General features: G+C 39.7%; 1 protein-coding gene across 2 annotated transcripts; it reads right to left on the bottom strand.

Moving 5' to 3' along the window:
* Positions 1-51,361: 51,361 nt before the first annotated feature.
* On the bottom strand, positions 51,362-142,283 carry SLC25A48 (solute carrier family 25 member 48). Of its 2 annotated transcripts, XR_012691403.1 has the most exons (8): positions 142,173-142,283; positions 141,914-141,957; positions 128,619-128,690; positions 118,254-118,506; positions 113,129-113,386; positions 82,805-82,938; positions 67,100-67,218; positions 54,233-54,319 (listed from the first exon to the last, which is right to left on the bottom strand). XR_012691403.1 is itself a non-coding variant. In XM_075209862.1 (7 exons), exons 1-7 carry the CDS (start codon positions 142,216-142,218, stop codon positions 54,203-54,205), a joined length of 924 nt encoding a protein of 307 aa, XP_075065963.1. In that variant the 5' UTR covers positions 142,219-142,283; the 3' UTR covers positions 51,362-54,202. The 2 variants fall into 2 exon arrangements, 1 of the variants encoding a protein (XP_075065963.1); XM_075209862.1 differs by lacking the exon at positions 67,100-67,218 and having other exon boundaries at positions 51,362-54,319.
* Between the last annotated feature and the right edge of the window lie 1,896 nt (positions 142,284-144,179).

Below are 144,179 nucleotides of genomic sequence, written 5' to 3'. Positions count from 1 at the left end.
GTTGTAAATATGAGCTGTATATGTTTACTTTAGTGCAGCTACCATTTATGAATGTGCTAGAGTGAGGAGGAGTGTAAATAAATAGTTTCTGTTGAACTATAAAGATGGTCTGGTGCTCAAATTATTGGGACCTTTATTGCACTGCACCACAAAGTTACATCACCCTTGGCCCACAACCTTCAAAGAGACTTTGTTGAACATAAAACCTGCATGTCCAGGGAACCCCCAGGTCATTTATTCCCATGCCCATGAGCTAGCCAGGGTTAGAAAAGGGGTTGCACTGTCTATCCTGTGTGCCTCAACACTACACGGAGTGACAGGGGGTTACATTCCTTTTTTAAAATATTATTTCCAATGATCAATGTCTCCTGGGCCTGTTGTCCAACAGGATGCCTGGGATCACAGAGGCTCTTTTCCAAATAGGGAAGCCATCTTGGGAGCATGTAAATCCTTGTGAAAAGCAAAAGTGACGCAGGGGAGAGAAATATACACCCATATCCCTCTCTTTCTGATCCATGAGCTGTGTACAAATATTGATTATAAGTAGCGCTGAGTTACTTTGGATTTGTTAGAGTTAATAGTTTCTATTATTTAGCTGACTCAATTTCCCTTCTACATAATCAGGTTTTTGCCTCAGCAATTGTATATTACATTAGTATTAGCCCCACAGCACTGGGGTCATGCTTATCTGTGAGGAGTTTGTATGTTCTCCTCGTGTTTGCGTGGGTTTCCTCTGGGTGCTCCAGTTTCCTCCCACACTCCAAAAACATACTGGTGTGTCTGTCTGTGGGTGTTAGGGAGTTTAGACTGTGAGCTCCAATGGGGCAGGGACTGAAGTGAATGACAAATATTTTCTGTACAGCGATGAGGAATTGGTGGCACTATATAAATAAATGGTGATGATGATAATGTGTAGATTTAACTGTATATCACCTCCGTAGTCAGCATACATATTAGTGATTAGTCAAGGTAAAAGTTAGATTAAGACTCCAACAGACACAAAGCTTTACTGAGGTCCAGTGGCATTTGAGTTGCAATACAAAGATAATTAATTTTTTACATTATGCATAACACCAATGACCTGGATTTAAGGCAACCATCCACTGGAGTCATGTTAAACAAATCTTCACACCACCACACCACAGGGTTACTGGAATCTTTGATTCCGAGCAGCTAATCCTTTAGGACATAATCAATACTTCTTCAAATGTACAAATATTTAAGTCTAGAGAAAAAAGTTCAGAGAAAAATACCAATGAGATTTGAACAAAAGCTTGTCATGTGATGAATGGATAATAAATAAAAATATAAAAAATCTAATGTATGTATAGCTAAAATGTAGATTACAGTGGATAGCCTGTAAAACAGGGGTCAGGGAACTTTTTTACCTTTTACCCCCAAATATATTTAGAAATGGCGACGTTACCCCCATGATTAGAAATTAACAAAATATTACTAATATTAATAATAGTAATTAAGGAAATCATATATTATTAATTATTTGACTTCTAACCTGTATAGAATCAGCTTCAGCTTCAAAACTTCAGGTTTTTGAGAAATGATGTTGCTTCATTGTTGATACGAGAGCATCAATATTGGGGCATTTTGATGTCAGAGCAATTTGGATACAGTCTTCAGCGTCCAATCGATTTCTCTGCTTCGTTTTTATGTTTGTTAAAGTTGAAAATCCTTGTTCGCAAAGGTAGGTAGTTGCAAAAGGCAGCAACTTTTTGACTGCCTCCTCATGTGCAATTTGGAATGCCTTTGCAGCAGTCGACATCCAAAAATTTGAAAGATCTGTTTTGCTTTCAAATGCAATACGTGCTTCATTATTGCATCGAAGTTCAAGAAGTGCCTCTGCCAACCCTTGAGGTTCTTCTGGTACAACATTAATTTCACATTGAAATGGGTCTACAATCCAACCTACAGCGTGTGAATCAAGATCTGGAAAGTAATCAGAGAACCGCTCTTTGAGTTTGGTAAGATGCCTTATAACTGTATCCTTGATGTCTTCAAAAGTAATATTTTCACAATCTTCCAAGAACAAAGCTAACTTTGAAAAGGTAGCTATCTTTTTCTGTTCAGCTTTCTGTCTCCAATATAACAGCTTTGATCCAAATGCAGAAATCTTTTCTCTGGCTGAAATTATATTTATGTTTTTTCCTTGCAATTCTTTGTTCAATACATTAACATGCTCAAACATATCAGCTAAATATGCGAGATGTGCAACCCACGTGGAGTTTGTAAACTTCTCTGCGAGAACATGCTTTTGATCAACCAAAAAAATTTCAAGTTCAGTTTTGAGAGCCCACACTCGGTTCAGAACATTTCCACGTGAGAGCCACCTCACTTCTGTATGATAAAGTAGGTCTGTATATTCAGCCTCACCATCTTTACATAATTCACGAAATAATCGCGTGTTTAGTGCATGTCCTTTGATAAGATTGACAATCTTGATAACATCATGCATGACGGCTTCCAGTGCAGGTTCCAAATGTTTCACAAGCAGTGCCTGGCGATGGATAATACAGTGGTTTACTTCAACTTTTGGATTTTTCTCTCTCACCAAAGCCGAAAAACCATTAACATGACCCAACATAGCTGGAGCTCCATCAACAGACACAGCAACGCAGTCTTCCCACTGTAAATTGACGCCATTAAAGTATTCATTAACTTTATTGAAGATATCAATCCCACGAGATCGCAAGTCGAGAGGCGAACACAACAACAATTCCTCTTCAATGAGACGTAAACCTTTGTAGCGGACATATACCATCAGCTGCGAATTACTACTAACATCTGTAGTCTCATCAAGCTGAATAGCAAAGTATTTACTCTCTTTTATTGAGGTAATAACTTCTTGCCTCACATTTTCTGCTAAAATAGAAATTCTTCCTTTAATAACTCTTGCAGACAAGGGCACTGAATTTAGTTTCTTGGCTTCATTCTGACCACACATAATCTCTGCCATTTTCAAAGCTGCTGGTTTAACCAATTCTTCACCAATAGTATACGGTTTTTTGTTCCGAGCAATCAACCAGGCCACTTCAAAGCTAGCCTTTGATGCTGAACGTTGATTGAATGTACCTCTCAAGTTGCTGTCCAGTCTTTGTCTTTTGACAGACATTTCCAAATTTGCAAAATATTCCCGCGGTTTTGAACTCAGATGTGGGTGCAAATTATCCAAGTGCTTCTTCAATTGACTCTTTTTGAAAGATTCTGCAGTCAGTACTTTTAAACAAACAACACACTGTGGTTTCATTATTCCTTTGTCGTCAATTTCAGTAAACCCATAATCAAGGAACTCTTCCTGGTATATTCGTTTTCTATTTGATGTCATCTGACGGGTAAAAAAGACAGTGATTGGAAAAGTTGTAACCAATCAGCACACATTTAGAGAGCACAGAAAGGAGGTTCCATAACCACTGAAATTAATTGTAATGCACACTGTACCCCCAGAAATTGATGATATATCCTGCTAGTACGGTACACAGCCTGGCAGCAATTGATGACCATATCATACCACAAAATCTAAAAACGGTTTGGATGAATCTCTTCCAAGAAGTTGTATTTGTAGCTATAATTACGAGGACATTATGTTCCATATATAAAAAATTAAATGAAAATATATTTATTCCAATAAAATTCAAAAATAAGTCAGATTCCCCCAAAACAAGCAGTATGAAATTCTCTTGGACAGACACAAAAAATGATCACACTTGCTGAAAGCTGTACAAAATGAACACATGGAAATTGATTTAAGCACCAATGTAAAACAATCCAAAGAGATAAAACGACACTAAAACACCTCTAATTGAGCACCAGGTGGGGCCTGATTGTTGCGCAGGGCATATAGGGAGAGAAAAAAGAAAACATAAGAGGCACTCCAGTCCCTTATCAGTAAATTCCATATATGAATTAAAACTTGACTTTTATTGTATTCATTAAAAAATGCGAAATATTAAAAAGTGGTAAATTGTGTGCATGTATTGTGTTAAAACAAACACCCGACAACAGTACAGGAAGAAAAAAATTCCTTGTTAGGGCATCAAGAGAAGATTCCCTTCATTACCTATATTGTAGATTTCTCTGATGAATATATATATAAAGCGCTGTATAGCTTTATCTTGAATGTATCATCACTAGTTGCGCAGGGCTCTAGTCAAGCATCTAATAATAATGCAATTGACTATATATATATATATGCCTCCCTCACCCTATATGCCTCTGTTATTTAACTTACTTTTATATTGACGTTCTCTGTTTTCTTCTGGCGCTGCTCGTCTCTGCTCCTCACTGAAATTGACGTCGGCCGTGATGACATTCAGTGGGAGAGAGCAGGAGAGGGGACTGCTGGGAGCCGTGCGGTCAGGTGATTTATGAAAAAAAAAACCCGCTTTGGAGCCGCGGCGTAGGAAAAAAAACAAAAACCCGCTTTGGAGCCGCGGCGTATGGTTACCCCCGGAAAAGCCATTTTTACCCCATTTGGGGTAATTTACCCCTGTTCGCCGACCACTGCTGTAAAAGATGGCATCTGAAACAGGTCAAAGAACAGTAGGATATGGTAGGATAAAAGCAGAGCTGGATTAAGGCTCTGGGGGGCCCGGGGCACTTTAGGCAGGGGGGCCCCTATGATGTAACATGGTTATCATTTTAGACAAACACACAGGCAATGCTGTGTGCACTGCTGTTAGGTGCACGCAGCTCTGCCTTCACAAGCAGTACAAGGTGAAGCGGGACATACCTCCCAACTGTCCTTGTAGTCGGACCCAATCCTGACTACGCTGAGACAGTCACCCAAATTCAGGACTGCCCGACCAGATTCAGGACAGTTGGCAGACTGCCCTGCTCTCTCCTACCTGTTCTTGTCACTTTCTCCACCTGTGGCTGCTGGTGTCTTTAGCTCAGTTGCTGCTTGTCTGGATACTGGAATGATGGGGGCCCTATTTGGAAAAAAAAATGGGTACATGAAAATTAGAAAATTCCAACCAACCCCAGCATTAAATCAATAGTATTCCCATTTAATATATAAACATATTTCCCTCCCTCGAAACAGCCCTATCAATAAATTAAATGGCATTTATGTTTAAAAAATATAACCATTTTGCACAATCATCCACTGCATTAAATAATTCATATCCACATTTAATAAACAGACCTAATTTTCCCCAAACAGCCCCACATTCATTTATGAGCTTCCAAACCACACCAGCATCAAATTTAAAGGTCCAATCACCCCATCTTAAATTGATAGCCCACACTATTACATTAAATTGCCCCACCATCACTCCACAAATAAAATAGCACCCATTAAATAATTAGCATCTACCTGCAATCCAAGATTAAATTAAGAACCCCCCTTCCCTCCCACATTATATTAAAAAAAAACCTTCCCTCACACATTATATTAACATACTACACCCCTCACACACACATTATATTAACATACTACCCCCCTCACACACACACACACATATTATATTAACCTACTACCCCCTCACACACACACATTATATTAACATACTACCCCCCTCACACACACATTATATTAACATACTACCCCCCTCACACACACACATTATATTAACATACTACCCCCCTCACACACACATTATATTAACATACTACCCCCCTCACACACACACATTATATTAACGTACTACCCCCCTCACACACACATTATATTAACATACTACCCCCTCACACACACATTATATTAACATACTACCCCCCTCACACACACATTATATTAACGTACTACCCCCCTCACACACACATTATATTAACATACTACCCCCCTCACACACACACATTATATTACCATACTACCCCCTCACACACACACATTATATTAACGTACTACCCCCCCTCACACACACATTATATTAACATACTACCCCCACTAACTTTGTTTTATCTGCACGCTGTATGGCCTTGTTTCTCTTCACAAATGGGACGGCACCTGTCACGTGGTGCACGTCCCTGACAACAATAGCAGCCACACATAGGGGAAGGGGGGAACGGATTGTAAGAATCTGCAGCCAATGATAGAACGTGGCTGGTCTCGGAGGAGGGGCCATCCACCAAGTAATAGAGACTTGGGCCATTGCAGGGACCGGCCCAAAATAGTCTTTTTTATTCTTCCCGCCCCAGCCCGCCTCAGAAAATAGTACTGATACTGCACATTAAAAAAAAACAAAAAAACACTGATAAAATTACATCAGTTTTAACTTATATATATATATATATATATATATATATATATATATTATTAAAGTAATTCTATCGTTTTAAAATAAGCATTGCCCAATCAATTGTATGTGTATCCAAAGCACATGGTGGTTTATTTTAGCAGATGTAAATAGTCAACAATTCAATACATTATTATATTATGATACAGTACAGTACAGCACAGCCAATACCAAAAGATAAGTACATACCAATGCAATCGCTTGCGCACGCTGCGCCCCCACCGGACCCGATGGACAATATTCTGTATAGAATATTGTGTCAGAGTTGACTGAGGCCCCAGTGAGATGCAACTAATATATATACAGTCAGTGTTTCATTGTGAACAATAGAGATGACGTAGATTGTTTCTATAGGTCCAGACGTTGGGTGGATCCAGGCCAGACAGGTAATAGGTTGATTCAATCTAAGGAATCCAAAGGTGGGGGTCTTCTGTCCAGGGGGTCTGCTCCTTTTCATAGCCAGTATCATACAAAGGTTTACTCTCTAATATCAATAACTAAAGTATGCAATGTGCGATCTCTTCGCCGACTGCACCGGACAGCTGCTGATGATTAGGGCTTCAATATGATATCAGGCATGACACCTTTCCTATTACCTAAACCTTTAATAACACTACAATGTACATATAATCAACATATATATATATATATATATATATATCTATATATATATATATATATATATATATATATATATAGACAAATAATAAACCGAATACTATCTGCTCCTGAATTACAGTGTAACAGAACCAATATGAAAATATATAAATAACTAACTGTTGTAATGCGAGTGTGTGCGTGCGTATTTTATCGTGCGAACGCACCACGTCACGTAACACGTGGCGTACGCTTCGCAATACGCACGGCAAACCAATATTAAACCAATATACTTTCGTTCATCCAATTATACGACTTCAACAGTCCACCCTTTGATAGTACAATAAACTATCACCTTAAAGATGTTATAAGCAGGATCTCAGTACCACGTTTCATTGTTATGTAATACAAATCCCCCTTGGTGTATGTCCACGCTGTTTGTAGATCTAAACAAGTTATCATGAGAGAGAGTCTTAATCCTCTAAACGACTTCTTCTTTTACTATAAACCGTACACTTCTGGAGCTTGGAGATAACCTTTTGTATGCCCTTCAAGGGTGCAATAAAACACTTAATACATTATTTGGAAAGGTACATGGTACAGTAGAACGTGTATCAGCTATACAGAATTCTCTACTACAGTTCTTCAAGTTTAACAGGTTCTTCTGTCCAACGCATGTCTTTAAGCTCAGAATACATTTAAACACTTCATGTTCATCAATAGCATCATCCTATGTCTATCAATAATGTCATATGCAATCTCCTTCAGCTTGCGTTAATATACACACATCTAATAATGTCACCAGTTCTTTTCATCAACACTTGTGGGCGGGCTATTGTCTGTTCGTTCTTCCCAGTCTCCCAATACTCAGATTTAACAGTGATCGGCTTGTAAAGCATTGGGAGACTTCAGACTGAGGGACCTAGGTGTCCTACTTTTTCCCCTAGTGACCTCCCACCCATAGTTCGGGTACCTCAAGAATATTTAGTGGAAAGAGAACTAATCCTACTTGATATAATCACTGAGGCACGCGTGAGCACGCCCAGCACTTTGTTTGGTCTAAAACCTTACCCTCCCAAGAATGATAATCATTCTCAAGGATGCCTGCTCAAGTCCGAATATTACTGGACTGGCATCACTGGGTGTGTCTCCTTTTTTTAACTATGGGGTCGCCATACTTACGGACGTAATGCTACTCAGACAATAGCCCCTCGCACTTTCTCCAAGCTCCAAGGTTTCCAAATTTTCCTTTACCCCTGAATTGAATAGAGTAATTGACTGGACTGATTATGCTACTAACTTCTTCCTCCCCAATACCTCCTTATCATTACCCAAACCAGTCTCTGTCACCTGCTAATAATCAAAAGAATTAACCGTCCTGAGAAGAGAGTGAAATGAGAGAACACAAAAGAGGAAAAACTACAACTTCATGCTGGACAACAGTCTTAGCCTTTGGCTCAGGTGCTACTAACTGCATTCGAGGCCTTCCAGTACAGACTCATGAGTGCCCTTGGACCCTTCTCTGAGTGTTGGCCCCTCTGCAGTGGGTGGTATGGGCACCAGTGTGTCTCTGCTACCCTTAAAGCCGTGAGGCTGGTAGCCTACACCTGGTACCTGTCTGGCAAATAACCTAAGCTTAAGAAATTTCTGCTCCACAACTAACTCTCCTGATCCAACATCCTGACAGTTAGTGTGACCTTTCAGGAAACAGTGTTTTGGACGTTCTCAGTTGCTGTCTCACTATTTACCTTCTCTCAAGGTCTAACCTAGCCTCCCAGTTACAATCTCATCTCACGAGGGGTCAAGAACATTTCAAAAACTGACAGGTTAGGAGTCTGCCCAGGGGTGATCTCTTGGTAGCGGGAAAGGACTAGTGGCACTTCAATCAAGTTCCAACTCTTATTCTATTCAATTCATTCTACCGAGTACCACTACTTTATGTTCACACTGGTTTATGGCTAATTGAAAGTATGTGATTTGTTACCACTACTCATACATTATACATCTATTATCAATAACATGAATACCCCTATCGTCTATTATAACTCTAGGACTATCACATTGAATAACAAAAGCTTTGAGTATGATACAGTAATACATTAGACACATTTCAATACACCTCTACCCAGACATTTTTCATTGGTACACCTGTGTATACTTGAGGATCCTGCATGGTGGTAATTGGATGACGTGTATTTGTTTTACCTGGAGGAAAACCCATCAGTAGGAGGGATATGGGATGGCTCTATTGGTCTACCTTGTCCATCTCTCCAGAGTCCACCAGACTCCTCACCACATCTCTTCACCTTCCAGACAGTTTATCCCTCGGGTAACACAAATCTTCCTATATTAACCAATATGTGTATGCGTGCATGTGTGTTCACCTTTTTAAAACTAAAACAATACAACGAAAAACAAACAAAACATAGATTTGTTAGCTGTCACATAAAACCCTGTTGTCTATTTGACAGCTATGTTCTCCCTGGTGTGACAGCCCTGTATGGTTGTGCGTGTAAGTGTGGACCTTACTAGCAGCTACTTCAGTTGGTAACTGTGTCACTGTATAAACTCCTCTATGTAGTGTCCTAATCATGTGCTGGTATTGCTATAAAACGATTTCTCAGTCACCTCAACATCGCCCTCTAGACTAGAAAAATGTTAAAGACCAATGTATATCAATCGATTTTCCCTCTGCCAACTCACATGTCATTCTCAGTACCTCATATTCAGCTACTTGACTAAGTGGGAAAGGCAAAGAGGTCTCTTTCTATAACACTTTCTTCAAATATAACAGTATCCAGTACATGCCTGTCTAACAGTGAAAATTATAAAACATGAAAATGCTACATTTTCTAGGGTTTCACATTATGTCGTATCTTGTGGTAAAAATCCTACTCCACTGTTCTACACAGAGATGCATATCTGTATGCCTATCCTCTAGCAATCTCCTGTCTCCACCCTTTGTGCATCCATAAAAAGGCACATTTTTGTACAGGAGGCACGAACCAAAACAACAAAAAAAACAAAAAAACAAAAAACAAAACAGATATGCAATCTATAAAACATGAATCGTATTTCCACAACAGAACCTTTCTGCTTAAAAATCAGCAGTTTCTATACACATGAAAACAAAACCCCTGACTGTTTCTGTAACTTATGTCAATCTAGTGTGTGTATCTCTGAATTTGTCTTATGTAAAATCATAAAAATATGTTTTAGCCCCATTGTTGAGACTGTGTCTGATTTTATCTCTACCAGAGCAGAGAGAGAGAGAGAGAGAGAGAGAGAGAGGTGGAGAGAGAGAGAGAGAGAGAGAGAGCTGGAGAGAGAGAGAGAGAGAGACTAGCGTTTGTGTAAAGAATGAGAAATAGGAAAGCAATGAATGATGGGAATACAAAGGTTTGAATACAAACATACATGTAGAAAGGGAGATGTTTACAACAAAATGACAGCTGGATTGGACTCTGACTCTATGGGGAAATGGCTGTATTCATTCCACTGTTCCCCTTAGCTATTTGCTAACTATGACCCCTCCCCATACTTGACTAGGGGGTCTTAACAGTGCCATCCAGTGTCGTCCGTCATTTGTTCAGTAAGAACTCGGTATCTCATTGACTACATACCTTTTCAACGGACTTTTCTAACTTATGATAGAGAAATGTAAAAATGTACTCTTTGTGACTCATATTTTTTCTGAAATACATAAAACCATATTTTGGAGCAAAGTATGTACATACTTCATTGTTGGATAATGATTCTCAGCCAAACAAATTATCATGAGTCACTGCAGCCTAAAACAAAAGAGTGTTCCAATTGTCTATTGTTAATTAGTCTTTCAAGAGTAATTCTTCTATTTCTCTATCTCACCCCTTTTAAACACTTGTCTATACTTCTTTTGTGTCCCCTTTATCTGTGAAAAGAAAAACAAGATAGTTATCTTAAAACAGCAAACAAAACAAACATTTCTATTCTTTGCCGTCGGCTAGCGATTTAGGAAAACAAACATGTGACAACATAAAACGAACAAACAAAATCAACAAAGATTACTTTTAAAAAAATAAGTTTCTTTCTACATTTTGCACCTTAATGCTCACCACAGATTAACTCTAGAGTCGGCTATATTTCTCCCCCAGAATATTAGTTGTTACAGAGTGTGCAATCAATTAAAGGGGAACCTCTGAGAGAAGTGTACGCCTCCTTTGTGGATGTCTATGTGATTTCCAACCCAGATATTCATTCTTCTCTCTACACAGTTCCTACTCATGTGTCCCTTCTTATGGCAGTAGAAGCACGTCCCTGTCATGTCTGCACAATGTTTTGCTAGGTGTCCTATTTTATTGCCTTGAAAACACTTCCTCAACTCGTGTTGTTTCTCTTCCTTTTTACAATCTTTCCTAATGTGTCCTTCTTCTCTGCAATTGTAACATCTCACTATTCTGGGTTTCCTGTTATGTGGGTTGTATTCTGGTGGTCGTGTGTGCAGTCCCTCTAGTGCTGGGATACTTATCATCATTACCCTATCACTTAGTGTCTCTTCCTGTTTGTTTATACTTTTATCATGTTCTATAGCTGACTCCCTGAGAGCACTTACAGTGGTTCCTTTCCAGTATGGTAATGAAGTTTGCACCCTTCTTTTCAAGTTTTCCCTGAGTCCATCCATTAGAACGTGAACAGCAACCTCTCTGTAATCTTCATTATCTTCTATGTCTGGTACCCCAGTATATTTGACCATCTCCATCAGAGCCCTGCAAAAGTAGTCTGTTGCATTTTCACTATCTTTTTGCTGGATACTAAAAATTTTACTCCAGTCCACTATCACTGGGAAATATATGGCCAACTGTGTGATTATATTTCTAATATTGTCCTGATTATCATCCTCGGTTAAGGATTCATCCTCCTCCAACATACAATCATTAATGAACTTTTGTATATCAGTATTGAGAGGAAGACAGGCCTTCAATAATACTCGCCAATCTTTATTAGTTGGCTCATACACATTACCATAATATCTAATAAACTGCTGACATTTGGTCAAATCTTTCCTAGGATCAGGGAGATCAGACAAAATTGAAAATGTTTCAGACCTAGTGCATGGATCATGTTTTGCTACATGTTTTAAGGGAACATCACTATTCCTGTCTGCTTTCCCATTGGGAACTGCTGCTGTGCAGACAGGATGTAAGTCTACCAGATCACTAAAACTAGTTGCTGAAATTGCTGCTGCAGTACAATGGATGTCTCCCCCTGTGTTAACCTTTTCATTATTCTCACCACTTTCAGCAGCTGCCCCTGCTGGTGGGACCGTTCCTCTTCTTTTTCCTGAAACATTACTTTTAACGTTACTTAAAACAACATACAACTTACTAGTTACAGTTTTTACATTTTTGGTATTGGCTGTACTTCCCGCCCCAACCGAATTTATCGGGGGCGTGTTTGCGCTCAGTTCGCCACGCTTTGCAACGCACACTTCCGGAATGCTTGTTTCCGGTACGCTTACTTCCGCTGAACACGTGTTTTTCCTTACACTCACTTCCGCTGTGCGTTCGCTGCTCTGCCACGTGTTACCTTCCATTTGCCACAATTTTAAACAGTCATCATGTTCAATTCTCGTTTTTGTTGATTTAATCAACCGCACTTTATCTCTAACATTATTTAACACCTCTGAGTCAAGAATACCTATGTTTGGGAAAGGTTTCACACACTCCAGGGTCATCTTGACCCATTTGTCGCAGTATGCTGTTGCATACGCACCATATTTATTAAACATACGGAACCTTGCGGAATCAATTGGTCCTTCCTTAAGCAGCACAACATCAACCATCTCTAGTGTTTGCTTAGCACCCATTGTGAAAACAACCTATTTCTCAATGCTACGCAAAAAAAGACTTTTTACCTGTTCTCCTTTCAAACAGAACTTACTAGAGATTTTTTATCCGTGGACGGTTTCACAGGCTACGCCCACGCACCTCCTAACCCAGAAATATCACTATGGACAACAGAAATATCAGCTCCTCGATATCCTGGCTCTCCACAAAATTCTGTTGAGTATTACTGAACTGGTAGTACCGGGGTTTTATACCCGTTTGTACCAGCGTAATTCCTCTCAGCCGTTCAACCCAAGTCACAAGCACGGTTGTACAACCATGCGGTCCGATCGCACCGCTTAGCAATACTATTACTAAACTTTGCGATTACTCTTGGGGAGAAAGTTTCCAAAAGCTTTTTAACTGTTCTCTTTTCAAACAGGGCTTTTGCTGCCAGTATACCTGCCTTGTATACTACCTCGGTTGCAAGCCCGCCTCGTCAAGCGGCAACCGATATCCCTGTCTTTTTGACAGTAAATCAACTTTCACTTCAAAATCATACAATCACCAAACATATACACCTTAGTTTTCTGCACAGAAAATAACTTTCCCAAACAATGGCACTATCTTTTCAGAGACTTTACCATGTGCTTACAGTATGCACATATTAACTATCAAAACTATTGTTCAACCACGTGGCAAATCTACCGGAAGTTCGCGTACGCACAGCAGGAAATACACATACGCTCAGCAATGCGATACACTTAAAACATAAAACGACAATAAAAAGAAACATTTTTCTTTCTTGTCCCTAGATTCTAATTAGCGTTCCTTCAGTCTATGCAACAACGGACATTCGGTTTCGCAACACACAGTGAACCACAGGTCTTAGACGTATTACGTTCTTTCCTGCTTTATACGACGCGTCCGTCCATCCACCCTTTGTTGAGGAACCGAATATCGTAAGCGTTGCATACCTGCCGGTAACGTAACTCCTAACTCAAGAGCCCCCAAATTATTAAAGTAATTCTATCGTTTTAAAATAAGCATTGCCCAATCAATTGTATGTGTATCCAAAGCACATGGTGGTTTATTTTAGCAGATGTAAATAGTCAACAATTCAATACATTATTATATTATGATACAGTACAGTACAGCACAGCCAATACCAAAAGATAAGTACATACCAATGCAATCGCTTGCGCACGCTGCGCCCCCACCGGACCCGATGGACAATATTCTGTATAGAATATTGTGTCAGAGTTGACTGAGGCCCCAGTGAGATGCAACTAATATATATACAGTCAGTGTTTCATTGTGAACAATAGAGATGACGTAGATTGTTTCTATAGGTCCAGACGTTGGGTGGATCCAGGCCAGACAGGTAATAGGTTGATTCAATCTAAGGAATCCAAAGGTGGGGGTCTTCTGTCCAGGGGGTCTGCTCCTTTTCATAGCCAGTATCATACAAAGGTTTACTCTCTAATATCAATAACTAAAGTATGCAATGTGCGATCTCTTCGCCGACTGCACCGGACAGCTGCTGATGATTAGGGCTTCAATATGATATCAGGCATGACACCTTTCCTATTACCTAAACCTTTAATAACACTACAATGTACATATAATCAACATATATATATATATATATCTATATATATATATATATATATATATATATATAGACTAATAATAAACCGAATACTATCTGCTCCTGAATTACAGTGTAACAGAACCAATATGAAAATATATAAATAACTAACTGTTGTAATGCGAGTGTGTGCGTGCGTATTTTATCGTGCGAACGCACCACGTCACGTAACACGTGGCGTACGCTTCGCAATACGCACGGCAAACCAATATTAAACCAATATACTTTCGTTCATCCAATTATACGACTTCAACAATATATATATATCAAACTTATTGACATGTTATAAATGTTTCTTTCTTTTTAATGTTCTTTATGTATGTGTATTTATATATACACATACATAAAGAGAAATGATGCCGCACATTAAAATGAAAGAAACATTTATAACATGTCAATAATTTTGATATATCTATCTATCTACACATATATATATATATATATATATATATATATATATATATATATATATATATATATATATATATATAATATATGTATATACGTAGGCACACACAACAAATATGTTATGGGATCCCCTATTTTGTCAGTAATTATTAAAGTAATTTTGCCTCTTCTATTAAAGGTTCAATTAACATATACATACACATATTATAATATATATATATATATATATATATATATATATATATATATATATATATTTATGTGTATATGTATTTATGTGTATATGTATTTATGTGTATATGTGTAATATATATATAATATATGTTACACATATACACATAAATACACACATACATACTCCAAGTGAAAGTGGGACTTACCTAGGAACCCACGTTCAGCACAGCATCCCAGACAGTCTCTTCTGGTATTGCATGTGAGGAGCTGCTGCTGCACATGCGCAGCAGCTCCATTTCGGCCATCTTAGAATAGCCTGCACCGCGACTGCTGTACATCAGGACAGCTGTCAAATTTTGCGGGGGGCGGTGCGCCTGCGTCAGGGGGGCCCCACAGCCGCAAAGCAAAAGCAACAGAATCGGATCACCAACTGACAGGTGATCCGAACAGACGGCGGCTGGCGGCCGGCGGCGGGGGGCTCTCAGAGAGAGGGGGCCCGGGGCACGTGCCCCCTGTGCCCCCCCCTTAATCCGGCTATGGATAAAAGATCAGAGTAAAGAAATGTATATCATGAGTGTATGTAAGACAATTAAAAAATTCCCAAAAATGTAATCTTGTGTATTCAAGTAAAAATGAGTTATAACATTTACATGTATATAATTTGGTAAAAGACAAATTAATAGAATGTGTCTAATTGCTAAAGCCTGAATACAATTAGTGATTCTTGGGCAGTGTCTGAGAATAAGTGAAAAGGACAGACAAGGATGGGGACAGGAGCACACGCAGGACCCTCCCCCTTCAGATCTTCACCCTCGGTAGCGCTTGGTCATGCATCTGTTCTGTTGTACAATTCTGATTTTAATGTAAATGAAATGAGTGGCAAAGATTACCATTACCCTTTTAAAAAGCCAAGTGGAACTGAGTTTTAAAAAACAGCAATATTAACATTGGTGGGTGGAAGTGAAGGAAGACAGATTTTAAATTAAGGACAAGTTTGGCTTTTACTTACTGCATTTTTAGCCTGGTGTGGAATGCGAGGGGCGCTATGAGTGTATTAGCCTAGGGCGACCTGAACCCTTAATCCTACCCTGTCTGGAAGTAAGCCTGCGGTGGAAAATGAATGGGATAAAACCTTGGAGCTAGAGGAAAACTAGACTTAGGGCTAGATTTACTAAGCTGCGGGTTTGAAAAAGTGGGGATGTTGCTTATAGCAACCAATCAGATTCTAGCTGTCATTTTGTAGAAAGTACTAAATAAATGATAGCTAGAATCTGATTGGTTGCTATAGGCAACATCCCCACTTTTTCAAACCCGCAGCTTAGTAAATATACCCCTTAGTGTGAAAGTTTGTAGGTGAAAATAAATTAAACTTCATGAAGCAGTCTCTAGACCAGTGGTGGACAACAGGCGGCCCCCAGTTGGCTGCTCCCGATCTTAGAAGAAGATCCCTACACAGTACAAGGAGGTCACACAGCATAAGTGGAGGAGGGAGTGAACTATGCTCTCCTAACTTCCTTTATGCAGCCCCTTTGAAGGCTCTTACACATTCGATCTACCTAGAAAATGCGTGCGCTTATAACAATTACCCATTCGGCTTTTAGGTCTCAATATTTTGGAACCCAGGTTATTTTCAATAACACAACATTAGTACACTTCAATATTTTATTGATAAATACTATTACAATAATATTTCTTGGAACATTCTCACCAGCCAAGTAAAAAAGTACAATATAAAAATATTTTTAAAGACTCATAGATTAAGATATTTCCACAATAAGTAAATGTTTTTAAATTATAATAAAATTAGAAAATAGTTTTCATAGAAAAAATAAATTACTGCTTTAGGATGATTTCATTTTTTGAAAAGCTTTGAGAACTGCATTCCAGAAAACGGTCGCATTCACAGTTATCTTATTTCCACATGGCTGAACACATGGTAATTTCTGCAGGAAACAAAAAAATAGAAGATATTTTTAGGTATTAAATATTTTTTAAATGATTGCTATAATGTTTAAACTATATGTACTCTTGTGAAATCAAACCAATATAAAGTTTAAGGCCCTAGGTAACAACTCAACACAGTGATTAGCGAACTTACAAACAATAAATATAACAAGACCTTCAGTAAGGCTGATTGATTTCTGTAAGCGCCTGTTTGGAGGTGCAATTCCTAAAATATAAAACACAAAACAAAAGGCGCTTCTGTTTTCTGTTTAATATTATGTTTCTTGTTTGATATAGGGTTTAATATGTAAAAAGAGCTGACCTACCTGCCCACTGAACAACGGCACTTATCTGAGAAGCTCTATCCTATTTAATATCATTGCTCAAAGGTGCACTAAAACTATAACAACCAATCATCTGCTTTCATTGATTAACACTCAATAAGATAAAACTGATTAGTGATTGGTTGCAGATCTGCATCTTGAACACTGTCTAGCCCAATTAAAAGATAGTTTCCCTTTGTATTTGTCTAATAGAAATATTAAGACATGAATACATAATAATAAGCAAGGCCGGCGCAAGCCCTGGGGATGCCCTAGATGACAGCCCCCTCCTGCCAGTCACTGTGTCACCCTCTCACATAGCACCCCCACCACACTCACATTGCGCCCCCTTCCCCACTGCTTACCTTAGCAGGGGGAAGGTAGGGGCGGCATCCTTTTCTCCTGAGACTGGATGTGTGGTGCTTAACTGTGACATCACAGCCAAGAGCCACATTCCCAGGGCAACACTGACATGGAGGAGCAGTTGCCAGCAACTTCACATGTATGAAGCTGCTGGCTTCTTCTCCTTCAGGTCAGAGGCCGGCACTCCATGTGGGCAGGAGCAGTAAAAACACTGGATGAGTGAAATGATGTCACTTATCCATTAATTTAGATTCCCACCTAACCATTGGCATTGTAGGCAACCTCTTAGGTTTGCTAATGGTAGCGCTGTCCTTGATAATACGCCCAATATAGGGCCTTACCTTTTTACTAATACTTGCTATTCACTAGACTGTCATTCTTCTTTTCTCTGTCTCATAATCTAATTATATCCTTCCAGAGCCCTCCTGTCAATCTTCTTCTCACTATACAATAGTTTGGTGGTGGGTGTTTTTGTTGTTTTAACTCTATTGACCTATTCATGAACAATTTCATACATTTGTAACAAGATCACATGTTACAGTTTTGCTAAGTGTTGGTAAAACTGAAAATAATTTTGGAGATTGAGATATAATTAAATTTTAGGTGTATGATACAGTGAGTGTAAAATGCAGACTACACTATATCTATCAGTGCTGACACGCAGTGAATATCTGAGACAGATTTTCTTTAATATTTTCTTTGATTGAAAGATATATGTGAGTGACTATCCATGTATTTTAGTAAAATAAGATACTTAATATATATTTCTCTCTGCAAAAGGGCTTATTTCTTTCATGTGCATAGAGGACGGGGTTTGTACCTTGAGGAGCAAATGTACAGCAAACCACATAGTAGCATTTTGATCAGCGCACTAAGACTAGTCAAACACGCAAACACATGAAAGTGACACGTGACAGCCAATGTCCTCTCACTCTCATGAAGAATCTAAATTATAAATGAGGCTAAACTGCACAATATTTAATAGAAATATGGAAAAACTTAAATTAACTTAAGAAGTGGTCTAAATTTGGTACGTGGTATTAGGATTGACCTTGAAGTGACATTTTGAAATTTGGCATGCACGTAGGGAAGTGTAAAATATTATGATTACAATACCCACACTTCAATCACTTTAAATCCAATCTTTCTGAATGAGTATTTTCTGCCAAAAACGATTGGATTATTGTCTGATCAATGTCAATGTTTGATAGAAAGTGATTGACTTGATGATCAGATTATAGCGTGTGTGGAAGGCTTTACTCCCTGCTTCATATATGAAACATTCAATCTATGGATTAACTTATCTGGATTAAGTTGCTAGTTTAGCTAATTGTATATGAATAATGTTGCTATAAATAACATTTATTAACATTATTTTTTCATTTTGCTGTTCATTTAAATATTTAATTTAGTAACTATACCAATTGATAGAAAAATAATAACTTACAGCACATAATTTTGCACGTTTAGAGAAAGTCAAATTGATAAATTTTCCAGGGTTTCCTGTTGTAATGATTCCTTTGTACTTATCCACCCCAGCTTGAAAACAGGACAGATTGCAACTGGTTTCCTAAAAAGATAGGAAAAATATTTTGCTTTATTAAAAAATACAAATATCCAAGTATTCCATATAAACATACAGAACACACATTCACAGAACATTAACTGTTTTTACATTATGATAAATAACATCTTAATCTTGACTTCATAAATGCCAAACATCAATTTCCTCATCATATTTTAAAAAAATTACCCTAAGGGATAATTACACTTAAAATTAAAAATTTACAGGTAATATTTTCTTATAAGTAATATTGTGTTATCATGTGTAACTCCACAGATAGGGTTTGTAGTACACCAAAATCTCCTTAGACTACAATGTGCCTGACAATGCCATGGGCCTCTGCCCAGCAGAAGTTATTATAAAATGTTGGCAACTATGGGCCTGAGAAAAGCATAAAAAATGAGTAATTTTGCACCTGGGCAAAACCATGTTGCATTGGAGGAGGAGGTAAATTTAAAATGTGGGGACAGATTTATAGTTTGGGTAGGACATGTCCTAGATCAACTTTCAATTTCAGTGTAAAAATAAAGCTATCAAGTGTTTGTGTGCTAGATGAAAAAAACAGGCAGTATTTAACTTATGTTCAAAATAATAATAAACTAATTGCACCCCCTGCATTATAACATAGTTTGTCCTGGAGAACATTTACTTCTTTTTGTGCCTTACTTTCCTTAATGACTCAGGCCCTATCTTTAAAGATAGTTGCAACTGCATTCAAACCGGAACTGGATTCACATAAATTCCATAAAACAAACAGCCCCATATTACCCAATAATAATTATAGCTACAGAGACTCTTTTCTTATAAGACATGCATCCAATTAATTTATGTTAGTGAATTTGTCATCACCACTGCATGTGGTATGAAACAGCTTACCACCCTTACAGGAAAGAACCCTTTCCTTTATTTCTTCCATTCACAATTAATGACCGCTTTTCTGCGTTTAGTCCTTGGTATGGAAAGTTTGTTATATAAATGTTTGTGTTGACCTTGAATATTAAGTATTTATACATATTAATTGATTTTAAATATGCTTTATTATAATGATATGATGCCCCAAGGTACATAACATGTCTATGTCTGTTACAAAATAAAGTTGTACAGTTGTTTCCTGAGTCTGTGAGTTAATCCAGCCCTTGTGTTTTATTATGGCATCGAAACAATGTTAACAATGTATTTTATAAATAATGATTATACATTATTTTAAAAATAGTAACTTTGAGCATTAACAGTGTTCAATCAATATGTCCTTACCTCAGGAATTTCAAAACAGGTACATGAATCTTGATTGTAGTGTTCCTAAAACAAATAACAACAATTTGATTAGATAAATAATAAAAAGATAAACTGGTGAGGCGGATTTAGGGAATAGTGATCACAACATGGTAACATTCACTTCAGTTTCAACAAAATATTTTGCAACAACGCTTAAAAATGAAGTGTAGTATTTAATCAGCTCAGAAAGCTGTGTTCCTAGACATGGCAGACTCCTGTCAGTAACTAACTTAGAGGACATTGCAGCCACCGTCTTTCCAGAGATTGCTAATAACACAGAATAATCATTGGGCTCAGCTGCATAGCAAAAGTAAACATATGGGGCCTGCTTCATTAACGAAAGGAAAGCAGAAAAAAAAGAATAACTTTGCACCTTGACAAAACCATGTTGCATTGGAGGGGAGGTAAATTTTAAATGTGATGTCAGATTTATAGTTGAGGTAGAGCATGTCCTAGATCAACTTTAAATTTCAGTGTAGAAATAAAGCTATCACGTATTTGTGTGCTACATGGAAAAACAGACAGTATTTTAACTTATTTGCGGAAAAAAATAATAATTTGCATTGTAATGGACAAACCATGTTGCAATGCAAGTGGTGCAAATGCATTATTTTTTTTTGCTAGCAGAGAAGTTGCTAGCTGATTTTGCATGTAGCTCACATACACTGCAATTTATTGAGTTGAGCCAGGACACACTCCCTCCCAACTATAAGTCTCTCCGCACATTGTAAATTTGCCCTCCCCAGGCTCAAGTTCTATGAATATATATGCGAATGTAATTTGTTTGGCTGTTTTAGTCAAAGAAAGTGGCTTTTTGCCCTCTAATATTTACTCTCTTTTCAACTTGGTTTTGAATGACTGTGTTTATATAAAAAGGTTTAATGTGTTTAAACAATAACCTTGTACAACAGCTAGGTGTCACTTTCTGCTAGCGCTCTCAATTCACCAAATGAGTCTGTCTCAGTCTATGTGAGTAATAGATACCACTATCATCTAATTAGCTGGCTATTACTAAGTTTCCAAGTACTGTGAAAAAATGACAAACTGTTGAGTCTGAGGTTAAAAAAGTAAAAATGATAACAGCTGTGGCATCATGATAACATTTTAGACATTTATGGAGAAAATTTAACTCCCCAAAAAATAAATAGCGATACCTTACTTAAAGTTATATTTAACAATGAATAGCTATCATGCCCATATTATCGCTAGTATCCCTTTAAACTTTCATTGATATTGAGTAGCTAATTAAAAAAAAATTAAACAAAAAAAATATTACACTTTCCGTTCTGTGTAGACATAAAAAGGTCACAGTACACAGAAGTTATTTTTGATTACTTAAAGGAGATTAAATGTATTTGAAAGCATGTGTTTTATTTGCACAGATGTAACCTGTAATTGTCACTTTCCTTAAATAACGACATACGTCAGTGCATATGTATTACTTCATTTCTGCACATGTTCTCTACACACTGTGGGGGTAGCCATTTTGTGGGTTGAACCAATATGTATGTGAATGCAGTCAATTCGTCATAAACAAGTTACATTCTTGGCAGCTTAAAATCAGATAACAGGAGCGCATTCAGCATTTCTGAGGTGAAACTGTGCAAGAATACATGCCTACTACATTAGATATAAAGAATCAGTAAATGTTTGTGAGCCATCTTTAAAAACCTACTTTTTATCACTTGTACAGTATATGTTAATTGTGCCCAAGCTTAAGGTGATGTTTTTATGTTTGGTTTTTAAAGTCTGTTCTTTTTTCTTAACATATTTTACAGTATTTCCTGGTTTGAGATAACCCCAGGTATCTGAAATAATTCATTCATTTAAAGTGCACATGCATCTACACAAGGTGAAAGCAGCCATTTTGTCTGTTGAAGAAATATTCAGAAAAATGCAGGCTATTCACTTACTAGAAAATAGTGACACCCTTGAAACAAAGACCCCCCCCCCCCACACACACACACAAAATAGTTGTTGCCACCACTGTGTATAGGCACTTTGATTCTTGCCTCTTTCCTAGTATACGTTCCCAACAATTTGCTTTTAACTGTTCGCTTAGAGCTAAAGGATGATAGTTACATTTTTCTGTCCACAAATCTTGCATGTTGGTATTAAAGAAAAATACGAAATTAATTATTTTTTCAAACCAATGGAATATTTATATGATAAAAAGGGAGAATTACTTACATGGGGAGCAACAGAGGTTTCATTACATGGACATTTTGCTGTCTGAAAGAAAGAAAAAAATATAATTTTATATATGTTACATTTCGTAAGCAGGTTACATTTTTGAATGATTTCAATTTTTACATTTTTCAAACTGAAAATATAAGGTTTGTACCTGATTAGTTATGTCCATTATTTCGTTCACACGTTTAATGCCTTCTTCTCCACAACTTTTTGCTGCAACTATCAAACACAAAAGAACAGAACACACTATTATGCAAACCTGCATCTTTACTTTGCAGAACTAGTCCAGTGATAGCTCCCTTGCTTGTCTAGAACTGCTTTAAATTGAGTTTATCCCACCCACAATTCCTAGTTGCAAGATTTTCCTTGAATCTTTTGGTTTTGTGTGGGAATAAATTGCTTTTTTATCTTTCTGGAAAACATGCAAATACCTTTGTTTCTAAAGACGTTTTATATCTACGCAAAAGGGGAAAACCTCTTTCAACTGAAACTTTGTGCCCACTTTTTTGGAGTGATGTATCATTTTACATTGTAATTTTAGTCATCTACATACATTAGACAATATATCATTTTGGCCTGGGAAATTTACGTGCTCAATACTTATGTAATGGACCTGAAAATTAGCATATGAATACAGGAAATGCAGCGTTTCCTTGCTGTTTTTGTGTATTTCTTTTGTTTATGTGAATTCCATTACACTCGTTTTTAGAAATGTCAAACAGATATTTTCAGATTTTGCATTGTTATTGATCCTAAATGGACTCATATTTTATATTAGTAGTTTATGCATTGATACACATTAAATAGAATAAATGCTGGACTCTTTTCCTTAGACAGACTAATGCATCATTTTAATAATATTTTAATCTGAATTTTTTGTTTGATTATTACTGTTCGCGAATTTTATTTCTGAGAATTGTGGGAAAATCATAGTAAATGAAGCTATGTACTGCTGTGTGCAAAATTACGACTCCATTATTTCCACTCTGCTACGCGAATGCTGAAGTAGAACTTACTTGTTCTGCGTGCACTTTACATACCTCTGACAAAAACTTTGTTTTTTAAAACTGCAGAGATTTTCTTTTCTTTTTTTTTTTGATTGGTGAGAGTTTTATTCCTGTATGATATTTTTCTTGAACATAACTGTTTTCTTGAGTTTTATAGGCAAACACACAAAGAAACCATAAACACACAATTACAGTTAAATAAAACAATACAATATATCATAAATAGAAGCAAAAACAAAGTATATCCCAGTGCTGTCTTATGGGGAGACACATAGTGGGGGAAGAAGGGGGGGGGGGTGCTCAATTACAGAGATTGTCAACAGTCCTGTCAACAATTATCTGTGGGGAAGCTATAGGTATTCTCACCATTTTCTTACAGTTTTTGAATGAATATCAGGTAAATGCTGTGAAAAAACACAGTGAATTTAAATTACTTGAAAATGTAATGCTTAGGGGGAATTCAATTGTCCGCGCTACTGGTAAAAGTAACGCGGCCTGCACATTATTACCGTTATTATGATAACAATGCGCTTAATTACCATTATTACGTTAGTTTAAACCCCGGCAGGGAGCTGCGAGCAGAAAGCCATGTTAAAATTACCGTAATAACGTTAAAATTTTTAACGCCGCGCTGATTCGGGGGAATTGAATTCCCACCATATTGTCATATTTTAACATATATTTTATAAGTAACCTAAGAGAAAAAGAGTGTACTTAATAGCGACACTCCGGGGCGACCAGTACTTAAATATATATATATATATGTTTTATTTGGTATGCATTAAAATAATAATAAACAAGCCGGATTGATTGGTGTGAGGAGCAAAATAATTAAAAACAATAAAAAAAACATGTGTGTTAGTGAAATTAAAAATGCAATGCAAATTGCATAGCCCCGCTGCCACTATCAATATTCAATTATTGTGTATATAAACATATAGGGCTAGATTTACTAAGCTGCATGTTTGAAAAAGTGGGGATGTTGCCTATAGCAACCAATCAGAGTCTAGCTGTCATTTTGTAGAACGTACTAAATAAATGAAAGCTAGAATCTGATTGGTTGCTATAGGCAACATCCTCACTTTTTCAAACCCGCAATCTAGCCCATAGTCTGCTAACCTTTTCACTAATATGGTATCAAAATTATCTGGATGGTATATAGGTAAAGGACTGATTTTACTTAGGTTAATAATTAACCTTCAAATTTACTGTTTGAATAATTGTACCATATCAGTCCCTATCTAGCATGCTTCCAGGGAGAGCTCTGGTATATTACATACAAATTTTGCCCAATTATAATATAGACTCCAGATTCTGGGAGAAGAAATATATACACATTTCTCAGTGAATTCTCTGTTGCAAGAGAGATCATGTGCTGCTCCTTAAAGAACACAAATCCCAATAATCACGGAATTATATTTAATCTCAACATGGTAAATTCTTAAACACACTGAGCTATGAAGCTATTATGTGAGAGAACATTTTTCGGGGGATTCATCAAAGGGATTCATCAGAGAAAATGACTTTACCCAAGTCCTCAGCAGTCCAATCCCTGTACCTTTTGCAGAATATGAGTCTGTCCCTGATGTCTTTCCTGGAGAGAAGTGGCTTTCTTGCTGGCCATCTTGACACCAGGCCATCCTCCAAAAGTCTTCGCCTCACTGTGCGTGCAGATGCACTCACACTTGCCTGCTGCCATTCCTGAGCAAGCTCTGCACTGGTGGTGCCCTGATCCCACAGCTGAATCAACTTTAGGAGACGATCCTGGCACTTGCTGGATGTTCTTAGGTGCCCTGCAGCCTTCTTCACAACTATTGAATCTCTCTCCTTGAAGTTTTTGATGATCCAATAAATGGTTGATTTTGGTGCAATCCTACTAGCAGCAATATCCTTACTGTGAAGCCCTCTTGTGCAAGCAATGATGACTGCACCTGTGTCCTTGCAGTTAACCATGGTTAACAGAGGAAGAACAATGATTTTAAGCACCACTATCCTTTTAAAGCTTACAGTCTGTTACTCTAACTCAATCAGCATGACAGGGTGATCTCCAGCCTTGTCCTCGTCAACACTCTCACCTGTGTTAACGAAAGAATCACTGACCTGATGTCAGCCGGTCCTTTTGTGGCAGGGCTGAAATACAGTGGAAATATTGTTTTTGGGATAAAGTTCATTGTCATTGCAAAGAGTGATTTTGAAATTAATTGCAATTCACCTGATTACTCTTCCTGACATTCTGGAGTATATGTAAATTGCCATCATATAAAGTGAGGCAGTAGATTTTGTAAAAAAAATAATACTTGTGTCATTCTCAAAACCTTTGGCCATGACTGTACTATGTGTTACTATTTTATGACTATGGTGTCTAGCTTCAAAAGCTGGAAAGAATGTAACTCAGGTTAGTAATAGAGATATTCCAGTTTTATTTAATTTTTTGGCAACTGTCATTTATTGCTGAACAATGCAAGCTCGTGCAATATAGTCAAGCCGCTTGAAGGAATCCACCTGGGAGGGAATATAAAGTAGCATATGGCCCAACCTTGAAGCCGAGTCCATCTAATAACATTTAGTGTACAATGTTTTTTACCCTGTCTCAATGGCAAAGCATTCATGCCAACGGCAAATGGTGAAGTTAATGCAAAATCTTTTTGCTTTGGTTCTATACATGTATGACGCATAAGTCACTATGCAAAAAGACTATTTTCTCGCAGGTAACAGGTTATATTAAGCAAGTGGACACCACATTGCTAGCTTATTTAGTATTATTTATAACATCCCAAGAAAGGAAAGAATAAACAGGAGCAAGTAGCAGGAAGTCTTTATTCACATAGTACCTGCACACTCAATCAATCAATGATCAATCAATTGATCAATCTGTATTTGGTAGCTGGATCATTTTAAGACACAGACAGTAAGGAGATTACTGCGCGCCATGTAATTGCTACAGGGAGTGGAATAACAGAAGGAGGTAAACTCCCGGGGGTTCCTCATGGGGGGGGGGGGGGGGGGGCTCACAGTACCCTTAGCCCAGGGGCCTACCTTCCCTTGATCCGGCCCTGGACACAGTTAAACAATAGTTCATTACATTACTACTTCATAATGATCATTCAGTTACCCATATTCTGTCAGATCTGAAACTAAATAACCGGATATGCTGCAGACATTGGGTAAACACAGCAGAACAGTGACCTAGTGCTATAGTCAGTACTGAAATCTATCTATCTATCTATCTATCTATCTATCTATCTATCTATCTAGGTATAATCCCATATTGAATAAAGACAAATAATGAAATATTGTATGATTTAATAAAAAATAACATATTAATAAGATCAACTGGTCAAAACATTTACCATTATCAAAATATACTGCATCATTACCTCCTAAGTAGTTACCATAGCTACTGCTACTGCTTTGTACTCATTGGTGCTTCTCTTTAAAGCAATACATAAAAAAATATATATTCTATTCACTGGTTAACACTCATTTTATTGCCAATCATAATAGAGTGATTTAGGGGTAACTTTGTGGTGTTGATCCTGAAAAATAACATTGATTTTTCTAGATTGGCTGTAATTGTTAAGATAAATTGTACCTCATTGAAAAACATAAAAATGCAAAATCTTTAATGGTCAGGCAGAGCCTACATACAAATTGCACCTAAATTGTCTCAAATCATACAAAAGTAAACACATGAAATACATAATGGAATTTTAATTGCTATAGTAACAGATAAACATTGTTACCTGATTATTACAATTAATGCATAATAAAATGCTGTTTGCCCGATTATTTTTTATCTGGGTTATTAGGAAAGTCAGATTGGAGCTTCCAGCAATAGTCAGCCATCATGAGTCTGTCCCTTGTGCCTTGATACCTTTCCTCCATCACTCTATATCTGCCCTTGTTCCACACTAAAATCACCAAGATTTTCCAGAAATCCGTGTAAGTGGCTATAAAGAAAGGGTACCTGTATGCTCATATTTGTACCCAAAGTTTCAGTTATTCATAATTGTCTGCTTTGTGGTTACCCAAGAAGTTCTTGACAACTAGATATAACTGCACCAGGCACAAGCTTCAACACCATTCATACATTTTGTGAAACTAGAATCCTTGATAAGTTTACAGATTTGAGGGCCATCCAGCTTTTAGTTTTTCCATACTTAGTCCAGGGAATGATCTACAAATGTATTTGAAGCAATTGCCATCTTTGCCCAAGACCTTGACAAAAGTTTTCATTAGACCCAGCTTGAAATGGCGTGGTGGGGGAATGATTTTTTTCCCCCTGTCAACCAATGGGTCGTTAATGATGTTCGGTGCACCTACAGTCATGTTTTCTCTTGAAGACCATGTCACTTTTTTCCAGTGATCCTGATTCACCCTACTATCCCACAAGCAAATTATCCTGCTATATGATACTATGATACTATTCCACTGCCAACTGACTACTGGTTGGGTGACCGATCACTTATATACGGAGGGGGAATATTCTAGAATAATTGTGCAGTGAACATCTAGAACATTCGTGTTTCTCATCTTCTAGAATGTTCTGGTAGATTCCCATATGCATGCGTTATGGCTAAGTTCCCTATTAATTGAGGGTATCCATTATCTCAAGAACTAGAGCCAATTCAAAAAAATACTTTAATTTTTTTTTTTATAATTCCTCAACCTCAAACTACCTTAAATTCATTCAAATAACCTTAGCAACTAAAAAAAATTTTTGTTGGGCTATGTTATTATTTTGTTATTTGTGCGTTTGATATTTCCTTAGGGAATAAAATAACATCCATCATTTGTGCAGGCATCTTTACCATCTGTTTCATATGATTGTATATAATTTGCTTTTATCATGATCCCCTCAATGTACAGCACTGACTAATATGTTAGCACTTTATAAATAATAGATAATAATAATAATAATAATAATTCCGAATTCTGCTTAAGGAAAACAAGCAGAACTGAAAAAAGTGATTTCCTGATTTCAAGTATGTAAATTATATTCATTCCTAAAGTCAAGGTAGTTCTTTTTCTTATGTACTGCCCTTTTCTGTTTGGCTGATATTCTACCAACCAGCTTGACTATTGTTGACCCACCTTCATGGTGACTGGGGGGCCAAATGTGTCCAGAATATCAAACTCATGTTCTCTATGTCTAAAGCTGCCGTATTCATATGCAGCAGTTTGTACAATATAATCATCCACAACTATGTCCCCTATTATTTATTTTCATTTGGAATAGTTTTTTAGTTTATAATTTTTATATATTTAAGTTTCCTACCACCACATGAAAAGTGGGGCTGCCTGTCTTGGCAGTTAACTAGAGATTGGAAAATATATTATGGACAGGGAAAAATAACAGGAAGGGGAGCCACATCACATACAAAATAGAGTCTGTTCGGTGGGTATTGGTCAGTCCCCAGGAAGCACACCTCTTCTGGGTCAGTCCACCTATAGGAGAGGGCCAACCAGACCAGGGCCCCTGTTCCCCCTCTTAGTTTAAAAACAATAACAAAATGGAATAAAGTTTTAAAAAGTGTCTAAGGCCTTTGACCGATCCACCCCTGCATTGGAGGAAAGAGGACATTGACTAAAGGTAAAATAAACATTAAATGCATGCTGAAAGGTAATAAAAAGCATACATCCCAAAAAAAGTCATTATAACTGATTTACCATTCCTCAAATTCTTGGAACAGGTAATGCAATTCTTATACCCCATTCATACTGCACCAAAATCCCGAGTTTTTGCCGGGGCGAGCTCAAACGACCCTTGTTTGCAGTCTGGGTCTTGGTGCAGTATGAATGGTACAAGTCAAAAATCCCGGGTCTAAAAACCCGGGTCTTCAACCCGGGATTTATCGAGGGGTAATTCCCGGGTCGGACCCGGGTTGCATAGAAAACAAGCTGATTGGCTGTCTGCCTGTCTCTGGAGGATGATGTCATCGGTGGGAGCCCGTGGAAGAAAAAAAAAAACAGTCACCTTTCAATGACATCACCATTTTTCAGCCATTGAAAACTGCTCTGTGATGACTCCCACAAATTGCCAGGGCACAGACATGTGCAGTATGAATGGGGTCAACCCGGGAAATTCCCTGGTCCGAGGTGCAGTATGAATGGTGTTTCTGAGCTGGGGCGCTCCGAGCCCCGGCAAAAACCCGGCTTGAAAAACCCGGGATATTGCCGGGGCGGCAGTATGAAAGCGGTATAAGTCAATTTCTTTATTCCCAGATTTATTTTTTACAGGTTTGGGGGACCACCATGATTGGTGCATTTTTTTTTCTATTTGGGATTCATCAATCAGCACACTCCACCAACCATCCAATGATGCCACTGTGCCAGCTGTGATATTCCACACAAGTGCCTGATCCCATCGACCATTATCTTACTGCCAACAACACCCATCCAAAGCAACTGATATTAATTTTCAGACTTTAGTTTGGTTCTTATGGTTTGTGTGAGATGTTCACTAGCAGCAATATTTTTTGGTAGATTTTTGTCAAATTTCCATTTTTTTCTTTCCCCTAGAAATTTTGTTTAAATGATAAAATCTTAAATATGGCTTTTGGGTTTACTAACTTGTGTTTTTTTCAGAAAATATTGGTTATAAATTGAACAAAAAAATTAATTCAACAAAACATTAGAAAACAGTGTTCTATTTGACATCATAATTGAGGGGAAATGGGAAATTCATAAATCTGAATTTCAGAATATGTAAACCCTAAAGAGGAATTTGAAAACTGTCAGAGTTTGCTAGAGAGAAAACTTTCCAAGTCCGTTTTTGAGTGAACTCTCACCTTAACATATCATAACAATTCATAACAATTCTAAATATGACTTGAAGAAATTCAAAAACAAAGAAAAATTCCATCAGCCCATACATATTTAAATAAAAAGTCACAAATCACAAATCTTCTGATGGATATCTAAACTGAAAAAAAATACAGTAAATAATATCATAGAATGTGTTTCCTACTTAGATAGATGAAAAAAGTCTCTAATTTTCCTACATTTTAAAAAGATTTACTACGACTCATTGCTAATATTTTATATTACTGATCTAGTGTAGAATACCACTGCTCAATGTATTAACTAGTCTGGGGTGTTGCTAGACTATGCCACCTGGGGCCCAAGCTAAATGTATCTAAAGCTGTTCCCTAGGTCATTGAACAAGTGAAGAAGCTCAGGGTGTTCATATGTAGATTACCTTGATTTTGGGGGGATGGGTGGACAGAAGTGATGGTCCATCCAGGTACATTGTCCTGGTGGCATTCAGTGTATGCTTGGCATCTTAGTGTCTGGATATTAGTTATTTGTGTAATAAGACTGATAATATTATTACAAAGCTTGATATCTGGGGGCAATCCCAACAGATGCGTATAGTTATATTTGAATTGTCTTTTGTAGCAATGTTAGTTGTGTTAATATGAAGCGGTGCGCTCTGTCTCCCATCTTTGTAATTGTGTCCCTTGTGATTTATTGAAGACAGGAAGTGCGGCAGCCTCCAGCCGTCTGCATTGCTCTACTACTGAATAATGTGAAATAGAATACTGTGTTCAGTTCCGGAGGCCATATCTCCAGAAGGATATAAATACATTACAGATTGTACAGAGAAGGAAAAATAAAATGGTGCATGGTCTACAGCACACAACTTACCTGGAAAGACTAAAAGATCTTAATATGTATAGTTTGGAGCAGAGAAGGAAAAGGGGGGACATGATAGAAACTTTGAAATATATCAAGGGTTTTAACAAGGTACAGGAGGGAAACATTCTGCAAAGGAAGAGAAATATTATAACATAAGGACATGCACTGATACTGGAGGGAAGTAGGTTCAGAGGAAATTTGAGGAAAAACTACTTCACAGAAATGATAGTGGATAAGTGGAATAGCTTCCCATCAGAGGTGGAAGAGGCTAATACAGTAGAACAATTTAAGCATGCTTGGGATAGACATAAGGAAATCTTTACAAAGATTAAAGGATCAAGTAGGGTATGAGATTACCATAGGTTAATAAAAAAAAATATGGGTAGACTAGATGGGCCAAGCGGTTCTTATCTGCCGTCAAATTCTATGTTTCTACAAACAGACAGGAAGTTTGGCTCTCAGCAGTTTCTTCCAGTGACAGATGAACTGTAAAGATGTATATAACTAGAGCTACATAAGCTTGTCATACTGCCTGTCTGCTACAGTCAGTATGAACTGTGAGCAACTGTATATATGCATATATCATCATCACCATTTATTCATATAGCGCCACTAATTCCGCAACGCTGTATATAAGTATATATCATCAGTTGCAACTAGTTCTGAAATAAAACCAACAAATTGGTAAAGTCTAAAAGCTTCTTGTGGTTAAACATCTACCATCAACACCACTGACATATATTACATATAACAGCACAAGTGGCCTGATACTAGGTTTCTGCCAATAAATTGAAGCTTTGTCGATGTGAATCCCTCTGAACCGAAGAGGCTCCAGTGTCTTGTTCCCACAATGATTCAACTGATTCCCTGTTTTATAACACAGAATAAAGCTGTAATACAAAGCATTCATCTTAATGACATTAGTTCTGCCAAACCATGATATATAGAGAGGACTCCATAAAGTTGCACCACGCTTAATAGTGTTACGTAAAGGGGTGTAATTAGTTTGGCATAATTCATTATATTATTTTGTAATTAAGATTACCAGATAGTGAATCACTTAAATTCTCCTTAACACGCCAATGTTAAGTTCCAACAATTTTATGGTATGCAGAGGAAGATTATTATCGACTGGTGCTATTCTAAAAAACTAGCAATAGCAAATATGAAAGAAACAATAGACAACATGACTTGTGTTCTAGACTACCATGCAGTGTATGACATATGGAATATATTTTGAAAACTACTATGAATGGCTTAAATAAGTTGTAGCTTTTTTATGAATCTTGGAGAGAACAGTTGAATTTATGAAGTAGCTTTCTGCCTTTGCTGGGGGATCGCACACTCACCTGTCTTCTTACTCTGACTATGGCTTTCTGTCTGTGTAGATGTTATGCTAGAGGTCAGCTAGCTCCTCATGTTATGTCCGAGGTGGACAACTGGGGGGCACATAAGGAACATCCACAATTGATCCAGTAGGCTGCACAGGGCCCAGTCTGCCGACTACACAGGTACCCAATAGAATGGAAGTGGCTGCACCAGCCCAGAAGTGAGTGTTGTAATATACAAATAATGTGCTCACCTAAGACTGGGAGGTAGTGTCCATGTGTGTGTGTGATTTGTGATGCTTAGAAAAGTTTAATTATTAATACCCCCCAGATTTACTGTTAAAAGCTGTGCTGTCTAGAACTGCCTCCTTCTCCAAAATGTTAATTAAGTCATGCATATATTTTAGTAACTACCACTTAGGAAGTCTACCATCTTCCATCTGCTCCCTCATCTTCACTGTGTACATTCTTCAAATGTGGATGACTTTTTGTCAGGTACACTCTTTGAAATGCACAATTACTATAAAACATTTTCCCTGTTTATGCTAATACCCAATTTTAGATTTTTGGTCTCTCTTGGGAACATTTTGCACCTCCAAACTTGATGGTCCCAGTGGCGGATCCAGGGGGGGGCGATCGGGGCGATCATTCCCCCTAGCAGGGGCTTGCTGCCGGTGGCTGCACACTATGTGCAGGTCCGATTGAAGTGACAGTGTGCTGCCCGGCTGCTCTGATTGTGTTTTAAACACAATCAGAGCATCCGGGGAGCACACTGTCCCTGCCTGACACTGCTGAACGGACCTGCACATAGTGTGCAGCCGCCGGCAGCCTCAGATGTCAAAAAGGGGGCAGGGCCTAAATTGCCCCCCCCCCCTACATTGCCCCGGGTACAAATATTCTCTAGATCCTCCCCTGGATGGTCCTATTGTCTTCCTGCTACAGGAAGAGGTGTGTGTGACTGTGTGACGCAGACAAATGCAAAAACTGTATAGATAGATAGATAGAGACATATAGGCATTATGGGCTTCATTCATCAAGGTATTCATACATTGGGTATATGCATGTCCGAGTTCCACAAGCAGCGCATCTGAAGATTTGTCTATTGATGAATACGAGTCTAGATCAACTCTACTCTACCAGATAAAGACAAGACACTACAGGATATGTCCAATACATAGGTGGAATATCAAGTCCCAAAAGAAAGCACAAAATAATAAACTATTCAACTATTCAATTATTGTCACCTGCTAATAATATAGCTATTAATGATAAAACAATAAAAAATAAAAACAAATGTTTTCTTTTTAATTTCTCCATATAATACATTTATTAGAACATTCTTAATGTCTACTGTACATAAAATACATTTTTAAATTTCCTGATTGCAAACACATGTTCTAGCTTGCAAACACAGCCGTCATCACTAGTAATTGGCACTTACACCTGACCTGTAGCTTGTGCAAGTGTTACAGCTGAAAATCATACCTTTGAGATGTCAAAAGCTGGAATATGATGCTGGTATGTGCTCTAGAGCTTAGCACGCCCTTACTATTCAACTATTCAATTATTGTCACCTGCTAATAATATAGCTATTAATGATAAAACAATAAAAAATAAAGACAAATGTTTTCTTTTTAATTTCTCCATATAATACATTTATTAGAACATTCTTAATGTCTACTGTACATAAAATACATTTTTAAATTTCCTGATTGCAAACACATGTTCTAGCTTGCAAACACAGCCGTCATCACTAGTAATTGGCACTTGCACCTGACCTGTAGCTTGTGCAAGTGTTACAACTGAAAATCATACCTTTGAGATGTCAAAAGCTGGAATATGATGCTGGTATGTGCTCTAGAGCTTAGCACGCCCTTACTGTACATTGACTATGTGCATACGTCCAGTCCCCTCCCAGTTCCGCCCCTGAAAATCATAGGCTGTAGCCTTTGCGTCCGAAGATGTATTAGACATTGCTGCGCACTCTGGCGTATGCTCTGGTTCTGGGTATGTGCAGTGCCATATTACGCAAAATATGGCAAGTATCAGAATTTACATTCCTTAACGATTCAGAACCTTAGATTTTTTATTTCTTGTGTTTTAATATGTGTAGTGGTGGCAGTAATATGAGGATGTATAAATGGTGGTACTGGAGAAGAGCTGGACCTTGTTTTGTACTTTTTGGAATGAGGTTGTTTCTGGTGTCAGACGTATGAAAGTAGATTTTAGATATGGTCACTGCATCTAATGATTGACATTGACAAAATAAAGCCTTGTCACGCACACCACAAAATTATTTGTGCTTGACTGACCCATTTCTGTTTATAATTTGGATTGCAATGTATGTTAAACATTAACAGGCAGGACAAAGGTGGATTTGTTTCAATACACATATACCTTTCTGTTTGTATTTTAGGACAAAATGTGATACAAACACATAAAGACAGAATTACAGATCCGCTCTATAGACCTTTGATTTGCAAAAGCAAAAAAGATTATCTTAACTCTATCTATGTTGGTATTTAGGATTTAAATCATCTATAAAATTAAAATTGGGTTGAAAAAAAAAGTGATGAAAGGGGTGATACTGATGATGTGGATGAGAAACAGAATTAAAGGCAGCTGGGTAATGCTATCTATATATGTCACTATTTCACAAGGTGTCTGGAAGGGTACCTGAAAGCATACAGAGTAATATTATAGCCAGACATGTTAATGGTTATTGCCAAATTATGAGTCCTGGCCATATCAATACTGGTGGCCATGTTACTGGCCATATTAAAATTCAGATTTATGGTCATATTAGTACTGGTAGGTGTAATACTGACCATGTTATTATTGGTGGGCATGTTACCTGCCTTATTTTTACTACTGGGCATATAACAAATCATAGAAATAATGCAGTGCATGAATCTACTGGCCATGCTACTGGCCATATAGCTATAGGTAGGCATGGTACTGGTTATATTATTACTGGTGGATTTGTTGCTGGCAATATTAATTGCTTAATCTTGGAATTTGGAATCTAGGATATGGCAGCTATACCATGTATTTTTTTGTGTTATGTGTTAACATGACATTATGTAAGTTAGCAACAAAGTCAAATGAATTTTAGCAAAGTTGAAATTAAACCAGTTCAGAGAAGTCAAGGCACAGAGACTAAACTGGACGTCCAATTGTTGAAAAGATAAAGGACTGAGAAGTCATTAATTAAATAAAAGCTAGAGAATATATAAAAAGAATAGCAATGTTAAAACTGATGATTTTAGAGCTAAAGAAGCTAAGACTAATCCTAAGCACTTCAAGTAAATAGATATAAGTAACTTAACCAATCTGGATACATGATCTTTGTTTGATGTAGAGGTAACACCACAGACTTCCAGCATCAATTAAACAGATGTATAACATTACTATGCTGTGCATTTTTTGCAGGTTGTTCTATCTACACTCACTTCAAAACACGCCACAAAACAGCCAATAATGAGTAACGGTTAGTAATACAAATCTAACAACACCTTTAAGATAGATGGAATTGGACCACTAAGACATGAAATATGTCTGTACAGAATAAGTAAACATGCTAAAACAATATGCTGTGTCACAATAATCTACTGAAACCATAAAGAATTGTTTATGTAACACAGGAAATAGTGCAGACAGATCTAAAAGACATTAAGAAAAAACACCTGGTCCAGACCACATTCACCAACATGTGCTAATGGAGCGGAGTTTTGTAGTATGTAGAACACTGTTTTCTATTATTCTGGATTTCAGTAATACTGTCATCAATTATGAATAAATATTTGAAGAAACAATTAGATATGTTATTCAGTAATGTATTACTGAAAATACACTGATAACAGAGTCAACACAGATTTTTGAAGGGTCAGGAATGCCAAAATAATTAATTTATGAAGAAGTCAGTTGCAAATGAACCATGGTAATGTAGTTGATATGATATATAGGATTTTGGCACTGCGTCACATGATAGATTGGTGTGTAAGATTAACTTATAAGAGCCAGATGAAGAAATATGTGCATGGGTTAAACAATTTTATAATTGGTTCATGATTTGGCTAAAGTTGTGTATGGGTTACCACAAAGGTCTGTATACAGTGCATCCGGAAAGCATTCACAGCACTTCACTTTTTACACATTTTGTTATGCTACAGCCTTATTCTAAAATTGAATAAAATCCTTTTTTCCCTCAAAATTCTACACACAATACCCCATAATGACAACATGAAAAAGTTTTTTGAGATTTTTTGCAAATTTATTAAAAATAAAAAATTAAGAAATCACATGTACATAAATATTCACAGCCTTTGCTCAATACTTTGTTGATGCACCTGTTACGGCTAACAGTATTATCATGAGCTTGTAGAACCGGTAGAAGAGGTCTTCACCTATAGCAGCCACCTTTCCCTAAAGCAGGATATGTGGTCAGGTACAGGCAGGTAGTCAGGGCTGGTAGTGATCAAAGGAGTTCCGAGTAACAAAGCAAAGGTCAGGGCAACGAGCATATAATCAAGGTCCAGGTTCCAGGCAGAAGGTCAAACACATTTGTCAATCCAAAAGTTTAGCAAACAGCACAGGAACAGGCAAGCAGACAGGATACTGAGCGCTATAACCGGCAGGGAGGCTAAGCCCTCCCTGCCTTAAATACATAGACTGGCCAATGGGAGCAGGGAGCCCAGGAGGAGGTAATATGCCCCAGGTGAAAAATAATTAAAATAAGAGCGAATACCGGAAGTGACGTCCCGGTTGTCATGGAGACGGCCGGGACAAGGTTGAGCAGAGAGTCGCGGCAGTTGGGCATCGATGCGGCTTGTAACAGCACCTTTGGCAGCAATTACAGCCTCAAGTCTTTTTGAATATGATGCCACAAGCTTGGCACACCTATCTTTGGGCAGTTTCACCCATTCTTCTGTGCAGCACCTCTCAAGCTCCATCAGGTTGGATGGGAAGCATCTGTGCACAGATATTTTCAGATCTCTCCAGAGATGTTCAAACGGATTCAAGTGTGGGCTCTGGCTGGGCCACTAAAGGACATTCACAGAGTTGTCCTGAAGCCACTCCTTTGATGTCTTGGCTGTGTGCTTAGGGTCTGTGGTCAAGAGTGCTCTGGAGCAGGTTCTCATCCAGGATGTCTCTGTACATTGCTGCATTCATCTTTCCCTTTATCCTGATTAGTCTCCCAATTCCTGCAGCTGAAAAACATCCCCAGAACATGACGCTGCCACCACCATGCTTCACTGTAAGGATGGTATTGGCCTGGTGATGAGCGGTGCCTGGTTTCCTCCAAACATGACGCCTGGCATTCACGCCAAAGAGTTCAATCTTTGTCTCAAGAATGGCCTAATGAATACCTATGTACGTGTGATTTCTTAGTTTTTTATTTCTAACAAATTTGCAAATATCTCAAAAAACTTTTTTTACGTTGTCATTATGGGGTATTGTGTGTAGAATTTTGAGGGAAAAAAGGAATTTATTCCATTTTGGAATACGGCTGTAAAATAACAAAATGTGGAAAAAGTGAAGCGCTGTGAGTACTTTCCGGATGCACTGTATGAATCTGGCAAAAACACAAATATGTTTCTATTTAAAGATGGCAACAAACTTTGTAATATTATTGACTCAGAGCAGGGCATTTCCTAACATGACAAAAGGGGAAGTTAGATAGGAAACTAGTAGATAATAATCAGAGATAATGTACCTAGAAAGTGATATTCGTTATGTTACTTAAACATGGTACTCAATCTGTTCAAAGTACTTAAGGAAATTGATTTAGCATACATAAAGCTAAATTGCAGAACTTGGTGCCAGGTAGTTTGTCACACATAAAATGGGTATAGATGCACAAAGAACATACAGTTGTAGTATATTTTAGTAATTGTTATACTTTTATCCAGATTATAGAATAGAGATTTGAAAACCTATCTACATGTATAAATATATCCTAGAACACTGCAAAGATTTATCTACGAAACTATCCGTAGATCATCATCACCATTTATTTATATAGCGCCACTAATTCCGCAGCGCCGTACAGAGAACTCATTCACATCAGTCCCTGCCCCAATGGGGCTTACAGTCTAAATTCCCTAACACACACACACACACACACAGACTAGGGTCAATTTGTTAGCAGCCAATTAACCTACCAGTATGTTTTTTTTGGAGTGTGGGAGGATACCGGAGCACCCAGAGGAAACCCACGCAAACACAGGGAGAACATACAAACTCCTTGCGGATAAGGCTGTGGTCGGGAATTGAACTCATGACCCCAGTGCTGTAAGGCAGAAGTGCTAACCACTTAGCCACCGTGCTGCACACTCTATGTATGTCTGACTAAAATGACTGACCAGAGGTAAGATTAGTACACTTTGGGGTATATGCATCATTACAATGCAGTGCCACAAGATATCCATCACTGCACATCACAGTAATGCATATTTAAGCAACGCTAAATTTCATCATACCGGGGCTCCGACGAAGTGACCCTCTGCTGCAATCCATTTTCCTATTAACTGGCAGCCTAGTGCATGTGCACAGCACTTCCACTATAATGGATCCATCCCATAGGAAAAGACAGGTAATGCCATCCTGACATGGCATTTTCTGTACGTGTAATGCAAAGGTGTTTAAAGCTTCAAGCATTGCAGAGCATCGCAGTCCCCATATTAATCTATGGTGACTGCGAAGAGAAATGTAAAGTGGGGTATGGCAGGAGAAATCTTTGATTTCTCCTGCAATAAGCCCTTGATGCATTCTGCGATGGCCAAACTGATGTTTTCTCTGTTTTAATGGCTCATCGTAATTTGATGCATAGACCCCTTTCTCTATGGGGACAGACTAACAAAAGCTATTTTTCTTGATGTGGCCTAACATTTGAGCGTGTCTCAGTTGGTGACAAGAGTGTTAGAAAGCATCTAAAATTAATTTCATATTATCAAATTCTCTAAAGCTTCTGGGGGACTAGGTGGCACTTAATTTTCCATACCAGCATTTCTAATTTACTACTTCGACCACTGCTCGCAAGTAAACAAATAGGAAACAATTTGAGTTGCATCTGGAGCACCTGGTTGATGGCAATGTACAAACACCTGACTGGCAAAAGCTGAGCAGACCTGGAAAGCAGAAACAGTTGGCAAAAACATGACACTTGGTAAACACCCAAGTTACTAAGTAAAAAAAAAAAGCAAAACTTTTGCAATATATGCACCAAGTTCACACTTATATGCCTTATTTCAGAATAAATATACATAATATATACTTAAAATATACTTAATATAACAAATGTGTGCTACTTATACACATTATTAAATAAAATGAAGTGCATTTGCTATATTCAATATGGTGTCAACTGGCACACGGACGTTTTGTATTCAGAAGTGGAACCAATTTGTGTCTTTCTGCACACTGGCACATATAAAAGTTAAATATACAAATATATATTAACCTTTTAGAGGCATTGCACACTTTTTTCTTTTTGTTTGGTAGCATAAACAAGCACTTCAGGCATTAATTAAGGTATAAAAGGTTTAAAAGGCTCTTTCTGTCTAAACGATAAGTAAGGTAAAATTTACTCTGTTGTTGATTTTAATTGAAAACACAGTGGGTAGGATAGGAACTTGCTCCATTCTGGGGTGCCAGGAAATGATGGGCAGGCTTGAGTATACCTTTGCTAGAAGGTATAAAGCTTTAGACTAAGTTACCTTGGTAATCCTCTAACTTTTTTCACAAGTGCTAGCAATGCCGTATCTTGGCTTTGTGCAGAATAATCTCCTTACCTCTTGTATACCGTTCTTCACAATCTGCAATGACTCTCAGCGTGCCTGTGGACCAGTTTGCAGATTAAAAAGACCTACGTATATCTGTAGACTATCATGTGCCTTTGGATTGTGAGCTGTTGATCTATGGCCTGGAGGCAGCAGTTGCTGTTGAAAGAGAAATGTCAGATAAGACTGGGGACCCTTGACCTACTGAAACATTTGCAGAAATAACACTCAGCTGCAAAGCTTCTCTAAATGAAAGTACTAAGGATTAATTTGGTTCTTGTAAGATAAGACAGCAAACAACGTATAAGCTAAAACTGACAGTCACTGCAATAGTAGATAAGTGTATGTGTGGCAGTAGCTTTATTGTAGTTACCTAGTTAGCTTTAGCTATAGTGGAAGCCCTACAACATATTTATTATTGCCAGGCTCATAAAAACGTTCTGTAAATTCACCTTTTATAACAATACTTTCTTTGAGATTTCTGGATAGGCTGAAGTTAGTAATCCTGAACAGGTTTTGGGCACTAGCCTTTTGATGGGATAAGGTGTTGAGCAAGCCCACGGGTCACTTGCAAGACACTTCCTCCGGGTGCACCAACTGGACAACTGGAGTACTTTGAGGCAAATTTCTGGGATTTCTAGATTGTAAAATAAAATATGGGAAATCATGGATAAGTGCATTTTTTCAAGTTTTCATGTTGTCCCAAACTACATTTTTGTAAAATAAAAATATAATTATTGTAATGTGAAAAAAATGGCCCCTTGCCCATTTTCTCAACAACTTTTTTCCTGCTTCCTCTCCTCTGAGCAACACTCTCTTATTCTAGGATAGACTAACATCCCTGTCTCCTATCAGTCTCACATGGTACCCATCCGAAGAACCATGACCTACGCGGTGTAACCAGCAAAGACCAAACTTTGCGTGGGGCCCTTGTGAAGACCTTCACCGTGTTAGACTCCATGCCTCTGCGGTGGTTGGATCTAAATCTGAGCAGATTGTAAGAATCCCACTGTCCCTGTGTGCTTTATGATAATAACATCTCGCCCAATAGATTCAACAGGAGATCCGTCTCCCAAGGAGGTGCTCCAAAAGCTTTTGGACAGAGTGGACAGAGAACATGCTACTCAAGTCCAGTTGGTGCAATGCCTTCAAGGCCTGTATACCCTGCTAGATGCTTTCTAAAATATCCTGAGTAATCCTCCGACTGTAGCCAAACCTCCTGCTGCAGTGGTTGCTCCCATGCCTGCCTCCAGTTCATGCTTCCCAGTCCCACTAATTACGGCGAAGATAATAAAACCTCGCTTATTCACAATTTCTCTACTACGAGATCGAAGATCGCTTTTATTATCTGTCTGCTGTCAGGCCAAGCTCTACCCTGTGCCTCCCCTCTATGGGAACAAAATGACCTGTTACTCCATGACTGTGCATCTTTTATTGTTTCTTTTCACAAAATATTGACAAAGCCGGTCGTACCTACAGCTTCCAGCATCCTCTGACTTCAGCATCCTCTGACTTCATTAGGGATCTCGCTCTGTGTTTCAATACGTGATCCAATTTTGCACTTTTTGTTTAGAACTACAGTGAAATAATTAGAATTTTGTGGCAGCTTTTTGTCAGGGATTGTTGGATCACATTAAGAATGAATAAGCCTCTAGAGAGCTTCCTTCCTCTCTTGATGACTTGATGTTTCTGTGTAATCATGAGGACCTCAGTTTCCAGATCCCAGAAAGATCCCTAGAGAAAGAATCAATTCACCAGTTAGCTTGGTCATTCCTGACTCTCTGCAGAGGAACAGAAGAGGAGATTGATTAATAATCTATATCTTTATTGTGCTGAGTCTGGTCATCTCCTTCCGGCTTGCACCACGTGTTCTGGAAATGTCACGTCGTAATCTGTTCGGGAAAGGTCAGGTTAGGTTCCTTCAAGCACTCTCCTAATTTAGTTAGTCCAAACATCTGTTTCATGTCAATTATCCTCCATAGTCCTTCTGGGTAATTCATCTCCTCTCCTGCTACATGAAAAAACAGTCAGTATTTAACTTATGTGCAAAACAAAATGCTAATTTGCACCCCTTGCAATGTAACATGGTTTTGTCCAGGAGACTGAAAGAAGAAGTTTCTCAAATTAAGATCCTTAAAAGATCCCCTTGTCTTCAGATTATGTCTTACTAAAAAGTGCTGTGCATAGTCCATATAGTAAATTGCAAACATCTATATATATATATATATATATATATATATATATATATATATATCAGGGCTTCTCTGTCTAATTGTGTAAAAACATTATTCTTAAACTACACCTAACTCTTCACCGCCACTCTCAAACCATTCCTCTCTCCTATCTCTAGCATGTCCAACCACAATGCTGATGCCTCTGTGTATAACACTACACACTGTACAGCCATTGAAATGGCAGCCCCAGCCACCACACTTTGTCTCCAACAGGCAAATCTCTGGCACTCTATTCAGATTCACCATCTACAAAAGTTCTCTCATGCCATCTGTCACGGTCTCCGACGGTAGCAGGTCTTTACGATGCGAATCCTAGGGTTCGTACAGTTTGGCACTACTCCAACAGGGCGCAGAGTCTAACGAGCAGACGGTGTTCACCAGGAACCACCGCAAAGCAGTATGGTCTTAGCTGCGTCTACTCGCAGGTCGCGGCCCCTGCTAGAGTGCTGAGCGAGACCCTTTGGAAAAGCAGGAGACAAGGAACAGTTAAAAGCGATGAAAGCAAATGAAATACCGGAACAGCAGAAGGAACGTCGGCACTGAAGACTCGAGGATAGGTCTGCAGGAATTTTGAGTGAGCGTAGGCTCAGTAGACAAGCAGGCAGGATAGCAAGTGCTTGGTTGGAGCATAAGCTCTGAAGACCAGAAGAATAGTAGATACTCGGTTGGAGCGTCAGCTCACTAGACAAGTAGAATAGCAGGTGCTTGATTGGAGCGTCAGCTCACTAGACAAGTAGAATAGCAGGTTCTTGATTGGGACGTCAGCTCACTAGACGAGTAGAATAACAGGTACTTGATTGAAGTGTCATCTCACTAGACAAGCGGAATAGCCGGTTCTTGATTGGAGCGTCAGCTCAGCAGACAAGCGGAATAGCAGGTTCTTGATTGAAGTGTCAGCTCACTAGACAAGATAGTCAGGATGGAGAGCAGCCACAACAGGTACTCAGGGGCAACTGAAGAACAGGCACTGAATGAATAGAGGAAGTGCCTTTTATATTTAGCGCCAGGATTGCCTGCCCAATAGGGGAACCGTCATATACCCGAATCCAAGATGGCGGCACCCGGGACTGAGTGGACCGCCGGAGCCAGGTAAGTTTGCCGGGGGTCGGGGGAGCTGCCCGATACCCCGGCGAGTGACACCATCACTACAAATTTATGTTGCCCTCCTACATTTCCGCACTCTCTCACACCAAACAGTTTTACTTCAGTTCCTTTAAACCCAGACCAGCAACTCCCATCACCTATTTGCCAATGTTAATTCACTTCCTCCACCCCACTCAAGCCTCTCCTTCTCTTCTTAGTGCTCATGATTTTACCATCTACTTCAATGGCAAAATCAACATCATACGCCACAAAATCTTTTCTTGGGTAACTCTTCTTCCACCATCACTACAAATTTATGTTGCCCTCCTACATTTCCGCACTCTCTCACACCAAACAGTTTTACTTCAGTTCCTTTAAACCCAGACCAGCAACTCCCATCACCTATTTGCCAATGTTAACTCACTTCCTCCACCCCACTCAAGCCTCTCCTTCTCTTCTTAGTGCTCCTGATTTTACCATCTACTTCAATGGCAAAATCAACATCATACGCCACAAAATCTTTTCTTGGGTAACTCTTCTTCCACCAGCCTGCAGTGGAAGCAACTTATCTCAGTTATTCCTGTAAGCACACCTGAGATCCTCTTGCTCCTACACCTGTCATTTTCACACTGCTCCCTCACACTGCTAGCCCACCACGTCAACCTGTCCCTCTCCACTAGCACCTTCCCCTTCAACTACAAACATGCGCTCATGTTTACCTTACTCAAAAAAACATCTCCTATGGTCTTACACAAATATAGCCTGGTTTTAGGACAATGTTGCTAGCCTTATTACTGATATTATCAAAGTTTGAATTTCTAAGTGCTCCTGGTCCTTTCTTCTTAGCTCCTAATTAAAGGATTTAATAAGTTCTCCATGCATATTCTTAATGTTGACAGATGCTTAATTGTAAGTCAGTAGCTCCTTAATAAAATCAGGTATCTAGCAACCATGGAGAAAATATCTGCTTTCTTAAATAATAAGTCCCACAAATAAACTCAAACCTGATGTTATTAGTTCATTTATAGGAGTTCGTCCCCCCCAAAGGGTCCCTCCCTGTACTTTCCAGACATTCTTTTATTATATATCTTGACATATTGATTTTTTTAGCTGACCATGACCTTACATCTTACGTGAGTTTAACTTAATAGACTGTCTCACTCTCTAAGCAGTTCACCCCTTCCCGGCCTTTTTCTCCATCCCCCCTCTTCTACAACACCTCTTCCATAATAACCCCTTCCTCAATCTTTTTTTATTTCTTCTTTGCTAGTAGAATATACAAGCTTTTGATATACTTGAATTGTTCTGGATGGTTATACCCACCTTATGTATCTTGTTGGATTTATGTCTCCCTTAAATTAATGAACTGATTTCAGTGGCAATACTGTTGCATCATCTTGTATACTGGCAATTGTTGTTATATTGTACTTGAATATATAAAGTTCTTTAAAAAAAAATCTTGATCCCTCCTCCATCTCCAGATACCACCCCATTTCCCAGCTCCCTTTTACATTCAAACTCTGCGAATGCTTTGCCTACAAACACCTCACCCACTTTCTCTATACTCACCCTCTTCTTGACCTACTTGAATTGGGGTTTCATCCTTTGCCATCCACAGAAATTGCCCTCACCAAAATGACCAATGACTTACTAATGGCTAAATTGAAAGGCCACTTCTCCCTGCTCATACTTCTTGACATCTCTGCCATCTTTGACGCAGTTGACAACCCTCTTCTCCACTGCACCCTTTACTCCCATGGTCCACACAGCACTGTTCTCTCCCGGCTAACCTTCTACCCCACTGGTTGCTCTTTTAGCGCCCCTACCTCTGAATCATGCTCTCCTTAACTTCCTCTCTCTGTTGGGGTTCCTCAAGGCTGGTTTACGGCATTGAATAGCGGGAAAGGGGTTTAATGACACAATTAAGCTCTGCCCCTTCCATTCAATGCCATGAATTTCGGCGAATACGGGAGGTTTGCCTACTCTTTCGGGAGTCTGGGAGGACTCCCCAAAATTCAGGAGCCTCCCGGGAATTCGGGGAGAGTAGGCAAGTATGATATATTATAACAAAGTAACTAGAAAATACCAGCACAACAGATTAGTAGAGCTTCAGGTTAACAAATGTAAAGGTTACACCACTAACAATGACAAATACAAATGACTACATAATATGTACGAGAACGTGTAATATGACATGCAATACTTCAATCTGTATGGGGATTCCCAGAGGCAACAAACAACAGATTAGTACAGCTTGAATCTAAATGGAGCTAACATTTAAAAAATCTTTGACTTCGAATATGACATTCACATTAATTAGGTCCTCTCTGAGACACTTTTTTTCAAAAGTACAAACCTAGTTTTCTAACCTCTCTTTATAAATTATCCTCCCATTCTATTTAATACAAATAAGAGAGAAACCTGTTTTAATGATGCTCAGACAACCAAAAACATCTGCCACAAAAAGCAGAAGTAATCTGCATGACCACAGTGAAAGTGAACCAAATGAAAATAAGTTGCAGTACTAATGGCTGATGCAGCTGATAGTGCTACAATTAACATAAATAAATTATAATGTCAAATAAAAATTAATAATAGGAAACTTATCACATGCCCAGGTAATATAGAACACTGAAAGCACTACGCATGGAAGCGAAACTGTTCGAAGTGAGTTGAAATCAGCTGTGTCATAGACAACATATGAATTATTATGAATGTTATATGATGAATCACCTAAATGTAGTCCAAGAGATAATATATATATAGCATAACACAATCACAAAGAAAAGCCAACATATAAATCAACTCTATGTAGGAACGGCCATGTTCCATGAGTAATAAAGAGTGTCTCTACTCAGTTACATATATAGTGGTATGAATGAGGTACACTTTAAATACCCCTCACCAGTGTGCCGAAGTAGATTGCATTTGTTCAAAGATATCTGTGATTCTAATTGTTGACTGCAGTGTATAGAATCCTGGTCTGCAGTGTGGAGAAGTAATCATGTGTGACCAGAGAGAAAGACAAGTATGGTGGTAAACAAAGCAGCGTGTGCAGATGCTGAATTCAAAGTTCCCATGCAGGTAGGCAGCTTAAGCAATTTTAATAAAGGGCTTAATGTGTTTTATTGCTAGTAGCAAATTTATCAGGAGCTCGTTTATCAGAAGCCTTGAGCTTCTAATAAAATAATAGGGTGGCCCACCCATGTACCATCTCAAGTTCTGCTATGTCCTTCTTACAGTGAGGTGACGTAAACCATGCTCCCTATTTAAGATGCGGTCTAAATAATTATTAATAGAATGGAAACACTAAGTTTGTATAATGTGCATTATTCCACCTTTCTATGCATACTAGGATTTTATTCATCTTTGCAGCCACTGCCTGACACTGAGTGCTGCCAGTGGTGGAACTACCATTGATGCGGCAGGTGCAGTGCATTAGGGCTGTAATGTTCGTTTTATCGCTACCAATAAACATTGCCCAATGTGATTATTGTGGTTCCAATGCACAAAGAGATGTAATAGAAAAACATAGCAGGATTTACAGTAAACCATGCTGAAGCATTAATATATAACAATAAACAGGGCAAGTATAAAAAAAAATACATTTACATACAGTTTCGCAAGCGCGTCCTGGGCCCAGGTTCTAATACAGTCATGTTGTCTGTTGTCAGGAAGATAGAGATTTAACAATGGCCCAGGAACTTGCTTATATGCAGTTTGAATTAACATAAACAGTGATAATGTCACAAATATGCACAGATAACTAAGAGAGGTCTTCATTGGTCCAGGGTTAACAATGTTCCTGTTGTCTGCTGGTCACGGGTCAGTTCATTTGAACTTTTCCAAGGGTGGGGGGCAATTCACTCCAACTGTTGCTTACGTGTCTTCTCGCCTAATAACCAGTTTAAACTGACCCATAAACAAAAAACTTTTGAGTATTAGTCTCATATTGCTCATAACTTTCGACCGCTAGAAGCAATTGCTTCAAAACTGGGTTAATGCTGGTGAAATAAGCTTTAATACATGGACCAAACTCTTTACCTTTTAGAGGACCTGAACCATAAATACCTTTACTATAGTTTTATCTATGTATAATAACATCTAATATATTTTACTAATAAATAAATGTGGATTGAAAGCTTAATAAGTGTGTACTATTTACAAGTGTAAGTGCGAATGTAAATGTGTGTGTTGTTAATCCATGTGATTGCGCCATTGCACATGGCGCACTAATTGCAATAGCACGATAAAAAAAAATAATCAATTCAGCTTACTTCATCCAATTATTTGACTTTCACAGGGCCCATGGAGATATTGGGGCCCGCTGCATGGCAGATGCAGAGGGTCGGGGGCCAGGTTCCCTCCCCCCGCCTCCCTGCTGTTTATCCAATAGGCTAATTAGGGTGTGAGGCTTTTGGGGGGGTGCAACATTGTGACGGAGAGGTATGAACTGATATTAATTTTAAAATATAAGGGAATAGTTGTTCTCCAAAATTAGAATAAAATGTGATTTTTTTTTAGCAAGGTTGTAATCTTTATGTATTCCCATGGTTATGGGAGATGACAATGAGTCATCCTTGGGCAGGCGCTTATGTATATGTCAGTAGAAGAGACAAGGATGGTGACAGGTGCATGTGTGACAGCCCCGTCCTCCCCACACTTTAATATCTTCACCCTCAGTAGCGCTCGTTCATGCCTCCATTCTGCCATACAGTTCTGATTTGAATGAAATTTACATAATTGACAAGGATTTTCATGACCCTTTTAAAAGTTAAGTGGAGCTGAGCTTGGAAAACATAGGAACATAAACATTGGTGGAGGTGAGGTAAGTCGGATTTTAAATTAAGAACAAGTTAATTTTTACCTGCTATGAATTAACTTGGCATGAGGGGGCGCTACAAGTTTATTAGTCTATGGTGCCCTGAACCATTAATCAGACCCTGTATTTGGTGACACAATTTTGCATGTTTCACAACCAGCATTTGGCACTAAGTGTTCCCAGTTCTACCCCACCCACACCACAAAACGGTGAATTTACTATCACAATCCCAGCTCTATTGATAAACTAGAATATCGGTGAAATGTGAATTTACAGATACAGGACGGGAGCAAATGCAGAACTCAAATATTATATTGGTGAACAGCTGAAATGGCCTGTTCTGCCTCAAATTTCAATTTTCGGGAAATATGGTGTGATTTGCTCATCTCCAGTCCTACTATTCAGGCATCAGTACTCATGCTGCACTCAAATATTATCATCTATCTAAATTACATAAAATGAAAAAAAACAACTTGCACTAAGCTCAAGACAGTCCATTTCCTAGTTTATGACTTTGTTAAGTAAGGACATAATTCACTAGCTGGGCAATCTTTGTTAATTCCTAAGAGGGTCAATGTTCCATATTTCCTTCTCCGCTGTAACTCTGTTATTTTTAATCTGTGCAATCTATTCCCTCTTCATCTATATTCCAGTACCCAAAATTGTATCTACTTCACTGTGGGGTTGTAATACATTTGAGTGTACTGCCACAATACAATAGGAACTACAATATTTTATAGTGGACTTATGGCATAAAAACCTATCTTTAAATATTTGCCGTGCTCCGCCCAGTAGTATTTACAACAGGATACAGCATGGGTGACAAAAAAGAGTATCACATTTCTAGTAAACAGTAAAATCAAAGGCCAAATTGTTGTATCCTATTTTTACGTACTGACAGCACATTCCAATGTTTCCTAAATATCTTTAATATATCTACAGAATGTGTTAAGTATAAAGATAAACACTTCTCTCTCATCGTGAGAACTATGGAATTCATGCGCTTGGAAACAAGAAACAAGAATACCTGCATGGTCGATTTTGTACTCTCACTTTATGATGTTCTCCTTCTATACATTTCTGGGACATGTGACATGCAACCTGATTTTAAATTAAAACAATACATTAGAGCCTCATCATTTGGCTTTTGGAAAGTGATGATTTTAAATCTTAATAATAGAAGAACATTTATATGCATCATCACATAGCTCTGTAAATGTACAGTTAGTTCCTTAATGGATACCATAGTTTCCAGAAAGGCAAGATGAGGGTCTTCAATCATCACAGTAAAAGAAAGAACATCAGAAGATGTATTAAGTTTCTCATGAAAAGCTTTTAGGGTTGAACATGGTCCCACCAAGATCATCATCTATATAACATAATGACATATTAACAGACATAATAGCTAATTAATTTATCTAAAAATAATTTTCAGCTTGTTTGACAAAAATATATACATACAAGAAAGTGACGTTTCACTCTGTAGGTATTCCCCAAGACTATTAAACTGGGTACACACTATAGAAAATAACTGCAGATGCAATTTCTGTAACGATTTTACCAACAACTGAAAGTCCCAATGATCAAGTAGATTTATATGTAAACACCTACACGATTACCGTCATCTGCATCTGCCATCTTCTGAAAAGACTGTGACTCTGCACACTCTATAGAGAACTACCTACACTGCTGGTCATGAGTATATACACGCTTCCATACTTTGCCGAAATCGTTCCATTGTTGATCGTGATTTTTAGGAAGTTTCTAAAACCAAATCAAATGGTACCAAATCAAATGGTTGGAAAGTACACACTAATGCAATATCTGACCAAATGGTTGTCTATCATATGATCTGCAAAATAATTGGATGAAAACCCTGTAGTGTGTACCCAGCTTGAGTAATACCCATCTTGATTTTGTCTTGAAACAATAAATAGGTTTACCAGCTGAAATAAAGCAAGACAATTCTTTTGTAGATCAGACATTTCTAAAGCATTCATCAACCCATTCTTATTAAAATTAGTGGTGTGTAAGCAATAAAGCAGCCATGGAGATCTCTCATTTTTATGAAATCAGTGCTGCTATTGATGCCCTGTGTAATCATGATGATTTGGGGAAATTACTAAATTTATAATCCAGAAGTGAACATTACTGTGTATATGTACATATAGCTTAATAAAAAACATTGTGTGAAATATTGCTTTTACTTTTCCTTTGGATCGGCTTTTTTTTGGTTCAGGTTTTCTATAAATATCATATTTTAATTGGATGCAAAACATGTGTCGAGTATGCACCTTCTCTTTGGGACATCATCATTAAGCAGTGTCTAGACCGTGTGACTGCTTATTCACTTTGCAGCTGCTCTGAATGTTCAATACCACCAGAGTCACCAGTGTCTTCACTACCGTCAGTGTCACTGGTCACTTTGGCTTGAAACAGACTAAACTGAGCAATATGTTAGCAGAAAAGCTAAAGTTTAAATTAATTAAGGCAGTACTAAAGTAGAATGGACTTGTAGGGAAATTCATTATTAGGCCATGTGTATTTCCAATCAGACCCACAATCCCACAAAAGTAGGCCCAGGTTGATTTTCCAGCGGCAGTTCCCGAAACCAGGATGCAGGATGTAAACTTTGAATTAGCTAATTAAATAGTATTTCAGGGCGTATGTTTTAACTTTGGAACTTTGGAACACTTTATTTGGAACGGCAACATAAAGATTATGGTATAGATAGGTGCTTGTCTCTTGCTGGAAATCCACAATTGGGGTAAGGTGAGCCACGGTTATGCTTGGGACTAGGATTTCATGAGTATATATTGTACTAAGCACTTTATATTTCTGTGAATCCTAAATTATTGCTTACGAGTTAGATGTCTTAACCTAGGCTGATGAATTGACGCTGAATTGCTTTTGCTTGTGCAACTTTATTATCATAAAGTTATGGAATAACATTGGTACATTGGATTGAGAAATTTTGTTAATATTGCATCAATTAGATGGTTATACTCCGTAACTTGGTTTATAGGATGTTAATCATGTTTATGAGTGCTTCCTCTATATATTATTATAATCATATGACTTATCAAATGTCACATTGTAACAATAGGTAGATGAATTTTGATATACTTAATTGACTTACTGAGTTTCGATTGTTATTAAGATATTAGTGATTCATGGCACCAATCGATACATTATATAACATGCTAAAAGCACATATTATCTGGATAGGTAGTTTACGGGGTGAATGTTTACAGTACAGTAATAGTATACAATATAAAAGTGCTAAATGTACATTAAAAACAAGATGTGTCAGATGCATTGATTCATATGTAACGTAGGTTCAAGGTATATACTAAATATATATATACATATACAGTATGTAACAGTGATCCAATGTTAAAATGGATTGATTGTGATAAAATGTAAATGGTAGAGCAAAAATAATTAAAGTTAAGCTGGGCTTTATTACCTAAAGGATAATTCCACCTTTGAATATTTGTGCCCATAATAAGGCTAATATTTTTCCATGATATGTGTCTGTTTTTGTTTCAGTTTAGTGACAGCAAAATACACTTTGAAGCTGCTTCCGTGAGTCCCAGTTTATGGGCTTGGTATCAAAATGCAGTCCAAGTGGGGGAATAGCAGCCTGCAGTGACATCACAGCAATGTGTGCAATGATTGTGGAAAGAACCGACAACACCCATCAGCGAATATATACATGCATTAAATAGCAGCACTAAACACTGTGAATTTCAGGTACAATAGTACAATAGATGCACAGTGCAAAATGCCTTTGTTTTGCATTGGTGGGACTAAATGGTCCATCCAGCTCACATTGAGGTGCATGCCTAGTCTTCACTCTTGGGAGAGACCTTTGCAAACTAGAAGTGTGGTGCACAATGCAAAAAAAACGTCATATCAGTCCAACCTCCTACCACTTTAAAACCACTCTTTCATTAAATTAAATGTTTCCATTTTTCTTCTAAAATGCTGCATGGTTAGGCTTATTTATTGCCTAAAGTAATCATGTTGGCAAGGGAATATAAGGACTGCTTTCATGATTTTGTGTGTTTGAAGCTTTGTTTGATAATTGCTAAAGTGTACCTAGAATACAAATGGGCGGCACAAAATACATCCCAATGTATAGGACAAGACCCAATTTCACCCAGCTCAGAGCTGGTGTAAAAACCAGGGGCCTGATTCGTTAAGGATCTTAACTTAAGAAACTTCTTATTTCAGTCTCCTGGACAAAACCATGTTGCAATGCAAGGGGTGCAAAATAGCATTCTGTTTGGCACATAAGTTAAATGCTGACCGTTTTTTCATGTCTTATGTACAAAACAGAATACTAATTTGCACCCCTTGCATTGTAACATGGTTTTGTCCAGGAGACTGAAATAAGATACCTCTTCATTTAAGATGCTTAATGAATCAGGCCCAGGTCCTTTGGCGTAGTGGAAATTACTGCGCCTTTCTACACAGCAAATATACACCAATCTCTTTTCTTTAATTTCATTTCAATATCTTGCTTCAAAAAAATAAAATATTATTTTTGCCCTGCTCCCAAAACTAGGCTCAAAGTTACATCTACTCCACACTTTGAAAACCTCTGCTCCCTCTACAAAGGCTGCTATATTGCTCTGCAACCCCATGTGCTTTGGCTGGAATGTAGACACATACAGCTTTATGAAGGAGGATTTTGTACTGCACCTTGGCCTTTATAAATCACCAGACTGCAAATAGTCTGGTTGCACCAGCTATTGTTTCAAACCTACACAGACCTAACAGCTGCAGAGCGTGTAACGGAAAGAAGAATTTGAAGTGGCAGAGATCAGGCCAAACGATCCCAAGGCTGCACAGAAGGGTTCGTTACTGAGAGCAACCAAGCTAGACAACATTACACCACATAAAGCCAAGCACTTTCCTAGATACCATATTGTTTTGTAGAATTTGTATGTTTGGACCCAATATAGTTAATGGAATCCAGTTGCTTGAAAATGGACATATAATTTAGTAACATAAAATACATTTTATTTTAAAAATCAGTTAACCACATTAATAACGTTATTGCAGTTGGAAAGAAGTGGGAAATGCAAAACCAGATTATTATTGCAATATGAAAGGGAGTCATGTTGGCACGTTAGGTATGTTATATCAAAGAACATGGTGTTATTACATGGAACAGATGATATCACAGAGAGGTGCAACATTGCAACTGGACATTAGATTTTGGGAAATAGAAAATAGTGACAGCAATTTCAGTAGAGATATGAGAAAGCAAGTTTATCCCATGTTTACCGAAATAAGAGGTACGTAATAGAATCAACCCACCAGTTTCACAAGCCTGTTCATTACTTGGGCGATATACAATGAAATGGAACATAAGCACAATACATTCCTGATATCTGATGACAGAAGTTTGATTAAAATCTTGACCTCATCTACATGACGCAACAGCTGAAAGACTTTCCTTCCTTTTACAGTACTTTTCAGCTTTGTGGTAGGAAGTATTGTACTAGATATCTATCATGTTATAATTAATAACAATGTAGACACTAATTATTCTTACTACTGAACAGTCATGTAGTCTTTCACTCTTTCAGTTCCGTGGCAAGACTTTCCCCCTACTTTGTGAATGACATTTTAGTTAGCTGAACTCCTTAATAAATAAACACGTTTTATTAGAAATGTGTCTTGAGGAAACAAACTCATAGATTAGAATCTTTACATTGTATTATTTCTTTGTGTCTGGGTTTCTCCTAATCCGATTCCTTGTTGGTCTTCAGTGCTTTTAATGAAAGTTCATAGGTCAAAAACATAGCGGCACTCATTGGGAACCCACGTACGGTATTTACTGTGATTCCCCTAAAAAATACCTGTGAAAGATAACATTAAGATATAAATATCATTGTTAAATTGATCATTCGTGTATGCACAGTAAACAAGCTCCAAAATAACTGGACTGTGATTCATAAAAGGAATTTCTAAAATGACATTTAAACAGCCTATGTATGTATTGGCAGACAGAAAAAACTGATCAGTTTAAGGAATTAATATTAATATTTAAATATCATTGTTCTTTTGTTATACTGTAGGCTTTCATTTATCATAGTGCTAGGCTGCTCTCCAACTCTTCAAATCCCCTACAAATACATGGGCAATGGTACTCAACTGTCCTGATTCTGGTAGGCCAGTTCTACTTTTGTGTGAATGTCCCGCTCAGTCAGGACTTTGTTCCTACTGCAAGGATAGTTGGAATGTGTGTCCTGCTTCACACTGTACTGCTTATTAAGGGCGAGCTGCTTGCATCTAACTGTAGTGCTTGTGTGGTGAAAAAGAAGGGGGCACAGTATGGGGAAATAGAAGGGAAGACAGTATAGTGAACAAAAAGAGGGCACAGTGTGGTGAAGAAGAAAAAGAGGGCACATTGTGGTGAAGAAGAAAAAGGGACACAGTGTGATGATGAAGGGGGCACAGTGCGGTGATGAAGAAGGGGGCACAGTGCGGTGAAGAAGAAGAAGGGGGCCCAGTGTGGTAAAGAAGAAAAAGGGGGCACAGTGCTGTGAAGAAGAAGGGGGCACAGTGTGGTGAAGAATAAAAAAGGGGCACAGTGTGGTGAAGAAGAAAAAGGGGGCACAGTGTGGTGAAGAAGAAAAAGGGGGCACAGTGAAGTGATAAAGAAGGGGGCACAGTGCAGTGATGAAGAAGGGGGCACAGTGTGGTGATTAAAGAGGGGGAACAGTGTGATGAAGGGGGGAACACTCAATCTGTCCTGCTTCCAAGCTGACTAGCCAGCCAGTTTGTGTCACCATCCCATCTGGTAACCCTCCTTTTTCTCCTATCACCTTCCACAACCCACTGTTCTCTTGTGCCACCCCTTGTCTTCCACATCTCCCCTCTTAATGCCTTTCCTTTCTTCTCTTCTGCTGAGTCGAAGCAGTAGTCAGATCCAGTGCTGGTGGCTGCCAATCTGAAGTGATGTGGATGAACAGAGGAACAACCATACCCAATGCCATATATTTGTGCCTAAGTGTGACAGTTGCAATAATAAACTTTTGTTATATTATGGGTTTTATTTAACATTTTCAAAACCCCATTAGTGCATGCGCTAATGGGATTTTGAGACAACATTACTTACTGAAAATTTTACATACACTAAAGAGCGAATTTAATAAAGGGTGGAAATAAATCAATAGGGCTTTTTCTCGCTTCAAAGTGTTACCACCAGGGATAAATATAAATAATAATTAAGAAGACAAAGGGCCCAATTTAATTCCCTGCGGTGTTAGCAAGGTTATGGCAATATCAGTTCCTATAACCCCACATCTAACGACGCAGAAAACCTGCGTAAGTGCACTTAACTTCCGTTATTATGGAATTTGAGTCACTGTTTTCAGCAAGAGCTAACCGATTCTACCTCACCTGCCTCTGAGCAGGCGAGTGGGAACAAACAAGGAAATTTTAGCATGGTGCACACAGGGATAAATGATCCCACTGATTGCGCTTTCTGTGACCCAAACTGATGTGAATTCCAAATAGATGTGACTATAAATAGAGAATCTACTGCAGCCTGACTGAACTAGTGTTACCATAAACAAGTGATTTATTCACAAAACATGTAGGCTAAAAAATAGTTTCCATTTCAGAATTTGAACTGTACAGCAATTCCAGAAATTGCTTGTTGCAGTCTAATGTGGGGAGCTAGGGACAGTAAAACTTATTTTTTAAGTTTGCTGTTTGGGAGCAAAATTGTGGTCAATGAACCAAGGTTACACAGTAAGCTATCAACCACACAGTCATATCAATAGGTGTATGTGGAGTTCATCTCAGGACCTCTACAATCTTTCTACAAACCCAAACTTTGTACTGGAACCCAATATCAATCAACACCACTCCCATACCAAAGGCTCTTAAGGTTACAGCAAATGAGTGCTAATAGAGCTGGACCAATAGAAGTTGTTGGTTCCTTTCAAACTATTACTGAGGCCAGCATGCACACCATTTAATGCAATGTATTAATTGAAGGTGCAAAATTATACTTGTTCTCACTATTATATTATAATTCCCAGGTATATCAGTTTTTTGGAAATAAGAGGGGCCAATATAATAAATCTGGTGAACAGCATTCAAAGACAAGACAATTCTTTGGACTAGTATAAAAAGAAGAAGCCCTTTTTATTTTTAGTATGGAAGTGAAAGAATGACAAGAGGGAGACTATGAATCCACTAATTATAAAAAAAACATGACATGGCAGAGTACTGAGACAGAATTGTAGAGATAAGTGCAGATAATTCTTTTCTTCTCTGGGTGTTAAGCGCTATACCTTACAGGTAAAAATGTTGCTTCAGCACTAGCCTATGTTATGCTATGAAAACTCATTGCAGGTACAGCATTGACTAAAAGAGTTGCAATACAAGTTTCATATCTTAATACACACAGTGCCGCCGAGAGGAAGGGGGCGGGTACTAATTAACCAGTCCCGGACATGCCAGGGGGCCCGGTCCTCACTGCCAACCGTTTTTGTTGTTGTTTTTAAAACAAAATTGTTTTTTATTTTGTCTATTTTTTCCGGCGGGGGTGGGGTGGGGAGAGAGGCTCGGTGGCTCTGCCCGCTCTATTGGTGGAGGGAGCAGAGCACTTTAAGAAAAAAAAAAATACTCACATAATCGTGGCACTGGTTTACCTCTTTCCTCCTCCCTGTTCTGTTCACACTGAACGTCGGGCGTGACGTCATCACGTCATGCCCAACATTCAGTGAGAAGCGGCGTAGAGAGGACCCAGCAAGAAGACAGAAGCCAGAAGAGAAGAAAAGAAAAGAGATTTATGAAGCCAATACAAAGGTAAGTTAAGGAACGGAGGAAAGCAGAAAGGCACAGTGTGATGAAGATGGGAGGCGGGAGAAAGGCACAGTGTGATGAAGATTGGAGGAGGGAGAAAGGCACAGTGTGATGAAGATTGGAGGAGGGAGAAAGGCACAGTGTGATGAAGATGGCAGGAGGGAGAAAGGCACAGTGTGATGAAGATTGGAGGAGGGAGAAAGGCACAGTGTGATGAAGATTGGAGGAGGGAGAAAGGCACAGTGTGATGAAGATGGGAGGCGGGAGAAAGGCACAGTGTGATGAAGATTGGAGGAGGGAGAAAGGCACAGTGTGATGAAGATTGGAGGAGGGAGAAAGGCACAGTGTGATGAAGATGGCAGGAGGGAGAAAGGCACAGTGTGATGAAGATTGGAGGAGGGAGAAAGGCACAGTGTGATGAAGATTGGAGGAGGGAGAAAGGCACAGTGTGATGAAGATGGCAGGAGGGAGAAAGGCACAGTGTGATGAAGATGGGAGGCGGGAGAAAGGCACAGTGTGATGAAGATGGGAGGAGGGAGAAAGGCACAGTGTGATGAAGATGGGAGGAGGGAGAAAGGCACAGTGTGATGAAGATGGGAGGAGGGAGAAAGGCACAGTGTGATGAAGATGGGAGGCGGGAGAAAGGCACAGTGTGATGAAGATTGGAGGAGGGAGAAAGGCACAGTGTGATGAAGATTGGAGGAGGGAGAAAGGCACAGTGTGATGAAGATGGCAGGAGGGAGAAAGGCACAGTGTGATGAAGATGGCAGGAGGGAGAAAGGCACAGTGTGATGAAGATTGGAGGAGGGAGAAAGGCACAGTGTGATGAAGGGGGGAGAGAAAGGCACAGTGTGATGAAGAAAGTGGCGGGAGAAAGGCACAGTGTGATGAAGGGGGGAGAGAAAGGCACAGTGTGATGAAGAAAGTGGCGGGAGAAAGGCACAGTGTGATGAAGGGGGGAGAGAAAGGCACAGTGTGATGAAGAAAGTGGCGGGAGAAAGGCACAGTGTGATGAAGGGGCGGAGAGAGAAAGGCACAGGGTGATGAATGGGGGGCAGGCACAGTGAGATGAAGAAGGGGGGGGAGAGAGGCACAATGTGTTGAAGAAGGAGGGGAGAGAAAATCACAGTGTGATAAAGAAGGGGGGAGAGAAAGGCACTGTGTGATGAAGAAAGGGGCGGGAAAAAGGCACAGTGTGATGAAGAAAGTGGCGGGAGAAAGGCACAGTGTGATGAAGGGGCGGGGAAAGAAAGGCACAGTGTGATGAAGGGGCGGGGAGAGAAAGGCACAGGGTGAGGAATGGGGGGGAGGCACAGTGAGATGAAGAAGGGGGGGAGAGAGAGGCACAATGTGTTGAAGAAGGTGGGGAGAGAAAATCACAGTGTGATAAAGAAGGGGGGAGAGAAAGGCACTGTGTGATGAAGAAAGGGACGGGAAAAAGGCACAGTGTGATGAAGGGGCGGGGAGAGAAAGGCACAGTGTGATGAAGGGGCGGGGAGAGAAAGGCCCAGTGTGATGAACGGGGGGGGAGGCACAGTGTGATGAAGGAGGGGGGAGGCACAGTGTGATGAAGGAGGGGGGAGGCACAGTGTGATGAAGAAGGGGGGGAGAGAGAGGCACAATAAGTTGAAGAAGGGGGGGAGAGAAAGTCACAGTGTGATAAAGAAGGGGGGAGAGAAAGGCACTGTGTGATGAAGGGGGGAGCAGCATGGCACAAAGTGATGAAGGGTGGTGCAGCATAGCACAGTGTGATGAACAGGGGCGAGGTGAAGGGGGGAAAAAGCAGCATGGATGGGCAGTGTGATCATAAGGGGGCACAGCATGGTGATGATGAAGGGGCACAGTTATGTGTATGATGGCACAGGGGGCTTGTGGTAGTGTAGTGTGTGTGAGGTACATAGTGGCTAATTAATTGGTAATATTTTGTTTGTGGGGTGATGGTGGGGCAATTTAATAGTGGGGACTATTAATTTAAGATGGGGTGGTTTGGGGGCTATTGAATGTGGATGTGCGGTTGGGCAGAATTAGCTCTCTTTATTAAATGTGACTATGAATTATTTAATGGCAGTGATGGTTGGGGGAAATAGGTAAATTTATGAAATGTAAATACTAATAATTTATTGCTGGGGCTGCTTGGAGGGAGGGAAATAGGTTTATTTATTAAATGGGAATATTATTATTTAATGTTGGGGCTGGAGGAAGGCCTAATTATTATTTGTGGGTGCTATTTATTTAACGCCTGGTCTGGTTAGAATTTTCACCTGTTAGACATACCCCAATGATGCACAGCCACGCCCCCAACTGTATGACCACTTCCACTTTTGCCATGCTCAACTATAAGTGGGGCCCCATGAAGTTGCTGTACTGGGGCCCTGAATCCCTCTTGGCAGCCCTGAGTATACAACACAATGTTCATCCTGGTGACTGGCATGTAAGTCAGAAATTCAAGAAAGAGCCCTACTGGTGACTAGTAGCAGAAAGCAGAATCCAACTTTATTGACCTGGAATATATCGATCATATTTACTCTGGCACAAATGTTTTTAATTTATATAAGGAACTCATATCACGTATGAATTGTTGTTTATTCTGTGCTATTGTTAATGTTACCCAAGGGAATAGATGAAACATGGAGTGAACCTATCAAAAGGAAATGTATGCTGTTCTGATAATAACTCTATAATGTTAACATACCAAAATATGCTAAACATATATATACTATTTCAATGCAAAAGCGCTGTAGAGGAAAACAATTTTAATATATCTCTATATTAACAATATTGACAAGGAGAACATATATAGTTGTGCTAGTTGTGTGTGTGTGTAATATATATATATATATATATATACACACACATACATACATACATACATACATACATACATAAACTGTCAGTTGAAAATGTGTTGCTTTAAGATTTGATTCGACTTACATACTAGCAATATGAGGCTTGGAGTAATGTAAACTATAGACCTGGGGAAACAAGATTCACTGGAGATTCATTGTCTATCTTATTAGCAACGCACAGAGATCACACGAGCTGCCATATATATTATCCGCTCAGCAGCCAGTCTAGCAAAACAAGCTAACTTTCACAAGATTATGATATCGTTCACAGGATTCAGCACCATGCATGCTGTATATAGAGATACTTTATTTCAGGAGAACATCATTTCCATTTCTAAGAATTGGTCAAACATGGATTTGAATTTGACAGAGTGTAAAGGAGATATTGCTCTGGGAAAAAACAAACCCGTCTCTGTATATGAAATGGTGTTAAAACAGATACATCTGTCCTGTCTAGTGTGTGCACAATGTGGCAAAATGTAAATTACAGTGTACGTTTATATTAAATATTTTAGTTATGTAGATAAAGACCACACATGTATACATTAGAGATGCTCACTGACCCCCGTGTTTTGGTTTTGTGTTTGGTTTTGGATCTGGATTACCGTAGTGTTTTGGTTTTGGTTTTGCCAAACCGTCATTGCGTGTTTTGGTTTTGGTTTTGGTTTTGTTTGGTTTTGTTTTGCTATTTTGTTGAAAAATCAATGTTTCGGGGAATAAACTAAACAAATTTAGTGTTCCCCCTGTTTCTTGGATAAGTAAGGTAATTCTAAAGCTAATAAATTAGGAAGAAAACAGTTTAATCCCTGGTAGGCCATCCTTAATTCTGCACACAAACCTGATTGTCTTCCTCTCCATCTTAGCCTATTGGCAATGCAGCCATCGTCTTTGGGTGTATATTACACCCTACACTTATAGTTAAATATCTAAATAAATGGACAAAGGCAGCTTCTGTCTCTATAGCCACCCCCCCTCCACTTGTAGTTGAATAGAAAAAAGCAGCCTGCATAGACTGAACAATACAAAAGACAAATGGACCAAGGTAGTTTGGTGGCTGTCTATGACCCCCCCCCCCCCACCCTCCACTTGTAGTTGAATAGAAAAAAAGCAGCCTGCATAGACTGAACAATATAAAAAATAAATGGACCAAGGTAGTTTGGTGGCTGTCTATGAGCCCCCCCCCCCCCCCGCCCTCCACTTGTAGTTGAATAGAAAAAAAGTAGCCTGCATAGACTGTAGAATTAGAATATAAAAAGAAATGGACAAAGGCAGTTTGGTATCTGTCTGCATCAGCCCCCTCCCATCCACTTGTAGTAAAATAGAAAAGAAGCAGCCTGCATAGACTGTAGAATTAGAATATAAAAAGAAATGGACAAAGGCAGTTTGGTATCTGTCTGCATCAGCCCCCCCCCCCCCTTCCCTCCCCATCCACTTGTAGTAAAATAGAAAAGAAGCAGCCTGCATAGACTGTAGAATTAGAATATAAAAAGAAATGGACAAAGGCAGTTTGGTATCTGTCTGCATCAGACTTCCTCTCCACTAGGAGTAAAATAGAAAACTATTCAGCCATTATATAATCTAGAATATAAATAGAAATTGAGAAAGGCAATTTGGTATCTGTCTGCATCATAATCATCAACATCATCATTAGCGCCCTCGTCACCTACACAAATCTCACCCTCATCCTCTTCTAATTTCAAAGTGGCATCCTCAATTTGTGTATCACCGGCTACACTCGGGCTGTTCAGGCACACATCAGCAGAACTGCTGAAAGGGCCCTTCTTTATGGGTACATTATCAGAATGCTCACGATTAGACATACCACTGGTGGATGGACTCTCCACAGGGATTGTTGTCATTTCTGATTCAGAGCATACATTATCCTCTAATGCCTTACTGTTTTCTTGCAGCACAGCTTTCCCGCGTAACAGTAGTTGGCACCACTTTTAGGCTGCAAATTACTTGGTCTTGCTTGGTCACGATGAGTGACCATACAAGAAGAAGGCTCGGTAACATTTTTGGATCTGCCACTAATAGAGAAAGGCGGAGGCCTCATTCTTTCTTTGCCACTGCGTGTGTAGAATGGCATGTTGGGAATTTTTTTTTTATCGGCAGATAACTTTTCCTCAGTTACACTTCTTTTTCGCTTCGACACGGTAAATTTATTTTTGGTGTGTGTTTTTTTCCCAGATTTAAAAAGACTATGTACTTTTACATCGCCTTTCCCAGATGACGTACTGGGAACACTACCATCGGGACTGGTGACAGAACCTGGTTGCTGATTCTGCTCATATGTGGACTGCTTTGAATCCATTTTAATGAGCCCAAATCACTTGTTGTGCAAAATATTGTATTAGATAGATATTGCTGACAAAGATGATTTTTTTTGACAGCCAGAACAATTTAGTGTAAAACACTGCAGAATATGAGACACCTCAAAAGCACTTGGAGTGCCCACAAAAGAAAAAAAAAACCTCCTCTATCGTCCTCTATTACTGCTCTAATAATTGCAAATGGTATTAATATTGTAATTGTAGAGATTAGTATAGAAACAGTTATGTGAATACTAATTGCTCTGTCCCTGCGCTAAATAGCCTGTGACCTAACCCTGCTCTCTTCCTCTGTCAAATGGCGATGGATTGCTGTGGAGGCTGGTATTTATGCTTTTCAAATCTCGCGAGAACCGAGCTCCGAAATACGAATACGTCACTATGACGTTTTGCCTCGATTTCGATTCCGAATGGGCGGGAAATGGTACTCGGATAGGCAATATTCAGAGGGATTCGGATCTCGGGGAACCGAGTCCGCCCATCTCTAGTATACATACATGTAGAATATATATTACAGTTATAGGATTTCTTAGCCTTAAACCTATTATCCACAAAGTTTTGAAAGTCAGAAAGGGAAAATGGTAAAAAAAAAATTGCTGGTGTTCTGTGATAATGACACACATAGATCTGTTAAGCAAGCGTCTCCACCTACATTCACTGTGAGGAGCACTGCTAAACACTTTAATGAGTAGAGGAATACCAGGGGCATATTAGATTATCCTAAGAGTGTAGGAGAATTATGAAAGCTGTGAGAAAAGTGATAGGGATGAATACTGAAGGTCATACGGGACATGTTGATTTAGAAGTATAGAGAGACAATTGATAACTGTCAGTTAAAAAAGTGTCTACATACAGGTAAACAAAGAAAAGTATATATTTTAAAACGGTGCACTCATCTGGACGATATGTGAATAATTTTACGGTTGAAAAAGAGTAACACAAACATTCCACAAAATACAAAAGAATTCTAAAAAGTAATTTCTTTATAATTCAAATATAAAATCACTTTACCAGTGAAACTGTTTTAAAACGTATACATGCTAAGTAGTGTGTTAAAAAGAAACACATTAGGAGCCAGATTTAGTTATTATTAATAATTCCCCTTATTTGGTTATTAATTGTATTTTTATTCCATACATATCTCCTTAGTCCTTGTTTTTATTGAGCAGATTATTACATTTATAAAGCTCAATATAGATATTATACGTTTCAGTATGATTGGAGAAAGATAACAAAACAAATTAAGACATTTGCAGACTACCTAAACCTGACATACTATTGATTAAATCTTTTCAGTATACTGATCAGCAGTGGTAATCAATTTAACCCCCTTTATTCTAACAATGGTATTTATTAAGTAAATTATTCCAACTGCACAAACCCATCAATGTCTATATTGAGCTTCATAAATGTAATAATGTGCTAAAAAAAAAAAAAACAAGAACTAAGCGGATATGTATGGAATAAATATACAATTAATAACCAAATAAGGGGAATTATTATAATAATTAAATCTGTTATAGAATCTCTCACCTCTTATATCTCATTGTATGTTGGCTTTCTTTTGAGGAAATATGTAACTAGTTTAAAGTCATATTTAAAAGACACAACCAATGTATTACAATTGCTTGAAGATTTGAAATGGAGCACAGATTATTTGTGGGTCACGATTGATGAGCAACATCTCTAAACATAAAAAAGGCATTGAGGCCTGCAGACATGTACTGAGTTCGGACCTTACCCTTACTGAAAAACAAAGGGTATTTATTTGTGATCTTATACATTTTGGGCCTGATTCATTAAGGAACTTGAGTATATTTTCTTAACCTAAGTTTTCTGGAAAAAACCATGTTGCAATGCAAGGGGTGCAAATGTGTTTATTATTTTGCACATAAGTTAAATACTGGCTATTTGTTCATGTAGCACACAAATATCAACTTTAAATTTCAATGTACAAATAAGCTATCAAGTATTTGTGTGCTACATGAAAAAACAGCCAGTATTTAACTTATGTGCAAAATAATAAACTAATTTGCACCCCTTGCATTGTAACACGGTTTCATAAAAACAATGTATACCAATGGTTATCTTCATTACAAGAGCGGTCATGCTAAAAAATTGAAAACCAATATCCCCTCTTCCCAGTTTCACAGAATATTAAGGAATTGTAGTGAATATGCACAATGCAAGGAACAACTATCCACATATGTTGACCGATTCATAAAAAGGGGAAATCCAGAAAATTTCATAACTGGAGCTATAAGTAAGGTTGCTGGTATCAGGAGTACCCAATTGCTTACATATACAAAAAGAGAGCAGAAAAAGGAGGAAATTTAATTTATTGCACAATACAGTAGTGGGGATAATAGAATCAGATCAAGTTTCACTAAACATTGAGATATCTTGAAAAAAGACCGGGTATTAACACATATTTTGCCTAATAAACCAGTTTATCTTTAGGAAAAAAATTGCAATCTGAAAGACATGTTGGTGCGAGTATGTTAAGGGAAGAAAAGATTATTAGCAAAACATTTTTAGCTCTAAAAGGGTTTATTAAGTGCAATCATTGCAACATTTGCAAGTTTACAAACCCAACAAAGAAAACATTCCTTTATTTGTGGGTTTTAATACTATCACTATGGTTTTTATCATATGTTATTTATGATGACCATTAAGTCATTGTTATAATTCTGCTTATATGTATTATATTATATTTTATATGATTCCATTATTTTATACAAGTTTTTAAATGAGTTATTTATCCCTACAATTTTATATCTAATATTGTAGGGACGCATTTGTTTACATTGTTTATATTCTTTACACTATGATTAGAGAAGCAATATGTTTACTTATTGCACTACTATATTTACTTGTATATCTCTATAGACTTACCATTGGAATATATCAATGATATTGCTATTTAATTGAAAATATTCGCATGATATTGCACCGTATGGTGCGCATGCACAATCGGCAATAATAACATAGTTTAAGATACAGGCGCAAAATGGTGGTGCAAAATGTCGTTGAAATTTCGAGTGTGCAGGCGCAAGATGGCGCCATGCACTATATTAGTTTCCTTTAATACAAACGGAGGTCTTATTTTATCACCTGATGAAGTCTGTTTTTACCAGACGAAACGCATTGATACTCATATAACTATATTTATCTGGCATCTTTGATGTTTCCTGGAATGCTCCCTAGTACAGCAAGTATGGTTGTAATCAAGCAAGGAGTTTGTTATTTCAAGAACATCACAGATAAGCCTTTTGTATTTTTAATATTGTGAGTGCATCTATTGTAAGTTTTATTCTGATTAAATTTGTTTTGAAAATACTACACCATATGGTTCCTACATGTTTTTCCATCTGAGGTATTTTACTCTACCACGGAGTGCAGCAGCATCCAGTACCCATAGAGATAAGCGTATAGTCATCTATATCTGTTACGCCTATACACTGTTGGTGGGGAGTGGTGTGCACTTCTATATAGTAAATACGGTACTACACTATTCTGGCTTATTTCTTACTTCTTTATTCCAATTACACATTGAGGCATCTTCTCGCCACAGACGGGGGATCCTGACACTTCAACAGATGTGCCTGAATTATTTCTGTATCTGGTACTCATATAATATTATCATCTAGCATCTAACTTTTCTGGAAATGCTCAAGAAACCTACTACACTATTATGTACCCTATTCCATTCTTCCTCTAAAGGTGAATACTATTAATGTAATATCCGAGCAGGATGACAGAAAAGAGGTCTATTTACTAAATGTGATTGCTATTAATTAAATTTGGGGGATGGTTGCAGGTAGGAAGGTTTATTTATTAATTGTGGGTTCTACTGATTTAATGTTGGTGCTGATTTGGAACTGGAAGGTTTAGAGGGTTCACTCATTGCTAGACTTTTTATATGTCATGTACCTATCATTTTTTCAAAGAGGGACACAACATTCCAGGATCCAGACAAGTAGCAACTGAGTTTAAAACACCAACAGCAAGTAGTGAAAGCTGCCAGGACAGGTAGGAGAGAGGACAGTCTACCAATTGTCCAGAATCTGGTGGAGCAGTCACTATCTTGGCTGACTGTGCCGCTCAGCCAGGACTTTGTCGAGACTGCAGGGACAGTTGGGAGTTATGTGATGTTATGTCTGTCTTCATGCTGCTCTACTCGTGAAACGAGCTGCGTGCACCTAACAATAGTGCTTTACCAGTGCATTTCAAGAGAGTGGGAAGGGGTTGCAGAGCACTGGCAAAAATTCTAGCCACAACCTACGCACACTGTGCCAGATGTAAAGAAGAATAACTCAGGTGAGGTAAACCTAGAGTGACTGATCATTCTCCTTCAGCGGTGCTCCACCACATTGTGGTGGCACAACTCTTTCAAGGGCCCCTACCATTACATTTCCCAATGTGCCCTTTTATCACCAGTCCAACGTTGATAAGAAGTGTTGTGCTTTGAGAATTCAAGCAGGAATTCTAAACATAACATCAAATGATAACTGTATTACAATAAACAATTCATTCGACTGAAAAAGTCACAGCTTGAATTTACAACAAGTATACTAATTCACTAATGCACTATGGATTGCTGCTGAAAGCCAAATAGTTGTTTAGCAAGTGAATTTCTCACCTGCTCTTTTGATCACCTATTGTTGGTTTTTATTGTTTTAACTTGGTAGCGTAGATTATAAAGATGCCATTTCATGTGAACAGTGTATATTATTATTAATGTTGTGGAAAATAAATCTCCTGTGAACAGAAAATGTGAATGACCCCATAATCTCAGAAATGCAATTTATTCTTCAAACCAAGGAAGTGTCATGTCAAGTCATTGTTCAATAATATCACTACTTAAGATTGAAATGGAATAAAACCCCATCTTCTAGATAAACACATGACCTGTAAATAGTTTATGAATTATATGATGTAGAAAATTGGATGAAGGCGATAATGGCAGATAGACAGATTTGCTAACTAATGCATTCCATCACTATCTTGTTATTTCTCTGTACAAGTGGGTGCAGCCCTATCAACTGTTTTCTCTCCTCTAATGACTACTGTCCCGTGTTCCCTCACCTTGCCTCTTCAATACAAACATTTTAATTGCTTATTTATATTGTATGAGAGACTCAGCTTCTATAATAAAATATGTAGGAAGTCAAAGGCAAGAAGCGCCATGCTGTCTGCATTGCCGCTGTCTCTATCTGTAGGGAGATCTGAGCTACATGTAAGTATGGTCAGACTGACCCACAGGGAGCCGGGGAATTCCCTGGTGGGCCCTGACACTTGCTGGCTCCGTTCTCTTCGTTGCTGGGGTGGAGCAAGGAACTACAAAAAAAAAAAAAGATAAAACAACATACTTGATCGCAGCGCCGGCGTCCTTCCTCCCTCCTCCCTGCTCCATTCACACTGAATGTCGGGCATCAAATCATAACGTCATGCCCGACATTCAGTGAGGAGTGGCCCAGAGAGGAGCCAGCAAGCAAGAAGACAGAAGACAAGAAGAGAAGAGAAGAAATAAGCCAATAGGAAGGTGAGTAAAGGAACGGAGACATGGGGAGGAAAGCAGCATGGCACAGAGTGATGAAGGGAGGAGGGAAGCAGAATAGCACAGAGTAATGAATGGGAGGGCAGGATGGCACAGAATGATGAAGTGGGGAAGCAGGATGACACAGAGTGGTGAAGGGAGAGGAGCAGAATGGCACAGAGTGATGAAGGGGGGAGCAGCATGGCACAGACTGACGAAGGGAGGGCAGAATGGCACAGAGTGATGAAGGGAGGGCAGAATGGCACAGAGTGATGAAGGGTGGAGGAAGCAGGATGGCACAGATTGATGAAGGGGGGAAGTAGGGTGACACAGAGTGATGAAGGGGTGAAGCAGGATGGCACAGAGTGATGAACGGGGGGAAGCAGGATGTCACAGAGTGATGAATGAGGGAAGTAAGATGGCACAGAGTGATGAAGGGGGGTAAGCAGAATGGTACAGGGTGATGAAAGGGGGGAGCAGGATGGCACAGAGCGATGAAGGGGGGAGCAAGATGGCACAGAGTGATAATGGGAGGAAGAAGGATGGCACAGAGTGATGAAGGGGGGGGCAGGACAGCACAGTGTGGTGAAGGGGGGAGCAAAAGCAGCATGGCACAGTGTGATGAAGGGGGCAGGAGAAGGGGGGAGCAAAAGCAGCAAGACATAGTGTGATGAAGGGGGGGCAGGTGAGGGGGGAGCAAAAGCAGCATGGAGGGCTCAATGTGAACATAAGGGGGCACAGTATGGTGATAGAGGGACAGCGTAATGTGTGTGTGTGATAGCACAGGAGGCTTGTGGCAATGTAGTGTGTGTGTGTGTGTGTGTGTGTGTGTGTGTGTGTGTGTGATGGCACAGGGGGCTTGTGGCAATGTAGTGTGTATGTGTGTGTCTGAGGTAGGTGGTGGCTAATTAATGTGTGCTATTTTGTTTGTGGGGCAATTTAATTTTATAGTGGGGACTATTAATTTAAGATGAGGTGGTTTGGGGGCTATTACTTTTATGTGGGGCTGAGTTTGGGGAGCATGAGGTCTATTTATTAAATGTGAATATGAATTATTTAATGGCAGTGACGGCTGCAGGAAATAGGTATATTTATTATACGTAAATGCTATTAATTTATTGCTGGGGTTGTTTGAAGGGAGGGAAATAGGTTTATTTATTAAATAGGAATACTATTACTTTAATGTATGGGTTGGTTGGAGGGATATAGATCTATTTATTAAATGGAAATACAATTATTTTAATGTTGGGGCTGGAGGAAGGCCTAAGTCTTATTCGTGGGTCCTAATGATTTAATGCCGGGGCTGGTTGGAATTTTCTAAATGTAACCATCTTTTTTTCCAAATAGGGTCCCCAACATTGCAGGATCCAGACAAGCCTTAACTATAGAAACCAGCAGCCACAGGTGGTGAAAGTGACAAGAACAGGTAGGAGAGAGCAGGATAGTCTCTCAAATGTTCTGATTCTAGTGGCACAATCCCAATTTTTGGTGACTTTTTTTTATCATCTGGGGAAAGTGGAAAGGTTTGGCCAGGGGTTATGTTTTATCTTATCAGAAGTGCCATGGTCACCCAAGTTGCGTGATAAAAGGAATCCAGAGGTGTGTTCGTTTTTGGGAAAGACTGACCTAAGAGTTGGTGCTCTGGTCAGAGAACTCTTGCCATCAGTACTCCATTGGATTTGCATGCTGTTGCGACTTATACCAATCATCTACTTTGAGGACTGTATCTTTAACACTTAAATACATTTCATTGGATTTATACCTTGTCTCGGTCTGAGTGAAATAAAGATCCCCATATACCGCACAAAGTTTTTAAATTTATGGATCAGAAATGTCATTTTTGCATATGGAAACCATAAGAGATGCGTTCTGGATTACTCTGATCTGCCCAGCTGCTCCCATTACAAGGAGCAAAATGTAGCAACCTTGGCGGTGTGACATTTTCACACGCTGTGCCATGTGACTATTGTTATAAACGGGTACAATTGTGCAAAAATAGCAACATAAGGTCACAAAATAACATTTGTGCTATAGATCTGCATTTTTTTAGCTTCGTAAATTTAACTTACTGTCTTTATTCTGTGACATCTCCAGCCTATGAGCTGTTTTTAAAGCAAAACACAATGGGTGAAACATTAATACACAAAGGTACCATAAGTCAATGCCTAGTGAATTACTAGATAAATCAGTAACAGACAAAACAGCCTTTTGGTATTATATGTTTATACTAGCAACAAGGTTGGTCTTCTGAGCTCATAAGAGAAAAGTTATCCTATCCTATGTATTAGTGATGTTTGAAAGTAAGGTGACATTTTAACCAGAAGAGAACCTGATAATGAAACATAGAATGCTCAAACTAAAAGACAATAATTCCCAAAACAATTCATATTATCAAATTGTCAGTCTTATGTTAAATATACTTAAAGAGGATAAAACAAGGGTGTATTTAGCCACTATATAAGTGACAAAAAGTATATATTCTGCATTAAAGAGAAACGGAAGACTATGTTCCTGATAATTGGGTTACCTTGACTCCTACATGGCAGCACAAATTACTGAGTTAATTAACCCATTACTGTGTACTACCATGGAGTAGTCTAGTATACCTGATGATCAGGAACATAGGGCCTGATTCATTAAGGATCTTAAATGCAATTTCAGTCTCCTGGACAAAACCATGTTACATTGCAAGGGGTGCAAATGAGTGTTCTGTTTTGCACATAAGTTAAATACTGACTGTTTTGTCATGTAACACACAAATATCAACTTTAAATTTCAGTGTACATATAAGCTATCAAGTATTTCTGTGCTATATGAAAAAACAGTCAGTATTTAACTTATGTGCAAAACAGAATACTCATTTGCACCCCTTTCATTGTAACATGGTTTTGTCCAGGAGACTGAAATAAGGATCCTCTGGATTTAAGATCCTTAATGAATCAGGCCCATAACCTTTAATTTCCTTTTCGCCCTCCATGGCAGCACACATTAATGGTTGACACCCATGCAGTAACTTTTACTTAGGGTGGGTCACCTTCAACAGATCAGGGGCGGACCCAGACATTTGTCCTACCCGGGGCGATTTTAGGGGGGGCGATTTAGGCCACGCCCCCTTTCTGTGTTCTAAGGCTGCCGGCGGCTGCACAGTATGTGCTGGTCCGTTCAGCAGTGAAAGTGTGCTGTCCCGCTGCTCTGATTGTGTTTAAAACACAATCAGAGCAGCCGGGCAGCATACTGTCACTGCTGAACGGTCCTGCACAGTGTGCAGCTGTCGGCAGCAAGCCCCTGCTAGGGGGGGCGATCGCCCAGATCGCCCCCCCCCCCGGATCCGCCACTGCAACAGATTAAGATTTACCAAAAAGGATTGTAAACCTTTATTCTTTCGTCTATGTTTTGTTTTGTGTTTTTGATTCTTAGATTACGGCACTGATTACCTTTAACCCAAACTATTGTTTGAAGAATGTGGCCATCGGTCTTGTGGAATGTGCCTTAATACCCTCTTGACAGAAAGTTGTTAAGTCTTAGAGGCCTCTTGTATACATGACCTGTTCCATCTTGCAATGGAAGCCTTTGGGGCTGCTTCTCCCTTCTTTTTCCCTTCAACCAACACAAGCAAATGTTTTGTTTGTCTTATTTATTTCATTCTGTGAAGGTAGATTCTTATATCTCTCACTAGGTCAATATTGTAGAACGTTCTCTCATTCTCTCTTTTTGGGTTATTGAGCATAAAGAAAGGAATACTATTTATTGATTTACCGAATATTGCAAGACAACCTTCGGTAAGAATACCAGATTGGTTCCAAGTACAATTTTGCCCTTGAATATAAGGGTGTGCACCGGGCACTTTTAGTGTTTTGGGTTTTGGGTTTTGGGTTTTGGGTTCTAATTAGCTTGAGGTTTTGGGTTCTGATTTGTTTTGCCAAAACACCTGACGAAAGGTTTTGGTTGTGATTTCGGGTTTTGGGTTCTGATTTATATTTAAAAAAGCATAAAAATCACTAAAATCCAGTTTTTTGGTTTTTTTCCACTCCTACGCTATTATTAACCTCAATAACATTCAATAACAATCATTTCCACTAATTTCCAGTCTATTCTGAACACCTCACACCTCACAATATTGTTTTTAGTCCAAAACGTTGCACCGAGGTAGCTTTCTGGACTGCGTAGTGGAGTGGGCCCGGTACCCAATTTGGTACCGGGGCCACAATACCTACTCCAACCATGGTACAGAGCATTCATCATTGAGATCCCATCAAGTATGTAAAAGACAGACAGGGTCCAAGTGTTATTTGTTGACTTTGTGAACAAAAAAACTGTCCCTGTTGCAAATCTTCGTGCAATGAAGAGTAACCTTTTTCATTTAAAGGCTCAAGCTTTCAAGTGTAGTGTTTATAAGTTATATTATACTTTTAGTTTAATTTGTTTAATTTGTTTTTATTTTGTTTTACTTTGTGCTCATGGCAAACGACTGTTGAACGGTCACATAATGCCAAAAAAAGAGTTGCAAGATGGAATTGTCCGTGGGCCCTCCCACCCACCCTGATGTTGTTGAAATAGGACATGCGCACTTTAACAAACCAATCATTTCAGCGACAGGGCCTACTAAACAACTGTGGCTGAAATGATTGGTTTGTTTGGGCCCCCACACCAAAAAAGCTATTCATCTCTCCCTGTACAAACTAAACAGGCTCTACTGAGGCAAGATGTCGTCCTCATCCTCATCCTCTGATTCCTCTCCCCTTCAGTGTGTACTTCCTCATCTTCACACACTATCAATTCGTCCCCGCTGGACTCCACAACCACAGGTCCCTCTGTAGTATCCGGAGGCCAGTGCTGTACTTCATTGAGGAATTGATAATTCATTTTTATGAACATCATTTTTTCAACGTTCTGCGGAAGCAACCTCCTTCGCCGCTCAATGACCAGGTTCACCGCTGCACTAAAAACTCTTTCCGAGTACACACTGGAGGGGGGACAACTCAGGTAAAATAGAGCCAGTTTGTACAGGGGCTTCCAAACTGCCTTTTTTTCCTGCCAGTAACAATATGGACTGTCTGACATGTCTATTTGGATGGTGTCAGAAAAATAATCCTCCCCCATTTTTTCTATTGTGACAGCATCCAATGCAGCGACAGTAGACATGTCTGCAATGGTTGGCAGGTCCTTCAGTCCGGACCAGATGTTGTCTGCATCCCCGCTAGCGGGTCTTTAAGGAAAACTGAGTTTTTTCCTCGCTGCCACAGGTGTGGAAGAATATGAAGGTGGAGCTATTGGCATGTCACGGTCCTCTTCAGAGGACAATTTCCTGGCCAGCAGGTCTTTGCACCTCTGTAGACTTGTGTCCGCCGGAAACAGAGACACAACATATGCTTTAAACCGAGGATCGAGCACGGTGGCCAGAATGTATTCCTCTGACTTTAAAAGAGTGACCACCCTCGGATCCTAGCAAAGCGTACGAAGGGCTTCATCCACAAGAGCTACATGCTTGGTGGAATTGCAATGGTTTACCAGCTCCTCCCTCACTTTCTCCAGCTGCTTCTGCAACAGCCTGATCAGGGGAATGACCTGACTCAAGCTGGCAGTGTCGGAACTGACTTCTCGTGTGGCAAGTTCAATTGCCTGCAGAACCTTGCACAACACGGAAATCAGTCTCCACTGCGCTTGACTCAGGCGCATCCCCACTCCTTTTCCTAAGTCGTAGGTGGCTGTGTAGGCTTGAATGGCCTTTTGCTGCTCCTCCATCCTCTGCAGCATATAGAGGGAGGAGTTCCAGCGCGTCACAACCTCTTATTTGAGGTGATGGCAGGGCAGGTTCAGACTTTTTTGATGTTGCTCGAGTCTGCGGTAGGCACTGGCAGAATGCCGAAAGTGTCCAGCAATTTTGCGGGCCACTGCAAGCATCTCCTGCACACCCCTGTCACTCTTGAGGTAATGCTGCACCACCAAATTAACGGTGTGGGCAAAACATGGGACATTCTGGAAATTGCCCATATGTAATGCCCGCACAATGTTACTGACGTTGTCTGACACCACAAATCCCCTGAGTCTAAGTGGGGTAAGCCACTCCGAGATTATTTTCCTCAGTTTTTCTAAGAGGTTGTCAGCATTGTGTCTCTTACTAAAACCTGTGATACACAATGTTGCCTGCCTTGGCACGAGCAGCCGTTGTGGAGATGCTGCTACTGATGCAGCTGCTGCTGTGGAAGGCGATGCATCTACCCAGTGGGCTGTCACAGTCATATAGTCCTTTGTTTGCCCTGAACCACTTGTCCACATGTCCGTGGTTAAGTGGACAGTGGGTACAACCGCATTTTTCAGAGCACTGAGGACACTTGTTCTTACTTCTCTGTACATCTTTGGTATCGCCTGCCTAGTGAAGTGGAATATCGACGGGATTTGGTACCGGGGACACAATACCTCCATCAACCGTCTAAATCCCACTCCACTGATGGCAGACACCGGACGCACATCTAACACCAACATTGCTGTTATTGATGCAGTTATCCGCTTTGCCATAGGATGACTAGTGTCGTACTTGGTGCTCATGGCAAATGACTGTTGGAAGGTCAATTGTTTGGTGAAAGACGTAGCGGTCTTACGACTTCCCCTCTGGGAAGATGACCGACTACCAGCAGCAACAGTAGCAGTAGTAGGCGTATCGCTGCAGGATTCCTCAGATAAATCCCATATTGAAGAGGACTCTGTCTGGCTGGTGACATGGCCTGCAGGGCTAAATCTGATGGAGATCATGGAGGAAGTTGACGAGGAGGGTGTTGGTGGTATGTATCCAACAGGACCAAGGGATTTAGGTGTCCCTGGACTGCTGACGGTCCTAGCCACAGGTCCTGAACTAAACACTGAATTATGACGGTTCTTCAGGTGACGTATAAGTGAGGATGTCCCTAGGTGGCCAAGATCCTTACCCCTGCTTATTTGAGCTTTACATAAGCTACATATGGCCGTACATTTGTTGTCCGGATTCGGATAAAAATAACTCCAGACAGAAGAGGTGGATTTTTTGGTCTTCTGACCAGGCATGATGATGGGCTTTTTCATCCCATGGGCAACAACTGTTTCCCCCCCTGGTGGCTCATTTATGATAACCACATCAGCATCCTCCTCGTCAAGTTCCTCCTCAGCGCCAGCTACATCAATATCCTCCTCCCGATGTACAACATTCACACCTTCATTAGCCAAATTTGTAACTGGACTGTGGGTGATCCTTCCAGCATATGCAGAGGGCGTGCTGCAAATGGTGGAAGGAGCCACCTCTTCCCGTACAGAGATGGGAAGGTCAGGCTTCGCAACCACCAACACCCTTGGACTCGCCTTGGGGATTTGTGATGTTATCTGTTTAGAAGGCAGAGTTGTTTGCTGTGTTATAGATGACAGATTAAGTCTCTTAAATTTTTTAGAGGGGGGGGGAGGAGGAGGAGGGCTTAGATCCTTGGGTGAAGCTGAACCACTAGTCCTGAACACGGGCCAGGGCCTAAGCCGTTCCTTGCCACTACGTGTCGTAAATGGCATATTGGCAAGTTTTCGTTTCTCCTCAGATGTTTTCAATTTTCTTTTTTTGGTAATTTTAGTCAACTTTGGGTTTTTGGATTTTACATGCCCTGTACTAGGAGATTGGGCATCGGCCTTGGCAGACGACGTTGATGGCATTTCATCATCTATGTCATGACTAGTGGCAGCAGCTTCAGCATTAGGAGGAGGAAGTGGGTGTTGATCTTTCCCTACTTTATCCTCCAAATTTTTGTACTCCATTATATGCAGCACAAGAGAGCGTACCCCTAAACCACACACACTCGGCAAAGCCTTTACAAATTATCTGCGGCACAGGAGAGTACCACTGGACTGGAGTTATACAGCAGTACCTAGTATTTTTAAAATATTTTTTATATATATTTTTACAATTATTTTTGGATAATTTTTTTATAAGTTTTTAATTTTTTTTTTAATTTTTTTTTTTACATTTTTTTTTAAATTTTTTTTTTATAATTTTTGTATAATTTTTAATTTATTTTTTAGCAGAACAGAGCACAGGACACAGGCAGCACCACTGGACTCAGCAGGACAGAGCACTGGACAAAGCACCACTGGACTCAGCAGGACAGAGCACAGGACACAGGCTGCACCACTGGACTCAGCAGGACAGAGCACTGGACAAAGCACCACTGGACTCAGCAGGACAGAGCACAGGACACAGGCTGCACCACTGGACTCAGCAGGACAGAGCACAGGACACAGCAGCACCACTGGACTCAGCAGGACAGAGCACAGGACAAAGCACAAAAGTACCACTAATATTAAAACAAGGACAGGAGCTCCCTAACTGCAACCTCTCTCACGAGTGATCGCAGCCAGAATGAAGATGGCGGCCGCTAGCGCTGAATTTATGACATCCGAGTCTCGCGAGATCCGACGCGAGACTTGGATGTCATAGCCTCGGTTTGGCTCCGTTTGGCGCCCGGAAGTTCCCGAACAGTGCTCGGATCCCGTCGGATCCGCACTGTTCGGGTGGGCTCGGATTTCGGAAATCCGAGCCCACTCATCTCTACTTGAATATGTTCAAGAATGGTTCCTCCGCACATAACGCTTGCAATTCCAATACTCTTCTACCTGATGTGATTGCCACTAAGAATTGTAGCATTCATGTAAGAAGTCTCAAATGTATCTCTCTAAGGCAGGGGTGGGCAAACCTGTCCTCAAGGGCCATATCCAGTTCATGTTTTTAGGATTTCTGTCTGTAGAAACAGGTGGGATAATTACTGACCCAGCCAAATAGATTAACTCAGCTGTACATGATTAAAGAAATCCTAAAAACATGAACTGGATATGGCCCTTGAGGACAGGTTTGCCCACCCCTGCTCTAAGGGGTTCAAACAGTGTTCCCATTAAGCTATTTGTTTCTCCTACCTCCTTGTTGATTGATATGTCACTGTTTGATATTTTTGTTTGTTTATAGACACATGAAGATAAGCATTCCTACTATCTACTGAAGTAAGATAACAACTTTCCTCCATGGTTTTCAAGATTGATCAGTGATTCCATATTGAATTTCTTCGTACATACAGCATGTGCTGATGGAGAAGTCTCAAATCTAAAATTAAGCTGAATCCTTTGAAATTCTTTTCCACTATGAAAATATGAACTTTGAGTACCTTGCATATAACTTCCTGAATAGAAGTATATTGAAACTTTCCTTCATTGCCAACATCTCTTTCCATTTCCTTGATCCAGGGGATTTGTAAAAATAAACTTTTGGTGGTTGCTTTATGAACTCCAGTTTGTATCCACTATTGACTATCTATAATACCCATTCGTCCTTTGTGGTATTTTCCAAAGTTCCGATATATTTTCTTAGTCTGCCTCCTACTTGGTGTCATTGTGAAAAAGGTTTGAAAACCACTGAAAGTCTTTATTATTTTGCTGTTAAAAATTTTGTTTAGAGGTGCCGGTCTGGTACCTCATTCCATATGTCTTTCCTGGTCTGTAGAGAATCACCTCTCTAAATTCTTGTAAATTTCCTCTAGCTGATTTTGTACTTGTAACACCCCCCTAGTGGTGTTTTAGTTAAACCTTTACCTCAGTGAATAGAGGAGGGGTCACCTAGAGGGTAAGATAGAAGTTTCTGAAAAGTTACATAAACTGGTTACCATGGTGATAACCCAGCCCAGCCTGTGAGACTAAGTGAGAGGAAGGAGGGGCTGTCATTAAGGGGGGTTAGGAACTGAGAAGGGAGACACAAGAGGAGAGTTGTAGCTGGGGACCTGGGGTGGAAGCTCCCAGGCTCCCCCAGCATTGCCTGGAAGTCTGAGCATGGTGACTGAGCCAGGGCAAGGAATGTGTGCCCTGGATGAGGGGGAGAACTCCATGCCACTATAGAGAACCCAAGAGAGAGGGGGACACTTTGCATGGAAGAGGCCCTGGAGTGAGGGCTGCTACAAGAGGCCTGGTAGCTGTAGTGTCAGATCCTGAGGCTGAGAGTACACAGAGTGACGTGTCAGAGCACAGGAGACATCATCCCCGCAGAGGAGGGGTGAGCTGCAGTTGAGAGGTACACAGAGTGTGTCAGAGCTGCATGGAGGAGAGGCTGCCTGCCTATTAGCATCCATGCATGTGCCCCTGCAGAAAGGGTATCTGCAGTGAGTATGGAGTGTAAGAGAGACCAATGATTTATGTTACATAACATCTGGATAACATTAAGAACTGTGCAGGAGGAGTAATGAGATATATTTGCAACCATATTCGTATTGCTCATTAAGAACTATGCTGGAGAGAGTAAGGAGCTGTACATATATTTCTTTATTGCTGCAACCATTATGATTATCGTGCTGGAGGAAGAGTGTAAATAAAGAGTTGAGTTTGTTATAGAGATGGTCTGGCGCCCAAATTATTGTGACTTCTATTACACTGCACCAAAGTGACATTACCTGTGTCCCACTAACTACAAAGAAACACCTGCATGTGCAGGGACCCCCTGATCATTTACACCCATGCCCATCAGCTAGCCAGGGCTTGAGAAGGAGGTGCACTGTGTACCCTTTGCACCCCACACTACACACAGTGACAGGGGGTTACATAATGGCGCCCAACGTGGGGCTCGAGCACAACAGATGGAGAAAGTGCTTGCAGGACACAGGAACTGAGAGCAGTGTGCCCAGCGGAGAAACACCCTTGGGACACCATGTCTGACCGTCTCTAGGTGCCCAACAGAGACCAAGGGTAATGAGGAGGTAAAGCAAGTTGTTTGCTGAGTAGTTCTGTCCAGGACAGTATATGGAGCAGCAGTGTGCTTGTTGCTGAGACTTGTAGTGCCACTTATCCCAGCTGAGTGGGAAGCAAAAGAAGAAAAGGTTCAACATGTGAGGTGCAATTACAATGCAGTCTGTATATTGCCTTTCCTGAGGATTTGGGGAAGCAAAGAGAGGCAGGCTGTGCAAGTGACGTCTGTATATTGCCCTTCCGGAGGATTAGGGGGAGCAAAGAAAGGCAGATCGTCCACGTTGGAGAGAAAGGGGGGGAAGACAACCCCGCTGGTCAAATGCCACCCCTGCATATATTGCTGAGATGTATTTGTTGGGAGGGGCCCACGAGAGCCACCTGTCTCTTTTTGACCCAGGAGGGGGGAGACATGGGCAGGCATGGGCAGGTGCTACATTGCTTTGGCATAAAGCCATATTTAAATGTACATTGAAAGAAAACAGGACACCTGTGACTCACATGTTTACATCCATTGGGGGTGTTGTGGGGTATGCAATGTGAAATGTGTTTTATATTGATACTGCCATTGTATTGCTATGTATGTATTCACTTTACACTGTGATTTTTCATGCAATAGTGATGTAGAAAAGTTTACATGTGTGTGGTCATATGTGAGTTAGGTGTGAGTGAGATTAGCTAGGCAGCCCCATTAGGTGTAGTTTAGGGTGCCCAGCTAATCGGGGGAGAATGTAACACCCCCCCTAGTGGTGTTTTAGTTAAACCTTTACCTCAGTGAATAGAGGAGGGGTCACCTAGAGGGTAAGATAGAAGTTTCTGAAAAGTTACATAAACTGGTTACCATGGTGATAACCCAGCCCAGCCTGTGAGACTAAGTGAGAGGAAGGAGGGGCTGTCATTAAGGGGGGTTAGGAACTGAGAAGGGAGACACAAGAGGAGAGTTGTAGCTGGGGACCTGGGGTGGAAGCTCCCAGGCTCCCCCAGCATTGCCTGGAAGTCTGAGCATGGTGACTGAGCCAGGGCAAGGAATGTGTGCACTGGATGAGGGGGAGAACTCCATGCCACTATAGAGAACCCAAGAGAGAGGGGGACACTTTGCATGGAAGAGGCCCTGGAGTGAGGGCTGCTACAAGAGGCCTGGTAGCTGTAGTGTCAGATCCTGAGGCTGAGAGTACACAGAGTGACGTGTCAGAGCACAGGAGACATCATCCCCGCAGAGGAGGGGTGAGCTGCAGTTGAGAGGTACACAGAGTGTGTCAGAGCTGCATGGAGGAGAGGCTGCCTGCCTATTAGCATCCATGCATGTGCCCCTGCAGAAAGGGTATCTGCAGTGAGTATGGAGTGTAAGAGAGACCAATGATTTATGTTACATAACATCTGGATAACATTAAGAACTGTGCAGGAGGAGTAATGAGATATATTTGCAACCATATTCGTATTGCTCATTAAGAACTGTGCTGGAGAGAGTAAGGAGCTGTACATATATTTCTTTATTGCTGCAACCATTATGATTATCGTGCTGGAGGAAGAGTGTAAATAAAGAGTTGAGTTTGTTATAGAGATGGTCTGGCGCCCAAATTATTGTGACTTCTATTACACTGCACCAAAGTGACATTACCTGTGTCCCACTAACTACAAAGAAACACCTGCATGTGCAGGGACCCCCTGATCATTTACACCCATGCCCATCAGCTAGCCAGGGCTTGAGAAGGAGGTGCACTGTGTACCCTTTGCACCCCACACTACACACAGTGACAGGGGGTTACATACTGTACTTCCTCTGACCAGCCTATTGTGGAGCCAAGTTGATTTTCCTCCAGACATTTTCTATATTGGCACATGCAATGTTTGTCTGAATGCATACTCTCCTTCAAAGGGGAACAACACTAGCTTATTCTTTCACTATGTCTCTGCCATTCATGGATGTAGTCGTAATACGCTCCACATTACTACTGCTGAAGTTATGCATCTTATAGAAAATCTAATTTCATCCTTTGTGATGTCACTCAGTTTTGAAATAGAAGTCCCTGCTTGGTATAGCTCAGTCAGTTATAAGTAGGAGCTGTATATTAAAAACATGCATATTGTGGTAGAGAAAACAACTTACCTTGTGTGTTTAACAGAGTTGGCTCTGGGTGTGGCTGTGTGAGGCATTGCAGACAAGCAAAACAGAGCAACTGTTCGGATCACCTTTAGTCAGGGAAAGTGGGAGGTGCCAGATTCAGGGGAGAAAGAATTAGGTTTGACACATGTCAATCAGACTAGAGCTGGGGAGGAGCTTAGAGTTTTAAAGGCCTGTGTATCCTATGGACAAGTTATCAATGTTGGTTGATCTAATAGAGAGGTGAACTGTGTTAGACAATGCTGAAGATGCCAAGGGAGAATTTGACTTTTGTTTGAATATTATTGGCATCCTGATAACTAAACAGAAGGCTGTATAGCACATATACACAATTTTATATTGTGCTGTGACACACAGTTTATTTTAACCAAAATGTTATATGAAAATAATGTTAAAATCAACATCACAAAAATTTATCTACAAACCTTTCTTAATTGAGGTATGATCTCAATACTGTACAACATGCTTTTACATCTGTTTCACACCGTAAGCATGAATTGGAATTGGATTTAGGCCCATCCTGTAAGATGCTTGGCAAATCAGAGAGAGTACTTCCCACACATCAATATCGATATTGATCAAATAAACTGCATATAAAGTGTATTACCCTTGGTATTGCATGCCTGATAAGTTAAATAAAACGTTCCCTGCAGCTGACTCGAGTTATTGTATGGGTTGCGGCCAAAGAGGAACCTTCTTCCACATTCGGTGGACCTATATCATCATCATCATTTATTTATATAGCGCCACTGATTCCGCAGCGCTGCACAGAGAACTCATTCACATCAGTCCCTGCCCCATTGGAGCTTACAGTCTAAATTCCCTAACATACACACAGACATAGAGAGAGAGAGACAAGGGTCAATTTTTATTTTTTTTATAGCAGCCAATTAACCTACCAGTATGTTTTTAGAGTGTGGGAGGAAACCGGAGCACCCGGAGGAAACCCACGCAAACACAGAGAGAACATACAAACTCCACACAGATAAGGCCATGGTCGGGAATGGAACTCATGACCCCAGCGCTGTGAGGCAGAAGTGCTAACCACTTCACCACCGTGCTGACCTATATGAAATTATAATTAAAAATATAGTAACATTTCCAAATTACTAGGCAGTTCCATTAAATGTTGCAAACTTTTAACATCAAATAATCAAAACCGCCATGACTAGCAACTAATACCTGCTACTCTATTCCCCTAAAAGGAATATAATCAATATATTTATACAATATTTTTTTTTATTTTTTTTTTAAATACTACTTTATTTACAATGAAGTAGTAATTTAAAACAATTAAAATTATTTCTTTGGAAAACCCCTGCTTGGAGGCATTTGTTCTAGTGCCATGGATTAACCCAGGGTTTCCCAAACCCAGTCCTCAGGGCTCCCCAACAGTGCAGGTTTTCCACATCTCCTTGCTGGAGCACAGGTGTATTCATTACTGACTGACACATTGTAACAGATCCACAGGTGCTCCTAATTATGTCACATGTGATCTGGAAAACCTGCACTGTTGGGGAGCCCTGAGGACTGGGTTTGGAAAACCCTGGTTTAAACAATTAAATATATTTTTTTCTTTTCTTTGCAAAACCTGTGAGAAGAATAGCTTACCTGCTAGTTTTATATTAAACAGCATTAATTTCTCTTATAAACATGGAAGACCAATTGCTAGTATTACTGAATACAACCTTGAAGCTATGTGATCTATTACTGATTATGGGAATTATGTGATAACCTGAAATAAGAGATTTTAACACCAGCTATAATTTTATATGTTTATCCATTGTGTTTCATTCTTACACTTTTTAGCTTGAAAAAAGAGCAAATAGGTTAAAACATTACAACAGAGTGCATAAAGTGGCTTTATTTCAGTGATACGCTATACAAAGATTTTCACATTAGTCAATGGAGTAAATTTTTTGGGTGAGCAACTGATTTCAAACCTGTAATATTGTCTTTACCTGAATTCCTTCATTACAGTAACTTTGTGAAATGCAATCTGTAACTCCCTTGTATTTCCTCTTACAAAGACTGTCTGCTTGAAGACGACTTTTTACTACATCCATTGGGGTAGCAGTGCCCCAGGAAACAGCTCCTTAAAGTAAAAAAGAGGAAAGAAATCGAGAGAAAACCTAAAAGTCTGATTTCATTAAGCAAATACAAATGTACATTAGTTACGTTTTAATAACAGAAAAAAGAACTTGATTTCCTAACAAGTGAACTAATATTGCATCCAGTGACACTTGGAGGTCATAATTAACATTTATCTGCAATTTCTTGCATTTCCAAATAATATTTATCCATAGCTTTATCTATATGTGATGCTGTGCTTACCTTCCTGGAATACTTCACTTCCAAAATGAAGGATTTACTATCCTGCAGTTTAGAGAGTCAAAACTGAAACCACTTGCAATGTGTGTCAGTTTGCAAACCCATAAACCACAATCAATTTAGGTCAAACCGCCTGATGAAATCATCTGTGCTTACCCTACATTGTTTAAGAGCCCAGTGTACTCAGCATCAGTCCTCTAGGAGAAACGGTTGTGTCCCCACACCTAGAGAGGACTAGCCCAATGTTGAAAAGCACTGGGACTCTCCTGGAACTCCCTGGGCCCCTCCCAGGCATGGACTGTCACTGCATGCTGGCACTTGTAATGCTACAATTGCATGCACTACATTTTCACATTATAACTAGGGGTGTGCACCGGGCACTTTTAGTGTTTTGGGTTTTGGGTTTTGGGTTCTGATTAGCTTGAGGTTTTGGGTTCTGATTTGTTTTGCCAAAACACCCGACGAAAGGTTTTGGTTCTGATTTCGGGGTTTGGGTTCTGTTTTTTTTTTAAAAAAAAGCATAAAAAGTGTTAAAATCCATTATTTAGGGTTTTTTCACTCCTACACTATTATTAACCTCAATAACATTCATTTCCACTAATTTCCAGTCTATTCTGAACACCTCACACCTCACAATATTGTTTTTAGGCCAAAAGGTTGCACCGAGGTAGCTGGACAGCTTAACTCTCTTAAATTTGCTAGAGGGGGGGGAGGAGGAGGGCTAAGATCGGTGTGTGAAGCTGAACCACTAGTCATGAACACGGGCCAGGGTCTAAGCCGTTCCTTGCCACTCCGTGTTGTAAATGGCATATTGGCAAGTTTACGTTTCTCCTCAGATGATTTTAAGTTTCTTTTTTTGCTGTTTTTTGAGAACTTGGGCTTTTTGGATTTTACATGCCCTGTACTAGGAGATTGGGCATCGTGCTTGCCAGACGACGTTGATGGCATTTCATCGTCTATGTCATGACTAGTGGCAGCAGCTTCAGCATTAGGAGGAAGTGGGTCTTGATCTTTCCCTACTTATCCCCCAAATTTTTGTACTCCATTATATGCAGCACAAGAGAGCGTACCCCTAAACACCACACACTTTGGGACTGCAGAAACAGTGAACGTAGTAATATAGATAGCAGTACCTATTTTTTGGGACTGCAGAAACAGTGAACGTAGTTTGACTTTGAAATAGCAGAACCTATTTTTTGGCACAGTAGCAACAGTGAAAGTAGTTGGACTTCGAAATAGCAGTACCTATTTTTTGGTACCTATTCATATATTGCAGTCAAAATTTTTATAGCTTTCTTTTTTAAATTTTTAAAATTTTTTTTAATTCTTTTGGTATTATTTTTTTAATTATTTTTTCAAAATTTTAAAATAACTATGGACTTAGCAGGACAGAACACAGGACACAGCACCACTGGACTCAGCAGGACAGAGCACTGGACAAAGCACCACTGGACTCAGCAGGACACAGCACAGGACACAGCACCACAGGACTGAGCAGGACACAACACAGGACACAGCACTACTGAACTCAGCAGGACAGAGCACAGGATACAGCACCACTGGACTCAGCAGGACACAGCACAGGACACAGCACCACAGGACTGAGCAGGACACAGCACAGGACACAGCACTACTGGACTCAGCAGGACACAGCACAGGACACAGCACCACAGGACTGAGCAGGACACAGCACAGGACACAGCACTACTGAACTCAGCAGGACAGAGCACAGGACACAGCACCACTGGACTGAGCAGGACACAGCACAGGACACAGCACTACTGAACTCAGCAGGACAGAGCACAGGACACAGCACCACTGGACTCAGCAGGACAGAGCACAGGACACAGCACTACTGGACTGAGCAGGACACAGTACAGCACAGCACAGCACGAGAAAGAGCAGGACAGAGGACCACCTAACACACCCTCCCTCTTCCGTGATCAATGGCAGAGTGAAGATGGCGGTGGCAAGCGGGGGAATTTATAGAATCCGAGTATCGCGAGATCCGACAGCGGGATTATGACGAAAAGCCTCGTTTTGAGTTTTGAAATCGGCGGGAATACCCGGACAGTGCTTGGATCTGGCTCGGATCCGCAATGTTCGGGGGGGCTCGGATTCCAGGAACCCGAGTGCGCTCATCCTTAATTATAACCCTGTGAATCTGGTTTCAAATCATGCAATTTGAAACCATTCTATTTTATGTGCTGCTTGGACTTTATTAAATCTTGCTGTTTCCAAACTGCACATAAAATCGTCAAAAACATATGCGGTTTTGCAAATTTACCTCTATGTCTGTCTATCTCTGTAAGTTCTTTCTCGGTTAATGTCTTTATCCCAGATCTGTGTAGACATTTTCCCTATGTAATTTTCTGTAATCTTGCACCACCTCCTCCTTACATAGGTCATCACACCATCACTGCAGAGGTCCATTGCCCAAATCTACCACAGTATATATACTGTGTGTATTAAAGAAGTAAATGTATATTAATCTGAATAATTTTATCCTGATAATGTGTAGCCTTTCCACATATACAGTATTAGCAATCTCATTTTTCCATGAATCTTCTTCAGTAATTCCCTGTTTGTGCCCTTGCAAGTAAAGTTTCCATTATCCTGTAAGCTTATATAGAGAGGGACATTTATGCTGTACCTCCTGTTTCAAGTGAATACTTTCTTTATTATTTGTTTGTATTATAATTCCCTTTATCTAATGCTGCTTTAAAAGATTGGTGTGAGTGATGTCTAGTTGGTTAGTAGGTACCACCCCTGGGACGTGACATATGGGGTATACTAGGATCATAGGGTTTAAAAAGAGGCCTGGCACTTGAGAAGTACATGTGAAAGTGCTGACAGAGTACTCTCAAGTCAATTTCATGTTTTCTTAAGTTTGGCATTATCATGACTGCCAAGATCCTATCAACTGTATACTAAGTAAGCTATAAAACTAGTCTGCGATCTGAGAGTGAGGTTCCAGAACTCATCTAATGCAGAGAGTAGTAAACCATGACCTGTCAGGGAATAGAATACAAGTGCTTTGAATTCTGACATGGGAGACCACTAGCTGGGGAATTTGTACCAAGTCTACCCCCGAGATGTAAAGAAACATAACTCTTATGTGCTTATACTAAAAAGAAAAAAGTAACATATGATAAATACAAAAATGTGTCACAATCTGTCTTAGGGGTGCCAATCCATCAGAAAACAATATTGTAAGAACTGGTATAGACAGGTGGGCCAACATGTGTTGTATAACTAACTAAAAATAACCACAAAATATGATGTAACGATCAAAAAAATTTTTTTTTTACATAAACGGTATAATATCACAGCACTGGGGTCATGAGTTTCGATTCCCAACCATGGCCTTATCTGTGAGGAGTTTGTATGTTCTCCCCGTGTTTGCGTGGGTTTCCTCCTTGTCCTCCTTTTTCCTCCCACACTCCAAAGACATACTGGTAGGTTAATTGGCTGCTATTAAATTGACCCTGGTCTGTGTGTCTGTGTGTGTTAGGGAATTTAGACTGTAAGCCCCAATGGGGCAGGGACTGATGTGAGTGAGTTCTCTGTACAGCGCTTCGGAATTAGTGGCGCTATATAAATAAATGGTGATGATGATGATGATGATGTACAAAATTCTAAAAGCATCAAACCAATGAACAGTATATAAAACCATGTTTAGATGTCCAAATGATTTATTAATATAAGATAAAAAAAAATCACTTGTCATAAATTGATGAATTGTCACAGCTGACTCTGACGACTCTAAAATAATACAGTATAAAACTGTTAAACAGCTATTCACTAGTTTCAAACAGTTCTATATCTTTCCAAATTTTTTATACACCGTAATTTTCTTATAGAACCTTTGAAAGTGAGTGGCCAGTCCACTTTTATAAACGGAATAAGCATATATTATATACTTAGCAATCAAGTCTTGTTCCGTATTTTGCAAGTGTTAAATGAGCACTATGCATATGTGCTGTTAGCTTGTTTTGGAGATGTGAGTCTGAATCAATCTCACCCAATGGGGCGTGGTGGTAGTTAGAGAAAACCTCCCCCTCCTGAAGTCTGTGCAGCCTACGTTTATTCCACAGTCCAGATCACTAGGTGGTATACTTCATGCTTAACAAGCACTTCTGAAACATGCAAATCTCCAGAGCTGGTGTTCGAATAGTGTTTGAAAGTCAGCTTGAAAGAAAAAAGGTCCTCAGCAGGTCCTGCAGCTAAATCACCACTGTCAAATGTGAAGCAATCAACTAGTTTCGTCAGTGGAATCCTGACTTTTTCAAAGATAATATTCCACTGACTAAACTATATATATATATATATATATATATATATATATATATATATATATATATATAAAATGCAATTAGGATTAAGATGGAGTGCAGTTAGCATGGGAATAGTCTGAAGATACATACAAACAGGCAGATGCACGTACACACACATACATATCTAGCAAGAAAATAATAAGATATTATACATATGCAGAGAATGTCATCTATTATATGTACCGTGTGTAAGATTATGTTATTGAAATTATATTATTGCATTATTGAACAAGTATAAATTCTATTTCATATATAAGTATCTGCGTTGTGATTATGAATTTATAATGTCTTGATACAGGAGATATTATATATATAGAAATTTGTGTGATACAGTAAATTAGGTTTAACGGACTGAAGTAGGAGTGTCATAAGAGGGAAATTGTAAATGCGTATGATAATGTAACAAGCATTTCCAGAAATAGAATAAGAAGATAACGTGCGCAATTATGGGTAACTGCAGGATCATTTACACTGACCTATCCTGGTTCTCATCCTACCTTTCTAATCGCTCTTTCAGTGTTAATTTCTCTGGATCCAGCTCTGCTCTCCTTCCGTTATCAGTTGGAGTACCACAAGGCTCAGTCCTAGGTCCTCTAATGTTCTCTATCTAAACCACTTGTCTTGGAAAACTAATAAGTTCCTTTGAATTTCAGTATCATCTCTATGCGGATGATACCCAAATGTATCTATCCTCTCCTGATCTCTCGCCATCTGTGTTAGCCCGCAACACTGTCTTTCTGCCATTTCATCTTGGATGTCTTGTCGCCAACTCAAACTCAATCTTTCAAAAACAGAGTTAATAGTATTCCCACCCACCAACAGAAGTTATCTACCTGACATTGCTATTTCTGTTGACAACAAGACCATAAATAGCACCCCGCAAGCTTGCTGCCTAGGTGTGATTCTAGACTCGCAACTATCCTTTGTTCCCCACATTGACTCTATATCTAAATCATGTTACACACATCTAAAAAAGATTTCCAAAATACAAACATATCTTACACTGCAAAAACTTTAATTCATGCACTCATCCGCTCCCACATTAACTTTTGCAATTCCCTTCTTACTGTTCTTCCCCGAAAACAGTTTCAAACCCCTACAATCTATTCTGCACATAGCGATCAGTCTGATTTTCCTTTCAAATTGTTATTCCTATGCTGAGTCAGTCTGTCAGTCTCTACATTGGTTGCCTGTTTTTTATAGACTCCAATATAAAATACTTCTACTAACCTACAAGGCCATCAAAAACTGCACCAACATTCATCTCCTCACTTGTCTCAAAATATCTCCCAACTTGACATCTCCGTTCTGCACAAGATTTGTATCTCTCATCCACTCTCATTAACATACTCCCATTCCCATTTACAGGACTTTTTTCGAGCTGCAGCCACTGTTTGAAATTCCCTCCCTTGCACAATAAGACTTTCCTCTGGTCTACAAACTTTCACGCATTCTCTGAAACCCACCTTTTCAGGCAAGCTTATAATATTTCTCAACCATCCTCTAAACCTCAGTAGGTTACCCTATTACCAACCTTTACACAATTCACACAAGACAACAACCCTCTAAAACCCTGACGTTTGCTGGGTTGGTGCACAAGAGAGTAGTCACAGATGCAAGGAAGTGTGGCAAGTAGCAGAAGTTGAGCAGGCAGAATACTCAAGCACATGTCTGATCCAGGAAGAGCCTATTATAGGCCCAAACAGGATCCAATATGGTTTCTCTTTGATGCCATTGTGGCCATCTTGGAAAAGGGCAAATTTAAGGGCACGTTTACAAATACAGAGATCTGTAGTGGTCGGAGGTGCAAATATCAGAGTAATTCTTTACTGTTTAGAATAAACATGAACTGTGCGGCTACAGGTAGCAGATCCAAGACCACTTAACCTGTTTATTTTATATCAACCAGTGTCTGCTATGAAGAAACCTGAGGGAACTGATTCAGAGCTATGTGTCAAGCTGATGAACCTAGATCATATTGCCAATATTGTAATATAGCACAATCTAATATTTTGATTCTTAAATAAAAATGACTTAATAAATTACTAAGTATTATTAAAATAGACGATTAATAAGAATTGTATTATTATCTTCACATTGTTTGTGCCCTTTAAAATTGTACTTTGGTGTTAGTAAATAGATGTGGTTTACTGGGTTCTATGGGGCTGATACTGAATTTGAAATCATTTGAGTCAAAAATGCAGATGTAAAATGCAGTGGTGCAAATATAAAAAGTTAATCGAATCGCAAGATGCGTTCAGCATTTGCCCTAGGCTTATATCATGCATACATCAGATTCACTTACACTAAATGTTTTTAAACTTTGGCTTTGCGTGTGAAATACGCATTTGCTATTAGGTTGAAAAAAAATGTACAAAAAACTCACGAATACAGGAAATCTCCTTCTCCTGTGCAAATAAAAAATCTTACTAACATAAGCTCACAAAATCATATAAAATATGCACAATCAATGATGAAGGCACCTATCAACTTCAGGGGTGAATCTGCCATCAGCCAATCAAAAGCGGAAAGCTAAACTATTATAACTTAAATATAGGAAATGTAACTGTAACATGGGAACCATGGTTTACTTAGAACTTTTTAATTATAATCTTTTGAAGAAGAATATACAAATACCTGGGTAGGGCTGGTAAAATTTAGCCTAGGGGGCAAGACTGGACTCAGCAGCCTATTAGAAAAAAAATGCAGGTGGCCCAGTGACAGAACCCAACCTAGCCCACTATAGGACTGGCCTGGGGGGCAAATGCCCTCCTGCCCCCAGCCCAGCCTGCCCCTGCCAAAGACCCATAGTCCAATATTCTCACTGAAAACAACTCCTTATAAATTTGAAACTTTCTCCTCTTGTAACTCTTTGACTAAGTTCTTGCTACACTGTACTGCCACTCTCTAACTCTTCTCTATACCGCATAAGTTATCGCCTACATATTTTTGTTTTTATGTTTTGCTGTTTCCAACCTTCCCCAACTCACATTTTACCATTTTATCATTTTCATAAATCAAGATAACATAGAATCAATACAAATTCATATATGTTTTTTAAAGTATTCTTTATTTTGTATTTTATTTCCAAATTTGCATGCTGGATGTGTTATTGTTTGAATTAACTTGAAATAAAAATATTGTTATAAAAATAAGAAAAGAAAATGTAACTTCTTGACAATACCACTTTTCTAATATCTCTCTGCGCTAAATGTCAAAGGTTAAAATGTGACACTGTCATTTATAGAAAAAATAGAGGGCATATAACTTGCCAGCATTTTTAGTGTTAAATTAAACCCAAAACTATGTGACGAACTTCAGCTAGATCTGGGATTTCCTGGTGTCTTTTGAATCAGTAATATTAAAACGAATTTTAAACCCTTCTAAATTAGTTGACTCATCTCTTAGCAACAATGTTAGAGGCGACTTCAGAAATTCCCATACCCATTTACAGAGAACAACATGTACCACATAGGGGAAGATTCAATTAAATGCAAGGTTGTAAACAAAAATTAACGAAGATCATTACTTACACATCACATGGAAACATAACGCACAAGGCTACAATGGAACCTTGCAGCTAATTGAATTGCCCCTGTAGTCTTTATGTTTATTTCAAACTCTACCCACCTTACAGAAAACGTCAACCACTGGGGTAAGGCTGCAAAAATGCTAGAGATTATTTATTCTATGCCTCTTTTTGAGAGGGATCAATTCCATAATACAGGGCCGTCTTTCCCGTAGGGCACAATGGGCAGGTGCCCGGGGGCCCTGCAGCCCAGGGAGGCCCGTCGGAGGAAGCCAAAAAAAAAAAACCTGGAAAAAAAAAGAAGAAAATACTTACCGTGCTGTCAGCTGGTTCCTCCTCCGTCGCGCTCGCAGTGCATGTCGGGCGTGACGTCATCACGCCCGCCCGATATCCATTGCGGAGCGCGACGGAGGAGGAAACCATGGAGGGAGCCGGATCACCAGCTGACAGCACGGTAAGTATTTTCTTCTTTTCTTTTTCCAAGTTTTTTTTTTTTGGGCTTCCTCCGACGGGCCCATATATATAATCATTTTTTTTTTTTGTATATATAGGGGCCCCGGTGCACTGCTGTGCCCGGGGGCCCAAGATGGTCTTAAGAGGGCCCTGCCATAATATATATGTTAAAGCCATTTAAAGAAACCCCCATGCTGATGATAGGGTCACAGGATGCTACCTCTCCAAGCAGAGTAAAACCTATAGATGGCTGTGGTCCTCTTCAGTGACATCTGGAAGGGTACTGAATATAAGGTAAATGTGAGAGGGCCAGGTACCTACAAAAAAGGATGGGAGTTGTCTCAATGTGAAAAACTATTTGAAACTGAAAATTATAGTTGCTTTATAATATTTAAAACTCAGTAATAAGGTAACATACCCAGATCTTTTTTTAGAAAAGCACAGAAAAATATATTTTTTTATTGTAGTGTCAATGTTTTGGTTAGCCCTAGAGAACCTCTATAATTATAATTAGGTATGTGCACAGACCCTCATGTTTTGGCTTTGGTTCTAAGACCTCTTTGTGTTTTGGTTTTTGTTTTGGCCAAAAATCCTTTTGGATCTGAATTTACTTAAAAATTGTGAAAAATGTGACTTTGAGCTGTTTTTAGTATTTATAGCACTAACATTCATTTGCAGTCATTTACTGTCTATTTTCTAATGATTTCTTCACAACTGTTAAAAAATTTACCAATTTAGCCAAAGGCTGCAGTGAGCTGGTTGGCTTGGCAGTAAAATATCCACAGCGGATCCGTTCCCCAACAGATTCCATGTGGATATTTTACAGCCAGATATGTTCAGTCACCAAAACGCTGAATATTCGGCTGATTGAGGTTTAACTTGTATATTCATATAACTAGGAAGTAGGCCACTTTATCTGCTTGAAGAAAAATGTTAAATGTGAAATGGCAATCCATCCAAAGAGTATATGATCCAATTGAAAATTCAAGACAGTAAAGCATGTCAATGTCACTCTATACCTCCAAACCGTACAATGCTTAAACCCCAGACAGGCACGCTGGTCCTTGTTCTTTTCCCGCTCCGTATTACCTTCAAGCCTGGGAATAGAAATAAAAGAGCTGACACTCACTCCCGTGCATTTTCTGCGCACGTGCTCTCTGAGGACGAACCGTCTCATCCTATCCTGGACCCTAAATGTCTGGTGTCTGCTACACAGCTCAAGTCTCCTGTTCCTCCATCTGGGAAAACCTTTGTATCTCCTAGACTCCGCCACAAGCTCTTGAAGCACTTCCATTCCACCATTTTCTCTGGTCACTCGGGCATCTGCAAAACCACAGAATTAGTGCCCAGAAATTACTGGTGGCCAAGTCTACACTCTGATATCAAGGACTTCGCCTCTTCCTCTAGTACCTGTACACAAAACAAGTCTTCACATCAACGTCCTGCCGGCCAACTGCTCCCTTTGCCGCTTCCTCAGGAACCCTGGACCCATATCAGTATGAACTTCATAACCGATCTTCCACCAAGCAAGAACTGTACAGTCATATGGGTCATGTCAATGTCACTCGCCGGTGTATTGGGCGGCTCACCCGACCCCTGGCAAACTTACCTGACTCAGGGGGTCCGCTCCTTCCCGGGCGCCGCCATCTTGGATTTGGATGCGCAGACCCGCAACTTATAAAACCTCTGCCTGCATCCCTATTGGCCAGGCAATCTTGGCGCTAAATACAAAAGGCACTTCCTCTAAACACTCAGTGCCTGTTCCTCAGTTGCCTTTTGGTGCCTAGACGTGGCTGCTCTCTATCCTGTCTACCTTGTCTGCAGAGCTTACGCTCCAATCAAGTACCTGCTACTCTACTCGTCAACAGAGCTGATGCTCCAACCAAGTACCTGCTACTCTATTTGTCTACAGAGCTTATGCTCCAATCAAGTTCCTGCTACTCTACTGGTCTACAGAACTGACGCTACAACCAAGTACCTGCTATTCTACTTGTCTACAGAGCTTACACTCCAACCACGTACCTGCTATTCTACTTGTCTACAGAGCTTACGCTCCAATGAAGCACCTGCTACTCTACTTGTCTACAGAGCTGACGCTTCAACCAAGTACCTGCTACTCTACTTGTCTACAGAGCTGATGCTCCAACCACGCACCATCTACTCTACTTGTTTACAATCAAGTATCTGCTATTCTACTTGTCTACAGAGCTTACGCTCCAACCAAGCACCTGCTATCCTACCTGCTTGTTTTCAGAGCTTACGCGCCAACTAATACCTGCAGATCCTGGTGAGCACCGTCTGCTCGTTAGACTCTGCGCCCTGTTGGAGTAGCGCTAAACTGTCGCATCGTAAAGACCTTGAGACCGTGACAGTCAACCTGACGTGTTTCGTCTGCACAGAGGCTATCTTTTTCAAAGATGATAAGATAGCACTCCCTTCAGTCCTATTAAAGCTCTGTTCAAATGTTAATTGAGTTGATTTGTGGTTTCCAATTAAATAACAGCTGCTGAACTTAATTGAAGTAGCTTGTTTCAGCATATTAGAATCTTGCTTTGTAGTTATAAATATCTTACTATTTCTAGAATGTCTATTAGAGGTTACATTAAACTTAAAAAACAATTAAAAGACACTATTTAATTAGGGCGAAGAGAGAGAAAGAAAGCTTTTCTTATTAAATATATATATATATATCTCAATTACTGTACAAAAAACAAGCAAAAAGCCAAAATGGTTAAAAAAAGAGAGAGAAACCCGAAGGATAATAACTAATTATCTAAAGTGTATTCATCGGTTATCTCCGGCATATACCTAAAATGTTCTTATAAATTAATAAAAAAAAAGTAAATTTAAGCCTAGCAAAAAAAATAAATAAATAAAATTTAAAAACCACTCAGTATAAAGGATCAAAACCCATTCAGTATATTGCAGTGACTGGGTGTAATTCTACTGAGCCACAGCTCCTTCTGATATCTCACAGAGAGAGAAACATAATATGGAAAGAGACCGATAGAGAAATGATGTTCAAAACACTATTAAAAGATTTAAAAATTGCTAGAGCACCCATAGAATATGAAAAAAAGAAAAAGATATCCAACCATAACGAGTACAAACTACATAGATATGAAGGGAATAGTCTTTAATATGTGGGGGATGAGGTAATGACCTTATGTAGCCCTAAAATGTTTAAACATAAAAATAACTTAAATTATCTACAGTTAAATCCCATATGTTCCAATAGTAAAAGGAATAAATTAAAACCTAACAAAGAAATATTTTTAGAAATCAGTCAGTATCGGGGATCAAACCCTATTCAATATATTGCTGTGACTAGCTGTAATTCTGCTGAGCCACAGCTCCTTCTAGTATCCCATAAAGAGAAAACGTATAATATAGAAAAAAATCAATAGAAAATGAGGTTCAAAACACTATTGAAAGATTTAAAGACTACTAGAGCATCCATAGAATATAAAAAAGAGAAATGGGATAACCAGCCATAGAGAGTACAAACTGAGTAGATATCTAGGGAATAATATTTAATATGTGGAGGATGAGATGATGACCTTCTGTACCCCTAAAATGAAGATACATAGAAACACCTCAAATTATCTGTAGTTAAATTCCAAATGTTCATTTTACCCTTCTGTTGTTAAAGTTCGTAATTTAAAAATCCAAAACGTCTCCCTTTCACAGAGAGTTTTAAATCTATCCCCACCTCTAATTGTTGGTTTTATAGACTCAATAATAGCCACACTTAAGCCTGAAGGGTTAGCAGAACATAGATTCTTAAAAATGTCTAGATATACTATGATTTTCCACTTGATTAATTATATTCCGTCAATGCTCCATAAATCTTATTCTTACAGTCCTAGTCATTCTACCATGTACTGCAGTCCACAAGGGCACTGCAGTACGTAAATGGCAAAAATAGTGCTACAATTGTAAAAACCAGGTATGTTAAAGATTTATTGCGAAGAATGAGACTTCACTACTCCATCTTTATTTCTTATGTACTGACAAGTTGTACAGCATGATTTTCCGCATTTGTAGTTTCCTTTTAAATTACCCAAGAACCCAGAATCCTGGGATTCTAATTCCTTATTCACTGTTGGGCGGAAAAAACTAGGTGCTAGTAAATTTTATAGATTTGTATTCTTTTTAAAAATCACACAGGGATACTCTGAATTTACAGTACCTAAAATAGGATCTTGTTTCAAAATATGGTGGTTCCTTTTAATAATTTGTTTTATCGCCATTGATTTTGTTTGATATTTAGAAATTAATTTCAAATTACCAATTTTTTACATTTTTCAATCAATTTTTATATCTGTTATTACGTTATTTTTAGGCTCTAAGAGAGAATTTCGATCCAGATTTTTGGTGTATTCATACGCTAAGATTTTTGATGGATATCCCTTTTCTTGAAAAGATCTTAACATACTCTTAACCTGTTTATCAAATAAATTAAATGTGGAACAATTCCTTCTTATTCTACTAAGTTGGCTTTTAGGAATGTTCTCTAGCCATGGTTTATGATGACCACTATTGAAATCTATACAATTATTAGTATCAACTTGGGTTTGATAATTTTCGGTAACAATCTTCAAATCTTGTAGTGAAAGAGTTAAATCAAGAAGATGAACAGACTCTGAACTCCAACTACCGGTAAATGTTAAATTATACTCATTGTGATTGTGATATGTGATAAAATCGGTAATAGATTGAACTGTACCTTCCCAGATAAAAATAAGATCATCAATATAACGGCCATAGTACACAAGGTTTGCCCCATATGCTCCATTCCAAATATACCGATATTCAAAATGGCCCATATAAATATTGGTATAACTGGGTGCGAAACTCGTGCCCATGGCTGTTCCAGTAGTTTGCAAATAATAATCAGAATTAAAAAGAAAATAATTGTGAGTTAAAATATATGCAATACAATCTATAATAAAATTGCGCTGTCCCACCCTCCATCTTACTACACCCTAGTATATCTATATACTATATGCTGAAACAAGCTACTTCAATTAAGTTCAACAGCTGTTATTTAATTGGAAACTACAAATCAAATTAATTAATATTTGAACAGAGCTATAAAAGGACTGAAGGGAGTGCTATCTCATCATCTTTGAAAAAGTTAGCCTCTGTGCTGATGAAACACGTGAGGTTGATATGCTTTACAGTCTTGAATTTTCATTGGATCATATACTCTTTGGATGGATTGTCATTTCACATTTAACATTTTCTTTAAGCGGGATAAAGTGGCCTATTTCCTCGTTATATGAGGATATATAAGTTGAACCTTAATCAGTCGAATATTCAGCGTTTTGGAGACTGAAAATACTTGGCTGTAAAATATCCACAGGAGGTCCGTTCCCCAACAGTCTGGACATCTTCTCAATTACAACAGCACCTTGAAGTTTAGGATACTAAATGTCACCATTATTTCATCTGATCCTTCAAAGTATTTCTCACGAGGGTGCATTCTAAGATTGTCAATAGGGGTCTTCAAAGCGGGGGAAACAGTACCCCATTCTCCACTAATGAGAGGAACAGGGTGTCAGAGTGAAGATATTTAGAGATCCGGCATTCTGAAGATCCACACTTGGCTGTAATTATCTATGGGGAAACTGTTCCCTAACAGCTTACATATATTAATTTCTCTATATTCTACACTTCGGAGCCTGGGTCATATCAAGATTTTCTTTCTTCTGACCTTTTGCAAACATCGTCCAATAAGGTGCACATCCAGATCGGTTATAAGAACTTTACCAGTGGGTGAGACTATAAACAATATAATATTTATTATTCCGCTATTCCACACAGTTGTGGATTAAGATTAAGAAACCATCTATTTGCTGCATATTGATACTAAGATCTTAGACTATTTAATCTATGTGTACTGCCAGACATTTTTATTTTTATATGAGGACAGCTATATTTGTATTCCAAGTGCATTTTCATTATTTTATTTTTCATTTATTATAGATACATGAGTGTCTTCGTATTTGTGGTTTATTGTTATAGGTTTTGTGTTGATTTATTTTTTTTTGTTCACTTTATAATAAATATTTTTAACAAGACCCGCCACCCTGTGTATATACATATTTCTTTTATGATCCACCTCCTGGCTAAATATAGTGACAGAGTAGCTGCACAAATATGTGGCAATTTAATAAAAGATGCAATCCCTATGAAATATAAAGTCACAGTAGTGTTCATAAAGTACAGAATTTTACCTCGCTACTATCTCTTGCTTTAATTGGTGATATGACAGGTCCCTTTTTTTGAAGCTGCTGCAATGATCTACATGCGATTGCTGAATGCCGAAAATGCCCAGAAATTTTATGGGCCACAGCCAGCATCTCCTTTCACGACCTCTCATTTTTTTGAGAACAGAAACATAAATACAAAAGTACAAAAAGGCACATATTATGACGAAGAAAGGCCAGTAAGGAATAAACTCTGAAGAATAAAGTAAATGCAACTAAGGCAGGGATGGCCCTAAAGAAGACTGATGGCAAGGAGATCTCTCTTTGTAACAACCTATAATTTTTTTAAGAGATTCTGCACCACCAAGTTTATTGTGTTGAAATTCACCCAGTTGCAATGCACACACAATGTTCACTTTGTAATCGGCAATAAGGAATCCTGAGGAGAGACTACGAAGGGTGAGGCATTTTGCTATGATATTCCCGAGTTTTTCCAACCAATTGACACTGGTATGTTTCTTTGTGAAACAAGCAATACAAAAAGTAACTTGCCTGTGTGCTAGCACTACGCTGAAAAAATGAGGAGGAGGAGGATGAACAACCAAGTTATGAGTGCAAAGCATGCTTCAATCCCTATGAAACATTGTGGCAGAGCACTGGCTGATAGGATGGTCATTTTAGACAAGTAGATAGACAAGGGTGTGCTGCATCCAGAATAAATTGTTTTTCGTTTTGTAAAAAACCTACATATCAAATATTTCCTTAAAATTATAAAACCTTTATTAAATAAAATGCCTACAAATGACAAAACCATACAGTGCTCAAAACATATTAAACAACTAGTGAAAAATTGATAAAGCGAGAGGGTTTGCAAGTTTTAAGAGGATATTATCCACGTACAAGGAAAGCTTATAGTCTCCAGGACCAACTTGAATGCCAGTAGTATTGTGGTATTTGCGGATCCTAGATGTCAGTGGCTCAATCAAGAGAGCAAAAAGAAGAGGAGACAATGGGCAGTCTTGTCTGGTGCCATTCTTATTAGGGAAAAAAACTAAGGCAGCACTGTTAGCAAGGACGGCAGCAAAAGGGTTATGGTACAATGCAGCAACTTCACATAAAAAACAACATTGGAGGTGCTCTCGGAGAAATGGACTTTCAATGTTGATTTTTATAATGGCAAGGAGATCTCTATTAAAGGAGAAACCCTATTAAAGGCTTTTACAGCATCTAGAGAAACCACCAGAGCGGGGCCAGAATGTTTGTTAGCTGTAGAAATCATGTCTATAATTCACCTCGTATTATCCGCGGCACGGTGGCCCAAGATAATGCCCACTTGATCAGGATGGGGATCAGAGGGCTCTGGGCAGAGGTATGTAAGGGTCACCTGATGGTTTTAATTTAAGACCAGTAACGTGTCATTCTAATGGTATGTGTACAAAGCCATTTATTTCTCAATACCATGATGTGACCACCTTCTCTGTGACTCCAAATATTCTTTGTTTTAAAAACACAACATAAAAACCATGTGTGTTCTTCATCAGGGAATGGTAGCCCAGTGACCCAAACCAAGATAGCTCACTATGAGACTAGCCCAGGAGACATATGCCCCCCTGCCCAGCCAGCACCTGTTATTTATCACAAGAGTAGACTAGTAAACGTTGCACCCCTATTATATCAACAGCCGCAAGGACACCATCTCCTTGGCCTGCTCATACTGGTCAGTGGGTATGAGGTTGTCCCCAAGCAGCCAGGAATAGCCAGTGAACGGATTTTTGAAGTAAAAAAAAATCCTATCAAAGGCCTATTCAGCATCTAGAGACACCACCAGAGCAGGGGTACAATGTTCATTAGCTGTCAGGGACTGGCTGGAAAATGTTAGCGCAGGGGGGAGGGGGCAAGACTCGGCTCAGCAGCCTAGTATGGGAAAATAAATGAATGGAGCCCGGTGATCCAGCGCAAGGTAGCCCACTATGGGACTCCCCCGGGGGATATATGCTCCCCATCCCCCCAGCCCCTGTTAGCTGTAGAAAATTATATCCGCTCTGGTGGGTTGTTTAGGACTTTTTAATATATATTAGTGCTCAAAGTGTTCGGTGTATATTGAGTGCACTAAAAATAAAGTACACTTTGAGATCAATGATGTCTCAGTTACATATTACTGTATACTAATGTCCAACTACACCATGATCATTGCATGCAGCTCTGGGACAGAGGTCAGATGATATATGTAGGCATGTCCTGATGGCTTTAATTTAAGACCAGAAATGTATCATTCTTATGGCATGTGCACAAAGGCATTCATTTATGGATACCATGATATGGTCACTTTCTCTGTGACTACAAATATTCTCTGTTTTATAAAACAACATAAAAACAATGTGGGTTCTTCATCAGGGGCAGGCTGGCAAATTCTAACCTGATGACCGAGGCTAAAAAAAATAAATGCAGGTGGTCAAAAAGTAGCCCTCTATGGGATCGGCCTGGGTGGCATATGCTTCCCAGCCCAGTCAGCCGGTCTTCTTCATCATACAAGCAGACTAGTCAACAATGACCTCCCAATTCTGTCAACAGCCGCTAAGGCCACCATCTCCTTGGCTTGGTCAATGGGTATGAGGTTGTCCACAGGCAGCCATGAATAGCCAGTGAACATAATGTTTTTATATAACACCTGATAACACAATATTCACCACCCACAAGAGCCCAGGCTCAGAAATTGATTTGGTAAACTGGCTGACCCAGTTTAATTTGGACACAGATGAGCTGAAGTCACTGAACGCCACTCAGAGAAAAATTAACCTGCTTGGCCTCACTGCTCCCCATTTGATGATAGAATTCGATGGGGCTGCGAATTATTCCGGAATGCAGTTTCTGTTTCATCGTGGGCTGCAACCAGATCACACTGAAGGGACAGCCATACAGCAGTTGTGCTCCTTCACAGAAGGATGTTTTGGGCATGGCTGTAGTGCGCAAGGATGTCTTTTGGGACTCATGGTTTGCATTAAGGGAGTAAATTTGAATTGGAAAATTTGATGCTGGGCTATGTAATAATAATGTGGAGGTTGATGATGAAAGTACTGACATTGAAGATTGCATGAGGTGTCTATTCATTCCGCTGTTAGCTGATGCTGGGCTGTTTGCTACTATACACAATTTTATAACTTTTGAAAAATGACTTGAATGAACTTGCTGCAAACGATGTAACAGGAAGGAGGTGCCTAGCAGGGGCGAACGCAGGGTTTAGAAGGGGGGGTTTCCGCCACCCCGTAAAAAAAAAAATAGAGCGAGAGAGAGCTTGCGCAGCAGCTCCATTTCAGCGAGGCTGAATTCTACAGCAGCCGCTGTCAAGAAGCATCCGCGGCAGTGCTGTATTATACTACAATACAGCACTGCCGCGGGCGCTTCTTTGACAGCGCCGCGGCTGCTGTACAGTATTGTTGGTTCCCGGAGGGGAGGGGTTTCTGGAGAACCAGAAACCCCCCCTGCGTGCGCCACTGCCTAGATGCCTAAAGTCCCTACCTCTACTTATTGTGGCATCAAAAAGGCTACAGATACCTTGACAAATGTTGTCTGGGTTGGGGTAAAAATATTTCCAAACACGAGAGATGTTTTTTTTTGTCTTATGCCCTGGTATGACAATGCAATTATCATCAGCATGAGCTGGTACCACTGGTGGCTGTCTTACATCGACACACTCATCATCATTCTCCTCATTATCTTGTTCAAGTACAGCACGTTCATTTTTAGATCCACAATTATCCACCTCATCCACTTGCACATTTGCAAAGATCCAAAGTAGTATCCTCCATTTATATGACTAAATCATCATCATTACTACTCATCCTAACATTTCTACATGATTAAGAAATTTGAGAAGGACGCTGCTCTATAATTACAGTATCAGAATCTTAAACGTCAGACTACCATATAGCACTCATGGATAACCCAGGATGCATAGCTAAATGCGCAGTAAAAATGTGTTTGTTGCATTGATTGGTATAGAAAAGTGTCTAAATGAACAGCTTCTAGACTCAAATGACTACAAAGTGTCCTGTCATGTAATGTAAATATTAAAACCGAGGCAAATAAACAAAAATAACAAATTGTGATCTATCAGATTAATATCAATGTATGTTGCCTGAGCTACTGGATTGCATTATTTTAGGCATTTGATAACTGTCTATAGGAGTATGTTTGTGTATTTGTCAGTGTTAGTGTGTGTTTGTGTATGTGTACACGCGTGTGTATAAAAAACAAATTCTCTTGTAGGAATAGTTTTATTACAAAATCAAAAATTGTTACAGTATTTTTGAGGCCTTGCCCCTTCCTTGGGAAATCTGCGTAAGGGATAAAGCCCCCGAAATATTGACTAGGACTGAGTTGTGGTTTCTTGGTTTATTTTGTATAATTAATAATAATGGAACCACAGGAAAAGGTTCTGCAACAAACCTCCACTAATTGCAAATCATAAGCATGAAGCTGATTAAATAGGAGGGCTGCACCTTGGACTCTGATTGCTGGTTATAAATAAATATATTACATATAGCTACAGGTAGAGTGAGTGACTTCAACTATCATGAGTGTACAATGCACGAGGGGTGGTGGCAGGAGCAGCCCTAATGTAATGCTTTGTTCTGCTTTAGCCTTGCCTATATGTTAGGGTTAAATCTGCCTTGCCTCCTGTTAGAGCTCAGATCTGTTCTCTGCATTTCTGCTTTCAATTAGATCTGAGCTGTCTGGCCATACTGTCACGGGCACTAGGAGTCTTTACCCAGGGATCACCAGGTGGTAGGCTTACCAGAGCAATGTAGATGGTAATAGGGTACTCTGGTAGCTGGGTGATCACGGAACAGGAAACAGCAGATGATGGGATGCTCAGGAAAGTCTATGACTAGCAGCACTGGTAATATGGAGGTAATAGTACACGAGGAACTGTAGGACAAGGACACGTGAAGGTAGTCAGTGGTCTGCGATAGCAAGTTGTACCACTGCTATAATGAGGGGGAATGTCCAACAGAAACGAGGAGGTGATGAGAGTCAGCGGTCTGCGGATAGCAAGTGGTACCGCTGTCTGAGTGAAGGAATGGAATCCAAGTGGAGGTATCCGGGGAGTCAGTGGTCTGCGATAGCAAGTTGTACCACTGCTATGTGAGAGGATACTGGAACAGGTGATACCGGAAACAGGGATCAGTGGTCTGCTACTAGCAAGTTGTACCACTGAATATATATGTGAGGAGGTGCACGGGGAGAGACTGCAACACAGGATATACACAGGCACCTTATACACGATCCACAGTAACATGCACAATATATATAAATGACTGAACAGGTCTGCAAATATAGAAAGTCTCTTGAAGTAGTCCAGCACAAGTTAACACAGTCAATGATGGCAATAGACTCAGCGGATAGCAGACTCCAGAGGAGAACCAACACAGTCCAGCAAGGTATGCAATACACCAGCACAGTCAATGAAAGGTATGCATACCGTGGTTCAGAAGCAGGCAGTCAGATAGGAGTGCAGCGATACCTGAGCGGCAGGAGGCCGGCTGGATGAGAAGTCCCAGAATAGATGAGGCAGCGGTCTAGTAGGTGCAGCGCACAGATAAGTAGACCAACAGGGACACGAATCCACAGGAATCAGTAACACGTGGAACTGGACTCAAGGAGGACCCAGGAGAGTGGAGATGATCCAGCAGAGGAGTAGTTGATGAGATATAAATCCAATGCTGACAGGAGGGTAGACCAGCGGGACACGTGAAGACGTGGAGAGCGGGTCAGCAGAAGATGGGTGATAGCGCGGTCAGCAGCAGCAGGACTCTGCGGTACACGGAGGTAACCAGTAGCAACCAATAGGTGTCAGTAGCGATGGAACACGGGAGAGCAGAGTAGGCCAGGAGCTGTTGATCACGGAGAGTAGCGAATGGCAATGAGAGCAGCAGTCTCGAGGAAACACAGGAGAGCTGAGGAGAGACTGCAGTGCACAGGGGCAGCGGATAGGAATCAGCTAACTTGTCACGATGATGAACACAGGCGAGTTGTAGGCTGGAGGCTGTAGTGCACGGAAGCAGCGGATAGACATCAGCTAACAGTCACGATGATGAACACAGGCGAGTTGTAGGCTGGAAGCTGTAGTGCACGGAGGCAGCGGATAGGAATCAGCTCACGGACTTGATGAGGAACAGGTGAGTGGATGTAAAGTAAAGGCTGGAGTGCACGGAGGCAGCGGGTAGGAACCAGCAAACAGTCACAGTGAAATATAATAGCGTGATGTGGATTAGAGGACTGTAGTGCATGGAGGCAGCGGATAGGAATCAGCAAACAGTCACAATGATATGAAATAGCGTTGAAGTGGTTTGGAAGACTGTAGTGCACGGAGGCAGCGGATAGGAATCAGCAAACAGTCACGATGATACAGTTGATGGTAGAAGTGGTATGGGAACCACAGTAGTAGAAGTGGTTTGGAAACCACAGAGGTAGAAGTGGTTTGGAAACCACAGGAATCAGCAGCGCTGAAAACACGAGGAATACAGGAACACCTTCAGAGACTCATAGGGAATGAGACTCCAAGATCAGGCAACGTGGTGTTGACCACAGGTGCTTAATATAGGGAGTGTTGCCTGATCTGCCAATTGAGTTAAAGGGACATACACTGAAGTATAGGAAAGGGCTGCGCATGCGCAGACCCTCAGGATGGAGGACGGCCACGGTTCCTAAATGTCCGGGAAGAGGCACTCACGGTCCGGTGAGTGACAGTACCCCCCCTTTTAAAGGTGGGCACAGAACGCCTGGAACCGGGCTTGTCCGGATTTTTGGAGTAGAACTTCTTCAAAAGGGCAGGAGCATTAAGATCTTCAGCTTTGATCCAAGAGCGCTCCTCAGGACCAAAGCCCTTCCAATGAACGAGGAAACGGAGGACTCCTCGCGAAATTTTTGCGTCTAGTACCTCAGTAATCTCGAAATCCTCCTCCTGATGAACTTGAACTGGCTGCGGAGCTGAGGGAGGATTTGAGAAACGGTTGATAATAAGAGGTTTGAGTAAAGACACATGGAAGGCATTAGAAATCCGAAGATTCTTAGGAAGAAGAAGTTTCACACATACTGGATTGATTACTTGAATGATCCTATATGGACCAATAAAACGAGGGGCGAATTTCATAGATGGAACCTTCAAACGAATGTTTTTAGTAGATAACCAGACACGATCTCCAATTTTTAGTGGTGGAATAGCCCGCCTCTTCTTATCTGCGAAAGATTTATATTTGATAGATGTCTTCTTTAAACAGGTTTTGACCTGAGACCAGATATTTTTAAAGGTCTGACAAGCAGTCTCCACCGCAGGAACTTGGGTGGGCGGGAGGGCAGGAAATTCCGGAAAAGACGGATGGTGACCGTAGACCACAAAAAATGGAGTTTTGGATGATGACTCATGGTACATGTTGTTATGGGCGAATTCAGCCCAAGGAAGCAACTCTACCCAGTTGTCTTGATTGGCTGAAGAGAACATCCTTATAAAAGTCTCAAGATCTTGATTGACACGTTCAGTTTGTCCGTTAGATTGCGGATGGTAAGAAGATGAGAGTGCTAATCGTATGCCCAAGGTTTTACAAAGGGCTCGCCAGAATCTGGAAACGAATTGTACTCCTCTATCCGACACAATCTCAGAAGGACATCCATGGATACGGAAGATCTCTTTAATGAAATGTTCAGCCAGAGTAGACGAGGAAGGCAAACCAGATAGAGGAATAAAATGAGCCATCTTCGAAAATCTGTCCACCACCACCCAAATAGTGTTATGATTCTTACTAGGTGGTAAGTCAGTAACGAAATCCATACTAATATGGGTCCACGGTTTGGACGGAATGGGTAGTGGTCGCAGCAACCCTGCTGGAGTTCTGCGGGAAGATTTGAACTGGGAACATAGCTCACAGGAAGCAATGAACTCTTTGACGTCTCTCCTCATTGAGGGCCACCAGTAACTTCGAGAGAGAATCTCAAAGGTCTTGTGTTCACCGGCGTGTCCAGAAAAACGAGAGGCATGGAACCACGAAAGGATTTTCCTCCTTAGAGTAGAAGGCACGAGGGTCTTCCCAAATGGTAGCGTTTTGGTGGATGAAGCAGCCAGTGAGATACATTTGGGGTCTAGAATGGTATGGTTGGAAACCTCTTCTATATCAGAGGACGTCACAAAAGCTCTAGATAAAGCGTCAGCTTTTTTGTTCTTGGCAGCTGGTTTGAAGGTTATTATTAATTCAAAACGGGAAAAGAAAAGAGACCATCTTGCTTGACGAGGGTTCAAGCATTGGGCAGACTGGAGATATGACAAGTTCTTATGATCCGTGAAGATCGTCACCGGATGGCGAGCTCCCTCCAATAAGTATCTCCATTCCTCTAATGCAGCTTTGATAGCTAGTAACTCCTTGTCCCCGATAGTATAATTCTTCTCTGCGGGCAGGAGGCCCCGAGAATAGAAGGCACAAGGATGGAATTTTTGCTGTTCCGAGCGTTGAGAGAGAATAGCTCCTAAGCCCACATTAGAGGCATCTACTTCCAGGAAGAAGGGGAGTGTCACATCAGGCTGTCGAAGGATTGGAGCCGAAGAGAAGGACTCTTTTAGTGTTTGAAAGGCTTGAAGAGCCTCAGGTGACCATTGCTTAGGATTAGCCCCCTTCCTAGTCAGGGCCACAATAGGAGATGCAATGGAAGAAAAGTCTTGAATGAAGCGTCTATAGTAATTGGCAAAACCTAAAAAACGCTGGATAGCACGAAGAGTAGTTGGCTGGGGCCAATGTAGTACAGCATTCACCTTGTCTGGATCCATCTTCAGGCCAACTCCGGAAACTATATACCCCAAGAATGGAATCTGAGGTAATTCGAATGAACATTTTTCTAATTTACAAAACAATGAATTTTTCCGTAGCCTGGAAAGGACTTCTGCCACATGTTGGTGGTGAGAAGGCAGGTCCTGTGAAAAGATCAATATGTCGTCCAGGTAGACGACGACACATACATATAATAAGTCCCGGAAGATCTCATTGATGAAACCTTGAAAAACAGCGGGGGCATTACACAGCCCGAAAGGCATTACCAGATATTCGTAATGCCCGTCTCTGGTGTTAAACGCTGTCTTCCATTCGTCACCGGAACGAATTCTGATTAAATTGTAGGCACCACGAAGATCCAACTTAGTAAAGATACGGGCTCCCTTGATGCGATCGAATAGCTCAGTGATCAGCGGAATGGGATACCGATTCTTGATAGTAATGGCATTGAGTCCACGAAAATCTATGCAAGGGCGTAAAGATCCATCCTTCTTTTTAACGAAGAAGAACCCCGCTCCCGCGGGAGAGGTGGAAGGTCGAATAAACCCACGCTGGAGGTTCTCCTGTATATACTCAGATGTAGCTTGAGTTTCAGGTAACGAGAGTGGATAGACCCGGCCCCTGGGGGGAGTCTTGCCAGGTAGAAGATCGATCGGACAATCCCAAGAACGATGAGGAGGAAGACGTTCAGACTGAGCTTTATCAAAAACATCAGTAAATGAAGCATATTGAGGAGGGAGTCCCGGTGAGGTAGATGAGATGGAAGATTGCTGTACTTTGAGAGGAATGACTTGGGAAAGGCAACGATGGTGACATTCAGACCCCCAAGACGTGACTTGAGGGGTGCGCCAGTCAATCTGGGGAGAGTGACACTGAAGCCATGGAAGGCCTAAGACAATTGGACTAGTCGTAACAGGGAGGATTAAAAACAATATTTCTTCATGATGCAGGGCACCAATCAGAAGGGTTACTGGAGACGTACTCTGAGTGATGAGACCGTTGATGAGACGTGATCCATCTATAGCCGTCACAGTAATGGGTGTTTTTAAGGTAATCACTGGTAGGGACCATTGATTTACTAATGATTTGGAAATAAAATTTCCTGCTGCTCCGGAATCAATCAATGCCTGTGACTCAAAGGTTTTGGTAGCACAGGAAATAGTAACATCAAAGGCGCAGACTTTAGATTTCAAGGAAGATGGAGAGGACTCCAGGGACCCTAACTTCACCTCTCCAGAACTAGTTAGGGCCTGGCATTTCCCGATCTCTTAGGGCAAGAGCTGAGCATATGAGTGGAATCAGCACAATAGATACAGAGTCTATTCTTTACTCTTCGTTTCCTCTCCTCTGAAGATAATTTGGAACGTCCTATCTCCATGGGAATCACAGAGGGTGAAACTGGACGAAATTGAGGGTTAGAACGAAGAGGTGCTTTAGCAGAAGTTGTTTTCTCAGCCTCTCTTTCACGAAATCTCATATCAACACGATGGCAAAGAGAGATCAGATCTTCAAGTGACGAAGGAAGCTCCTGGGTAGTCAGTGCATCTTTAATTTTATCGGAGAGCCCCTGCCAGAAGGCGGCAACTAGGGCTTCAGTGTTCCACTGAAGTTCAGAGGCTAAGATCCTAAATTGAATGACGTACTGTCCTACTGTATGAGATCCTTGTCGCAGACGGAGGATGCTGGAAGCAGCGGAGGTCACACGACCTGGTTCATCGAACACACTTCGGAATGTAGAAATGAATTTGGCACTATCTTGCAATATTGGGTCGTTTCTTTCCCACAGAGGGGAGGCCCAAGCCAGGGCTTGTCCAGAAAACAACGAGATAAGATAGGCCACTCTGGAACGATGGGTAGAAAAATTTTGAGGTTGGAGCTCAAAATGGACTGAACATTGGTTAAGGAAACCCCTACAAGTTTTGGGGTCCCCATCGTACTTTGACGGAGTAGGCAGGTGAAGCGTAGAAGCTGTAGACACCTGGGATGGCACTGGGGAAACGGAAGAAAGCACGGGAGCCTCAGTAGTAGCTGTCACAGTCTGTCCAGATGTTCCTTGGGAGGTTAACGATTGATAACACTGAAGTAACAGCTGTTGGCGGGCATCCTGTTGCTCCACACGGCTGACCAGATGCTGCAGCATCTCTTTGGCTGTAGGTTCCGTATCTGGGTCTGTCATGGCCTGATCTTACTGTCACGGGCACTAGGAGTCTTTACCCAGGGATCACCAGGTGGTAGGCTTACCAGAGCAATGTAGATGGTAATAGGGTACTCTGGTAGCTGGGTGATCACGGAACAGGAAACAGCAGATGATGGGATGCTCAGGAAAGTCTATGACTAGCAGCACTGGTAATATGGAGGTAATAGTACACGAGGAACTGTAGGACAAGGACACGTGAAGGTAGTCAGTGGTCTGCGATAGCAAGTTGTACCACTGCTATAATGAGGGGGAATGTCCAACAGAAACGAGGAGGTGATGAGAGTCAGCGGTCTGCGGATAGCAAGTGGTACCGCTGTCTGAGTGAAGGAATGGAATCCAAGTGGAGGTATCCGGGGAGTCAGTGGTCTGCGATAGCAAGTTGTACCACTGCTATGTGAGAGGATACTGGAACAGGTGATACCGGAAACAGGGATCAGTGGTCTGCTACTAGCAAGTTGTACCACTGAATATATATGTGAGGAGGTGCACGGGGAGAGACTGCAACACAGGATATACACAGGCACCTTATACACGATCCACAGTAACATGCACAATATATATAAATGACTGAACAGGTCTGCAAATATAGAAAGTCTCTTGAAGTAGTCCAGCACAAGTTAACACAGTCAATGATGGCAATAGACTCAGCGGATAGCAGACTCCAGAGGAGAACCAACACAGTCCAGCAAGGTATGCAATACACCAGCACAGTCAATGAAAGGTATGCATACCGTGGTTCAGAAGCAGGCAGTCAGATAGGAGTGCAGCGATACCTGAGCGGCAGGAGGCCGGCTGGATGAGAAGTCCCAGAATAGATGAGGCAGCGGTCTAGTAGGTGCAGCGCACAGATAAGTAGACCAACAGGGACACGAATCCACAGGAATCAGTAACACGTGGAACTGGACTCAAGGAGGACCCAGGAGAGTGGAGATGATCCAGCAGAGGAGTAGTTGATGAGATATAAATCCAATGCTGACAGGAGGGTAGACCAGCGGGACACGTGAAGACGTGGAGAGCGGGTCAGCAGAAGATGGGTGATAGCGCGGTCAGCAGCAGCAGGACTCTGCGGTACACGGAGGTAACCAGTAGCAACCAATAGGTGTCAGTAGCGATGGAACACGGGAGAGCAGAGTAGGCCAGGAGCTGTTGATCACGGAGAGTAGCGAATGGCAATGAGAGCAGCAGTCTCGAGGAAACACAGGAGAGCTGAGGAGAGACTGCAGTGCACAGGGGCAGCGGATAGGAATCAGCTAACTTGTCACGATGATGAACACAGGCGAGTTGTAGGCTGGAGGCTGTAGTGCACGGAAGCAGCGGATAGACATCAGCTAACAGTCACGATGATGAACACAGGCGAGTTGTAGGCTGGAAGCTGTAGTGCACGGAGGCAGCGGATAGGAATCAGCTCACGGACTTGATGAGGAACAGGTGAGTGGATGTAAAGTAAAGGCTGGAGTGCACGGAGGCAGCGGGTAGGAACCAGCAAACAGTCACAGTGAAATATAATAGCGTGATGTGGATTAGAGGACTGTAGTGCATGGAGGCAGCGGATAGGAATCAGCAAACAGTCACAATGATATGAAATAGCGTTGAAGTGGTTTGGAAGACTGTAGTGCACGGAGGCAGCGGATAGGAATCAGCAAACAGTCACGATGATACAGTTGATGGTAGAAGTGGTATGGGAACCACAGTAGTAGAAGTGGTTTGGAAACCACAGAGGTAGAAGTGGTTTGGAAACCACAGGAATCAGCAGCGCTGAAAACACGAGGAATACAGGAACACCTTCAGAGACTCATAGGGAATGAGACTCCAAGATCAGGCAACGTGGTGTTGACCACAGGTGCTTAATATAGGGAGTGTTGCCTGATCTGCCAATTGAGTTAAAGGGACATACACTGAAGTATAGGAAAGGGCTGCGCATGCGCAGACCCTCAGGATGGAGGACGGCCACGGTTCCTAAATGTCCGGGAAGAGGCACTCACGGTCCGGTGAGTGACACATACTCTCATTGCCAATGATAGCATTTGAAACGCATGCTCTTGGCTCCTGTATCCTGACCTGTTTGTTCCTGTTCCTGTTCCTGCAATGGTTCCTGTTTCAAAATAAATTGTATCCTGATTCTGGACTGCACTGTACAGTTTTGCTGGTGTTGGACATCTGAAATCTGGCTACTTCATTCAGTTTGTTTCTTCCGGGCATAGCTTCTGTTGTCTCCTGTCCTCTGGTCTGCATTAACACATGATCCTCAAACATGGACTGCAATAATTATTCATTGCCCTCCAGTAGGACTTTTCAGTTATTATTGGGCTCTGTGAACATTTGCACAAGCTTTTTTGCAAGATACATTAGTTCCTACCTTGCACCAGAAATATCCTCAATGCTCTATTTCATATTTTGCATTTCATCAGAATGTCACATTACTGCATGATTCATGTTCTACCTTGAGCCTTATCATCATACCAGCAGAACTTCAGAGATTATGTTTATTTCCTGTCTGCTTTCGATCTCTTCAATAAAAACCATACTGTTTGCACTTCCCCTGTGCAAAACAGTAGTCTCTGTAGGTCCCTGATTTAGGCCTGCAGATGGTTGTGTGGAGAACATACTTAAAGAGAACCTGCTATTCACTTGCAGTAATATTTTCAATTCAATCCCAGTGTGCACTGTGATATCAATGGAAGCTCCCTCCATTAGCTCACCAGTGCTACCTGAGCTGCTCAATCTTTCTTTCATCCACCTCTATAACCTAACACTTCTCGCAGACTTTCTCTAAATACAAAACATTTATGTCTTAGATAAATCTTGACAGTAAGAGGCTGTTGGGATTATCTTAAAAGATTTCCTCAAATTTCTAAAGCAGTTTTGTTAAAAACTAAAGTGAGGTGGGAATACATAAACTCCCCCGCACAGTTAGGATTCCAGGAGGCATTCAGATATATGTGGGATGCATGGAGTGGTAGTGGTCATTCTGTTCATTCTGTTATCATAGAGTTGTCACCAGTGCCCAAAATGAAAAAAATACATTAAAATAATTATTAGTGGTAAAGCAGAATAAAGGTGAATGGGGACATTTTCTAACAACAAGGGGAAATCCATAATAAAAAAATGTGTTTGTGTGTGTGTGGGGGGGGGGGGGATTCAGCTCTATGATAACAGGATGAACACTATTACTAAGTCGACCCTGGACACATATTTGAATGTCTCCCCAAATCCCAACTGGGTAGAAATTGATTAAATATTAAGGTGTTAAAGGATCCAAGGTCGCCTTTTCCTGGCATCAAATAGAATAGGTCTCAGGGATCCCAGATGTCCACGAATTTAGGTTGACAAAACTCTGTTATGTTATTTAAATATATATTGCTCTTATTTTTGGTGATGATTTTGTTTAATGGCAATGTCAGATGAGTGCTCACTGGATTCAACTGTTCATTTAGTTGACTGTTATGAGCTGTTGAATGGTCATAAAATTTATTTTGTTAATGTACATAGTTCCATATATTTTAATTTCCAATTATGGGTATTCTTGCTCTTTAATACTTGTTTACATGTGTCTAAGTTGTAGTTGAAATCAGCTGTTATCTATTAAAGAGGAGGCAACAGCAACAAAAACAAACAGAACTTGCACATTGCAAGTTCTTGTTCAATTCTGACAGTGACCTACACAGACACTCCCCATTGTGGTTAACAAACTGAAGGAAGACGATACTTGGCAGTTTCCCCAGTACAAAACACAGTACATTTTATGTAAGTACTTACATCATTAATGCTTTCTATTCAACAGCCGTGGTGTGTTTTGCATTCATCTTTTTCAACATTATATTAAAGAATCACAATAAAAGAAAACTGCATTCCACACACTATGTTATAATAAACAAGTCCTAGCTTAGTTCAGAGGGGGGTATTCAATTGTTAGCGTTAACGAAAAAAAACGAGCGCTCAAAAAATCTTAGCGTTAATACGGTAATTACTCGTGGAATTTCAGCTCGCTGCTCCCTGAGCGGCGAGCTGAAATTCCGCGAGTAAACTACCGTATTAACGCTTTTCGCGCGCAATATTACCGTATAAACGGTAATATTTTTTGAGCGCTCGTTTTTTTCCGTTAACGCTAACAATTGAATACCCCCCATAAAGTCATGTGGGTTTTTAACTAAAATAATTACATGCGTCTCTGTTTTTTTTACACTGACAGATTTCCTATCTATATGTTGCATATAAAATATACAAAACAATATTTAAACGCTGTCCCTGTCTGCTGTACTTTGAAGCTACACTTTATCAATGCAGATCTTTAATGTAAATTCCAATACCTTAATAATGGGCGGTTATGTTATCAGTATGTTGCCTACAATTAAATCTCATTGCAAATTCAAATGCCTTGTACAAAACAAACATACAGTCGTTGCATACCTGCTATGCCACCCGCTAGCCACACAGAAAAAGCACTTGGTGTTGTGTGATGGTCTAAGGTCAGCCATTGACATAAGTATGTGTATGGGATGAAATACAAGCAGTAACCTGGAATGTCTCTCAGAAGCATTGCACCAGCTCCACGATACATCCCTGTAAAACCTTCTTTCCTTAGTATGCAGTTTACACAGTGTATTGGTCCTTTGTAGGTTGTTTGATCATGAAACATTGATGTCCTCTTATTCAGTAGCGTGCCATCTGTAAGAACAGCATTTTGAAAAAGTAACAATTCAGAATAACACCTTACAATATCTATACATTTCAATGCATTTTACTTGTAGAAGGATGGGATCAAAGAAGGTTTTATTTCCCTTACTCTTCTAGCGAATTCAGTAGTTTGTGTTTTTGTAATAATAACTACTGCCTGAGTGAAACAATGTCTCTGTGTAGGATAGTTAGCCCTCTGCTGGTGCACATTATGTTTACAGGAAGAGTTATTGAATTGTGCAGTTGTTTTGCTACAAATAACAAGCATATTGAAACACTGATAATTATAGATAAATAAGTAAATTAATTTATGCTATTTTAGAGCTTTCCAATATATAATGCAAAATACCTTTTTGCTTGGTAAAATATTGCATTCTTAAGCCATCATTCATATTTACCAATACCAGTAATATGCCTGTTGTTGGTATTGGTTGCTACACCCTACTGAACATCACACTGAATACCCCTGTCATATCTAGTGGGATAACTGTTCAGTCCATGTATAACATGGGGAACTGCCCCCATAAAGACAATCAGGGGGGGGGATTCAACTCCCCCCGAATTAGTGCAGCGTTAAATCTATTACTGTGATTACGGTAAATTTAACCCAACTTTCTGCTCGAGCAAAGAGCCAGTGTTGAATCTACCGTAATAATGGTATTTAAGTGCACTATTACCCTCAGGGTCTACTTTTGCAGAATTGTGTTGGTTGCTGGTTGGAAATGTGCATGGTGAATGTGGCTGCCTCCAAACCAAGGAACTTCCCTGTAAATCTCCAAAAAACAAATAAAGTGTACTGTGCGCTATTGGTACATTATACAACAGCAAAAGAATGTAATTTATTATACTTTAGCCTACAGCACTTGGTATCACCAGGTGGTCTCCCATCCAGGTACTAACCAAGATCAGACAAGATTGGGCTTGATCAGGATGGAGTGGCTTTCCCGTGCAGCAACATCCAAGTCGACCTCCGGTGCGCGCAGAAGTAAGCTGTTTTTCTGCTGTATCTCTTGCTCCAGCTACAGGGCTAGTCTAAGTCGCAAATACTAGCTATGTATACATGCTAAAACATGTGTTTGCAACCAGGATCAACTGTAAAAATGTATGTTATGTACAAAATATATTAAGAACAGTCTAATAATTGTTTTTCATTAAATAAATAAAAATAATAATAATAATAATAATTATAATAATTAATTTATATATTTTTTTATTAATGCCTTTGTTATGAGAGGTGATGGCTTGGAATTGAGTAGGTTTTCGAGATAGAAGTGAGCCTAGGGGCTCTGCCAATCCTTACATTAAAAATCTTTAACAATGCTGCTTTTGCATATGTAAGAGGTCATTTGAGACGTCTATTAAACAACCTATTTTTTTGTGTAATTTGTTTTTATTGTAATATTTAGAAGAATACAAACATCTAATACAAGCAGTAAATGAAGTATAAATCCCATATCCCATGTAGGAATACGTATAGACTTCACAGTCCATTAATCAATAAAGTGGCGCTGATTGTACAAACATACATTACATACCAAACAGGGGTATGAAACATACATATAAGGAAAAGGGTGAGCAAGAGAAAGAAAAAAGGAAGGGAAAGAGGAGGGGAGGTAGATAGAGAAAGGAAACTCCTCAACGTGTATAAATCACATTGCATTACAAGGGGAAAAAGCCCAAATGGGAAAAAAAATGCAGTATGTCTGATCTCCTGTGTGTCGGTCCACACCAAAACTCCACCTGAGAATAATTAGCCCAAGTCAATGAGGAAGCAGTAAGACGGAGATTCCTTAAATTCAAGCCAACGTAACCATATTGCCGTGTATTCAGTGACCTTCTTTTGGCCAGAGAGGGTTATGTTGTCCATGAGCCTGTAAAGAACTATCCGTCTTAACCACTCCCGCATGTCTGGGGGCAAAGGAGACCGCCAATGGACAGGAACAACTGCTATGGTGGCGTTGCATAAATGTTGAAGTAAAGATTTTTTTAAACTGAGAAATGGGAACCTTTGACATACTGAATAACCAGAAATCAGGTTCCTCCGGGACCGGAGCACCCATGATTTCCTATGTGACTGTTTTCACTTGACACCAAAAAGACACAATTACTGGGCACGACCACCAGATATAGAAGGGCATTCCCAGCCCAGAGCCACATCTCCAGCAGGACCCCGAGACCCCCGCGTGCATCTTGCTAAGTTGAGAGGGGCACTTGTACCAGTGAGAGCGAACTTTGTACCGTGTCTCCACCACTGAGAGGCTAGAGGAGCTCGCCAAGATATATTGGAAAGCTTTGGCCCAGAATTGTTCGCAAGTATGTCTCCCCAACTCTCTATTCCAAGCACCAGCATAACCAGGTAGTTTAAATTAACAATGAGCAGTTGGTAAATCATTCATATAGTGTGCTGTGGTTCAGCAGAGATGCAGCACAACTCCTCAAAGCTAGTCAGGTTCCTACCCGCACCCCCCATAACTAGAGATGTTCACTGACCCCCGTGTTCTGAAATGGGTTTTGGTTTTGGATCTGGATGAACTTCGTGTTTTGGTTGTGAATTTGGTTTTGGCAAAACCACCCTTGCGTGTTTTGGGTTTGGTTTTGGTTTTGGATCCCCATTTTTTCCTAAAATCCCTATTTTTTTTTTTGCTAAAATCACATAATTTTGCTTTTTTCCCCATACATTATTATTAACCTCAATAACACTAATTTCAAGTCATTTGCAGTCAATTTTGACCACCTCACAGGTCACAATATTATTTTCATACACTTTAATACAAAGACTGCAGCAGTTCTGGCCAGTGATAAGAAGAATGCCATTGTCATTCCTGGGCATAAGAACAAAAAATCCACCTCTTATGTGTGGAATTATTTTTACCCAAATCCTGACAACAGTTGTCTAGCCATTTGTAGCATTGTAAAGCCACAGTCAGTAGAGGTAGGGACCTTAACTATCTAGGAACCTTATCCATGTTACGCCATTTGAAGTGAGTTCATGGAAAGAGTTTGTGAAAGTCAGAAACTTATGCTAAAAAATAACAACAAGCAGTCCAGCTTCAGATACCTCTCTTCTCTCAGCTAGATCCCAGCACCTGCAATCTACACCCCCAACACCTTCATCATCAACATTCTCACGTGATCGGAGTTAATCCTGCATCCAAGTTTCTAAGGTGAGATGACTCCTCCCCTATTCAGAACTCATCAGAAGAATCCTTGAGCATTAGGCCCACTGCTGCTGCTGCTGCTGCTGGGGGTGGATCTTCAACCCAGAAGCAGACCAAGAAGAAGACTACTAGTAGTTTACAACAATTGACTGTTAAACAATCCTTTGCAAGAGGAAGCAAGTATGAAAGCTGTCACCCAGTCGCAAAGCGGATTACAGACGCCATGGTGACTATGCTAGTACTAGATCTGTGTCCAATATCCACTATTAATGCAGCTAGTGTTACACAATTACTTGAGGTCAAGAACCCGGTCTCTCCGTGCCTCAAACTCTGAGAACTCATCTATACTCTTTGCCTTGTTGCTGTCTCTTATAGACAGAGACTTCCTCTACTAGTTGATTTGTGAGAAAATGACTCACATTGCCTGTTCTGTTGTTCATTTTGAATCTTGAAAATATATATATATGTTCATATGGTCATATTGGCTTTTTATTATGTGCATGTATTAAATCATCAATAAAAAAAGCCCCATCATGACCAGGGTACAATTCAACCTCATTACTATGTAAATGTGACCATTGGCAGAGCTTTTAAAAAACTATTTTCCCATATTTTTGTATATGTTTCCCCATATATCAGACTTATTTTAAACAAAACTTAATTATTTGGTTGGGAGAGATAGGAACAAATTTTTTTGCCTACAGGGGTAGTTTTGGGAATCTATATTATTTAGAGGTGCAGGTGTGTGTAGGGGGTGTAGTTCAGTGAAGCGCATCATTTTGTCCATGCTCCCGTATTGCAATGCCACTAAGGACAGGATGCAGGAGACTTGCGGGAGTTTCCTGGACAAACCAAGAGAGTGGTCAAGTAAGTTCTTAATGCTCCGGTCACTAGGCAACAATTGATTGTGGAACTAGCAAAGGGTAAAATAGGTCTCCTGTACTCCTTACTGCAATCACTGTAATATAGTGACTGACAGAATGAGAGGGCATGGGAGAGAAGAGGGAATGCCAGCATTTTAAAGATCTCTTTCGCTTTATAATGCTTTACAATAATATCAAACACTTTTTAAAAAACAAACAAGTATAGTTAGTGATATAAATCATACTTGCCAACTTTTCCTTGTTGGCTTCAGGGAGATCCCAGGGGAGGTGGGTGTGCAGGGTCGGGGCTTGACGAATTGCATAATTTTTGGGCGCAATATTAGCATAATTCAGCCCCGCCCTGTCACTTATCTATTGCGGGGCGAGAACCGGGAGGTTTCCCTGTTGTCCCGGGAGCCTGGGAGGTCTCCCAGAAATGCTGGAGTGTAGGCAAATATGCATTAAAGAAAAGCAGCTAATGAATCTCTAGAGACTGAAGTGTCTTTTACATTTCTGTCTCCATTACTGAAGTCATGTTGTCTTACCTGTCAGTCTTTGATTAAATCTTGGTCTCCATGAAAATGGCCACCTCCATAGGCATCAATACAGGGACATAGGACACAATTTCTGAACTGTGACATCATGCCAAAGATGGCGAAGCCAACCACCTCTTATACTGGCTCAGCACCAGGGAGAATGCCAGACTCTTCAGGGAGTGAGGGAGATCACCCCTGTTTCAGGGAGTCTCCCTGACATTCAGGGAGAGTTGGCAAGTATGATATAAATTAACTTAATACAATTAAAATACAATTAAAATATTGTAATTACACTTCCTACCTGAAGTAGCAGATAGGGTTTGCATTTGTAGTTTTATCTTTACCAGGTCAACAGGTCCACCAATTCCTACAGAAACACATCCTGCCAACATGCTTGCAAAAGTCAAGTCTATAAGGTCAGGAGGGTGGTTTTGACTTTTTTTTCGATGCTGTCTAATAAATCTTTGGGCATTACTGAAGACACCAAACACCACTGAGTTGTAAACTGCAATACTGGCCAAAGGGAAAGACATTCCTTTAAAGAATCCAGCAACCTGGCAGTAAAAAAAAAGTATATTTGGAAGATTAGCATAAAACAGATAATAGTTCTAAACAAGCACAATTCATCTAAGAATAAAATCAGCATGAATCCTCATTCTAATGATAATGCCAATTAATATTTATTGTTTGATTTATCTTACAATAAAATATATTTGACAAAGAATTGTGAACCATTCAATATGTTCTTTTATCAAAAGGTTCCACGTTTGGCACACTTTCACTTAAAACATGAGGTCGAAAAGTAAGGAAAGACAGACACAATAAAACAATGGATAGAAGAAAAAAATTTAAGTAGTTAACAGTTGCCTTATTTCGTAATATAATTACACAGGTAATGAGCTAAGAGATGAAAGTATAAGTTCTCACAGTAGTGTTTAAACAGTTAGTAGAGTAGGAAAACTTAATACAGTGTTCTAAAACTTGTTAAAACACTTCCCTGTTTCCCTCTGAAAAACACTGAAAAGCTTATTGATCACATGGGTACAATTTCCACTATACAAACAAGAGGTTCAAAGGTGCAAATCAATAATTAAAGTTCCCCATGCTAGTGGTATGAGGCGGAGTAGAATTGGGAGAACGTCAAAAAGATAAATATGTTTCTCTAAGAACCTTCAATTTGGCTATTAATTCAAGCAGCCACTGGTGATGAGAGAGCTCCACTATTTTTACATTATCTGATCTCTTCCATGATTAGACACTGTGGGAGAAACGCTCTCAGGGCCTGATTCATCACGGCACGTATATGCCAATTTTGAGCGTATTGTACTCAAAATTACTCTGTGCGTGCCCAGAACCAGGACATACACCAGTAAACACAGCCTTGTCCTCTGTGTCTTTGAATGGAAAGGACACTTAATACAGCCTACTATTTTGAGGAGTGAACGAAGTGGGGAAGAGACATCTGGCCGTAGTCCATTCATCATCATCATCATCATCATCTATTTATTCATATAGCGCCACTAATTCCGCAGCGCTGTACAGAGAACTCATTCATATCGGTCGCTGCCCCATTAGAGCTTACAATCTAGATCCCCTAACATACACATACACAGACAGAGAAAGACTAAGGGCAATTTAGTAGCAGCCAATTAACCTACCAATATGTTTTTTTGGAGTGTAAGAGAAAACCAGAGCACCTGGAGGAAACCCATGCAACATGGGGAGAACATGCAAACTTCATACAGATAAGGCCATGGTCGGGATTCCATTTACAGTAAGGTCGTGCCAAACTGAAGCGCACGCAGCCACATCAGTACCTTGTATATCCTGCCATGTCTTTTGCTGCACTCTGTGGGAATCCCCATACCATTACTCACACTCATCTGTGCTACTTATATGTATTACCTCATCTTCTTGTTACTTGCTTCTGTATCCGGCGCTACGGAATCTGTGGCGCCTTGTAAATAAATAAATAACAATAAAAAATAATATCAGGCCGGGCATGGTAAAATTACTTGTTTTTCTGCCATATCTCTTGCTCTAGCTACAGGGCTAGTCTAAGTCCTGCTCAGTAGTGATGACAGTCTCATATGCATGCTATAACATGTGTTTGCAAACAGGAGTAACTGTAAAAATGTATTTTATGTTCAATATACATTAACAACGCCCTAATAAATGTATTTCATAGGGGGAAAAATGGAAAAAAACATTTATTTTATTTTATTTTTTCACAGTTTTATCAATAATGCCTTTATTATTAACTGGTAGCATTAGCTCTATTTTATTTTTTTGGTGTACGTTCTTTTGAGAACTTGTAATCCACATAGGACATATCGTGCAGTGTCTTGTGTAGTGGAACACAGCAGACCTACACCCGAATTCAACAGTGCATGTATCTTGAGATCCATGCCTTTATGAATTCAGGAGTGCGCAGAGCTTATTAACGTGCGTTTTCAAACAAACACACGTTGTGCTTACTATGTGTGCCTTGATGAATCAGGCCCTTGGTGTCTAGAAGGTCCTACTGTTAGCCCTCCTAAACACTAAAAGCAAGCCGTGTCATGCTGTAATGCGTAAGTCAAGAAGCAACATGGTCTACGTAATTTAAATTCTGTCCTCACAATTCACACAACTACCACAGAAAGCCGCCTGTGTCTGCTTGGAAACCGGTTACTTACATTACAGCAGTGAAGTTATTGTTATATGCTGGTAGAGTGAATGGAGATTAAGAGACCTCTGTAGACAATTTTCTAGTTGTGCAAATATTCAATAACCCATAGTAACTCATCATTTGATTGGTATAGTGCAAGTTATGAAAGCAAATACCTGATTGGATGCTATGCTATGCATTTGCACTTGTGTTAGCAAATGATACAAATAATGTACAGAGACTCACGAACATATTTAGCATGATTATACATTTGTTTGCTGCTTTATTGTGGAATTTTCCAAGCAAGCACTTGTTTGCCCCCCTTAGTACTACAACTGACATACATGCAGAGCATTTCTGAAATGTTAGCATGTTAAGCATGAACTATCGCTGGATTTGTAAGGGTATGAGTATTATCACAATTAATGTAACAGTTCCATGAGATTTATTATATTGCTTAATTGTATTTGCATATTGTGCATCTTGACAAAGACAGTAGAATGGACAGTGATGAATTTAAGATAGATTGACACAGTACAAAGCTTTGCACCCAGCGTACACCAAGATTAATGTTACAATGTGCACATACATTCAGGGCCGGCAAGAGGATTTGGGGTCCTGGTACAGAAACTTTCTGTGCCCCCCCCCCCCCCCCCCCCCCGTGCCCCACACACACACACACACACTAGGCAGGAGAAGAGATGTGCATGTCGCATAGAAGGGGGCGTGGCAACATAAGGATGGGGGCATAACCAACATGGGCTGTGGCTGCGCCTCTTTACACATGACATTGTGTCTCACGGAATGTCCGTAAGACACTTCATGGAGGGGATTTTGACAGAAATCTCTGCTCGTTTTTGGGATGCGAGCAAAAATAAGTGGAGATTTCTACCAGGAATGTGTGTGGCTTGATGTCCGCATGCCTCAACGCCGACAATTGAATTCCCCCCATTATGTATTAAAATGCTGTTATTCTCACCTACTTGATATTGCAGCTTTCACAACGCCACTCGCTGGGCAGAAAAAGGAAAAAAGGTAATTTCATTTTTTTATAACTACCTTGCAGCTGGGCCCCCAAGCAGGCCCGGGCCCTGGTTATCTGTTCCCACCCACCCGCCCTCCTGAGCCCCTGCATACATTTACCGTTTTCTCACATTTTCTCAGATGGTTTTATTTGCCCCTTGTATTTTGCTACAGTTACTTACTCATGTGAATATAAAATAGCAAAGTAAGGTCAAGGCACTTCATGTTTGGACCACCCTCTCATTAACAGTAAATGTTCCTGATTTCTTCCAAATAACAGGGATAATCCCCATAATTACTATTATTATTCATTTATTTATAAAGCTCAACATATTCCTCACACGGGGGGGATAATACACACATTCATCACACAACAGTATTCCATTCAACTTGAAAGACATTGACTGAGGGTCCTAATTGCTGCTAACATTCTAGGGAAGATATTACGGTACTAATTAACTCAGTAAATTAAGGAAAGTGTAATGAAACAAGTTTAATAACACCTTAACCAGCCTGTCCCTCGTTTCTCACAGAAAGTGGAGCATAACCTGCACTTTCTATAGCCCTGTTTTTTGTTCCTCAACTCACCAGAGTAGAACTGCAGTGTTCAAATACAGGTGGATAAGGGGACATTGTAGCTCATTGTAAATATGTATATTGTTTATTTTATCTTGTTGATATTGCAGTGAAGTTGTTATTCATTGTCCTTAAAGTGAAGCCAGGTGGGTTATGAGTAAGGATCAAATTCCAGGACACAGGTGAGGGGCTGACTGCTATCCTATATCTGTAGGTGGGGAAGGACAATTAGTATCCATTGTCTTCCACAGGACTAGTCTAGGCATTTTGTCTGAAACTCAGCAGGGAAGCTTCTGTGGAAGCACAGCTCTTCTCCACTCCCCCTCCAACCCGCGGATCCACCACCCAACAATGTTAAGGAGGGAGAGAACCAGGGGTATGCCCAGATAGGATAAAGCAATGTGGAAATTTGACCCTGGATATAAGGAGTCACTCCAGGGGAAGTGTTATTCATTCTGTGGTTTGATTCCTGGAAGGTGCAAGGTCTGGGGCCTGATTCATTAAGGATCTTAAATGAAGAGGTATCTTATTTCAATCTCCTGGACAAAACCATGTTACAATACAAAGGGTGCAAACTAGTTTTCTCTTTTGCACATAAGTTAAATACTGACTGTTTTTTCATGTAGCCAACAAATACTTGATAGCTTATTTGTAAACTGAAATTTAAAGTAGATATTTGTGTGCTACATGAAAAAACAGTCAGTATTTAACTTGCAAAACAGAAAACTAATTTGCACCCCTTTCATTGTAACATGGTTTTGTCCAGGAGACTGAAATAAGATACCTCTTCATTTAAGATCCTTAATGAATCAGGCCCCTAGTGTTGAGTTACCATTCCCTACCAGTAGACTACATCTGCAGATCCATAGGGCTTCAAATCAGGACAGCCATGCAGGGCCATCTTAACAACATTATGGGCCCCCGGGCAAAGCAGAGCACCGGGGCCCCTAGATATAGATATAGATATAGATATAGATATATAGATGTACATAGATACAGATATAGATATACATATATAGAGATAGAGATAGATAGTTGTACTTGCTCAGTGACCCTTGAAGGTTTTTTTTGCAGTTTTTTTTTATTTTACAGGATCATTTATTCTCATTAAGAGCCGTGCCTATGGGGCCCCCTTGCCCATGGGGCCCCCAGGCAGCTGCCCATCGTGCCCAATGGAAAAGATGGCCCTGCAGCCATGTGCATGTAACTCCTTAAGCTAGTGGGGTACGGGAAAGATGATGTGGTAACCCTGCCTGGCATTTATTTACTGTTTGTATATAATATTCTAGTAATTGTTTTTATTACAATAAATGTATTGTTTTACTTTCTAACTGCATTTGAATGAATAGCTCTAGGAACCTTAGAAGGCACTGGGTAGGCTTCCGTGGCATAGTAAGGCAACCGTGGGTGGCCAGCCAGTGTGAAGTGGGTAGATTTGGGCCAGATAAACCAGGTATCTTCACAGAAAGAATGAACTGTATTTATTCCAAATATTATGTTTCATATTTCAGTTTGAATTATTCAAATATTGTTATTTTGTGCTCTTCCACTGGCAAGGTGCATATGCACAATCATTTACTCACTGCATATAGTGCTTAATGCAACCTTAAATAATAACATAATATGGATCTGAGACCTTGTTACTAAGTAATTGGCTTATAAAAACAAAATTGATCACCATTAAATTAGTTGTCATCCTCCTATGACAATTACAGGACATCCTTTTTTCGTGAATTGGCATCCAAACATTAACTGCATGTTCAAAGAGAGGCCTCATCAATGATTTATAAAGTGGCACAATTATACTTTTTACACTTTATACCGTTTTTAGTACAAAATTATATAGTTTTCTCTGCATATTGGCATTGCAAGTTGTTGTGAAGTCGATGATCTATATTTAAATCCACTATGTATTCACCCAACAATGTCCCACCTAGGGACATGCATTTTTTTAGTCCCAACTGCATAACCCTCCATTTATCCACACTCAACATCATGTACCATGTTGCTGACCAAACCCACAATTTAATCTATGTGCACCTGTAACCTGTCATTTTTTGAACGCAAATACTTTGACACTCAGCAGAAGCCCCAAAGTTGGAATAATGAATGTGGGGCCCCATAGAAAAATTTGTAGGAAGGCCCAGCACTGCTGTTCTAACATCCCAGGCCACCCTTCTACTCTCAAAAGAGCAGATAGGGGCCTCTACTGATCATATGTAACAATCGCACCACATTCAGTGACAGAGATTTGAGGGGAGGTGATGACACTGGCGGGAGGGAAGTTAATAAACTCTGTTTTGGACATGTTGAGCTTTAGGCAGCTATCGGACATCCATGTGGAGATAGCTGAAAGACAATTGGATACATTAGATAGTACAGAAGGGGAGAGGTCAGGGGAAGAGATATAGATTTGGGTGTCATCAGTGTAGAGGTGGTACTGGAGGCCAAATGAGAGAAGAGGTGTACAAAGAAAAAAGTAAAAGACCAAGAACAGAACCTAGTAAGAGTGGAGGGGAGGATGTGCCAAAGGTAGAAACACTAAAGGAGTGGTTCCATAGGTAAGAAGTGAACCAGGAAAGAGCTATGCACGAAGGCAAATGAAGTGAATGGTGTGTTGGAGAAGAGGGAGATCAACACTGTCAAAAGCAGGAGAGAAGTCCGGGAGAATGAGCATAGGGGAGTGACCCTTAGACTCTGCACTAAGTAGATCATTAATCACTTTTGTGAGAACAGTTTCAGTGGAATGTTGGGTGCGAAAGTCTGATTACAGACAGTTTAATATAGAGTGAGTGGTGAGAAACTGAGATAGGCATTTCTACACTAATCACTCAAGTAGTTTGGAGACAAAGATGAGGAGAGAAATAGGGTGATGGTTGAAGAGAGAGGCCAGATCGAGAGACGGTTTCGTTAGAATTGGTGAGATGAGTGCATGTTTAGAGGAAAATGTGCCAGTGGAGAGAGACAGGTGGAAGAGGTGAGCTAGAGGTGGGCAGGAGTGGAGGAGAGGAAGCGGAGAAGTTTGGAGGGAATAGGGTCGAGGGGACAGGTTGTAGGGTGAGATGATATGAGTATAGAGACTTCATCTGCAGTTACTGGAGAGAAAGAATAAAGTGGGGATTTCAGAAACTAGAGTGGAGCAATAGCGGGAGAAGACAAGGTCAAGCAGAATTTTCCATCACAGTGAGTGGGAGATGAGGTCCACTGGGAGAGACCAAAGGAGGAAGTAAGTGAAAGAAGTTTATTGGCAGAGGAGACAGTGGGATTATCAATGGGAATGTTGAAATTCTCTAGTATGAGAGTAGGCAGGTAAAAGAATAGAAAATAAGTAAGCCAGGCCACAAAGTTGTCAAGGAAATGGGAAACTGGACCTGGGGGGCGATAAATCAGAGCAACATGAAGGTGGAGAGAATAAAATAGACAGATAGTGTAGACATCAAAGGAAGAGAATGCGAGGGAGGGTTCAGAGTGTATGACTTGAAAGGTGCAGCTTGAAGAAAGTAGAATACCCACTCCACTTCCTTGTCTGTTTCCAGGTCTAGAAGTATAGATGAAGGAGAGTCTCACATAGGAGAGAGCTGCAGGGGATGTAGTGTCAGAGGAGGTGAGCCAGGTTTCTGTAGTGGCAAAGGGGTGGAGGAATTTAGAAATGAATAGATCATGAATAGATGTAAGTTTGTTACAAACAGATCTGGTGTTCCATAGTGCACAGGAGAAGGGAGGAGAGGGTAGTAGAGATATGTGGATAAGGCAGGATTGTAAGTATGGGGTGGATGGAAAGTTTTGGGGTGGAGTGAGGAGCGTGAGCAGATTATACGGGGCCCAGGGTTAGGTGAGCTGTCACCAGCAGTGATGAGATGGAGCGGGCTGAGAAAGAGGACATGCGAAGAGGATTTGTGGGTGTGAGGTTTATTTCTGTTTATATAGGCTAGTGAGTATGGTGGGTGCAGGAGACAAAACAGTTCATGTGTGCAGACTAGTGAGGAAGGAAGTAGTGAAGGAAAAATCTTATTAGGTGAGGGAGAAATAGGATGATGTAGAAAGAAGAGTAGTTTGAAAAGAAGTGTGGTGACAGTGAATAGGAGAAGTGTAAATTGAGTAGGTGAGATGGAGAGATGTGAGAGATGTGAATGAATGTCTATTACGTAGGTTAGGTAATGAGACTGGAACAATTGATTGAAAATATGTGCAGGGCAATAGAAGAGGTGAAGGATACTTCTGACTTAGCTGACCTCTACGGCTCTTTCGTTGGTTAATAGTTAGCCTTACCGGTCAGCGACTATAGTTATGTGTATAAGCCCAAGGGTTAACTGAGGACCAATGAATAGGGCTTATAAAGGTGAAAAACACAAGTATTTTGGTTATAGTGGCTGGTGTCAATGATGACCATTACACATACATATTTACATACCCTTAGAAAATTGTTTCTGATATATTGCTGAGATTTATATCTTCTTGGGTTATTTCTATACTTAAACAAAATGAAATCTCTGGACAATACACCAATAGGGTTATCACACCGGCAGCCCTCACAGATGTTTTATTCAACCTGTGCCTACTCTGCATCCATTCCATCAGGTGTCTTGGCTTTGCACAAATTCTGCATATGTAGTTGGTTGTGGCTGACAAACTCCTATGGTTGGAAAACCTCATTGTAAGGATCAAGGACTTGAACTCTGCTCTGAGATTACTACAGGTCACAGCCCCCAAAAGCGTCCCACTAGGAGATTGCTGACTACTGCAGAGCGAGATACTGAATTATGTAACAAAAGTTAATCTGAATCCAGGAATCAAACCTACCATCATTGGCTGACATCGGTAATGCCATTCAATAACACTGTATAGCACTTTTGCACAGCAATATTACCTATAAATAGTTCACTGTGTATGCCCTTCATCACCTTACCATACCTTGAATAAGATAACAAACTTATATAAAATAAAGACACTGAGAGTTGAGTAAAGTGGCACTAAAGTATTTCATTATAACCTAATTAAACCTGGTGGTGGAAAAGAGCACTGTGGATCAGCTCCAGCGATACCCAACCAAGCGTGGACATGGCAATAAAGCCTTAAGTCCACCCACTTCTCTCATAACCCCACTGCTTGGCCGGCCCTAACCTGGCATCAGAGTAAACTGCACTCACCTCACTACTCACTCCCCCTCCCTCACTGAGCCGGGTGAGGCCCCCTGCCCACAGAAGGGACAAGAGTTACCGATTGCCTTGTAAGGGGACAGATACCTGTGGCCAATCACGATAGAGCCGTATATATCAGCCGCTGATCGCAGTGCCTTCCTCCCCCACCAACTACCTATAAGCCCTAATGACCAAGTTAAACAAACCATCATTCCGTAAAATTATACTAAAATGGCGTGGGTGGGCGGGATTTTGCCAGCCGAGTGACTCAGACCAGGAAGTACAGGATACTATACAAAGCCACAAGACCCTCCCCTCAACCTCATTGGTCTGGTCTACATCCCTTTTAACCCCTTCAGGTAAGTGCAAGCTCGAAGCAACACTGTCACTATTTAATAGTGTACGTCTATAGGGGACTCTCTTGTAATTATACAGGCAAAGGTTGTGTGAAACTGAGAAATATATATTTGTAGCCAACTGCTCTGGCTTCTGGATGGATACATATTCAATCATCGAGGTAAAAAAATCTCAGAAAGGACTCTAAAGAATTGCATAGGCTCTCATAAGATAAAATACACCCACCCCTAAGAAAAAAACATTCTGACAATATGGCAGAACTAGAATCTGCAATGTAACAGCCTTTATTGTGAAATAGCATGTTATGCACTGTACGGAACAGAGGCCTAACCTTACAGTGTACTGTGCCTGGGAACTGTTTTGTTGCATTAAAGGTACATGTTGAGAACCGATCTCTACCAACTCTGAGCTGGTACAGAATTCAAGTCCTTTTGCTGAGTGGTTATAGCTGTATATCGCAATTAACATTCCTGAAAATGTTCCTTCTTCACACTTTTGACTAATTACAAAAATATTGCTACACAATATACAATCTTGCATATGCATTTCTCTGCCAAACAAGGTACACGTATGCATCTACTTCATATTCTAGGAGTGCATTCATTACGTTCAACTTCTCCATCTCTGCACTCGTACAAATTGAGACACACGTTAGGTCTCAAGCTGCATTTACACTTTTGACTGCATTGTATAGTTAGTATTCCCACAAATCAATGAAACTGTGCACATTTTTCAGTTCTGAATCCCCATGTCTGATATGAATAGTAAGGTTTGCAGTCCTTCAAGTACGAGTGTGCAGACTGATACCTGAAGGACTGCAAGGAATCTTATCAGGGAATTTTTCAAACAGTCCATGATAGGCTCTGTATTTACATAGAAAATGCGTTATTACTAAAAAGTTTCAAAATACCATAATACTCACATTTTCATTCTTGTATATTGTAAGTATACAGTTAAATGTATTTCCATATCCTTGGCCAACTTGTAATCGAGCCTGTAAAATCAACAAGTTAGAAATGATTATTTATTTCTACTTTCCACACATCTGATTGCAATGTGTTTTTTGTTTGTGTGTGAGTGTTGGGTCGAGGGACAACGGTACTATGTTACTTTAATAACAACTTACACACATCACAGCTTATTTATATATATTTTTTGATATAGATAAAGATTGGCAGGGCAGGGTTTAGTAGTAGGCACAGTGAGGAAGGGGTGGTCTTTTTCTGCACACTGTGTGTAACTCAATCATTTGTTATATCATAATAAAAGAAAATGAAATCCAGCTAAGTGAACATGAAAAATCAGTTGATGTGAGTTTATCTGAGAAGGGAATAGCACTATTATTTTCTGTTCTGTATCATTACCAGCAACACTTCAGAATATTACCTGTAAATGATATGGCTACCAGATGCGAAAGGGCTTATGATGCCAAAGATTGTGTGTCTATAGTCTCCAATAATGTAAATCTGTTTCATGACTGTGCCCATGTATCTTATAATAAATACAAATGACCATACTAGTGTACAGTATTCCTTTTAGCAGTTTTTGTCCCTTTAAGCCAGATGTGCTTACTGGTACTCTGTTGCTCCTTCGTTTTGAGCACCAATCAGATTTATTTATATTTAAGGATAGTAGGGAACTGGAAAAATTTGACAAATGTATAAAAGAGACTAAAAAGAGTACTGGACTGGAAACAAGCTGGCTGTAAACAGCCACAGCAAAGGAAAGAAAACCCCTTGTGAAACTAAACGCACCTGAAAATTTTATCTCTAGGAGGGGAAGTGAGTGCTACCATCGGGGCTTTATTATTGAGGTTTATGGAGGTCTAGCACCCATACAGATAAAAAATTGTGAGAGAAGAAAAGGGTGGGAACATCACCCGCTCCACAGTGAGGTACTATCAGGGTCCCAGTATATTTTGCCTGGCCAAGTATAATTAGATATATACACCATATCATTGAAGATATATGGACACGCCAAGTATTGCCTAGGGTTAAAAGGATTAAAAGGCTTAAAAGTCATCAAGCCACCTCTTCGGATCCCCTTTTATTTTATTTTTTTATACCTATCCCCTCCTCCTGCAGTTGTTAATTCTGATATTTATGCTATTTTTATTGGTGCATGCTAACCTATGCTTTTGATTCAATTTGCAATGGGTATATCACACATAAAATACTCCAAATAATATAGCCTCTTTATTTTAAACTGATACGATAACTATTCTTTTTCACTATCATAACGAAATTTAATAACCTCCTTAAGTGATCTGAGGGACAAGTTGTATACCATTACCTCTACATGTAATATAGCCATACTACTATTTTGTACATGAGCGCCTTTTCTTGATTACTCTACGATCATTTATTGCAATACTACATTTATCGGTTTATATAAAAAATGAAAATTTTTAGCCCTTCTCATTGGGGGAACATAAAAGACCTGATTCAGAGTGGAACGCAAGTGTAAGGCTAACTTGCATTTTATAAAGTAGCACATAAGTGAATGTGTATGTGCGCTGTATTCAGAGTTGAAGATGCAGCCAGGTCTGAATGAGTAGCAGATGACAACGGACATACACCTCAGACATTTACGTCCAAATAGTGAACATGTACAAAAACCTTTTATTTCATATGTTATGAACGTAATTGCTATGAAGCCTCATTTAAACTTGAAGTAACTATCTAATAAAAGAACAACTTCACGACATGCATACAAAAAAAAATAATTTAGTCTTTCCTACACACTCGGCAAATCCTAATCTATGGCCAAGTGACTACTAAATTCTTACCATGCATCTGCCAACCATTTGCAAACCTCGAATTACAAGCAATTGTCATGAGCCGCGGCGGTACACCGCATCCTGGCGTGATGTAGCAGCCGGGCACGTGCATTAGTTACAATGCACTGTTATCTTTGTGGCATAGAGTAGGAGGGTGTAGGGACATCCTCCAACTCCAGGGGGAGCTCTCGCATGATTCTATTTGTTCATTTATATATTTATACATGTTCATAGTTTATATGACCTATTCTAGTTCTAAGCTAGTAATTAATTAGTAGCCTCCTGAGGCTGATTGTCAGCTCTGTCCTCCTCCTTTCTGATTTGCCCATCAAAGTATTGAAGGCAGTGAGGACTGTGCCTCACTGCCGGTTATAGTCCCTGCTCCCAAGCATACTTCTCCTGCTGTTTGTGTTCTTGCTGTCTTCTGTATTTCTGTGACCCTGACCCCTTGCTTGGATACTGACGCTGCTGATTTGCCTGTGACCCTGACCTCTTGCTTGAATATTGACTCCACTGATTTGCTCGTGACCCTGAAAACTTTGCCTGGATACTTGATTCCTCCTCCTTGTAATCACCTGCGCTACGATCTCAGGTTATCAGCTCCTACTACTAAAGAACAAGACCTGGTGGCATCTGAGTACCTGTGTGCATGTCTAGCTCTACGGGAAAGGCGGCTGCTAAAGGCGAAGACCTCTGAAGCGGTTCTAGGAGTTGATATCTGGGGCATGAGCCGTAACAGCAATTCGCTAGTTTGGGTGTTTGTCATCATCATCCGCTACTTACACCTGCCCCTGACCAACTTCAGGCATAAGGAGTTGTAAGTGCCAAAAAGTCGTAGGTCTGGATAGCCACAGTTGCATACGTTCACTTTCTGAACATGCACAGTATGAAGAAATGCAAAAATACGCAATGCAAACTGGTGTACATCTCACTCTGAATCAGGCCCAAAATCTTTACTTCATGACCTAATTTAGAACACATGTATGTAGTTAACGCCTGATATGGATTAAGATAAAATATATTTTCTTTCTAGGTGCAGGACAGATTTTTTTTTTTAATTTACAACAACACGATTTATACAAAGAGCGAACTTTGGCAAAGTGAAGAAACAGAGGCATCAATCAGGTTCCCTCTCTACCTCCTCTCTTTATTTCTGGATTGAGCAAAAGCTTCTTAATCTCAACAGCCGATACTAATTTATCAGCAGCATCTAAGATAACAAAAAAGATATCTCTGATTGTAATGACACCAGAACAACAACAAAGTGTAATATTTTCTAGAATAGATTATATACTTGTGGCCAATAATCTATTCTCACAGATAAATGAAGCAAACATAGGCAACATTGTAATATTGGAACACACCCATGTGTCATTTTGAATCCAAATGCCTGTGATGGGGGTTAATAACTGTATAACTGTATCTGGAGATTTTCATTCTACTTGTACATAACTGGATGGAATTTATAGATAACATAGAACATTTGGACACTCCGATTCAAATACTTTTATAATACACCCACCACCTCATTACTGATAAGTGATACATGGGGAGAAAAAGTAGAAATGACAAGGGGCCCATGCTAAGGATGTCCTAAATCCCCTCTGTTATTTAACCTTTCCATTCATCATCACCATCACCATTTATTTATATAGCGCCACTGATTCCGCAGCGCTGTACAGAGAACTCATTCACATCAGTCCCTGCCACATTGGAGCTTACAGTCTAAATTCCCTAACACACACACACACACACACACACACACACACACACACACACAGAGAGAGAGAGACTATGGTCAATTTTTGATAGCATCCAATTAACCTACTAGTATGTTTTTGGAGTGTGGGAGGAAACCGGAGCACCCGGAGGAAACCCACGCAAACACAGGGAGAACATACAAACTCCACACAGATAAGGCCATGGTCGGGAATTGAACTCATGACCCCAGCGCTGTGAGGCAGAAGTGCTAACCACTTCGCCACCGTGCTGCCCCATATAGCAAGTGTTACACAACTGGCCTGTGTTGCAGGTTGGAAATAAATCTGCAACAATTTCGGCATTCGCCCATGATATTTTTTATGCATATCAAATCCAAAGACCTCACTATGATCAAAGAATTTGATCAAGTATCAAGATTCAAAGTCAACTTTGATAAATCAAGAGCACTATAATTAAAAAGTTACATACGACCAAAATGGGCCACTACTTTACCAATAAGACAGGTACATAAAACTATTACCTATCTGGGCAATCAAAAAAAACCACATACCTTATAAAAATATCACAAATATAACATTGTCACATATTGTCTATAAGACAATATGTGACAATAAGAGTGAATTGAAGGGGTGGAATCATTTCCAACAATCCTAACTGGGTAGGGCAAATCTTCTGAAAATTAAATTGTTTCCCAAATTGCCAATCTTGCTACTACACAAGGATATTCATGCAACTATGTAAGCATTGCTTTACATCAATATAATAGCCTTTTTCCACTTACAGGACCAAGAAATTCCCATGCACGTTCTTATACAAGATGAAATCCGTATAAATCCAATTTTCCCTTTTTGGGCTGTCCACCCTTTCACTATCTGGGAGAGAGACAGGGACAAAACTCAGTATGCAAATTGCTGGATAAATCTTCTAAGACACCACTCTGATACACAAAAGCTAGGGAAAAACATAGCATTGGGGTCGAGTGGTCTTGCCTATCTCTAACCACAACTTTATGTTAGTAGTGTAACAAAAATAAGTTCACTAGCGGACTAGAGCAACCCAAAAAGCACATTAGTGTTGTGCTCCCCTCCCAAATGAAGTGCAATATCTGCCCATAATAATTTTCTTTGGAATCATTTTGAACAATCAACTACCTGGTCAGGAATGATACAATGGATTAAAAATGTTCCCACTCTAAGGGGGAGATTAAATTCGGTGCGATGTGTCTCTGGAACAATCCGGAGACAAACATCACCTTGAAGTTCTGACCGAAATCTCTGCTCATTTTCCCTTGCATCCCATAATAAGTAAAGATGCTCGGGCTCGGTTTTCCGAAAACCGAGCCTACCCGAACATCGCAGAACCGAGTACCGAGCCGACTTTCCTGCTTCCTCGGATCTCAATTGAGGCAAAATGTTATTGTTGCGTCGTCAGTTCTCAGGGGTTTTGGATTCCATAACTACCTCCATCCCCAGGTATTCCAGTGCCATTGCTCACACAGAAACAGGGGTAGCGTTGTTCTTGTCACTCTCCAGTCTCTGGTGCCATTGCTCATACAGAAACAGGAGGGGTAGCAGCGCTCTTGTCCCTTGACAAAAATTGACTGGAAATGGCTGGAAATTAATGTTATTGAGGTTAATAATAATAATGTAGGAACAAAAAAGAGTCAAATTATGAGATTATTTTTTTTTAGCAATTTTTTTTTTTTTTTTTTTTTAAATATATAGACCCAAAGCCAAAACAAGTGAGGGCGGTTTTGCCAAAACTAAAACACAAAGTTAATACAGATCCAAAACCAAAAACAAAACACTCGGGTCAGTGAACCTCTCTAATAATAAGCGGAACTATGCGTATTTGAGCATTGTCAGTGGCACCTCACACTGAATTGAATATCCCTAAGGAGATTCTACTTAGCACTATTGGAATCAAATAAATTACTCTCTGCCTCCACATGTGTAGAAATGTTTCTCCACATTTTTTATGGAGCTTATCTTTTTCCACAGCAGAATTTATAATTGGGTGGTTGGATAGTCTGGCATGTCCCAAATGTCATTCCTCGACAGTGTATTTGTTTCATTGCCTATGGACCCATCCTGGATCCGGGCCTTCACCACTGAAGAACTGGTTAATTATAAACCCTTTACCCCAGAATGGACAATACTAGGTATTCTATCACAAGGTGCTATAGTTTCCAAAGGAGGGAAAAAGCCACTCTTGACCTTAAAGAAAGAGTGTGGATTCAGAATGCACCACCATATTTAATTTTTTTTCGTTTTTCTGGGAAAAAGGATTTTATATATTCTGCATGGATTGGCTGGAAGCATCACATCAGATAGAGGCAAACTAATTATTTTTTTTAAGCATGAGAAAGTTTTATAAAGGAGCAGATTTGGAAGTGTTTAAATTTCACAATATGGTATGAAACTCGAACCAGTACATTTTTCACTAAAGGGAAGGTAATCCACGCCAGCCCCACATTTTTCAAAAACAGCCCCCATTCAGAGCAATGGCTGACAAAATTAAAATAGTAAGTAATTATGTAAATGCACAAAATAAAGGTTTCAATTTTTACATTACATTATTCCATTATTATATAATCTTTGATGGTTCATATCTGTTTACATAAAACATGCTGTAACTGACTCTATTATACATTATTACTTTTAAGCAATTAAAAGAAAAACTTGTTATGTAAGTATATATGTTATAGACATCATCCTTGTGTTGGATGTAGGCAACCTGTAATGAGTACTATGTAGTCTAATGCTTATTATTGTTATATTATGTATAACAATAATTTAATGTTGACACACTTCAATAAAGAAAAAAATGTTTTAGAAATCAATAAATCTGGAATAGATGAGGTCTCCATGATCCCTCCACAGTGCTAAACCCACTTTCTCTCGGTGGTAGTCACTTCTGCGACTACAGTAAATCCGACATCAGTTTGAGCGATAGGAGAAGTGCGACCTGGAGGGGAGAACGACTGCTTGAAATGACTCTTACAAACAATTCCGCAGAATGAACATCCCGGCGGCAGCAAATCACATCAGGTTAAAGCGCCGCCTCTACAATGTAGATTAAACATTGTAGAGGCAGCCACTACAATGTTTAGTCTACATTGTAGAGGCGGCGCTTCCTTAACTGACCACCTTAATAGCGAGAATGTCTAGGTTGCACTTTAACCGGGACCTGGGATGTTCATTCTGCTGAATTGTTTGTAAGAGTCATTTCAAGCAGTCGTTCTCCCCTCTAGGTCGGACACCTGAAAATGGCACTTCTTCTATCGCTCAAACTGCTGTCGGATTTACTACAGCCGATAACTGGTACCCAACCCTTTTCTCTTACATGACATGCTGAATGCATAATATACATTTTTATTTCTTTCCAGGCGGCTTCCCTCCAATCACCCTCCTTCTCCTCTTTGCCATTTCCCCTCTTTTCCAATTCTTCCCCTACCTATCTTTATCTCAGCGAAAGTATCATATCATAGTCTAATCTGTACTAAAGTGCTTACAATAAACTTCTTTCAAATATTATTAATGATTTCATTTGTTAATCTGAAGGCATACTGTATTTCCATGAACATAAATTAGTGATATCTTGCTATGTGATCTACATCCTATGCTTCTGTTCTATACTGTTCACCATGACATTTGCATAGACAGTACTCTTTTTTACATCCAATAAAAATTTATTGTATACAAAAAACAATAAATATGAGGGTAGGTTATATGAACAACACATGGGAGTAGCCATAGGGGCATCTATGGCCACCAGCATGGAGAATATTTTCTTAGTATACTTGGAAAGCCTTTGCTACGTCTGCAACAATATTTCTTACTTTCGTAAATAGTTATATGACATAATATATGGATAAGGTGATCATTGTTTGGGATGGTGATAATAACGCTCTTGCTGATTTTATTGTGGTTTAAAATGATAATAACTATAGTTTTTTTTTTCAAATTTTCAAGTAATAAACAGACATGTGTGGCCTTAGACATCTTAAACCTGAAGATGGAAGTAGGTGATTCGAGTGTATCCACAATTTTTAAAGAGATGAACAGCAATACTTCATGCCAAGAAAAAAGAACAGGTGCTGATACAATAGAGCCAAATACCTAAATTCAAACAAAATTGCACTAGCCTGGCGGATTTACATGTACAGGGTTACTTTCTGATAAATTGCTTTACAGAAAAAGGGTAAGGTTTATGGTTTCTGACGAGATTGGCAAATTGATTGTTGTGAACTCCTTAACAATAACAAAAAGGAAATACAAACTAAAAAACACCTGGGATATTGTTTTATTTTTAGTAGTGACCAGTAGACAAATAGAAAAAAATGTCCACAAATATTGAAAGTTATAATGGATATGAGTTTGTCTACAAATAGAGGGCCTGATTTATCAAGGGATGTATCTGCCAATTTTGTGCGTATAGCACGCAAAACCACACTGCGAATGCCCAGAACTGAGCATTAAGTATGCAAAACAGTGAGAAGCCAACCAACAAGTAGTCAAAGTAACAGTGTATACATGCACAAACATCACTTACAACACTCTGGGTTAGATTTACTAAACTGCGGGTTTGGAAAAGTGGAGATGTTGCCTATAGCAACCAATCAGATTCTAGCTGTCATTTTTTTAGTGCATTCTACAAAATGACAGCTAGAATCTGATTGGTTGTTATAGGCAACATCTCCACTTTTTCAAACCCTGAGTTTAGTAAATATACCACTCTATGTCTTTCGAAGTAAAAAACGCAGCGATTTACATTAAACCATGAGTAACACTTACACCAGCTCAGAGTCATGTCTAAGTACAAAAGCTATTAGCGGCAGCTCGGAATAACCACAGGAATAAGTTTTCGTACACTGATCACAAATGAATGTGCTGACCATACACCTGCATACACTTCTCTCATAACAGACCATTATTGCGCTACAGAATATGTTGGCGCTATATAAATAAATGATGATGATGATGATTATTGTATAAAATGTTTTTTTATTATTATTAAACCATGGTTGATGCACATTTTCAATTGTTGGGAGTTTAAAGTGGTTGTTTTGAATGATTATATATAATAGCAAAATATTTTATTTTCCTGTTTTTGGTTCTTGAGAGGTTTTCTCTGTCTTATGCCATTTTTTATTTTTTTTAATGTCTAAACTGGATTATTTTTTGAGCCCTATTAATAATGTTGCTCTATTTTAAAGTGTTGTCATGTGCCTGTTGAATAGTTTTTCACATGCTTGATAACTATACCATTGCTTTGTGTACTCTCACGTTAGTTACCCGTACCCGTGTGTTATGCTGTTTTTTAAAATAAAACCCCCCAAAATTAGTTTTTGATTTATTTTGTAACCACCTTAACAATGGTTCTCTTTAGTCAAATGTAGTAATGTGCCTGTTGAATAGTTTCTCGCACGTCTCATAGGTGTTTTTTTTGGCTTTGGTAAGATGCTTGTGTATGCGTACACAGTTCCCTCCTTTGGCTACTACTATGCTTAGCATTACATAGAGTTACATTGCACACCTCTGCAGAGGCAGACAAACTATACCACTAGAAAGTATATATAATTTCAAAGTGGCTTCCCTCAACTAATTGCTTTTCATATTTTCAAACAAATCTGGAACACATAGTGAGACGTAAGAAATTGTACTCACCCCAATCATGTAATGCAAAACAAAATGTTGTTTTGCTTTTAATCTCATATCCAAATTGTGCCCAATTCAGAAAATAGCAGGACTGAATGAACGGCGGTGCGTTTTTTATTGAAATCAAATACAGGTGCATTCAATTGCAAATAACAGTGTACAATTCTCATAGGTCTCCACCCCTGCTTGCTAGGATAGAATGAATGAATGCCAGACATTTTACATTGTATAGGAATTAAAGAGATCTGCAAGTGACGTGAGCCCAGACGTGCTCTGAGAACCAATCACAGACCCGAGTATTGGAAAGTGTATGAGCATATTATATGTTTGCCAAAATGAGAGAAGCTACATTCGCTCATAAAGAGCCCAGGGTCCTAGCACAGGCCATGGATAATCTGCCGGTACATCACGAACGAGGACAAACTAAGGGCCTATCAAGTCGTACGCTTGGGTTTAGAAGCCCATAGAAGTCATCAGAAAGCATTGATTTCCCACATGGCATTTACCTTAGACCTAGTTATCCACTCCACAGGTTTCCACCATGATGGGTCTAATAAGTGTGTGGTGGAAAACAACCCCCTCCTTTGTCACCATACAAGTGTATATATATATATATATATATATATATATATATATATATATATCTGCCACCAAAATGTTTTAGTCCTCTGGCTACTACTGTGCTTAGCATCCCATTAACCTTTGCTGACAGTTTCACTTTAACACTCTGCTGATCCTCGCAAGGTGTAAAGTACACCCAGAGAAATAATTTATATTTTCAAAATTAGCAAAGCATGCTAAATTTTGTTTTGTTTGTTTGTTACAGCTCAAGAAGACACCCCGACTGTGGCAGGAAACCCACCGTCTGTGGAGGAAATTTTCAGAAATGTAAAAAATTATCACATAAAAATCCACAAATGTCCAAAAAATATTTTAAAAAAATTGGCCTTTATGAAAAATTTCATTCTTCTTTTATGCCTTCTAAATTTTTGCTTAGTATATTTTGTTTACATTTATTTACTTTATAAAAAAAACATTGGTGTGTGTGTCTTTTTTAATGTAATTCTAAAACATGTATTCATGTGAATTTTGGCAATAATGAATGGACATTTACAACATACATTAATCTTTATTTTACATTGGTCCCTTCCTACTGTTGAATTGTTGGAAGAACCCCACACAAAACAGGGAGAACATATAGGAGCAGATTCATTAAGGAAAGTAAAGCAAAAACAAAAGAGTAACTTTATACCTTGGCAAAACCAGACAGATTTTTAATTGGAGTAGATCAACTTTTAATGTCATTGTAAAAATAAAGCTATCAAGTATCCATGTGCCACATGAAAAAATAGCCAGTATTTTTCTTATGTGCAAAATACTAAACTAATTTGCACCCCTTGCATTGCAACATGGTTTTAGCAAGGTTCAAAGTTCCACATTTTTTTAACTTTACTGTCCTTAATGAATCAGGCTCACAAAATTCACACAGATAAGGCCATGGTCGAGAATTGAACTCATGACCCCAGTAACTAAGGCAACGTGCTGATATTAACTGCCATACTTTTTTAGTCATAAAGCAGTTTGTGATGAGGGTAGCAGGTATCCCCAAACTTGAACATCCTCCTCTATGACTGTAATGAATGAGGTAAATTGTCTTTCCACACCCATTCCCTAGGGAGATGTGGGCCTGCCTCCCCCCATAGGGATACCCACCCCGGTGATGAAAGCACTATAGTCCTTCCCCGACCGGTGTGTGTGTGTGTGTGTAACTAATAACACCAATAATACTTGAAAGTGATTTGTCACTGGTGCACTACAGGTCCCAGGTGGGCCAAGCTACTAGTAACTAATTAAGTATCAGTATTACTAATTATTGGTCACCTACCTGCAAGATAGTGTGATCAAGATAGAACCAAAAACAGGTAGATGATGCGTTCTGATGAATTATTAATATTAATAATAATAATAATAATAATAATAATAATAATAATAATAACAATCTACATAATGTAAATCCTAATAAATGTGGTATATACATAACAGAGACAAATAAATAAATAAATAAATAAACAATACACTTGAGGATATATTTTAAAAATAAAAAATTAAAAAATTGCGCATCTCATCTCAACACTAGGGTACTCAACGTTACTGATCTATCTAAATATGGACATTTCATTGAGTACTTTAAAGTTTGTAGTCTGTGTTGACCTCACTGCTTTATATCCGTGGTTCGATGCATCTCTGTGTTACTTAGCTTTTTACGTTGCATAAATGACTTGTGACCAGATTCATTTTGGTACGTATTTGGAGACCCGTTGCTTAATGAGTCGATGAGTACCTTTCCTGTGTTTATTTACGTATAATACTTTACTCAACCTGTCCACAGTATACGTCCGCTAATAATTCAGGTTCATAGTGGGTAAACCCAAATTTATATACACAAAGCAAACAAATTTGTGTAAATATGGAGCTAATAAAATATATGATTTCTGTTAGTGTAGGAATAAGAATAAAAATATACAAAGGTGCAAAGTGTGACAAAGGTAAGGGTTTGCCACAGGCTTCTAAAAAAGGAATCAGCTATTCAGCTGACAGTTTGTAGGGAAAAGGCTGCAGACCAAGTTATATACAGGTCTGAGACATGTGTCACGAAGTAGAAGTATGAAATGTGTGATGTAATTTACATGCATTGAAAGTGTCTTTTCCACAGCTACAGCAGAGCTGACAGGATGTGTCTGTAGTGAAGAGGAGTTAGATAGCACCTGAGGAAACTTCCATTTAAAGGCAAAGTTGGAGTATCACCTGTCCAACAAACTAGGGTTGTGGGAGGAGTCTCAAGTATAAAAAAAACCTGTACTGTGCAATTGTGCATGGCGACTGATGCCAAAGAGTGGCCGGTGTCTAGAAAGGAGGTTTATATCTAGCTAGTGATAGTTTGCCTTAGGTCATCCTGACAGAATGTGTATGCTGTGTGTATTGTGATGGAACAATAATAGCACTGTTTTCAATAAGAAGCTGTCTGTGACTGATGTCTGTGGGGTGCCTGTGTCACAAGAAGGGTGCCCTTGCCACAAAAGATATATTAACTGCAATTCTACATATGTGGTTTATTTACTAACACTGCCCTTGTGGCATAGAGTCAGTCAACAATCATAGAGTAAAAATAATGGATTTAGGAACACCAGTGCTTTTTTTCAACTAAAATCTATCACACATACTAGACATAAACTTTTTACAGTTGTACAAGCAAGTGATCCAGAGACAGGTGGCTTGCCATACATTTGCAAATGTGTGCAACTGAGATTTCTGCATTTTTATGTACAAGTAGAAATAGGATCTCCTTTGATGGTTATAGCATTGTGCTGTGGGATTTTTCTCTGTGTTTGTTTCTTTCAGGATACCCCCATCCTTTCAAGTACCTGCTATGAACCTGTAAATTGATTGAGCAACTTCCACTTCTGTGTTGATCCCTTGAAATTGCAAGGTATAGCATTAATACCAATAGATCCTAGGGAGCTCATCTTTTGTATCTTCTTGTAATAAGCAAAATAAATCTTTGTTCACAAATCTGCCCTTCTGAGATCACCCAAAATAAATAGTATGGGTTAGAGATATCAAACCTTCTAAAAAGGAAAGGTGGAGGTGTTGCACATGACAACCAATCAGATTCTAGCTATCTTTTTCTAGAATGTAGTAATTAGATGAATGATGCTAGAATCTGATTGGTAGCTATGGTAAACAAATCCACTTTTACTTTTTAAAATGTTTGATAAATCTGCCTCTATGCCCGTGAAAACTACACACAGATATTGCACATAAACCTGTAACTTAATTTATACAAGAAAATACATTAAATACATTTTCATTACAATTAGCCATCTGACAACAACATGTAGTTACAAATATAGAAAAACTAGTATTTTAAAAAATAAATATGTATTTGCCCAAAAAAATGTTAATTAGAAATGTACTGTAAGCAAGTTGCAATATTAACAGAATAATACAATCAAACATGTATTAAAACAGATTATAAATAATGTGTAATTCAAATACCTTAACTGTGTCCAAAGGGTGTCCTACAATAACACTAGCTGCCCCTATAGGGGAGAAAAGATTGTGGTATTTAAGTGTCTTAAAAATGTAGAGCAAATAAGTCATTTATAGTACAACAATAGGCGTTCAGGATAAACACATTTTTGCCAAAGAATTATAGGAATTTGTTATTTGTTGTTTGTTAAATGTCTGTTTCTAATTTACTGTACACTTCAATAAAAATATTAAAAGAAACAAAAGACATAAAACAAAAAAGTACCTCCAAGGCAACCAGCTACAAAATCTTCTGCTTGGACCCTTCCCATAATGAATTTTGGGACCACTGTTTCCTCTCCGTTGCAGAGTCAACTACATTGCCTGACTATGAGAGTGTATTTGCTTTCTTCCAGTCCAAAGGTTTTAATGTACAAAACAAATGTGTCTGGCAGATGAAGCTGTATTTAGTGTCATATGGTTTAAACAACTACTGCCAGTACTAGTTCATGATTGTCAACTTTTCTCATAATATTAACATTTCATTTTGTTTTGGAGTTGAGGCAAGTTACTGTTCCTCTGATTCTGATGTTCCATCAATAAATGTTATTTATGTTAAGCAGTTGAAAACGTTTTATATTTTGATACAAATAATTATACACTTCATGATACCTTTTTCCAAATGCCACAATAATGAATGTTTATTTCTCATTTTGGTTTATAATTGACATTGAGAAAAGTGGTATTTGCTGGCTTGTAACATGATTTATTAACTAAACTGAACTATTGCATTTAACCCATGTCTGTTTTATTGCTAAAACAACAACTCACATCTGTTATATTGGTAAAATAAAACAACTATTAACTAAAGTGAACTTTTGTGATGAACCCATATGTGTTATATTGTTAAAATGAAGCAACTATTAACAAAATTGAACTTTTGTGATGATCCCACTTCTGTTTTATTGCCAAAAGAAAATATTTTTAACTTCAAAGCATTGGAATTCCGAAATTTAGCACATTGAATAGTATTATACATTTTTTTTTTCTATTTTTCTCTGGGTATAATTTTGAAAAGTAATCCATATTGCAAGTGACTAATAGATTAATAATAATAATAATTTAAAATAATAAATTAATAATAATAGTAATTAAAAATAATAGATTAATTTTAGGCACATTTCACAGCTGTGAATGCATCACTTGTATTTGACCTTCAGTTGTAGAATGTCTATGTTGTCTCTTTTTTAAACTGTGCAAGTGCTCAAGGTGAAATACACTTTTGTTCCAACATTGCTTCATATATCTAACATGATAAATAAAGGTTGCCAGAAGCAAACAGAATGAGCTGACATCACGGCTGTCTTTATTACTTGTGTCTTAATCAATGTTTTAATTACATTGGTCAAATAATACCTGCAAATGCAGTTTCTATATATGAATTGTTCATGGAATTTAAAAATACATGTTTTAAAAAAATATATATGCCGTACATTAAAGCTAATCTAAATACCTTGTTCTAAAACAAAAAAAATATTTGGCATGTGGGTGCAATACAAGGTGCACGATTGTCCTTAGTCCACACTGCCCAGATGCTCCCAGCAGAGTTAGCAACATTATTACACACCTACAGTCACCATCATTTTGTTTGACTCGCTGAACCATATATTACCTGTATAAATAGGCACATTCGTAATAACATGTAATTTCTGCTGAGGGTGGACACATTTCTGCAGTTCTGTAAATATTACTGTGTCATCTACAAGATTTTCATTGAGAATGTTTCTCATTAGTGGCACTGACTGTAGCTGTATATACTGGCGCTATTTGTACATACAGGAGCTTATAGTTCCATAAGCAGCGCCAGCATGCAAGAACACTGCTTAGTCCATGCTGGCACATGTAGTGCCATAAGTGCGTGTACCAACAGGTTTACCAGAAGGTGCCCAGTGCTATTCAGTATTGGGCTAGTCAGCCCCAGGTGCTGGGGTCCAACTGTTTGTTGAGGATTCCTTCTCGATGACCGGACCAATGCTGTGTAGCCTGGGCTTACAATGTAAGGGGTAAAAACGGATGTTTCCCATTTTGTTTTACCAGACGGCGGTTTAGAAATTTGCAAACCGCCACACAGCAGATCCAGTTTGATTTTTCTGATATCAGGCAGTTTGCAAACAGTATTAAAAACCGTCCCTTGGTAACGCTCCCCGTAAGTCTCTGTGTAACTACCTGGCTTGGCAGCTAGTAAGCAATATTTCATATGATTGCTTATATATGACATTAACAAACTATGGTT

The sequence above is a fragment of the Mixophyes fleayi genome, chromosome 4 (genome assembly GCF_038048845.1).
Source record: "Mixophyes fleayi isolate aMixFle1 chromosome 4, aMixFle1.hap1, whole genome shotgun sequence".
Classification (NCBI taxonomy): Eukaryota; Metazoa; Chordata; class Amphibia; order Anura; family Limnodynastidae; genus Mixophyes; species Mixophyes fleayi.
Note: the sequence above shows the minus strand (reverse complement) of the source record. Positions and strands in the feature narration are given on the sequence as shown.

Coding starts and splice junctions, on each gene's coding strand:
- SLC25A48 (XM_075209862.1), bottom strand. CDS start 142,218: ATGGGAAGGGTCCAAGCAGAAGATTTTGTAGCTGGTTGCCTTGGAG. Junction 141,958..142,172: donor TGTAGCTGGTTGCCTTGGAG/GTACTTTTTTGT, acceptor TCTCCCCTATAG/GGGCAGCTAGTGTTATTGTA. Junction 118,507..128,618: donor CAATATACAAGAATGAAAAT/GTGAGTATTATG, acceptor TTTTACTGCCAG/GTTGCTGGATTCTTTAAAGG.